Below are 131,242 nucleotides of genomic sequence, written 5' to 3' on the forward strand. Positions count from 1 at the left end.
AGTAACTACAGCATTAACATAACTGTTATTAGGCTACTGTTTATTTAATTATTAGTAATTATTCATCTCAGGCTCACTTCCACAATGAATCTTTTGTCCTGGCTTTCTCCCATCACCCCAACCCATTGCAGCACACAGCTGCCCCTCTCTGAGCCTGGTTCTCTTGGAGATTTCTTCCTGTTTAAAGGGAGTTTTTCCTTCCCATTGACATCAAGTGTTTGCTCATAGAGGGTTGTTGGATTGTTGTTGTTTTTTTATGTTTTTTGAGGAGTGGCTTTTCAATTAAATAAATGTTTAGACTGATTTATTTATCTATTTATTATTTACTTAATTACTTATATGTAATTGTTAGGACATGAAACAAAGAGGGAATTTAACACTTTAACTCTTAAACGCTTAAGAGTATCTTGGATAATTAGTCTACGCCCTAAATGAAAGTGTGAAAAAAAAGAAAATATGAATATAAATGAAGTAATAATGGAAGACTGCCGTATTTGTTTAAACGCACACACATGCACACACAAACACACGCACACCATACTTTAAAGAATCAGTTGTTCTGCTAAGCAATGTGGTCAGCTGGTGGTACTGTAGCGGTTTCTCTCCTGGAAATGCTCAACTGAGAGCAAAGCTGTAGTGTGTCATTGGTGTCAGCAGCTGCTGCGGGCTGTTCGGGCTGAATGAAACAAGCAGGAAGTCATCTCTTCAGCACATGACTGTCAGGTGGTGTGGGTCACGTGAGCATAGAGTTACGGAAAAGTCTAAACGAAAATGGCAGGTTCGAGGAGCTCCACTCGGTTAATGGGTCTTTATATTCTACTTTTCGCCCCTTTTTTCGCCTTGGGGAGCGCCACGTCTCAAGTGCCTTTTCTTATGTGGTCCAGTGAACGGTAATATTTAGTTTTTCTTACTTATTCATTCAGCAAAACTCACTTTAACTACCGGCAAAGTTATCTTGTATGCTAACTCGAATGCTAACTCTTCTAGCTACTTTGCTGCCCAACCTATTCAAATTCAAATTCAAATTTTATTTGTCACACACACACACACACACACACAACCATACACAGTATGACATGGGGGTGAAATGCTTGTAGCTGTGCAATTCCCGACCATTAAATGACAGAAAAAGATTTATAGCATTTACAATTTACAGGTTACTACACAAATTTACAAATTAACTTAAATTTACAGCAAACCTAGCAAACACCAATCGTTTAAAGTCTAGATGCTAAATATATAGAGGAGTATTTACACATAAATTGTAGAGATTTGCTTGTGCGTTTTGTTACAATTTGTTCATAATGGCCATCCTTTTATTTCTTAATTTTGAAATAACCCATAGAAGTAACGAGTCTCCCTGATTTAACCCCTGACCTGACGCTCTTTAGCACTAGTAGATATGTTTATTCTGTTGTTGTTGATCTTCATCTGCAAAAAGCAAAGTAAGCTGTAACATCAAACACATTTACACTACAGACAGTGACTTTTGCTAGGGTACTGCACTTCCTTATGATGATGCACACAGGAGTTTAAAATGTGGAAGTATACTACTGTATGAGGTGGTGTGTTAAGCAGGAGGACAAAGCAAGGTTGATATACCAAAATAGTTTTCTTTGATGATAGGATGAATATCCGATTCGTTATTTTTATTTTTGTTGTTGTTATTTAGACATTTCTTATATATGTGCCAGCTTTACAGGAAACACAGGTTTGTTTGGGCCTACTCAAAGGATTCATTTGATTGACTAATGGGTCTCTTTTAAAAATGAAGTACATAAAGCCATAATAAAAGCCGCTGGGATTTTCAGCATTTTCAAAAAATGTGTCAGTGCAACTGAACCACTTAATATCACAATTCATCTTTATTTTTTTTTTCTTTATGTTTAGCTTGCCACCACTGGCCTCACCTACAGCTGGTCATATAGCATCTTATGAGCAGCTGAGTGCCTACCTCACCTCTGCCTTCAGCTCTGGCTCCCACACTGTGCTGCTGTTCTTGCAGGACAAGGTCAGTACCTGACACATAAACTAGATTCTGGCCCTGTAATGAATATGTTTATGTCACTAAATTGTTCACCATTTGTTGATTTGAAAGCTAGTCATTTTATATGCAAGTTGTGCAAAATGGGGTAGTTGTACTGCATTCCCATGTGACACTGCAACAGTGTGGTGTGACAGTGAGTTTTGGTATCACTTCCCATTTCTCTGTTCCTCTGTGATACATTGGGTCTTTTTTGTGGTGGTGGTGAACACTCAGTGTTGTGACTGAGCCATATATTTATATTTTCCCATGTGATATTTTTAATCGTGACTGTAATCGTCATGAAATTGTCATTGTAAATCCTCTATGACTTTTAATCAACTACACAAGCACAAACAAGATATTCCTTTAGATGTAGCTTGCGTGAAAAGTATGAACGTGACAATGATTTCATTCCAGTTTGTTGTCAATTGAGGTATCGTGGAGCCGCCAGTTCACTCATATTTTGGCACACTAGCATACTGTCATGCATACACACAACAAGTCACTCAAACAGACATTAAGATTTGAAATGTAGTTTTTCCTAGTATTACTGAAACAAAGAAAATGAAAGAAGTAGCAGATAATAATTGTCCAAATTAATGTAATTTGTACAGGCTGTATTTTTTTTTAAGAATGATAAATACAAACTGAGCCATTAAAAAAGAATTCCGTTAAAATAATGTCTGATTATGAATGGCATTCAGTCAATTTAGCTGCTAAATTAATTGCTCGTGAGTTAATGGGACTGGTAAATGTTTTAGTTATTAAAGTCTTCCTGAATTCAAGAATTATTTCCTTTTTTGTATTTAGTTAAGCAAAGATGACTTCACAGTCTTTGGTGGCGTATTTGGGAATAAGGAGGATAGTGCCTTTAAAAACATTGAGGTATGTTTTTATAAACTATATGTTAGTCCAAAATTAATATAGTTTTTTCCTAGACAAACAGACTGATAATTGTGCCCACTTGATCCTTTTCAGGATGCAATGCAGTCTTCTACCTCAAAAGTGACACTGCCTGCCTTGGAGTGGTCTGGTTCCTTTAACATGGCAGCTCTGCTGCAGGAGAAGCTCGGTGTTTCGCCTGTGCTCGTCGATGCAGACACTCTCTCACATCTGACTATCAAAACGTCTGTCAGCAACCTCCTGCTCATCAATCTTCCTTATTGTAGCAGGTGAGATTTTGTTTTGTTCAAAGTTATATTGAATAATCAGTTATCTGTTTTTAATTAATACTTAAAGTCTATTATTTTTAAATTGTTTTGTAGCTTACAGAAGTCATGCAAGGAAGTCCTACATGAGAATGGTATGTTTTTAAGTGCTGAGGATTAAAAACATTTATAACTGTATATGACATTTACAATTACAAACATGTATAATTGTAGTCAGCATTATATGTTATATTTTGATTTGTGTATAATTTGAATGCATTTTGCTGTCAACAGATGAAATTATTGGAAAAGTTCTGAGTTCAATGAAAGCAAAAAACATCCCATACACTGCAATATACACAGGATTCCAGCCATCACGAGTATGTTTTTAAAATTAGTCAAAACGTGCCACATTATAACACATTCTCAATGTTTGGGTATTTTTTGAGAATGAACAACATTTTGATAACTTTGCAGGTGATTTCAGAAACCCCGATTTCTGATCAGCCAGTGGGTCGGTCCTTGCTACAAGCAGATGGACCTGAAGTTAAGCCTCCCATCATGTTTAATGTATCTGGTGGTCCCTGCATAATGCTGTGGGCTCAAAATCTCACTGTCAGACTGAGTCCGAGCTCACCATGGATCGACCTTGCTCAGGATGTACCTTCCTTTGTTGGATCACTGTGTAATGGCAGTACCTCACGGTAAAGTGGCCTTTCATTATTTCCCAAAGCAATATCCAGCCTGTGATGAGTTTAGGTTTTTTTTTTTTTTGTTATTTAAAGAGAAATAATCAGTTGCATGTTTTATTTTTTTCTCATTTCAGGCTTGTGCTTAGTTACCAATCAGGCTTTAGATTAAGGTAAGGCAAAAAGTTGCTTATTAAAGATTCAATATTGTACCTTTTCAATTAGTTAATAACTCTAACATGTCCCCAGGATGTGCTTTTCAATTTTGTGCTCAATGTACCACAGCAATAGTATTTCTATGTATTTGTATTTACTGTTTAGATATCATGCTCTACACACCTGCTTTTCCAAACCGGTTCTTTCAGTGTGTGTGGCTTTAAATCTAGCTGAGCCGCTGCTGCTTCTGCCCACACCCTGTTTAAAAAGAAGTTTGTGAGTGACAGTGTGTACTAATGGGTGCAGCACAGTGCTGGCATGAATGAGGCGTTCTGTTGCTTTGCTTTCTCTAAGAGATCACTTTGTTCTACAATTGAAACACAAAATGACATTTACCTGACATTTAAAATCTTGGAGTCAACAGCTGGTCATTTGGTTCACTTTGTTTGTAGCTGATGCATTTTAGTTATTTTTATTTTGCACACATCTTGGAAGCAGTGAGCAGTGGGGGTTGTCACTATGGACATTTTAGCTCAAGGACTATTTTCTGTCTAGTTTCAACATAGAAACTTACACAACTAGGAGGACAAGCCTTTGTGCAAGTATTAAGCAATTTACTGTTTTTACAGCTTTCTTATCACACAACAGAGTTCATGAAATGATCATCTTGAGGCATTTTTATAAATAGGGTTGCTAAATTAATGTGGATTTATGTTTAAGTGATAAATGGGATCTTCCTGTTTAATTCTTAGTAAGAACGCATTTCAAAAAATGAAGTATTTTGTTGAAATTCCTGAAATCACGGCTTCCATTTGAAGACAGTTCTCTTTTTCAAAAACAAAGTTTTCTTGTTTTCTAAAAAGGCAAAAATAACTTTCTCAATCTCTGCAGTAGAGATATTATTTCCATGTAATGTAATATACTATATTTTTAATATCACTGCTAGCATCAGTTTATTTTAAAATCCTTCACGGATATGTAAGAGTTTAGAACAACTATTTTGGAAAGAATAGTTAAACAGTGATTGTGCTTTTTACACTGATACGCTTTCTGACCATCCTTCTCTTGCTGATCTCCAGTTTTTCAATGAGCAAGCGTTTCTATAATGTCTCTGCACGAGAATGGTTCTCCCTGGATGCAGTTGAGCTGCAGTACGCTAACCTCAGTGCATCTTACATCGCGAGCCGTGACATCTATGCTCCCGCAGAGTATTCCTTTCATTGCCAGTCTGTCGCCAACTTCGGAGATATCCTGCTCCACACAAACACAACAGACACAAATTCATCTCAATGGAGGCTAAATTTTATCGACTTCCAGGTACAAATATAGTGCCGCATTTGCTAATTTTAAAGTCAAACACCAATGCATGAAGAGGTGTGTTGATGAAGGGTTTCTTAAATAATTGTTTTCTGTTTTTTATACAGATTCAGGGCTTTGGGTTGGCCAACAGCACAAACTTCTCCTACGCCAGTGACTGTGCAAGCTTCTTCACCCCAGCAATTTGGATGGGACTGGTGACTGTGCTCCTTACGCTGCTAATTTTAGTGTACGGTCTGCACATGATCATGCAGATTAACACCATGGATCGGTTCGATGACCCCAAAGGCCCATCAATTTCAGTGCCTCAGTCAGAGTAAATCACTTTTTTACTTAAAAAAAAAAAAAAAAAAAGTAAGAACATCCACTCCTCAGTTTTTGAGTGCCCCTTTGTTGATCAAAGAAAGTATCCCTTTGCCTTCTAGCTTTTGTGTTTTTGGGTCTTTTTCTTTAATGTATGTTTCTTTTGAGTCCTTCCACAGTTATTTTGGCACATTCCACGTCATATTGCCATATTTTACAGGTTCCAGAGTGTATTTTTAATGACTATTATTTTAGAGCGTGTGCCAGATACAGCTAGTATTTTTACTAAAATAATTTTCACACATATCATGGAATGACTTCCTTGCCAATACGAATGTGATCGCTAAATGCTGTAGGACCGTTTCAGACCTCAGTTCTTAATTTTTTATTTTAATTTCACTGGCCTAACTGTAATTTAAAAACTACTGTTAATGAAAGAAGTGCCTGTGTATATAAATGATCATTTGTGATGTGTTGTGTAGTGCTGCTGTTTTTCCCAATAACATACCTTGGATTCAGTTCTGTGGCCACTTGTCATGGCTTAACATTGGATATCAGTGTTGCCATTTTTCTTGGCAAGTAATTTATTTGTATAAAAGGACTTCATTTGCCTTTAAGGTTTACCCTTTGCTTCTGGGTTATCAGCTATTTTAATAACAGTGCCTTGTTTTCAAAAAAAAATATTGACGTGCATTTGCAATGAAGTACAATATGATTTGTTTAATTGCAAATAAATCTATAAATTCCTAAGTAATTCTGAAGTTGTGGGCCCCTCAGTTGCAGTTGTTTTATTTCATTATTTTGAGGTCATATACAGGCTGAAAGATACTTGCAAACTAAATGCAGGGTAAAGCGGATGTTTCTGTACGACAGGATGGGCATCGCTACTTAAGTGGGGAAGCGTCTTGAAATTTAGATATGCAAATTCATAAAACGAGAGAGGTTCAATGTTTTGCATAAATCGCTGGGATGAAAAAATGATGTGTATTAACTGAGTGCAGTTTTCCCAACTCTTGATCAAGCATAAATACAAGCTATCCGCCACGCATAATGTAAATTTAAGCCTATCGAAATGTGGGAGCTTTAATAAAGTTGACCAATCAGCGTTGAACAGGATATGCTGCTCGGTTGCCATAGTTACAGCAAGCAGAAACGCTACGACGGTCAGAGGTGTTGGACAGCTAGAAAGTAGCTAGCAGTATTTTTCCTCCTACTTGGGTTTTCGTTACGTTACCAAACGTTTGCTTCAACGATGCTGACCGCTCCTGCTCAGAGAGTATGTTTTGGGAGCTCACTGGAGAGGAGGCTGTTTCCTCTCCATTACGCGCCAGACCGGCTGGGAAACCAAATGTCACAACAGGGACCGCCACATGTCGGCCCGGGAAGCTATGACAACCACGAGGTTTGTGTGAGAGAGAAAGAGTCAAGGGGTACTTTCAGTAGCGGTTTTAGATACGGGCGGTTGCCCGGGGCGGCATCGTGGTGGGGGGCGGCATCACGGGCATCGGCAAAAAAAATAAATAAATAAATGCTCGTACTCATGCTGCCCCGACGTCAGCCAACGCATATTGGGAATGGCATAGGCACCGATCGGTTTTCTGTCGCCCATTTCCTGGGAGTAAGGGCGCCCTCCGTTTGCGAGGTGCGCCTGCTGCTTGCGGCGCAGAGAGGAGAGGGCGGGGGATTCTCTGACCAGCTGGAGCAGCATCTACCAACTCGCAAAATAAAACAAAATAAAAACAAACACGAAAACACCAGACATTATGATACAGACTTATAATTTGCACCGATGTTTTTTCGAAATTCTATAGAAAAGTGAGTGCGAGAGCCCTCGGTGCACCTGCTTGCTGCTGAAGTCAAAGTAAACTTTATTGTCATCTCCGCTACAGTCCAGTATATAGAGAGACGAGACGACGAGGCCCCAGTTACAGCAGTGCAAGTAAACAAACAATATATATAATATGTTTTGTCTGTTTGTGTGTGGGGTGGGTGGGGGGGTGGGGGGGGGGTAGAGGGAGTGTTCGCCCAGGGCGCCAAACAGGCTAGGGCCGCCACTGGGTACTTTCACAAGTTGTTTTACATATTTTTCCCCTTTCTTTCTATGCATGCAGTTTTTATGTCCACGTGACCGTTAAAGTTAATTTAGGTGATGCTTTAAAATAAGTCAGCTACAGTAAGTGCATTGAGATGCAGGCCAGCTGCGAGGTTTGATTTTTCGGCTGACTTTTGGTGAATGAATGGTATATTCAGAATAATTATTTACATACTTGTTTTGTAAAGTAGTGCTTCTAAATGTTTGTTGATAGTTTGCCTTGCTCATTAACATCTGCTTCCTCTTCCTTTAACGGCTGCACCCTTTAAGTATCCATCTGACCCAATATTAATATCCTCTTCTGTCACACAGACCCTCCTCATATCCTCCTTTACTACATTCATGAAGCTGCTCTGTGGTCTTCCTGTTTTTCTCCTGTCTTGTGCTTCACATTCAACATCCTGTCTCACCTCAGCCTTGCCCCTTTTAACTTTGTTTCCACCTTCTCCAAACCACACATTGTAGCAGGTCTCACTACCACGTTGTAAACCTGGCCTTTCAACTTTGCTGCTTTCCTTCTGTTACAAATCAACCTGCTCCACCTTGCCTGCACTCTCCTCTTTACCTCTCTCTTGTATTTTCCATTAATAAACTTGCCCTTTCTATCACAGTTTGGCACCATACTTTATGACATACAGAAGACACCTGGGAGTAAGAAAGGATATAGTCTCTCTGCAAGGACTGCTGTGCGCTTTCCGCCTTGTAACAAGGTGCGTTTACACAAAGAAGTTTCCTGTTATACTGAGAGCACATTAAGAAGTGTATTAACAGCCTTACTGTATATCAGCCTAAGGGTCGTTCCACTTGGACTGTCTACAGTGGGGCAAAAAAGTATTTAGTCAGCCACCGATTGTGCAAGTTCCCCCACCTAAAATGATGACAGAGGTCAGTAATTTGCACCAGAGGTACACTTCAACTGTGAGAGACAGAATGTGAAAGAAAAATCCATGAATCCACATGGTAGGATTTGTAAAGAATTTATTCGTAAATTAGGGTGGAAAATAAGTATTTGATCACCTCAAACAAGGAAAATCTCTGGCTCTCACAGACCTGTAACGTCTTCTGTAAGAAGCTTTTCTGTCCCCCACTCGTTACCTGTATGAATGGCACCTGTTTGAACTCATCATCTGTATAAAAGACACCTGTCCACAGCCTCAAACAGTCAGACTCCAAACTCCGCCATGGCCAAGACCAAAGAGCTTTCGAAGGACACCAGGAAAAGTATTGTAGACCTGCACCAGACTGGGAAGAGTGAATCTACAATAGGCAAGCAGCTTGGTGTGAAAAAATCAACTGTGGGAGCAATCATCAGAAAATGGAAGACATACAAGACCACTGATAATCTCCCTGGATCTGGGGCTCCACGCAAGATCTCATCCCGTGGGGTCAAAATGATCATGAGAACGGTGAGCAAAGATCCCAGAACCACACGGGGGGACCTGGTGAATGACCTGCAGAGAGCTGGGACCAAAGTAACAAAGGTCACCATCAGTAACACACTACAACGGCAGGGAATCAAATCCCGCAGTGCCAGACGTGTTCCGCTGCTGAAGCCAGTGCATGTCCAGGCCCGTCTGAAGTTTGCCAGAGAGCACATGGATGATACAGCAGAGGATTGGGAGAATGTCATGTGGTCAGATGAAACCAAAGTAGAACTTTTTGGTATAAACTCAACTCGTCGTGTTTGGAGGAAGAAGAATACTGAGTTGCATCCCAAGAACACCATACCTACTGTGAAGCATGGGGGTGGAAACATCATGCTATGGGGCTGTTTTTCTGCCAAGGGGACAGGACGACTGATCCGTGTTAAGGACAGAATGAATGGGGCCATGTATCGTGAGATTTTGAGCCAAAACCTCCTTCCATCAGTGAGAACTTTGAAGATGAAACGAGGCTGTGTCTTCCAACATGACAATGATCCAAAACACACCGCCCGGGCAACAAAGGAGTGGCTCCGTAAGAAGCATTTGAAAGTCCTGGAGTGGCCTAGCCAGTCTCCAGACCTCAACCCCATAGAAAATCTGTGGCGGGAGTTGAAAGTCCGTGTTGCTCGGCGACAGCCCCAAAACATCACTGCTCTCGAGAAGATCTGCATGGAGGAATGGGCCAAAATACCAGCTACTGTGTGTGCAAACCTGGTAAAGACCTATAGTGAACGTTTGACTTCTGTTATTGCCAACAAAGGTTATGTTACAAAGTATTGAGTTGTATTTTTGTTATTGACCAAATACTTATTTTCCACCCTGATTTACGAAAAAATTCTTTACAAATCCTACCATGTGGATTCATGGATTTTTTTTTTTTTCACATTCTGTCTCTCACAGTTGAAGTGTACCTCTGGTGCAAATTACTGACCTCTGTCATCATTTTAGGTGGGGGAACTTGCACAATCGGTGGCTGACTAAATACTTTTTTGCCCCACTGTACTTACAGCCTTCGCCTGTATTTACAATGGTCAATGCCTCCAGGACTTGAAACTAGCTCCACTGCATAAGTGTCTGAAATTTGTGTCATTTCTAAGGCCAGCAGGAGTGGTTACAAACATAAGTTGGTTTGCAAAAAGAGAAGCCTGTGAGAAAGCCACTCTACTGCTCCCTTGATTTCTTCTTTGGAAATCCTCTCATGAGTTCAGTCTTTTTTAAGATTCAGATTTTGATATATTACGACAGTTTAGCCCAAACCTCTACATTTATTTCCATGTTGCCATGAAGTGACTATCTTAGGACATCTTCATATTGCCCAGCGGTTTCTTAAAGGTTTTTTAGTTGTTATCATGGTATTGTAATTTTTAAATATATTGGGGGTTTTTGAAGCAAAAATGATACTAGGACGATAGAATGTATAAAAGATGGAGGGAGCTTCCAGGTCTGACCTCTGTGGCTGGAAAAGGACTTCCAGTTGGATAGAAATTGGCCTTTGGCCACCTTGCTCTGCATCCTTAGTAAACACTTTCCTGTTAACTTTGGGAACTCGTGCACTAGTTTCTGATTATATTGAACAGAAGATTAAGTCAGTTTTTCAAAATAAGATCATTCCAAGAGTCAGAAAAGAGCTTAAGTTCAATTTGTGATGAGTTTGTGGTTTTACAGTTAAATCCACTCCTCGGTTATCACATCTGATATGAAAACACCAAGGTGGCAAAAATGCCCAGCTCAAGGCCTCATAAGAGGACTTCATCCAAATTTTACACCATTGATAATTAGGATGAGTGAGTAGAGTACTAATTTATCAACTGTCATTAGCAAACAGACAGGACAGGTGCTTTGCAAAGACATATACTTTGTAATTAGTGTTAAGTAACAGACTAACAGAAGACTGGAACTTTGCTCACCTAAAATTAAGTATAAACATGTTGGACAAACCATGTTTTATGGGGGTTTTTTTCAAATGCTTCGAAAAGGACTGAGAGGACACAAGAGGTTCAGTGATTCAGATGAGTTCCAGGATGTAAACATGCTTAAAAAATACTGTAAAGCTGGGAATTTTATCATGGAAGTATTTTATGCTTGCAATTTTCATCTTTTTTTACACAGTTAAAGTTAGCTAAAGTTGTGGGGTATGAAAGAATAAAAGTGGCCCTTCACTTAATATAAAGTTGTTGATGTGAAAATGAAATCTTTTCCTGGTTCTTAATGGGCCTTTGCTCTATGACTGTTTACATTAGCATGACTGGTCTGCTTACAGTATTGGCAATAAATCTTCATTACTCTGTCAGCTATCTGGTGAAATTAAAACCAAATTAAGTCACATAGTTAGAAGTCGCTGTATTCTACTTGTTGGGGGGGTTGTCAAAACATTTTCTGTGCAAGTATAAACCTGCTACTGGCTTTTTAATATGTAATGCTTAATACAAGATCTTTATAATCCTTCTGATCACCAGGCAGTGACCCCTTCACCGTGGCAGTACCAGCAGGATCAAAGTGGTTCTAGGGTCTCTCCTCCTGGCAAAATAGCTTTCAGCTCAAAAGCACAGAGGTTCAAAACCACACCATGTACATCTGAGAGGAGTCCAGGGTGAGACAGAGAGAAACTGACACGTGGCAGAAATGTTACGGTGCTAAACTGAGCTGACAGATGTTATTTTGTGACACAGCCCTGGGACGTATGCCCACGACAGAGTGACAAACAGGAAAGTGAGCTGGCCCATGTGCTTTGGGAGACCAGACTGGTCCAGCCTGCCTCAAATAGGCAAGAAGTCACTCAGGGTGAAGGTGAGCGAAGCAAGTTGAGAAATTTCATGGCCTTAATTTTGCTGTTACAAAAACTTAAAAGGCACAGCCAGCTTATACATAAAGACCACAGATATCTCTCTAGTATCAGAAATGTTGTCTCTCTGTAGATGTGCTGATTCTATGCACGATTACTCAGATAAACTCACTAACTGTAAGCCTGTTAGCCTTTAATTTGGTGTAATATTAGGTGTGCTCGTCACCTATACCTGTACAAAACTACATGTTGCTGCACCAAAAAAATAGTGATATACATATTTTATTTTCCTCCCACAGCTTGCCAGTGAAAAGGAGTACCTTAAACAGAGGAACAGAGTGGCCTACCTGAGTTTGTACTATTAACCCTGAAGGTCTTACATGGAAACCTATCATGACACTGGCGAAGCAAGAAGATGTCGTTTTTTGTTTTTTGTCTTTCCCCTTAAAATATAAACAAAATATGAACATGTAAGGTTTTTTTTTCTTTTTTAAAAGAAACTTAATTTCCTTTAATTACAAAATGACAGAATTCCTATGTGACCTGTATGTTACATAAAGATGTTGCTTACAAAATAATGTAGGACAGATTTTTAAACAGCTGAAAAGGTGACACTTAACACAACAAAAAAAAAAGCCATCTTCTGTGGAAGTCAGTCTGCAGTACTGGTCCCGCTGCTGAGGCAAAGCAGTCGCTGGTCTCAGCTCACGCAGCGGGTTTCAACCCCGGGCCACTTCCCCTGTGCAGGGAATCACTGACTGGACTGTTGTAAGCACCAAAGACTGGAGCAGATATGAGTCTGTTTCTTTAACTTTCGTCCCTTCTCATTTCTTCCTCCTTACTTTGGGTTTCTTGACCGGCCGGAGGTACGGATTGTCGATTACATTGTCCTCGCTAGCCTTGGTGGATGGAACTACGCCGCTGGGAGGAAGCATGGAATTCTCTTTGTCAGCTCCTGGATCATCCTGAATGATGGAAATGTAAAACAATATTAGCAGTGGTATATTTGAAGGGCATTCTGGGAAACTTCTTGCTAACTGTTGGCATAGGTACCAACGTATAACTACATGGTAAATAGAAAACTTGAATCAGAGTTAAGTTAGGGTTGGATGCAACCTGTTATGATGTAGCTCTGGGTGTGGGCTTCATGCAGATGTATAAATGCCACTTTAGATGTGATTAGCTTAGCTGAACATAATGATTGCAATATGGACACACGGGTACCCTATCAACACACTGAAAGTAATTTACACAATTATGAATTCATTGAAATCAAAGTAATGAAAGTTTGATTTCCAGCATTAACCAGGATACTAATGATAAGTAATTAGAGCATGAAACATTATTTGTTTGTTTAATTTTTTGGTATGTATTAAATGAATGAAGCACGTTTCCTAGCTTCAGAAGTGCATTAGCTTTATTTTAATAGTTTAGCTGCTAGCTAATTCATCCCATTTCTAGTCACTCTGTTAAGCTGAGCTGTTCCTTGGCTGTATTTTCACATTTAAAGGGGGGCTGTTATGCACAACATTCAAAATAATCCTTATTAATCTTTTACTGGACTCTTTGTATGCTCCCCTAAATTCAAGCAAATCAATCCCCAGAAAAATCCAGCCACCTTAAATTTGGCAGCACCTCCTAAACAAACTGCAGATGGCTGGGGCTTCTGTGCTCACAGCCAGAGCTATGTGCTCTGTTAAGGATATCCACTCTTACATCTCTCTCACCATCATACAGAGCCAAGACCCTGTGAGCGAAAAAGCTCAGGCTTTTGGCTCACAGATCACCTGTGCTGAATCTTTGTTTGAAACTTCTTTAATATGAGCATCCACCATTGTAACAGACAGGGTAGAAAATAAACAAGAAGCATTATAGGTCCAATTTAAAGGGTAAATATGAGGATGATATCAACTTTCAAGTATACATTTTCAGCATAAACAAAACTCTCCCATTTTAAAACAATTACTTTAAATTGTGTGATGTCTTGATGGCAACAGAACTCAACCAGAACATGGAAATGCACTATGACTTCAGTTTCATAAAGCCTCTTTTTACTTCGAAATTAGCTCAAATAAATGTTCACAAAAGCTCCATTATTAAAGTTTATGGAAGGCTTGAGTAGCTTTCAGTTCCTAAGAAAATCTACTGGTTTTCTGAGAAACTTCTCCCACGTGTTTGCTAATATACTTGAGCATCTGTACTGAGACCAATATTCTCTCTGAAAATCTGATAACCCTGTGCAACTAATGGAGCTTAATACTGAAAAAAATGACCCTGGAATTCTGTTATCACGGTAATGAAATAGATCAGATTCTCACTTAAATTTGTTCAGGCTAATCTGCAACAGATCTTTCCCTGTCACTACAGTAACAGTAAGAGAAGATCCACAAACATTTAGAGATCAGATGATTCTGTACGCCTGCCAGCAGCAGCAATTTTTTTTTCTGTTCCTTAAAATTTCAATGTGTGATACAATTTTAATTTAACAAAGATTCAGGATTTTGTGAAATATCCCAAGAAGATATTAATTTGCTTTACAATTTCTGTTTATACCATATATACTATATACACCTATGGCACACCAGGTCCCGGACATGGAGACTTACAGTAATGGCGTTTCCTGCTGTGTTCTCGCCATCAGTCTGGTCATCCTGCTCAGAGGAGTCCGTCTCCTCCAGAGCCTGCAGTTCCAGCTCTGAGGGCAGGAGGGCACTGAGATATGGGATGGTGCTCGGCTGCGCTGCAATTACTGATGACAATCACAGGAAGCAGAACTCGTGAAAATGCAGCATGCTTCATTCAGTAATCACAAGACATAATCTGGCTTTAAATAAAGATCAGCTTACTGAGAATCACTCACATGGGAAGGTAGTGATGTCATCTTTGAATAGGCTTTGAGTTTCTCCAGTCTTGGCAATGAAGCGTGTAAGTGCTCGTTCCACGTCTCTCCTCTGAGTTGCTGCTTTCTCTCTCACCACTTGGTAGTCTGACACGGGTTCTCTGAAAGTCTACAGGAAGAAAAACTCTTAAGTGGCTTACTTTTTAGCACAGTTCTACTTCTATAATACACAATCCAGCTTTCTAGGGATCTCCATGATGAAGTGGAAAAGTTCTGACTCACAGGTGTTTTGATATACGTGTGAGGGTCGGGGAATTCTGGGAAGTGGCTGGGGATGTGGGCTGGATGTGTGCGCTTCTGTCCAGCTGACAGCGCTTTGGGAGTCACAGGAGCATTTGTCACTGGAGCTGAAATTAAAAAATAAAACATTTTTCACATCTAAAACCACTGGATCAAAAGGTCTCAAGTCATTCATTTTAATACTAATAATGGAGAGCTGAGTTCCTACTTACGGGCAGTTATGACCATCCTTTGTGATCTTTTAGCATATATGGGCAAAGTATCAACATTGAAACCTTTAATGACACAAGCAGAATAAATCGAATCAGTATTGTGTTCCCTTAGCAACGTTTAATCCATATGTGTTATAGGAGGTCTTACCCATTTCAATAAGCGTGACCACTGTGTCTGACAGTGTCGGGACGCTCCTGGCTGTGTGTTCACAGTATGCTTTGGCACATCGACCTATTTCAGTAATATCTAAAAACAGAGAAAAAAGAATCAGTTCTGTAAACATGAATCAACAACCAACTGCAAATTCAAGAAACGTCTGCTCTGAAAATAGTCTACAGGGGCTCAGTTATGTCAGTTTCTCAGCTTTTTTTCACCAACTTCAACCAAAATTATTCCCATTGGTGTTTATTTAAGAAAGTAGGTTAAATAAAGTGAGGTGTACTTGCACTGGTGTTCAGATATATATTGTAAAAGTGGCACTTAAAGATTTACAGCTTTCCCAGTGGATGGTGTACACTTAAAAATCATACATACAGCTCTGCAACATCTCAGTTAGGGTTTCCACAGCTGCCTTCTCCGCACTCTCGAAGCCACTCTCAGTCAACAGGGCGCTGACAACGACCTGCAGAGTGCGACGGCGTGCCAGGAGGTAGTTTTCTGCAGGGCTAGAAGTTGCTTTACCAGCACTTCCTCGCTGGAAGTAAAATAAATGTGAATAAGGGTATACAACAGAAATACATAGACATGCTGTTGTCTTTATGAGAAAAATATCTCACTATAGTCACAACACACTTGGGACTAAAGGATTCTTTAAAAGGCTAAATAAACAGACACATGGTTCCAGAATCTTTAATTGACTTACAGCTAAGGGGCACATGGACATTAGCTTTTGTAATTTGAAGTAAAACAAACAGAGAGTAATGACCCAAGCCTTGCAAATTTACCACACAGTGTATGTTATTCCCTTTGCTTGGTGGGCACACCAATATGCCAACAATGTGCACATACACTACGGTTATGAGGGCTATTACTATAATGTTAGAAATAAATGTGACTTTTAACAAATATAGTGGCAAGGAGCCATTAAACCTACAAAATCGTCATATTTTCTACATTTCACAAACATTTCTCAAGAGTCCTTACTGAACAGACATATTAAACATTCCCAGTGCCGGTGGTGAAAGTGGGAGAATATTTGGGCTCTGGGTGATTTAAAAAGACGTTTTGTTTATCTGAATCAATTCTATAATGATTAATTTTATGTTAATATTAAAATGTATTGTTCTAATTCATCATCCAGTTCTTAGTGAGCTTAGGATGGTGGACATGTTTCTGTAAGATATATTTGTGTAATTGAGAGATTTAATTTTTGCCATTGCAGCAAGCTGCATTGTCCCTGAGGTACTAAAGCAGCTCCAAACTGCAACGCTCACTCCATTGATTACACTGGAGACCCTGCAACAGTTCTGAGTCAAAGTGATAACACATACTGCAAATGCTCACTGAACCTTCCCCAACCATGTGGACAGAAAACACGTTTAAAATCTGCTGCTGTATTTATTGGGGGAAAAAACAACAAACAAACAAACTGGACTGTCCTCAACATTTTGAATCCAGACGTAGTGGCATGGTTAGCTCATGTAAACGTCAGGGATATCAACAAAGATCAAACATTTTTTTGAATTTTCGTTTTTTTTCCGCCAGCATTTTTAGATCCAAATAGGCACGATTTATACTTTATAGGCCAAACAAAACAGACAAACATTAAAGCTGCCTAGGGGTGGTCTGACTGTTGGATTTCTTTGTATTATTGTAGGGTTTTTTGTCTATAATATAGAGCGCCTTAAGGGGGGGGGGGGGGGGTGTTGCTGTGAATTGGCACTATATAAATAAAACTAAACCGTACTGAATGGTTGTGCCACTTTATTATTAATAATAAAGGTGCTACATAAATAAACTGACCTTGTCTAAAATATTATTAGTAGCCATCCCTTGTAGTTAGCAGACAGATGGGAACCGCTCGAACGGTTTGTTGGTCTACCCCAAATATCGATGAAAAATACAAGAAGTGTTGCTAAACCCTTCATTCTCCCTAAATTTAGTGTTTGTGATATTGGTATAGACTCTATTTGTTCACACCTGTAATTTAGATGAGGATGTGCCCATATGTTAAGACTAAAGAACATGTGAAACGTACCTCTTCCTGTCACTGTAAGGACACAAACATTTATTCAGACAGGGTAAGCACTGACATAGATAAAGTTAACCCACCTTATAGTCTATAAAAACGTATTTCAAGCTTTCACCGGACTAAATCATATTTATTTAAAGTTGTTAAATCGAATTAGGACTTCAGTGCAGTCTGACTGTTAGCCATGCACCGTGAATCCGGCTCTACATGCTACATCCGCCTCCTCTCCGTGACCCAAAAAACATTTCTTACCGCTCCCGCATTCAGAGGGCCTCCCGACGCCACCGCAGGATCCGCCATCTGCAGTTATTGGAAATCTCCTCGTTGTTTTGAGCAGATTTATATTTGTATCTCTCCGAACACCGTTTAGCCGCCGTTGGTAAACACGGCACGACTGTATGACGTTATTTCCGCCGTATCACGATCGTATCACACACGTTGTTTGTCTGTCGCCCCCGAGTGTTCATCTGTAAAATTACACCTGCTTCAACTTGCTTCTAATTTGTGAAAATCCTCTGCTGTAAAATTAATATAACAGGCTTTTAGTTATTTGTAATACAAAATAAGTACTTGGAAAAGGGTATTTGTGATACTTTTTAAAATATATTTTCCAGTCATAGTTCTAAAATTATTGCATTAAATGAAGAAAAATGAGATTAAAAGATCAGTTGCATCTTTTTAGTTACATTTTCTCTCTTTTTGCTAATTATAACATGAGGTCCGCTCTTTGAAGTAACCTACCCCACAGATTATATTAAAGTCATGGTCTGAGACAATTGTTTGGAGAAAAAAATATATTTTTATTGGGGTGCAAAACAAATTTAATCACACACATTCCACTTTTACATCACATCTATCACATCACATTCACAAATATCTGCTGCCCAGCAGCCAACGTTACTGTAACCCGCAGTCTTCACTGTATCTCATCTCATTTTTTACCCAGTCAACAGGAGCAAACTGCACATTTAACCAATTTTTGAAATAATGAATGGGCCATTTCCGCACAATGACTTGATTCACCAACATTACCATCATCTCTAGTGTCCATTTATGTGAAGAGGAGAAAGTTTCTTTAAGAAGCATGTAAGCGGTTGGCTGAGCTTCTCCGCCTTGAAGTCAAAAGATATTTGGCTTTTTCCTCAGGCATTACTGTATCCACCACATCAGCAACTTCACTATCAGCAGAGGCAGTGTGTGGCTTCAGCACCTGCTTCTTCTCCTTCTTCTTCAGGATGATAAGCTCTGCTGGTTCATCCTCCTCAGTATCTCTCTCCACAAAGGGCAGGAAAGCCATCTCTACCAGTCCCCCGACCATGCCAAGCATTGCCAGAGTAGAGCCGAGCATGTAGATCTTCAGCATGCTCCGGCTGGGCCTCTGTGTCAGCATTTCTTTAGCAAATGGGATGATCTCGCCAAAGTTTTCCATATTGTGTTGTCGATGAGTCTGTTAAAAGAAAAGGAACAATTGTAACCAGATATTCTGTAAAGAGAACAAAGATTTACTCCTGACAACTAATCCATTTAATTAAAATGCAAAAATTCTACTATCCACAAAAAAAGAGAATAATACTTACGTCGAAGCACACGCACAAACTCTCTTATTCTCTTTTTCTGTGCGTTCTGAGTAATCAGGCTTTGCAGGCAGAGGCAAAGGCAGAGCCTGCATATTTAAACCCAAGCAGGGCCAGGTTAACGCCCACACTGGGGACACAATGCATATTCATGAGGCCACTTGTACTCCAATTGTTTTGTTGGAGATTAGAACTTGTTTGGGTAAAAGGGCAGACACATCCAATCCCTGTATGTGATGAAATGCATGTGATGTGACATGTTGCCTGAACTCTGCATGTGCAGTTCATGCAGTAAACATTATATTGTTCTGACAGTAAGTAATGCTTTGCAACATTAGTTGGTACTCATTAACTTCTTCAAGCACACACAGGCACTGTTTAAGAAAAGTTAAAAATAAATAAATAAAGGATGTTAACATTCAGACAGTTAACATGTTACGGACCACTGAACAACAACAGTCCTGGGTTTGTGCTTTGTTACCATGCATATTGATCTTTATCAGGAGAGCTTCATTAGTGTCCAATAAGAGTATGCTAGGCTGTGGAAAGCCAGCCCCATTTATTGGTTAATAGTTATTGTCTGACAACAGTATTGGTTACACATGGAATACCCCCTATTGAACAGCAATAGATAAGCCTCATTAGAAGATAAGGGTCGATAGAATCCCCCAAATCATGCTGTCCTGAGCTGCTCTGCTCCTGTACCTAAATCTGTCCAAAATGCTGACAGTACATGCGTGTGTACGTGTCTCAAACTCTCTGCACTTTGAACCAGTTCCCTGCTGCACGAGAGAAGAGTAGCGAGTTGGGAAATGTGTCTGATCTTTGTCACAGAGACATCATCACTGAGTGAAAATGACAACCACACATTGCTTCAACATCTGTACACCAGATGAATCGTGCTTAACATTTTATCCAGTTTGACTTTTAGCTGTGCTGGTAGTGACCAAATAAGTTACACTTATTATTAGTTTTGTAACTGTCACATTGCATATTAATATAATTCTCTAAGTAAAATGCAGCAGTTATACAGATTACTCATGACATTACATTAAAGTAATGTCTCAACTCTGTATATTTTTATATATTTTATTAATTGTTTACTCTATTTAATTTGTAAACTATGTGTACACACACACACACACACACACACACACACACGTAGAAAAATATTTAGTATACACATCCAGAAATGCATATACTATTATATATTGTACATATATTTATTAGTTTCAGATGTAGCCATTCTTGTATTTTGCACAACTCTGTTGCTTGTGAAGCTCGCACACAAGAATTTCACTCACATGTGCTGTACCAATGTACCTGCACATGTGATGTGACAATAAAAGTGATTTGATTTGATTTGATAAAGCATTATTTTTTCAGTACTTTGAGATTTTGAACTGAAAATGGAGGTGAAGATTCTATGTAAAGAATTTCATACTAATACATCAGGTCAGAGTAAAATACAGGAGAAAATGCTAAAAAGTATCCACACTGATTCCACTCTTCATAGCTAATCCAGGGACAACCTTTCACCCCGTTTGTCCACTTTTGGATTGCAGAGTTGCCTAAAATATTGCAGGTAATAACGCAATAATTACGCAGTCGATAATGTTCCTCTTTGAGCAACTCAGCTCTGGGCATTTATGTTTGCCTCTGCTGGGAAAATGTTGAGACTGTTTGGAGACCTTTGCTCCATTTTTTTTGTCACTTCTGCTTGAAATGAACAGTCTGTCTCTATTCTGGACTTCACCAAGGCACCATGCTGTGGTTGAGGGGGAAGTTTTATGACAAATGTGGATGTGAAAACTCTTTCAACAGGAGCTAAGGGGAGAAGGAGTTTAGATCCACAGTATTTAAAATGTTTATATGTGAAAGGAAAATTACACACACAGTGACTTTTTTATTTCAGAGATTTTAATAGTGAGTGTTTTACCTGTAACACAGTGTTTGCAGGAAATTCATAAATGGGGTGAAATGAATAATAATCTAAAGCACCCTTTAAGTCAACATACATTTCTCAGCTTTTGACTCCTATTCACATCTTATAATAAAAGCTGTTTAAACCTGGTCACAAAGACATGTTTTGTATCTGTTGGCTTACTTGGCTTAATTTACTCCGTCTGGAACGTGCTGTTCTAAGTACGCTGCTCCTTGTAATCCTGACTGTGGTGGAAAGGCTGAAGTACAGAAGTACAGCCTGCTAATTGGCTTGCTGGTTAGATTAACTGAGGTTACCAGCTCAGGTTAAATGAGTCCCAAATATGGTGTATTTATATTAGGGTGATGCTTAATAACATGCAAGTTTGCAGAAAGTTGCAGAAATTAACAAGAAGAAGAAAAAATCTATTATTAGAAAGTAAACACGTCTGAACAAAGCCTGTTCAAACTGTAGCCGGAGTTTCCTGTTGCCTACCTGGCAGGGATCCAGTGTGGCCTTCTGCTGCTGTAGCCCATCAGCTTCAGGATTCAATGTGGTGCTAAATGTGCTAAAAAGGATCAGTATTTTGTAAAATATGCAGACCAACTCATCTGGCACAAGCAACAATGCTACGTTCAAAGTAACTTACTGCAAATCACCTTGCTTTGTATTCTCATCTTGACCATGCATTGAGCTGCCTGCTGATTATACTGTGATTGATTAGCTAGTGTATGTACTGGCAATAGCTTAATTTAATTTTGCAAAGTCTACCATTAATTTGTTTACCAGGAGTGAAGGTAAAACAACCACAGCAAAACAAATGCAGATCCTTTATTTTTGAGTATACAGGATTCCCAGCATAATACATATATAACATGAATATATGTTAAATCCATCATTACAAAGCACATACCAAGACAAACAGCAGACTGCCCAAAGTAAACCGCTTACAATAAGTGAATAAACATTTCTAACAATAGACTTTACCTGAATGTAAAAGTTCTAGTAGGTTTATGGCATTTAATGAATATACTTGTGGCATTTACACTGTTAATGATAGGTTTGTTTAAATATACATTGTTATATATATTTTTATTTCAAATTTGAATTTGATCTGCTCTATTTTATTTTATTTTTTAAAAAAAGAAGCAAATAATTAAAAAAATAAATTAGCGAAACAATTAACTTAAAGAAAGTAACAAAAATATGAGACAACTTTACCATATTAAATTACATCAGTATGGCTTATTGGATGCAGTAAGCATGCGGTTTTCTTCAAGTACAATAATTGTCATTGACGTCATTGTGTGTATTATTTTAAGCATGGAACCATGAACACAAAGTGTTCGGATGATCTGACTTCTGCCCCATCAAAAACCAGTGGTCAGGAACATCGTCACCATAAACAACATGGATATTCATGCAAAGCCCGGCTAGAGATGAGCCCATTTAATCCACTGCTTTCCGTCCTAGATCACACAGTTCTGTTGAATACTGTCAAAAATGTTCTGGTTAAAAATGAGACTCGTGCATCTGAGCGTGTGAGTTTCGTTGTGGTTTGTGTACTTTGGTGTGGTTTTGGGGAAGCTTCCTAGGCACTCTCTCCAAAATAAAATGCTCCACACAGACTGTGGATCTCCCACACCGCTTGAATCAACCACTTGTCGTTCTCAGTACCTGGGAGCTGCTGACGCAAACCAGCTGTATGCTGGGTCAAAACAGCAACACTGACCTGTAGAGGGCAGAAATACATTCAGGGTGAGAAATAAATTTTTCACCATTAAACTGTAGTTTAATAATAAAAGTGTAATTTAAAAACAGTTTAATGTATTTGTTCATTATATCCACATGCTTTAAGTGTACCTACCAGGTAAAATGTTTTATTTCCATGTAAACTCTGTGCAGCTTTCACATGATGGCACAAACACCAGTTATGGTCTTGCTATTATTGTTTTTTTTACCGTATCTAAAAGCAAAAGAGAAATGTTTTAGTCAGCCATATTATAAACTCAAAAGGTCAAAGGTCACAATTTGATATAAAACAGCTACAAACCCATTCAGGTTGGCAGGCTCTGAGTGGTACACATGCTTTCCCTGTTCAGCTATTGTAGGTGCGTGTTGTGCACTGCAATGGCTCTGACTGGTCTTCAGTGGGTGGCAGTGGCTCTTTAGTTCAACATGGCTTGTGGGCAAGGACATGTGATGTGTCCCCTGCACACTCCCGTTGACCTCTGGCACCTTGGGCTCAACCTTGTCTGGATCAAGATGTTTCCGGTTTTTCGTTGGGGAGGACACGTCGATGACCCTGATGTCTGGGATGCTGGCCTGCCTCAGGACCTGCTCTGAGTGGGCCAGCTGCAGCTTCTTCATGTGGTTGATGGCAACAGCAGCATTGTAGGCTTGCTGTAAAAGCGAATATAAAAAAGAGGTTGAAAAATAGCCTAGCTTCACTTTAGATGTCCTTATATATGGTGATATTGAGTAGACATTAAATGAAATGTCTTGTTCATTTATCATTGATTGATAAATTATAGATTCATATTTTAGGATCTTTTCTTCTTCTTTTTTACCACTGAGCAGCCAAGTGCATTTGATTTCCTAGGCAGTGTATGCACTACATCAGCCCTTAGTGCCCTCGATTACTAAACAGTATCTTATTAAAGTCTCCCTGGCCAGGAAGGATTTAGGTTGGCACCCGATTAATCTACTATAAACTGCAGGTCTTCAGTAAGGTTACCACACTGAAGCCAAGAAATCCGTGCAGACTAACCTTCCACTTGGACTTGGCAAAGTTCTTTTGAATCTGAACGCTGACGGAATAGTAGATGTCCTGGCTCCGAGCTGTCTTCCCAATAATCCTGGAAAACGAATGACGGCACAGAAAGCTTAAATTTATTTTAGGTAGAGATTAATTCTGAATGCATTTGTAACTGGTGCTGGGCAGGAAGATTGATGCCTCCTGTGTGCAGTGCCACTAAAATGTTAATTGTAGAAAGTTATTTTATGATCAGGCTTAGATGACATTTTATGGACTATTACACATTAACTGTTACAACGTAATAATTCAGTGACAGTTGTGAATTTTGCTCGAGACATGCTACTATACTGCACAAAATATGTACTTATATTACAAAAAGGGAGTCATTAATAAAAGATAATATGTAATTATTGTTTTGTCACAACTATACTGGTACAATGGTGGGTTTTCATGTCTTGATGCATGCTCAATCATCCAGGAAAGTAAATCCCCAAAAGTTGATTCTGTTTATCTGGACGTAGCGTCTTCAGTGATGTCTTCAGTTTCAGCGGACTGCAGGTTTGATTGCAGCCATTCCCCAACTCTCTGCAAATGGTACTCATGGCCATTGATCAGTGGTCTTTGATCAATGCTCATTAGAATTTGCATATTAATGATCAAGGAACTGAACTCCCAGCCCATTGTTCCTTCAATGGTGCTAATTTCAGTCATTAGGCAAATGAAACATTTCTCCCACTGTAAAAAACGCTACGTCCTAATGAACAGAATCAACTTTTGGGGTGGGTTTTCATATTAAATATAATCAGAATCTCAAATAATGAGGTTTAAATGCTGTTTTTTTTGTCTGCTTTTGGCATTGGGTCATGTCAGTGAGAGCAAATGTCCCTAATGTGATAGAGGATCTGATAAAAAGAGAGAAAATGCTAAATTGTCTTGTTGAAGACTGTGAATGAACTGATTGTCAGATAAAAAAGGATTACAGTAAACTATAAATAATGCCAAAAAGTCCAAAAAATGTCAACATGGGTGAAAGGAGCATAATAAGTTTCCATAATACAAGTGTAGTGTATGAGTGGTAGTCACCATGGATGTCTGAGCGCTAGGTCTGTAGTGTAGCGCATCTTGGGATTCTTCTGCATCATGTTACGAATAAAATCCTTGGCTGCAGAAAAAAACAATAGATACATTAGAGCTTAGACAACGCTGATTAGAAACACAGTCGGTGTGTGCCATCTTTCAGTGTAATTACCGGATTCAGAGATGTCGTCCCAGAATGGTGAGTCAAACTCATACTGTGCCTTCATGATCTTGGAGAAGAGCCGTGACTCACTTTCTTCATAAAAAGGGGGGTAACCGCAAAGTCTGAAAAAACCAAATAAATACAAACATTTAGCATCTGTGAAAAAAATCCCCTACATGGTACATGCATGGACTCAATGTGCTCCATTTTTCTGTATATAGGTAACTGTGTCATTGCATAAGACACAGCTGGGGCCTTTAATCTGATCGTCTTGTTACTAAGAGAAAAATCTGGAGCAGGTGGTGAATAGCTTTCTACTTACAGGATGTAGGTGATGACTCCGATAGACCAGCAGTCAACGGCGTTGCTGTAGGGCTTCTGTGCCAAAACTTCAGGAGCTGGTTAGAGAAAATTTTAAAGCTATATCAGTGATTGCTCAAAAGCTCGTGAAGCATCGGTAACATGCAGTATGACCCACTCTGAGGGTCTAACTCAGCGAGTGTGAGATTATTCCTCTAGAATGACATGTTTTCTTACCAACATATCCTGGGGTGCCACAGGCTGTCGACATGATGCCATTGTCTACCATCTTCGACAGGCCGAAATCACTGATCATGATCTTGGAGTTTTCCTCCTGGCTGTAGTACAGGATGTTCTCGGGCTGCACAAGGGAAAAAAGCAGGGACGAGAGCTGTTCACACACTGATGTCCTCAATGAAGAACTTCTCAAATAGTTATTTCACCTGTGGTGGAACAAATTCTTAATATCTTACTTTCTGTCAAAGTGATAATATTGTAAATTAAGCCAAAGCAAGAGGGGGAAAAAATCAAAGCAGTATTATCTATATGATTAATGAGGTCTGGACTTCAAGTAACAGTTGAGCTTTGGGGTACCTACTGTTTTGCAAAGGTAAAACCGCTCTTTAGTTGTATGCTAAATAATGTCAACTATGTCAAATTATTTCTCTAAGAATTTCTCTCAAAGGTTAAGTTAGTTTTTCTGATGAGCTAAGAATTAAAAACCCCTTCAACATATGACCCTGTAAATGATATTCAGGTATGGATAATTACTAGATGGATAAGTCACAATGGCTCTGCCAGGCTGTTCCATCAATAAGCTGATAGTTATAGATCCAGTAATTCATTACCTTTTACGGTTCTAACACACCATCTTACCAGATAGTTTCTATGAATGCCAGTACCTCAGTTCCAAGCACCACTAAACCCTTAAAGCTCACTTTTGACCAACATATGTCTTTTAACCTGCACATAAAAAGTCTCCAGGAGGGCCCTCTTTCACCTGCATAATGCTGTGTCTCAGAGTGACACTGAGAAACTAATCAGGCCATTTATTATTTCTAGGCTGGACTATTGTAATTTCTTGTTACCTAACGGCTGCAGCAGTCTCCAGCTGAGCCACACAATGGAGTTAGTAGCTAAAATGATTCTCTTCATTTGCCCATATTAGATTCTTTTCATTGGCTCCCTGTGAAGCACTGAATTGGTTTTGCTTCAACATGTCTTAAAGTCCTCATAGTAGCATATTGTCCCACTTTAGAACTGCTGTCAGAGAGCAGGTTTAATTGTGGTTCCTCCAGTTTAGAAACTACAATGGCAGGCAGAGCCTTCAGAAATCCTCTCTCCTGTGGCTAAAGACTCAGGCTGCTGGAGGATTTCCCATGATGTAAGGAGAATGTCTCCTCCACATGTATATCATTCATTTAGATCCTGCTATTGCACATTATTGTTTCTTTCCTCTGAGTGTATATATCTGTCTTTAAAGCTAAATGTTCCTGATGTTAAAAGTCCCATCAGCCAGCCAAACACCATATCATTTTTCATCTCTCCATGGACATCTTTTCCCTTTTCTCTGTCACCTTATCCCAACCAATTTCCCCCTGAGGTCTCCATTATGCTGCAAAGTGCTTCGTCAAGAAGGCAAATTGTTGGGCTTTTCTTTATAATACTGTATGTTGTCTATCTTTCTATCTAATGTACCCTCGGGTTTAAGGAGTAAGCATGATACAAATGAGTCAAATGTGATGTAAAGGAGAAAAACCATATATTTCACTAGTGTTTGGGATATTATCAGCCATACCTTCAGGTCCCGATGCACTATTCCGTTTTGGTGCAGATAGCTGACGGCCTCCAGCACCTGCTGAATCACTCTGCTGGCATCCTTCTCTGAGTACACCCCCCGATCCAGGATACGGTCAAATAGCTCACCGCCTGAAACCCTGGTACAGAGCCACCGCCAGCATTAAAACTATATGCTCCTTTTCCTTTTATGGTGATAATTTGATAATATTGGACACAAAATCTGGAATACTCACAGCTGCATGACAAGATAGTAATGCGTTTGACTTTCATAGAAATCCTCCAGCCCCACAACGTTCTCATGTTTAATTCTGTAAAAATAACATGATGCTTTCATTATGACATTGCTTTTATACCTATCACAAAGTTCCACATACTTTCAACCCAAACAACATCCAAAAAAACCCGACATCAATGGCAATCCTCCTCCTGTGCTCACGTCTGAGAGATGAAAGCTGGAGGCTCATAAAAATTCACATGTGAATTACCTTCGCAGCACAGCGATCTCATTCTCCAGATTCAGATCCCTCTTCTGTTTCCTTTTCACACACTTCATGGCGAAATTTTTCCCCGTCTTCTTCTCCTTCACCATGTAAACCTCTGAGAATGCCCCACTGCTCATTAACACATAAACACATATTGAAAATACATTACTGATGATGCCTTCACTGATTGCTTTGAAACAACACACAAAGTCTCCCTTGGTAAGGGGAAATAAGCCTTCTCGCTTATTACTAGAGGGCTGTTGTTAATAAAACATGGGCACATTAACAACACAGAACATTGGACTCCTGTGTGTCTACTTTTATATTGCTCTCGTGCAACTGGGAGAAGCTATTGCTTCATTCAGTTTCTCAATTTGTGCATACATTAAATGTTATTGGTTTTCAGCCAACTTTTATTTGAAGGGCTCATGTTTTAAACACATTATTTTTTAATTAATGACACATCCTATTTTTATTTTCTTTATGATTTAAAATATAATAATGCAAGTCCCATTTCCTGAATGAGGAAGTGCTGCAGGGTTAGTAGGACATTGGGAAATAAGCTGTTTTCTTCCTGCAGAGTTAGGAGATGAGACTGGAACATTCATTTCCATTATTTTGTTTGTTTTTCTTTTTAAGAACATAAACGTCAGACAAAGATGTCCTCTCTCACATTACTTCACACAGATGTGTTCTCAGTACTGGAACATTCTGCTTGGTTTAGGTGACTAAGCTCCCTGGATTGAGCATGCAAACACCTACTCTCTAGCTGTGTATTCACCTGTGCTGTTCTCAGGAGTACAATCGGATATACTGATTCATACTGATTATACTGGCTCATATTGACTCATACTCACTTACTGTACTATGAGGTTGGCATATTTATTTATGTCCAGTTTGACATGATACATCTACATACATGCATTCTCACAAGCGTCTCTGGTGGGCAACGTCAAGTTGAAGGTTGCTGTAAACGTGAGCAAATGGTTTATGTTGAATAAATGATAAAGAGCTGGTTAGCTGTGCTTAGTTTGGAAACTGAGATAAGCAGCTGAATTTGCAGAGACTGTGAATAGTGTGGAGCCTTCCATAAACCATATGTATTTTTGTATAGATAAATACTAAAGCTGTAAAAGTCGAGCTAAGCTAACTGCGCATACAGGTTTTGATTCTAATTTACTGTATAAACAAGATCACCAGAAAAACATTTAGTCCATAATTGCATTTAAAGACTTTAAAGGCTTCTGTTGTGTAACCGTCAATAATGACTTTGTTTTTTTCTCCCTGTCGTATTACATCATTTAGGAAAGGAAACTTTCTGATACGGACTTCTTAGAGACCATCTAATTTAAAATCAACTCAGGGCAGAAATAGCAATATCAAAGGGTTTAATTAAGCTCTTGTAAGGACCTCTGTGACTTAACAATTCACATGTCAGGGGCTTATTATTGTGCGCTGTGCTCCTGTGTCCATGCTATCTTCAGCGTTGTCTGGGAATAGTTGTTCTACTGGGTGGATTAGGTGCTTTATCCCTGACGCAAAGGAAACGGTGGCAGGCTCCAGGCACAGAAGGTCAGCAACGGACCATGTGTAGGTCAGGTCACAGGCAGGTGTCAAGAACTATCGGCAGACCACTTTTCCCACGTTCATATAAACTCTAATTCCAGCTCAGTTTGGCAGTCAGGAACAAGCTGTCCCTTTCCCATTATAGCACTACTTTCCCTGAATTGCTTTGATTTTTGTTCCAAGGACCTACTTGAAAAAAATACTTTGACTTTCAAGAAAAATTGCCGGTCAAGACCTGAAAATGAAAGCTAAGCAACAACCATGATCAAAAAGATTAGGAGCGATCAGAAATTGCAAGAATTCACCCGACTGTGTGAATCTGAGTGCTTAGAATTCAGTACAGACTAAAATCGCACTGCTTTTCAATGCACTCTGGTGGTTCTTCTTAACCCCGAATAAACTCAGTCCCTATTTCCAGGAAACCATTAGGATGCTGTTTACACAATGTCTGATGAGGCCCAGTGGGAAAGACTGCAAAATCTCCAGTCCCTTCTGGAGTCTCTTGCTTTTATTGTGACAGAACACAAAAAAACGAAAATGTTCACCCGGGAATAGGCATCATTCAGAGAGTTCACCGAAAGCAAACTTACTGGGTGGCTCAGACAGCAGTAATCCAATCTGTCTTCTCTTCTAGGGGAGGTGCCACAGAAATAACCGCATTACAAGTAATTTTAAAATTTGTTTTCCCACTTTTACGTGAAACTCTTGGGTGTTCAAATTGTTTGGGGGGAATAAAAGTAATTGCTGTAGACCAACAGAACTGAACTGAACCAAATTAGATAACGCTCTTTGCTCAGGAGGGTGTTGCCTCCTTCACAGTCCAATCATTGATGATGTGTTAGATAAAACCTCTTGGCAGCCTCTTCAGCCCTCAGCACAGTAAGCTCTATTTTCTCACTCTGGCAGCACTCTAGCTTACATCATGATTTAATGTTAGTCTCTCACCAGTAGTTCTCCAGTCTATTGAAAAATACTCAACACTGCCACTGGTTTTTATCGCCGCCGGGACAAAAATTAGGTGAGCGCAGGTGAGCGAGTGTCGACTGAATGTGTACAGCACAAAGTTAGACGTTAGAAAGCAATAACATTAGGTGGATTCTTATTTAGTTTTTATTTTTTAATTGCAAATGTGCCAGCGGTTCTTGGAAGCACTTCTCATTAATTCCAGCTCTGTTCTTCCCTTCATAGAAAATTAAACTGTCCTAACTTTGATAAATACTGCTGCTTTTTTTCATTTAAAGTCACTTCACTAATTGTTTAAACCCGGCACAGAATATCACGTTATCACATTATCACATTTTTCCTGTGCAAGTCTCCATCATATGTTGGCACTCAGTCATGAAAACTTCGAGAACCCCTGACCTCAATAACGATTCTACTGTCTTATTATTTGTGCCAGATTTATAATCAAATATTTACATTTTCCTCTGTTTTGTTTGCATATAAAAACTAAAAAGCAATGATTAGCAAATTTAAAAAATTACAAAAAAAAATTGTGAATGAACTGCTGCACTGATGCCAAAGCCTGGATCCCTCTGGAAAATCAGCCTAGTTGTCTAACAGTTAGAGCATCTTGCTGCCAATACTTAAGTACAGTAAGCCTTAGCATGTTAATCCAATCAAATCAGTAATCTGTCCTCTAATTCAAACAGCATGCTGATGGCTATTATCATGCCAGCCACTGCAGTTCACATCAGTATCAGTAAAATAAACCATCTAATGGTGCAAAGCATTCGCCAGGGAAGCAAAAAACTGTTCAGTTACTTAAACATTTTTTAAACTTTAATCAAAGTCATCTTACAGTGAGTTAAATGATACTTACGATCCCAACTCTTCCATGAAGTCAAAAACCTCTTGGATGTTTTCAGTGTTCTTCTTCCACACATAGTCGGCCTCTTGACGACCCATGTCTGCAGGTGCTTTGCCAGGGAATTCTTTTTGATGTTAAGGAAAAGCAAAAGACAGAAGAATAGATGTCACTCAAAGGAAAAGATCCACATTGCCCTTGTTTCCTTAGTTTATTTGCATACAACTGCAACAAACAAAAACCATCCAGGCTCAGTGTACAGGCTTCCTCGTCATTGTAAATGTAAACAAAAAAGTCATCTGGGATTATTGAAAAGTCCTAACAAAGCAGCTATGAAGGTTGACGCGTCTGCTGAGCTGCTCAGACTGTATACAGGTGGGAGCAGCCGGTGAGACTGCTTTTGTCAGCCGGTCTCTGTCTGGCTGACAAAAGGTTAGCGCACTAATCCGCGCTGTAACTAGCACACAGGGAGGTGTAAAGCTATGCCGGGCTTGGCCCACATCAGCACCACATGATGCTGTATCATAAAGCTGTGTATCAACAAGGCTGATACACAATCTAAAAGCAAATGGGAATGAAATGTGAGACTAGTGTGTCACTTTTGTTTCCTGACATAAAAAAAAAATCATTTGAAAAAGAAATTAACCTTTATAACTGTTGTAAATGAAACTTTTTAGAAAAGAAAATACCTTGCAGCTCAGGAATATATTCAGTATAATGAGAAAAATGATTGTATTTTCTCAAATGATGAGCATCTAAAACAAGAATGACTTGTTGAGTAGAACTCAATGTACTGAGGAGGATTAGGAACACTTTAGAAGGACAAGTTACTCAGTCTGATTTCCTGCCCCCTTTTCTCTTATATAATGGATTAACTCCTGATCTGTATACCTGACACCATCACAGGTAAAAAAAAAAAAAAAAACTAAAAAAAACTTAGAACAGCCTAGAACAAATTATTTTAAATGTGACAATATATCTTAATTAATTAAGTATACTATTGCTAAAGTGGTATCTGCTGACAGTGGTATAAAAACATAAATTATATGAATAAATAAAGCAGAAAAAACAGTTTCAATTCAGTGCATATGCAAATTTACCAAAACCTAAAGCTCAGAAACATATTTATTCTAATAATCCAGTGTCCAGATTTATATACATAAATACATATGTAGACAGTGATGAGCACAGAGGATCTGATATGAAAGGGGTTTCCTGTTGTTTACTCCTCCCCTGCAGTACTTCTTTTCATCCTGAGCGTGTGTTGTTGTTTTAACAGCACAGATCACAACATAAAACTCAGCAGGGGGATCCAAAACCACAGTCAGCCACGCAAAACCTAATTTGCAAAGTCAAAACCTGCATCAGTGATTTACATTTTAATACATCCGGTTCCCTTTACGAAAACTTTCACCTTATCTTTGTCATTTATTCATCAACTTCACGCTTAAAGCTCAGCCACACGTTTCTGCCATCGTGCAAAAAAAAAAAAAAAAAGGTGGGAGAGAAAATCCACGTTATCTCACGCATAGGTACACCGATAAATGACGTGACTTGCAGCACGGAGACAGGCTCCTCTGTCAGTAAATGACAGCAGATATGTCCCGTGCGGTGCCTCGCGATACAGCATCGTGCATCATACCAACAGCTGAACCAAGTTCGCTGCGGCATCCGTGGAAAGATCACTCTGCGGCAAACAGGCGGATGATCAGATATTCAGATCAAGCTTGAAGCACACATCTGCCACGCCTGAGCAGAAACACTTCTGAATATACACACATAAATGTACTCAAGACAGATCTATTCAAGATGCAGGACGTTTAAAAACTACCCAATTTACGCGCAGAATATAAATTACACATCACTGGTCCTCTGCCTCATCCTAGGCCGGAAAAAATCTCCAATCTGCAGCTCTTTAGATTTAATTACTGTAGTGTGAGACATCTGAAGACGTATAGTTAATTTAATAAAGAAGAGGTTCATTCATCAGCACGCTGACTGAGACTTACCTAGAGACTTTGCGCGGTTGGAGCTCTGCTCTGACTCTCCTGCCAAAAGCTCAGCGAGGTCTGGGGAGATTACTTTATCTGGGACCTTACAAGTACCTGTTGTTAAGTCGGAGATTACATCCATGAAGATAGTCGATGGGAGGGGCGGAGAGTCTCACAGGTGCTCATTGAGACTTGTGGCACAGTTGAGGCTGGTGCACTCGCTGCTGCCGCCGCTGCATCACATCTTTCCACACAGTTTCAGGTTTTATAGAAAACGGCGCTTCCTGCGTAGAAACGGCCTCCTATTGTAAAACAGCACGATTCATGTAAAACAGCCCACGCCGTGCTCACGACAAGCAAGTAGGCTGTATTTTAAAATATATGACGACTAATTTTTGATGATGCTCAATATAAAATAATTTAAAAAAAAAATATGACAATTTATAAAAGCTTTATACACAGGTTATGGTTGTTATGCAGAGTCTTTTTAATGTTGTGTTTAAATGCTGAATGAAAGTGGATTTTCTGCAGCTCTGTGACACCAATGAAGAGGAAAGACTTCAGCAACAAACTAAATATTAGTATATACATTAGTTATACATTGGTTAACGATTTAATTAATTAGCAATATTAAATTAAAATAAGTTACTGCCAGTGTAATAAATAATATCCTGGTGTATGAGTGACCTGTCAAAATTAAAGTTTTGTCTGCAAAATTAGATAATAATTCAATTGGATGTAGAGCTAACATTTCAAAACATTTTGTCTACCTGTAAAATATTAATGATTAATTAAAGTGGACCTATTGTGCTCCATCTTCATATTTTCATTCTTGGACTCTAGAGCAGGTTTGCATTATGAAAATACCCCTCATTTATCTGACATCTGTCTGAAACAAGGCTGTTTATCACCATGCCAACGGGAAATTCAGGTTAAAGAAGAAGCCATATGTGAACCTGATCCAGACTGAAGCAACGTGGAAAACAGTTCTGTGCTCAGACACATCTAAATTTGAAATATTTACAGTAAAACCTGGACAGTGCATCCTCTGGACTGAAGACGCGAGGGACCATCTGGGTTTTTGATCAGTACTCAGTTCAAAAGTCTGCACTTCTGATGACATAGGGGGTGCATTAGTAGAATCGGCATCCCAATAATGCTGAAAGGGATGCAGAGATTTTAGAGTAACATATGCTCCCATCCTTACAATGTCTCTTATAAGCGAGGCCTTACACACTTCAGCAAGACAATCCTAAAAAGCATACTACATCTATTACAACAGCAAGGCTTTGAAGTTGAAGAATCCAGGTGCTGATCTGGGCTTTCTGCAGTCCAGATCTTTCACCGAATTGAAAGCATTTTGAACATTATGAAATTGAAAATATAACAAAGCAGATCTAGGATTGATCAATAGCTAGAATGTATTGGACACGTATGGGGCAAATGCCCCGGAGTCCAGCCAGCAGACGTCTCCTCAGTTCACAGACTGTTGTTAAAAGAAGAGGCGATGCTAGAGAGTGATAAATTAGTTATTTCCCAACTTTTCGGAGCTGTGTTGCTACCATCTTTTCCAAAATGATTGTATGTTTTTGTAACGACGCATTTTCTCACTTTAAACATTTAATCTGTTTCCTAATTTCTATTGCAAATATAATATGGGTTTATGAGGTTTTCAAATCATTGCATTCTCATTTACATTGTAAAATGTGTCCCAGCTTTTTTGAAGGTTGAAGATATTTTACACCTGGCTACCAACTGCTTGAAACCACAGTGCACCATCAGGCTGTGACAGTGTTGCATTATAATCTGTAGCCTGAGGAGGCATCCCTTAACAGGTTTATGCATTAATCTGCATTAGGTGCTCATGTAACCCTCCACAGAAGGAACCATACGAAATGCAATGACAACAGACAGGTCACACTAATAATACTGCAGGCCTCTGCTGCTCATGTATTCACTCCAGTGTTTGTGAAATGCAAAAGGTTAATTATTCACAAACAGCCTAGCTAAGCTAAAGGCTTCCTAGCAGACAGAACAAACCAGTTCAGCTTTAATAACCTTTATAATCTATGAGTCCTTTCTGATAAATAAAGAAATGCAGACATAACCTAAAGATAAATCCTGCAGGATTTTATCTGCCATCCAAATCTGCAATATTAACCTGCCAGGAGAAAATTAATCGATTTGACTACCTGCACATTTGTAATGTGCTGCAGCAGAGACTATTAAAATTGGCCTTGTTGTCATGGTTACCAGTTCAAAATGATGCCATGGTCACATTCCATTTCAGATGATTTTTTTTTAAGAATGACAAATAGTTGACGTCTTCTTTAATCAGAAGAGAAGGCACATAGGTCAGCAGTAAAAAGGCCCTTTCATGATGGAAGTGTCACGTTTGATGACAGATCACTCCACATAATTAGCACAGTTGCTAGGCTAGAGTTATTTCACCACGGAGATGAGCTACACAGAAAAATAGTTTTAAATGCCAGGCAGTTTTCAGTACAGCCAAGGATTTATCTCTTAATATTCTTTAAACCCTATATATTCCAACTGACTAACTGGACTAGATTTATTTATTTTTTAAGTGGACCTATTCTGTTCATTTTCAGCTCAATATGTTTTATTCTTGGACTTGTATTCGTGTAGCTTTGGACAATTCACATGTGAAAATAATCCTTATTATCTCATACTGGGCTTTGGTGCAGTTAATCCTCTGTTTGAAACAAACTGTTTTCGCTGCTCTCCCCTAGAGGCCACCTTTCCTTTAAGCCAGCTCAAACAAAAGATTTGAGCAGCAGGTGGGTGGAACTCTGTGCCAGAAATCTCTGTAGTAGGGATATCCTGTCTCGTTGATATCCTACAGATCCAGAAGAAAAAAAGAAAGTAGGAAAACATGTTAAGAATGAGTTGAAGGACGATGTTTTGACTCACTTTGGCAGAGTTTAATATGAGGAGCAGTTATAAATAAAAATTAGGCTCATATTAAGTTTACTGTGGGGCACATTTCTGTATAATAGGTTGCTCAGTGTCCACCTTAATCGGTGTTTACAGAGCTTTAAATATTTGCAAATATACATTTTTACTTTTATTCAAACCTCAAATATGTCAAGTTTACCAGGCTAGTCTTAAGAATTGGCAACACATGTGAATGTGAATATGCTGACTCACTGCTGCTTCCTGTGTAGAGTCTGCATATTCTTCCTGTGCCTGACAAGTTCATTCCAGCTGCTTGCACCTTTCCAACAATCATGCATGCAAGCTTGATTGATTATCCCAAACTGGTCGTGAATAGTTGTTTGTTACTCTGTGTTAGCCCTATATTAACAAATAATCTCTCCAGGGTGTACCCTACTGCCTAAAGTCAGTTGGATTGGGCCCCACTCTCTCTTGGATCCTACTGCACAAAATATGAAAATCAATATATCCTGATATGGTAAATTAATATGCAAATCAATTGGAACATTGCTAATGGATACATTATACACAGAGAAAGGACAGGAAACTTAACAAGTTAATTCATTGCATTAACCCTTTCACGCATAGTGGTCATGACTCAAAGGCTGTTTTCTTGTATTTGTGCCAGTGTTGATGGTATACTTGCACATAAACCACGACACTGGACACTGATGTGTCACTTCATACCAAATTCAGTCAAAATGTGTGTTGTCCACCTAAGTAGACATGTAAAAACCTCTTTGAAAAGTCCATGTTTAAAAAAGTGAAGTTCAAAAATCTTTTTGTCATGCCTAAAGATGAATAAAAATACTTAAGAAAGAAATCCTATTGAGGTTGTCATAATTCATGCATGAAAGGGTTGCAGGAAAAATCAAATATTCTGATAATAATTGCAGAAAGTTATGCTCATCCATTTGGTCTTTGCATAAATGTTCATTTTCAAGGTTAGCAGGTGTATTTTGGAATTCTTGCATTGTTTTCTGTTACTCAGTTCCCTCACCAAAGTTCTTCTTCAAGTGAGATAGACCCCTAAGATAGATCTTTGAAGGGCGTTTTAAAGCATGATCTAAACATCATCTACATTAAGTGAATTGCAATGGTCACCGGGAAATAAAGACTGCAGGAATGTACATCTTCTGTAAAACCATCTTCAAATACAAAAAAGAAGGAAGAAGCACGAATCTGATTAAATTGTTCCCAGCTCATTTACTCGGATATTACCATCATTATCATTTACCTGCAACAACAAATTCTGAAATAAATTTCATAAAATACTTTTAATTGTGATACTTTTCAGTAGCTTTTCAATTCCCAACACATTATGCAGTAGTTGTTGACAAAGATTGATAAAACAGCGACTCATGTCGCCTTACATCATTCAGTGTGAACTTTTTAATCCCCGCAACAGGGATTATCCAAGACTATGTCATTAAAGGGATGTAAAACAAAGCTCCCCATTCTCTTCACAGGTGCAACAAAGTACCTTACACCACCTCAGGCGCTTAAGATCCATTGCAGCTAAATTAATGGTCAATGGGATTACAATAAATGGATCAAGGAATCTGTGCTCAGAGCTATATTTACACAGCTCCCATGTGGGAAAAAGTCATATAAGCAGATACATCTTAAAAAGATCCAGCAAATGTTACCAGGATTTGAATCCAAACAAGCATGAGTAAAGTGTTTTGCAAGTTATTTTAATCATTGCTTAATATATTAAGTGCTTACATAACCTTAGATTAAATACAAGTGAGTGCTTGCAGAAAACTAGCGACCCGTGTGTGACATTTGCACTCAAATTTACAGAAAGCAATTATTTGCTTTATGTAACTACTCCAAAAAAAGATGTTTCTTTGTGAAAAGTATTACATAATGCATATTGTTAACATGATCTTCACTGTAAAAAATGTGGGCAGTATACCTGTAATGATGATGATGAGCTGCAATTATTCACTTTTATGTATCAATTCAAAACATCTGACATTGTGTTCATCCTCCGCACTTCCTCCGTGAGATCACAAGGTCTGATAAATATTCCGTTAGCAAACAAACGCGCACTTGTTAATTAACTCAGTAACAACCTTCATTTATATCTGACTTGATGTTGCCCATAAACACTTTTTTAAGGAAAGAAGACCTTAAAATGTACTTGTTAGACATGAATGTGACGCTGCAAAGCTGGTTGTTGCTCACACTGACTAAGGTTTCCCTGCACTTCCAAGTTCTTCTGATAGTTTAGGTGATTATATTTATTTATTCGTTTCAATAAAATTACAATTTGGGACTTTCGCTGCATTTTATTTTACTGACTTGTGGACCTTAATAGGAAGGAGCGTCTTCACTACTTAAATCTTAATCAAGGCCAAGTATGCACCCTAGAGCAGCGGTCCCCAACCTTTTTTGCACCACGGACCGGTTTGTGCCCAACAATATATTTTCACGGACCGGCCTTCAAGGTTTCGTGGATAAATACAACAAAATAAAACTAGTATCGGTACTGAAAAAAAGAAGATTTATTCATAACACACGTGAAAAGATCCATTCAAACCGAGTTAACGAAAAAACGATAACAAAATAACGCTTAAAAACCGATAAAAACCCTGAAAATCATACATTTCACACCCGAGTCTCACGGCCCGGTACCAAATGACTCCGGTCCGTGGCCCGGGGGTTGGGGACCGCTGCCCTACAGGATAGCAATTAGAATAACAGGCGAGGTCAAGCCTTTATGGCAACACCTTACATATTATGAGTTAGTATTAGTTATACTGCACAGTGCTTCAATATAAGACTAAATGCATAAATAAACAAAAACGACAAAGTGCATGTACTTTATTTGATATGCTGTGAATGGCTGTCCAGATAGCACAAAATGGCAGCAGGACAATGACTAAATAAGGCTCCTTTTCACTTATACAAGAAACGGTCTTTGTTTAGATTTTGGCCATTCATCCTGCACAATGACAGGAATACCTACAAATAATAAATATTGGTTTTTATAAATAGATAAATCTGTCCATATTTGCCCCCCCCCCCCCCCCAATTACCCCGAATTAACTACATCCACTAATAAAGTGCAGCCAACTTTTGAAGACTATCACTGGAAAACTAACTCTGACCCGAAAGGACTGAACAATCAACCCCTGAGATTAACTATCCAATGTGCTTGCAGGACAGGACACGGTGAACAGCTGTAAGTGCTACAAAACATCAACATCGACAAAAAGAAATGAAAAACAAAGTTTGAATATTTGTAATGTTTAAATGTCACTTAGTTTTTCTTTTTTTTCTTTACAATCCCATCACATTTATGTAATACAAATACTAAAGATAGAATTAGGATATCATGTGTTTGTGTACAGTAGCACTCCCCATGATGAAACAAGTAAAATCAACATGAACATCTATTTTCAAAAACACCAGCTGTCCTGTATTATCAGCCTAGAACTATCTCTAAGGAGACAAAGTCAGGTACAGCAGCTTTCCAGCCACTGTGATTTCATACTGCTCTATCTTGGCTCAGTGCTAAAGTCACATATCTGACAGTAAATCAGGCCAAGTCCCAGGCTGGTCACTGATCATCATTTGTGTGATAGATGTTCAATAGTTCAGTATACACTAAAGATAATTTTTCCTATGCGGCTATGTTGCTATGACCCCAATATGGCAGGCAGACTTTAGCTGCACAGACTCTGGGCATGTCAACTGAAAGACTCAGATCTCCAGGCTTATGTCTCCCTCTAGGGGGTGGATTGCAACTGACACTCTCTGAGCCTCCGGGCTCACAAGCCTGAACTAAATCCTATCCGCTGACTGAGTGCTTGTGGTGTGTTACTTTCCATAACGAAGCTCGATCATCTTTGGCTTTTCAAATGTACATTTCAGGTTTCAAGTCTGAAAGCAGCGAGTCTCACACACAGAAGATGTGAAATAATCACCAGCGCGGGACATGCAGGTTCACCCTACGCCCAGTGAACCTGAGATCCTCCCTTTGATTGCCGTTTGGCCTCCATGATGCAGAAAGCTTCTTGCTCCTCGCTTATTTCCTTCTGCCTCTTCTCGTCCAGAAACGATACCAGAGAGTCCCTCATGTCCACCACTTCGATCATCTCCTGAAGGATTCGCTCTTCTTCTGCCTGCTGCTCTGATGTCTTATCTGGAAAACGAAAACATATGCACACACCCAATTCTAATTAATAACAGACACAAACATCAAGTCTAAGCTGAATAGTGGTTCTTGCAAGTAAACTCTCGTCCTCTCACTAATTAGGGGGAAAAAATGGATAATTGGTACTGTACCCCTCCCTTCCCAACATCTGCTGACTATGATGCAAAAACCTTTCTGAGTAGAAAGGCTGCCAGACTTGCCAGGAATGTATTTTTATTTTTCCATAGAAGCAAAAGGCCCCTTAGTGAGTCATTTCAAACTTTCAAACAGTTAGATTGCCAAGGCCAAGGTTTGTACTTTTTTATAGTCCCTTCAGTTATTCCTCTCCTGTCCATACTTGCCATGAGGAGAAAACATTTCCAACTAAATATCTATTCATTGCCCTCTTTCAGTGGAAGAACACATTCCATACATTTCACCTAAATCTAATTAAAGCTTAAGCAGACTGGAAATTATCTACTTGATATGTCTGACTCGAAATGCTGAGCCCATTATTGCACTGTTGAAAGTGCTTCAAAGGCAATCTGTGGCCTGTTTGGGCCAAACCGGGGACTCTTTGACCTTTGTTTGATGTTTTCTGGAAATAAAGGCTAATATGAACTTCCTGCTCAGTGCACCAGTCTGTGTTAATTAATTGTAATATATTTAAAAATTCTCATCAGGTAATAGATGATGATTATGGGACTGCATTTTGGCATGTGCATCCCTGTTTTTTTGCTCTTTAAATGGACTGTTTACCTCCATGCAACCAAAACCTGACTAAATGTGATTAGACTAAAAACAGAAGCCGAATGCTTCTGGTGCCAGAAGTCTTATCTCTTGCCAAAAGATTCTGCATATTCATATATTCTTATATTCAGTTATTTGTTTGCAGAAAATGGTCAAAATTTGTTTTACTGCACAATACACTACCTGGAAACCCCAGGGGAAACATTATGAACGGGCGTAAGTAACTAGTTTAGTGGCATTAATGCTGGAAGAAATTATGGTCAATAAATAATCATATGATATGTAATTTAGTAAAAGAAAAAACATGGTCCAGTAGTGTATAGTGTCCTACAAAATGCAGGACATTGCTATATGCAGAACTGAGTTAATGGGACAACAACAAACGTGGCAAAGACAAAGAAAGCATTGATGTGCTCATTAGTAGGACAAACATGCACTGCAGTACGGGCCTTGCTCGGCCTGGTGCCTGTTTAGAAGTTAGGCTCCTCCCTTTAACTACATCAAAGACACTTTTAGTTACAAGTCTTTCTGTGTGCACACCAAAGTACACACCATTTATCTCCATGTATTTCCTGAGCTCCAGCTCCAACATGCTCTGCTTGTCTTCGAGTTCCAGCTGTCGAGACCTGCAAGAGAAACAAGCATCAGCTGAGTCCTGTCAGTAGTAACGCTGTATGTTATCATGAGGACCGACAACAAACGACATTTCACTGTAAAAAAAAAGACTGGCTTTTAGCATTGTGAGGTCAGCCAGTCACCGCAGTGTTTTGATGTGAGATCTGCTCCGTCTACCATGTCACTTGTATACAGATGCTCTGTTGTATTACTTGTATGACTAGACAAACTTTTACTCCATGAAATAAAGAATGAACCAGTGAGGCTGCAGACTTACGCCACCATGAGTTCAGACTCCTCGGAAACCAATGCATTCTTTTCATGAACGAGCTGGATCCACTGTTCGATCATATCAGGAGAACCGCTGCGTTCTGCAAGGAAAAAATGGTGCATATTTTCTTTAAGAAAACAGGAAGATGTGCTTTTTTTGGGTGGGGTGGGTTCTCAATAAAGTGGTGAGGAGGAACCAGATTTATTTGCAGCATCTGACACAGCACCCATGTGAGTGTTTGTCTACAAGCCCACACGCTAACTTGTATAAGGATTCCAAGAGGCTGTAATAAAAAGAATTCAGCTGACCTACAAATTTAGGGCTAGATTTACTAAACAGACCAAAATAGCATAGGAATGCAATCCCCAAATAGCGCTCATACGTGTGGTTTACAAAAGTTTCACGGCTTTCTAAACAGAGATGCAGTCAGTTCATTTTTATATCAAGGGCAGATAATCAGACCTGCTGGTTTGTTTAGTGTTAAATATCGCCGTAGTTTGAAGTAAATGGTGTGTTGCAAATCTCAGTAATCTCGGTTTGTGCACTTGGTTCGTATAAAATACTGCTAAAAAGTCGATTGAAAATACAGATTCTAGCTGTTCAACAGTCCTGGGTCTTCTATCTCATATTTTTGTGTCATCATGTGCCGAATGTTTTCAGCTGGTGAGAGCTCTAGACTGCAGGCAGACCAGTTCAGCACCTGGACTCTTCTACTACAAAGCTATGTTGTTGTAAAAGCTGTCGTAAAAGCTCACAACAGCACATTCTCATGCTAAAGCATGCAACATGCATAGACAACTTTCAGTACTGATGCCGTCTTTCCGGATGTGCGAGCTGCTAATTCCATAGAAAACATACCATTAGAGGAGCATGCTTTTAAAGTGAAAGCTGCTAACAAACTGGATGTTTGACTCTCCTCTTTAGTCCAGAGGACACACATCATTCCCACAAACAATTTCAAATTTATCGATCTTCCTCAACTATGAATCTTTATTTATGTGGAAGCATACACTTTTAGAATGACTTTATACTTCCAAAATAAGCTTTTTTTCCATCGCAAATGTCCAGAGATATAGAACAATACACCCCAAGTTCTTTAAATATGTATAAAAAAAGAAGATCTGATCTTACCAGCCTCTCCTCGCAGTGTCCGCTCCAGAGTCACACCTTTGTCCTCCAGGTCTTTGTAGGTCACCTCAATCTCCTCCAGTCTTCTCTGGATAGACTGTGAAACACAAAATCAAAAAGTACATCTTGACAAATATTTTAATGAAATTGCTTTAATTTCTTGAAATAGGCTTTGGTGACAAATCTGAATTCCATATAGGGCAGATATATAAAAAAAAAACAACATGCAATTGAGCCAATTCTTGTAAAATGGATATGGATGAGTTACACTCAAGGGTTCACCCAGCTTCGTGGCATTGCTCGATGGGGTGTGAAGACAGATGATTGACAAGTACACTCCCTCTCCTGCATACTCTAATAACTGTGCAAACACTGAGGCGCACCTGATTGGATGAATGCCTCTGAAGCAGATGAATGGGCCGTCTGCTTCTGAATTTTAAACGTAAACCAACACGGTGACTCATCTGCAAACTTTCTTTAATATTAAGAACAATTTTCTGCAAAAATTTGTTTCTCTTAACATTTTAGGTGGAATTAACAGCTGATTACAGGCTGATGAATTTGTCTCCACTATAGATTGCCAACTGCTAGCTGTGTTGTGATTTGCATGTGTTTGCATTTACTGGATTTCAATTTTATGCAAACTGTATGACTGGCTGCAGCAAAAATGACTAGTAAGCATGGATTCACATAACTTTACAGATGATAAAAACATATCTTAGAAATGACATAAATTACAATATTGTATAATAATAATAATAATATATAATTATGTGCATATTCATTGCTCCACTAAGTGAAGTTGTAGAAAAACGGACCAGGAATGAGTTTTAGATCACTCACCTGAGCTTTGCGGAATCGCTGTAATTCACTCATCCTGGCTCGCCGCTCCAACGTCTTCATCTTCTTAAACTCCAGCTTCTCTGCCTCCACGGGGTCTGATGGCACACTCTGAAACTAGAGGTAAAGTAATAGTACAGTTAGTGCAAAATATCCTCCCCCTGAAAAACTGAAACAAATGAACTCTACCGATATCCTTACTTGGTCATCAAACAAGTCAATGTCTTGTTCATCATCGTCCTCATCATCATCGTCCTCATCTCCTTCGACGCCCTCTTCTGAGGTGTGGTGGACATGTCTGAATGTTGTTTCTGTGGGAAAAAGTAAGAGTAAGTGTTGCAATAAGCCTGGATGACTCCAGATTGAGCTAAAACCAAAGAGATGAGTTGCCAGCTTACCCACTCTCCCCGGCTGATTAACGTGGACACTCAGCCGGGTGTCTCTGCTGATCCTTGGTGAAGAGAGATTCCACGGAGAAAACTTTGATCGCACTCTGGCCTGCCCACTTGGCATCTCTTTTCTTCTGAAGCAGCGTCGATTCCTCTTCTCCCGCATTTGCCCAGCAGTGCTCCCACTCCAGTAGCCCTCCTCTTCTTGCCCATCCAGGCCCTCTGTTTTAGGAGGCCCTGCATTAGCTGAGGAAGAGGAGCAGGAGGAGGATCCGCCATGGGTTTCTGAATCCGAGTCTGCGCTGAAGCTGTGAAGATTCACCAGCTGGGTTTTTTCCTCAGCGGTCAACTGAAGCTTCCGCAGTGACTGTTTAGGACGGGAGTCTGGTCTTGCTTTAGAGCCCTCCTCTGTGGGAGTCGGAGATGAAGGTTCTTCTGGGACGGTGAGGCTGATGAGGTGGACTGTGCGAGGCTTTGCTACTGGGGGAGAGGGCTGATGGCTGGGAGTAGTCTGCCGAGAGCGACGGGGCTTTGGAACTGGACACGGAGTCATTTTTTTTGTCTCCTCCGCCTCCTTAATGGCTGCTGCTACCTCAGATTTAGGTGGATGGTCTGTGGGAGTTTTTGATACAAGTGGTTCTTGGGAGTCTTCTTTTGACTCATATATGCGGTGGTCCTTTTCTTCAGATGTTTGTGATTGTGTGTGAGTAGGAGGACCACAGTCCAGGGTGTTTTCATACTCCTCATCTGACGGCGATGGAGTATATTCATCACTGGAAACTCCGTTTCCTTCTTCTGTCTCTCTCTGAGTTCCTTTGCTTTCCTAAATTGATAAAAAGCATGAAAAACATGTTTAATTTAAATTAGCCCACAGACTATATACAAATTAGTTACGTTTATTTAACTATATATTAACAAATTATTTTAGAGATTTGAAATGAAAGAAGATGCAATTGTAGTTTCAATAACTCAGATGTACAGTAGTTTTCGGGTCATAAGCCGCTACTTTTTCCCACACTGTGAACACTGACTGCGGCTAATGCACATTTTGTTTCATGCCGCCAAAAACATTTTGCCTGGTAACAGTAGACCAATCAAAATGATAAGTAGTGTATATATTTTTATCGGTTGTTAAGAGACGTTGTAATGTTGTTTGTGTATTGTTCTGTAAAAAAACCATAAGCAATGTAATTTGTGTGTTACTGATACGTACGTATACTTAAAGGTAGCCGTGTTACAGGCGCTGTTCGAGGGAAAAAAAAGCATTTGCAGTTTGTATTTTTGTATGTTACCATAACGTTTATGTTACCATGTTTATGTTACCTTACGGATTAAAAATACTCACGTGTAGCATTTCTGTGTAAATATCTCATATTACAGGTGAAACGCCTTACGGCTTAAAATCCGGTGCGGCCTGTAGTCCAGGATTTACGGTAATTAAAAGGATTAACAAAAATATTGCATCAACTGTTGAGTGACTGCAGCCATTTTTAAATATATATAAATGTATATATTTAATGTGATGTTACATGAAATATTAGGACTGTCTTTAGTTCAATTGTGTGCATGCCCCCCTAGTTGTATCTTGCGAGACAGGAAAATGAAATGAAAGAAATGTACGTGCAGTTTGGTTGAGATTAGGCATTTCCATTGGCTATTATAGAATAATCCACTTCTTTAGTAATGTAGTCCACTCCACTTTTCTGCATCTGGCTGAATGTGAGCAGGCAGTATTGTACTGTATGCTTCAGATTTCCTCCTGCTGCTTCTGTCATCTGTCACTCTGTCATTTATCATTAATAAATGCTAGTGACTCAGAGCTTTTAGAAGCCATCCATGCATGGATCACACTGCCTACACAGTTTTACTTTGGATTATGAGCAATTTATGATGTCTCCATACTTTTTTTCTTCCCATCACACTGGCACAGGTTAACCTACCCTTCAGCTGTCCAAACAATGCTATTCAGGAGCTGGTCTGGCTTTTCAGGTGATTTTATCACCACTTTGCAGCTTGTGATGAACACTGCTTTTTCTCTCATGACTAAATCCCCATGATCCTAAAATCATACAGCCCTATGGTCAATGGACTAGATTTTTTAGCTTTTTATGTTGTTGAAAGTGCTAGTTCATTTGTCCACTCCTAACATTCCCGCTATCTCTTTGATGCTTTGTTTTGATTTGCAAATTAAGGATAGGCCGCTTCTTTTGCATGGAGAGTACCTTTGAACTCATGTTGTGGGTTTACAGCCGTTGCCTCAAAATCCAAATACTACACTTGGAATATCTTATAACTGTCCACAAAACAGCTTCTGAGTGAATGATACAATTAGGTTTGGCCTCTTGGAAAAAAACTAAATTAAATCTAAAACACAAGGCTACATATAGGCTGTAATTCTTAAACGCTTCGTCCAATTTGGATGCAAATGACCTTGAATTAAAACTGTGTCTGCACTAAGCTTATCTTCATCACATAGCTAAAAATGAAATATGTTTAAAAAAAAAGCCCAAATAAGATTCACCAGCAACTAACAAGTAACCCTTCTTAAAATTTGTATCTACAAGTTCCCTCAGCCCCTCCCTCCTGTTCACTTGTTTGAAACGTACCTCTGTTGTTGAAAAATCAAAGCCATCTACCAGTAAATGAAATCATCTTCCTGCTGTCTTGAATAAACCCTGCTCACCATAATGACTGTCACCATGCGTTCCCCCCTTACCTCTGTTATTGTACACTTTTCTCTTAAACCAGCGGCAGTAACATCTATACTTTAGAAGCCTGCAGCAGACCCCAACAATGTCAATAACTTTTAGTCTAGTGTATTTAAAATTCTAGTCTCTATTAGAATCACTGACACCTCTTTAAACTGGTTTCAATCCTCTCTCTCTCTCTCTGGCCTCACTTCAAATCCCACCCATTTCTAAATACTTCTAGTGTTCCTCAGGGATTTGTCCTAGGGCCTCGTCTATTTATCTCCCTCATCTTGGCCATATCTTCCATAAATTCAATATCAATTTCCAGGTTATGCTGATGACACCAGCTCTATCTGTCCACCAAATACTCCTTTGCTGTCCCACCCACATCCATCTGTGTTAGCTTCTAGGAAAATCCAGTTCTCCCCCAACTTTCTCAAACTGAACAGTGATGAAACTGATGTTCTCCTCATTCGCACCAACACCACCATTGACACCTCCTCAGTTTCTCTCTCTCCCATTCCCAGATTAAGAGTCTGTGTGTCATCCTTGACAGCACACTTTCCTTCCAAGCTCACATCAGTAGCGTCACTCCATCCTCATGACATTGATTGGCTCCATCCATCTTTCACACCGAACGGTATTCCTGTCCTAATTCACACCTTGGCTATATCTCTCACTGATTACTCCGAGTCCTGTCTCTTTGGTCTTCCTCTTATTGTTTATAGGATATTGTTGTTATCATCCTTGAACTGATCCGTAACTCTGCTGCTTGCATCATCACCAGAATTCAGTCCGTTGGTCACATCACACCTGTCCTTCAGCAGCGCTCAAGTTAAATATTGCACTAATTTCAATATTCTGTTCCTCAGTTTTAATGCCATTCTTAACCTTTCTTCACAGTACCTCTATGAGCCTCTGCACATCAACAAACCCATTCGCACTCTTACGGCTTACGGCCATACCACCCTGAGCACGCCCGATCTCGTCTGATCTCGGAAGCTAAGCATTTTTTTTTTTTTTTTACCTCTGATTTCTCGGATGGGAGCCCGCCTGGGAATACCAGGTGCTGTAAGCTTTGGAGTGGCTGTAGCTCAGGAGGTAGAGCAGGTTAGCTGCTGATCGGAAGGTTGGTGGTTCGATCCCTGGCTCCCCCAGTTTGCATGCCAGATATCCTTGGGCAAGATACTAACCCCGACTTGCTCTCTGATACATCCATCAGAGTATGAATGCTTATGAATGATAGTTAGAAAGCACTCACCGTATGGATAATAGTGCTTGTGTGAATGGGTGTGTGCGGCGTGTTGTATAGTGCTTTGAGTACTCCAGGAGAGTAGAAAAGCGCTATATAAGAACCAGTCCATTACCATTCACTCTCAAGTCTTTTTCTTCTATCCATCTCACTGTGGCATCCATCCACGTGACTACCATGGGATCTAGAGCCTTCAGCTGCTCTGGCCGACCCGTGGCTTCCCTCCCACCAGAGATCCATAACATAGACTCTCCCTCTGCTTTCAAATCCTGTCTCAAAATGCACCTCTATAAATTGGCATACTCATTATGATTACCTTCCACCTGTCATACAAATCTGTGTTCCTAATGATTTTATGTATTGTAAACTTGTTTTGTTGTTATCATGATTACTGGGCTCTAACTGTATGTTTGGAAACAAATATTCTCATTAGATGTTTCTCCGCAATCAAGCGAGTCCTGCTGACACAGAACCCGTCAGCCAGAAAGATGATGCAACTGAAGATTGTGTAACAAGAGCATAATGAATAAGAGGACTCAACATGGTGTCTGGAGTCATCAGCAGCAAGCAACAGCATGGTTTACATCAGTTCTCTTCAGTGACCCACCTCACAAGATGTTGCAGGCCCATTTGCCAGCTCTTCAGAGTGTAGCTCACAGTAAAATTTCCCTGTGGAGAAATCAGAGATAAAAAAAAAATGTTAAAAAAACAAAACAAGAAAAGTTGAAATTTAGAGACAAGTGAACGCTAAAGAGGGAAACCCCTGCTGCTTTCTTAAATTATTCATCTCCTTTTAGTCTGAGTACAGACCCCTTTGAAAAGGGTCTCAGCGCAAATGATTAATTATACATATAAATAATTAAGCGGTGATTCACTTATAGGAGCAAAATCTGATCTTGGCTTTGAGAGAACAATCACAGTACTGATGCAAGAGCTGTTGAAAACATAGATATAAGCACTTTATACACAATAATACAGCATCAAGCAGTTTCACGGAGGAGTGCTAGATGGGCAAAAAGACAACAAAAGCGAAGGAGTTAGACCAGATATGGACGAAAGCTGCCTCTTTGACAGTAATCACCAGCAAATACTCGATGCTTCAGTCAGCGTGGGGCGGATATCTAATATTTGATTCTATAACAGCTTTGAGAGAAAAAAAAACAACACTTTATAATGATAGTTGCTGTAGAGTGAAGAATAAGATGTTAATCTGTGGTTTTAGCTAAGATGGTATATACACCTATAGGTAGAGCGACAGATATGGATATAGTTGAAAACTTGAGTATAGTCAAAATATACAAATATATAAATTCCGCAACTAGGAGTCACCTGTATCTTGGTCAAAGGTGTATCCTCCTAGCCTAAGTGTGATGTTGCATCGAGCGCAGGTGAAGCAGGTCCGATGGAAGAACTTTCCCTCAGCACTGATTCGCTCCAGCAGATAAACCCTTTCACCACAGAAGTAACACTCCTCACTGTTTGTCATCAGCGCAGGAGTATCCGGCTCAGGAGCCACCTCGGCGACAGGATCGAGCTCAGAGGAGACGGGAGATGCTAATGTCTGAGGAAAAAGGTCAGACAGCAGACTGAGATTTAACAACAGAGCACGATGGTTTTTAAAGATCAGTATCATGCAGAAAGCTTGCATAGTCCAGCACGAGTTGTTGAATCACACTCACACTGTCCTCATCTCCCATTCTTGTCGCTGTTCCAGTGGCTTGTTTGTTAGCTGCCAGCTTTTCCTGCAGAGAAAATAAAATAAACTACCACATGACCTGATTTTGTTGAGGATATCGAGAACAGTTGCAAAACAAACATGATTAAACAATATCAAGGAGTAGAACAGCAAAAGCCACTTCCTCTGAATTAACATCTAACATCTTGTCATCACAAACAGGAATCCCAGACAAAGCAGACATGTGAGTCACCAACAGCTCGAGAACACAGACCGAAGGCCCCGGAGTGAACTCCAGCCAACAAGCTAGTGTGTTTGAAAATATCTTTATCAAAGATTCCTCCGTGCTGTGTAAACAGTGAACTCAAGGCTCAGTGGGCGTACCTTACGTCTTTGCAGAGAGTTGTGCTTCAGCTTGCTCAGGAAAAAGACAGCTGACTGTGTCCGGGAGAAAGACAGAGACTTGGACGATGGCTGGAAGCCTGTGGGCTCTGTTGCCAACAGAAAATACAAAAATGCAAAATGTCAAAGAGGGACACACAGCAAAATCATCTTAAATTAGACTAGAATGCTAATATAAAGACACCTGAATGTGAGTGTTGGCCTACTTGCAGCTCTTCAATACAGCTGCCCAGTATATTCTTAGGGCACCGTTTTAAAAATTGTCTCTATCAGAAATATGACAAATCAGTCTTAGTTGAATTTTCAGTGGCGTCACATCAAGCAGCAGTTGGATTTAACTTGTCAATCTACATAAAAAAAACTCTTCAGCTGCAGTTCTGACTATCACCCCCACTCTTTCATCATTCAGATAAGGTTACCCAAGACTGACAGCTCCCTGCTGTCTGCACATCAGTCAGCGGAGCACAAGCACAGCATCACAGAGTATATCACACCCACCTCAGCTCATTCAGTACCTCCAAAGGCTGAGCTCACATCTACACTGAATAAGTCCACATACTGAAAAAAGAAACTGTACGTGTACCTCTACAAAAAGCCAGGGGAAACCCTTCCTTCAGCGCAGGAAAAGCAGAACCCCTTCTAGAGGCGCTGCTCACATCAGACCCCCGATAAGTCAGCTCTACACGATGACTGATCTGTCTGCTGCTGGGCTGGCTCAAGTGCAGGAGAGCAGCACAACCAGTAGAGGCTGGCTCTGAGCACACCACTAGCCACTTAAGCCAAATGAATTCTGGGTAATATGCTTCTTAAAGGGGTAGCACTGATTTGAACGTTTCTTGAACATTTTTCAGTGGGAGGACACCTGAACCTTTTAAGGTGATTCTAATGCTGCGCTGTGTCTAGGCAACAGAGTTATGTAAGACTGATATTGCTGTCACTAATAGCTACTAATATATACTACATATATATATATATAAATATATTTATAAAATATAAGCTTATATTTAAAGAGACGTTCGATGGACTGTGGAATTTTGCAAATGCACTGATTAAATTTGACTTTCTTAATATTTGCATAGATGATAAATGTCATAGTTTTGTATGTGTGTGTGTGTGTGTATGAATGTGGGTTGATTGATTTCTTTATTCTAAAACTTTCACCTTTTTTTGGTAAAGCGAAACCGCTTTGGATCTGGGTGAGGTAAAGAACCATGGTCAACTTGTCTATGTGATCAGTGTTAGCCAGGCTGTTGGGAGACATGACAGGGGGGATGCCCAGCTCCTTCTCCAGGATACTGAAGGCCAGTTGGTTGTTGTGAACACAATTAGACTCATCCAGGGAGGACATATCACTTGGAAGGAATGAGAAAACAGCAAAGACGGTTTGTTACATTGATTAGATAATGATTGATTGATTAGAAAATCAAAGCACTCTTGTACTGCCGAACAAAAACTAAGCAGGAACTCACACGAGGTCAGGTCTGAAGTGGTGGATCAGAGCACACAGAGCCAAACCGGACCTCCAGGACCGTGTAAAGTCTTTTACATTCACATTTTTATAACCAGCAGTGTGTTTCTGACACCATTTCAATAGCTCCTCAGAACCGCCAGCTGAATCTGGGACAGCAATAAACCAGACAATAAATCAGAGAAACCTCTAATAGCTTTTGCAGTTGCATATTTCATGCCAATGCTAATCGCAATCGTGTTTCCCGGTTCATTTAGCAAGACCAGGAAAGAATAACCAGAATAACCAGAATAACCGCTAAAGGAGTCGCTGACCTTGACGCATGTGAAGTGAACTCTCCTTTTGTTTCTTGAACGACGGATGAGTTTTTTCAACATCGTACAGGTGCTGCACCTAAGTTGAGTGACCGGTACATACAAAGAAGATGGAGTCAATAAATCAACGTTTAACCTGTTTAGTTCACATAGATCTATTTGTTTAACACAGCAGATGCATTGACTAGAAGCCGAGGTCTGATAAACTGCTCTCATCAATTTTCACGTTTCATTTCTTAACACAGCTTTGCTTTGAAGAGCACTTGAAGAAGGTACTAGACTGTTTTCTGCCTCCCTAAATGAACTTTAGGATGAAGGCTTTAAGAAATCTTTATTTCTTAAAAGCTTTATTTCAATCTCTGTTGACTAAATAAAAGATAACACCACTAACCTGATGGGTCTGGATGGAGGACAAGTTAACTCTTTGGTACCGTGTTCTGGGGTCGATGCTGTAAGCAGCATACTTTTTGCTGGTGTTCTCTGGTGTTGTTTGGGACAGGAGCTGGTAGAGGCTTTCACTGCATATTTGTAAAGACAAATAAAACCAAAAACAATCAACAACTGTAGTATATTGCAAGTAAGGGATAATTACTGGTTAACTGCCTCTGACATTGTCCATTTTTAGCTGATCTGCAGGTACACACCCTTATTTTTTTAACACTTTGTTGCCAAAGGATGGTATTTTATGAGGAAATAAGCTAAAAGTTCCTTTATTATGTAATTCAAGTTTTAAAATCCACACGAACATTTATCACTAAAAGCCTAATTGTTTTATTTTGGTCACATCAAGGACTCCTGCTGAAATAATAATAATGCTTATGCAATCAGAACAACTATCCATCACGCTGATTATGTCAGGATGGGTAGTGTTGCTGAGGATGAGACCCACAGGCAGGCTGACAAATTCTAGTGCGACATTTCTCTACTTTATTCAGTAGTTTTCAGTCAATGTGATGTATTCCTTTAAAAGTTTAACGTAATTTCCCTGTGACAAAAATTACATTAATATTAGAACTGTAGTCTTTGCTGTAAGGAAACAAAAAGTAAAGCTTTCTTTTAATAAACATTCAGTGTAAGAACTGAAGTAAACAAGCTGGCAGCAACTGCATTAGCAAATCTAATCTCAAGATGTGAGATCATGAAATAAAACCGTGTGCAGATTATTAGCTGTATAAAATGTACTTACCGCTCAGCCAGGACTTTGAGATGTGGGACCCCATTACCCCAGCTCCTGACCATCCATGCTGCATCGAAAGCAGCAAAGAACCCACGAGCGATGCCTGTACCCAGAGGCCAGAAAGGCTGCAGAGAACACGCACTTAATGTCACTTTGTAACAAAAAATGTCACTTTATCAATTAATTAATAGTAAATGGAGTATGCCGTGTCATCAACCACAGAAATATGTTAACCGTAAAAGCCTGTGTGGTGTAAAATGAAACATCCTGTCAACCTTATTTTGAGAAAACTTCATGCAGAGGCTTATCTAGTCAGGCAGACGCAGGGTGAGTAGACACGTTAGACTGTGCTTCCTGCAAAAACATCAGCTTGCTAAAGCACTAAAAATGACGGTGCTAATTTTTAGTGTCAGAGTCAGCGCACTCACGCACCATTATAATCGTTATATGGTCAACACTGTTGTTAAAATTGTGGGGCAAGTGTGTGTAAAAATAATTGCTTCATGCTCATCTAAACACATAGTTTCATGCATTTCTTTCCCCACGCTAGGTATAAAAAAAAAAAAACTAATTTCCTCAAGGATTGATAAAGTAGTCTGTTTCTAAATCAGACCCTGATGATGTCAGTGAGACTGGATATCACTAATATGAGGACATCTCTGGCCACAACCCCAAAAATCTGCTGTTTAAAATTTTGTGAAGGGCATCCAATTAAAAAGTTGGCTCAAACAAAGGGCGGCCTTAAAGGAAGAGGAGCTAAAACTACTTGTTTTAAATCGTGAATGATGCAAAACTTCTCTTGTAAAATCCCAAAATTCAAATAACTGTTGTGAAAATGAGCTTAATAAGATGCTTTTATTGATGTGTTAATTCACCAATTTGGTTCTTTGATTCTTTGATGTCTCCAATTGCCTTGCAATTTTCTGCAAGTTAACTAGAGGTTACTTTTATTTATTTTAGTTCCAGTGTTTCATTAACTGTATGGCATTAGGAAGCAGCATAATATAATTCAATACAATATTCTGTCCCACAGTTATCTAGCATTGTTAAGGATACGAATTAAGGGAAAAGACCCCAAATTGCTGCTCCCTACCTCCACTAGGCAGTCTCCAACAAGACCAATTAACAACTTCTTCCCTCTCCTCTCCTTGACCAGCGAGGCATTCTCAGCACGGTGCATGCAGGTGAAGTCGAACATCGCCACATCCCGCTGGCCGGCGTGATTCTGAGCAAACTGGAGGTCAGGCAGTCGGCCGCCAGTGGAGAAGTCGGCAGCATCACACGCATAGTTGCACAAAGCCTCGTAATCCACATTTGCAGGGGCCAGCAGCTGTTCTGCATCATTATGATCCTGCAGATATAGAGGGAGAAGTGTATCGGACGACTTCTGGCACCTTCACTTACACAGATGACATGTCTTACACTTGGTTTGCCGCATTAGCTGAGGGGCCAGGCAGCAGAGAAAGAAGAGATGACTGACAGTTTTTAGTGTCGCTACATTGAAGCAGCAGCAGGGCTGTGTCATCTACGTGGTTTGTTTCTTTTTCTTTACTGGCCAGAGATAGAGCTCGTGCCAATAAGAATCACACTTTTCCTCAGTAATAGATGTGTTATTCTCACCTGTTTAATGACCCCTTTCTTTAACAAGCTCTTCTTTTTGGCAGTCATGACAAAGTAGTGGGTGTCGTCTTTGTAGTAGACAATATTCTCCAAATCAATACCTGGAACGGAGAATGGAGAGAGAAAGTATGGAGGAGAGGTTGAATGAGGTAAGCTGAAAGCAAAAGCATTTCTGCAGTTTCTCTCAGTGCCATATTTCTCTCAATAGAATGTTTGCTATTCTCTTTTGGTTTAACCACTTTGAAAATGTGAGAGCTTATTGGCCTACACAGGGAAAGTCAGTGTGGATTGATTAGACAGTCATTCAAAGGGGTGTGAGCACAGCAAACACAGTTCAGTTCCTCTAAAGCGTTTCACTGATATGAAAGTGCAGTAGATATAAATTAGCTCAGAGGATTCAGGCAGGTTAACCAATAGTTAACAATCTGACAGGAAATTAGATGAGGTTTGAAACGCAGATTAACAGCACTGCTGTTTGTTTCACACTTCACGCTGAACCCGAAGCAGCAGTGTGAACATTTATTTCATGCCTTGAGGCTTGCATTCAGCAAGGCGCGACAAAGGAAAAATTAAATGAAAATAAAAGCACTCATGTTGTTATTAAAAATATTCTGGTTCAGTGACTCAGCTTAGTGAACGCTGCGGAGTAAAACAAGTTAATCCGAAGCCAGCGATTTTCTCTTTTCTTGCTTTAATTTTTAAACATTATACTATAAATAAGAGCAGACAGCTGCTTCACTGCAAATTAAGATGTCCTCCTCTTTTTTTGCCAAACATCACTGCAGATGTCACAGGGATGCCTACCAGTCTCATTGAGTAGCTCTTGGAAAAACTTCTGGTTATAGATGCGGGCTACACCACTGATCTCCTCTACTTGGGTCTCAGCAGCTGTGTGTCTGTTGATGAAATTGGCCGTGATGCCGATCGCCAGTTTTCCTCGCAGCTCTTTGTGCTTGAACCCTGAGAGTTTGGGTAAGAAGAAAAACAGGAAACTTAGCTGATGAAATGCTACATTTTGAAAAAGACTGCTGGGGTAAATTTGGATTGTGCGTAATAACTATGTGTATCAACTAGGCCTTGTGAAATTGCTTAGTAGCCCTTGTTGCATCAGTGGGAAATGAAAGTATTCAAGCATGCATAAGTATTTGTCTCACCATCAGGGACAAACCTGCCTCCCCCAGCAGAGATGAAGACATCAAACTGGAAGGCTGCGGCAGGATGAGACCGGGGCTGCAGTTTTGCCATCCAACCTGTCAGAAACACATCAAACTTTTATGTTCTGCACCTCAGCGGATTTCATCACAAGTTTACTGCTTTACATGTTGGTGGTCTATGAATATTTCCAGTTTTGAGAAACAACAACAACAGTGGATAAAGCAAGCAAACTTAATAGGGAGGATGATGAGGATGGTTGTTAAACGCACATACCATTTTCTCCTGAGGGCTCAATCAAACCCTGGAACTCCACTCCAGTGTGCACCTCTACCCCGAGGAGGAGTGCCACCTTCAATAGAATCAACTGCAGCTGACGGATGCCTAAAAATATATGTGGGTGTCATGAGAAATGTGTGTGTAGCATAACCAAAATGCTACAAATACTATCAGTCGTGCACAGATTAAAAATGGTTGCTAATATTGCAATTCTCTCTTTAAAAACTCTTCTGTTAAGGAAATTCAGTAATGTGATGTCTGAAATTTGCTCGTGCTGACCTACCAGAACTTAAAGGTAATAAAGCCATAAAACATGAATGACAGAAAAATACAGAAATTGTGAATCTGAGAGCCCATTTTGTTTGATTAGCAACGATTAAGTGAAAAAAACAACTACACGGTTGAAATTTGAGATTGTATCATGTAATACTAAAAGTATGGGAGCCCCATAAACAATGATAATGCAGTGAGTTTATTTAATTCATTTCAGACTGGCTCAAAACGGTTTTATATATAGACTCTCACTCCAATAACTGACTGAGGCACTCACTGATGTGATCCAGAGAGCCAGAGCAGAATTTGCCATAGAACTTTTTGGCTCCGAGCTCGCGGAGGTCATAGATGGTGTAGGGCCACAGATGGAGAACATTGTTTCTGGAGAATGTCTCCCGCTTCTCCAGCAACACCACCTGAGCCCCCAGCAGGGACAGTTCAATGGCCACTCTCAGGCCACACGGACCAGCACCCAGCACGAGGCACTAGGAGAGAGGAAATCAGCAAACCCTCAGCATGGACGTGATAATAAAACATTTTTAAAGCAAAAGGTGAGGACAAACGAGAACGATTTTAAGCTGCTCTTGAAGGACAATTAGTATAAAGCCATTTGATGACTGTGAGAGTGTCATGAATTATATATAAAGGGCAAACATTTAACAAGAAATTAAAGGGAAGAGATGCAAAAAACCCACAGAGTCACAGCCCACAATCAAATATGACATCTGAATTGAAAATAAATTGTAGTTTGATGGCTGCAGTTATCGATCCGCAAGTGCAGCAAAGGTTCTTGGAAAGGAAAAAGCACTTATAGATAATCTGTATGATCTTTTTAACAACTTTTTTTTGTTATAGTTTTAGGCATAGAATGTTTTCTATAAAAGTAAGGAAACACCATTATTATCACAGGTTGACACATTTATGTTCTGACTAAAATAAATGCATCAAAAAAGCATTCAATGAAGATTAAAATACACAAAGTTGAGAAAGATAAATGTCATAAAATGCCAGAAAGTCTTCGTGGACAGCAGTACTCATGGCCTAACCTAATCGATTAATGATCCACATGTTGCAAACGCTCTTGCAAATTTAACCTACTCGAGTCGAATTTTAACTTTCTATAATGAGCCACGACATAAATGGATAAACTTCCTCTACTAATGAAGATTCTGTGACACGATCCAATCTCTGGAAAAGCTACGAGACGTGATTTAACTCTTTTAATGTAGCTGCGATTAAAGAGGAATCTCTATCATGCTAGAACCACAATCTCAACTTCTTACATCAAAATCTTTTAACTTTTGAAAATGACAATAAATGACCTTTAGTTGTCTGTACCTTGTTTTTAGTGCAGACCTTTCCTTGCTGATAATCTTCATGAGAAGCTCTTTTATCAAGCTTGGTCCACAAAGCTTTGGCCTTCCAGTAGTTCAGTCTTTCTTTTAACTTTGCGTAGAAGCTCCCGAAATCCTCCGGATCGATCTCCAGCTGCCTGCAGAGCTGAGTGAAATGGTGCTTTACATCCTTACAGGTCTGGGCTTGGACAAAGAGGTCAAACGTAGCATGTGAAGGGTTGACAGGACCTTGGCTCGCCATAGCTGAGGATGTCAAGAAGACCAGTTCCTTTTGGTCACTGGGTTGGGTAGCTGTGAAAGAAGAAATTATATCGTGACATCATCTTTTCCTACCTGGAAGTAACACCTCCTCGGGATAGGTTCATGTAAATGATCAAACGTTTTCCCACCGTTTACAGCCTTTGTTGCTGTAATGTTTAGAGGTGGTCCAGTTATGTAAAACTCCTACATGCCTTGTTGTGGGAATTTCCCTCCTCGTGTGCGCTTAATTATAGTCCAGATGTTTGAACACTGATGGCTTTATGTCACCTGGTTGGCTGAGTCATTACTAACTTCCTCCATGGGGCCCCTGTGGCTCTCTCTATCTTTCTTTTTACAACCAAACAGCCCGCCCACAGCTGATGTGTCATTCTCACATGCAGTCTCAGGAAATTTACTTGCTTGTAAGAAAGAGGACACAGTGTAATAGAAACATGTGGCTAAAACACATGTTTTATATGCTTACTTTTCAGTAAACAAAAGGGGTGAAAATTAATATGTAATGTTATACTCAGCTAATCTGTTGATTCTTTTGCTATTAATTGATGACGGGTAGTTAAAAACACATGGTGGGCAGGGCCTACTCTGAAGATCTTGCTTTGTCTGCCTAACAGTTCAAAGTCCAAAGATATTTTATAATATGATCAAATAAAGTATGGGAAAAGGAAAGGCAGTAGACAACAAACTCACATTAACAATCTGGCATTTCAAGCACGGTTTCCTGTGTTTGGTCTGCTGGTAATTCTTTTGTCCTAACCCTGGCAAAACCAAGTTATATACAACTATTTCTTTTTAGGACAGACATGCTTCAGTGATGTCATATGGTTCAAAGAAAAGTGACCAACAAGAGAAGATGAAACATAAATCGAATATAAGAGAACGATAATGGCCTAGATTTTGACTTCTGAAGAATCTTAGCAATTAAAGAAATATGCCCGTGGATCTTTTTTCAACCTTACATCTCTGGTTGCAAGTCATGCACAGCGTTGCGTGAATATGGGCCTGTGAGGGGAGGACCTAACTAAGAACACGGAAACCACATTTCTGTACTATATTACTGCAGATGTAACAGTGAGTACAAAGAGTACAGCTATAGGTTTTCAACACCATCTGACCCTAGTGTCTATCAGATGAAGCCTCTACGATGTGTGTAGAACAAAAGAATGTTAAAAGGAACAGTAAACTCCTAAACAATGCATGTCTCATTGTGGGAAATATTTGGTTTAAAATAGGAGCTATGAGCTCATATATTCTCGGTCAACATTTACCCAATGTTGGCAAAGATTGTTGACTAACCTAAAATTAGTGGCACTCCTAGCAACATGCTAATCTTTTAAGTCAACAGCATCCTTAAGCAACAAATACAATGTTTGAAAGGTGAATTCTGAAAATTTACCACAAGTTAACGCTTTCCTAACAGCAAGCTGAAGAAAATGCAGATGACACCAAAAGTGTGAGGCTGACATTTCCTGTAACTATCACTGTACCATTTACTGGTATTTACGCTTCTCTTCTGTAAAGTTGTCAGCTCTTGCCCTCCACCTGAGACAAAGTCTTTCATTATAGAGAGTACACCTGCATGCTTTGCATGACTGCCCCCGTATGCGTGTGAACACAACTGCATTTTAGCTTTTCCTAAGGCCAACATTCCCGTCCTCACATTTTACTACAGTTTCCTGAAAATGGGCATCAAAACGAGGCAGCTTTTGCGTCCATATGACAAGATGCTAAAAAATTTTAAATAAATCACTCCTCTTATTCTGTTTATTGACTTAATGCTTGTTACTGTGCAGGACAGTTTTCAGTCACTAAAGAGATATCACAACCTGCCATAAACACAAAGATAAACAGTTGTGTTGGTGTGTTAGATAAACCTCCATGGAGATGCAAAACACTAGCTTCAACGAAAAAGGCACAATGCAAATGAAAAAAACAAAAACAGCTCTTGTTCAACTAAAATATCTAACGGTATATTTTTACTTTAATACTCGAATGTTTAACTTGTTACATAGTTTAGAAATATTTATTATTTTTACCCTTTTTGCATTTTATGTAGATTTTAACTTTATTTTCTATTTTCTATGATTTATTAAACCTTAGTACTTTATGTAATATTTTGGCGGCTTTAACGCAGGAATTTTCCAATTACACCTTATATCATCTTATCTTATTTTATTATATACAGCTATCGACCATATATGTGTATATAATACCCTGTGTGTTTCACTCTCTGTGTATTTACACACCAGTCAGTGTTTAATCATTAGTTATAGTTAATCTCTGGCTCTTTTTCTCAGCGTGTCTTTTTTCCTGTCTCCCTGCCCTCACCGCCAACCGGTCGTAGCAGATGGCCGCCCCTCCCTGAGCCTGGTTCTGTTGAAGGTTTCTACCTTTATAAAAGGAGACATTCCTTTCCCACTGTAATCAAGTGCTTATACAATATTAAGTTCCTTGAGTTGAGTGTTGTTGTAATTTGGCGCTATATAAATATAACTGAATTGAACTGACAAGAATACACAGCTACAGGCTATATATAGCAGACACATATGACTTGGTGATTATTTGTCTCCAAGCAGGCTATGAAGTGAACCACTCCTCCCATTAAAAACAGAACATTTAAGAAGAGTGAGGTACTCTTTGAAGACAAAATAAACTGTCAAATCTAAAAACTTAAAATAGCTCACACGGCCGACTTGCTACTTTGATCTAATTCTCAGGGAGGCTGCTGTTTTTATAATCTGTTGTCATGTTCTTTTTTTTCCCTTCTTAAACATGTAAAACTGCACAGCTGAAACCACAAGCCCACAGACATATTTCCTTTTTGTAAGTGTTGCAATGTTAAAAAAGAAAATATTCTCACACTAAAATACAAGTTTAAGAATGGCCACACGAAAAGAAGTGTCATCTGTGACAAAGGTAAGACAACACACAACCACCACCATCATCATCTGACTTCTGTTAAGCAATTCTAGGCAAGAAGCAAGTCTTCTCAGGAATGTTGTTGCTGACAGCATGATCAGACAGAAAATAACAGGACTGAAAGGTAATTTGACCTAATTTCACTCACTGCCAGTGGATTGGATTTGAGTGGATTGACCCACCTTATTTAACGTGTAAGCTCTGTGCACTTTGTTTGGCAGCAACGCTGACTCGTGGATGGATCATATTCTCTTGTCCAGCCTGGCAGGTTTACAGAAGGACATAAAAGAAGAGAAAGAGAAAGGAGAATGAGTGACGCGAAGAAGACGTGAGAGGAAACAGAGAGATTATTTCCTGGACACGTATCTAGACTTTGTGCTGGCATTTTTTTTTAATACTTATGATCTCACAATCATAGGAAACTGTTAAATGAGCAGGCGTGGCACTGATCGCGTTCTGCTATGCCAAAGCAGGATGCAGTCCCAACATGTTACTGTATGCAAGCAACCAGATTGCAAACTGCACCCTGAAACAGGAGCTGACTTAAGTTCAGAGAAAATATATCTTATAGAGCTGCATCATAAAAACTAAATGATTTAATTGGGTGTTTTATGATGGAAGAGAATTTTAAAAGATACGCTTCAGACAGCAGCACGTAATGACCTACACAATCAATCAATAAACTTGAAAACTTATAGAAAAAGTACCCGCCTCAGAGATCGAGAGGGGGGAAAATACAGGCACAATATACAACATTACATTACCAGCTCTGAGGTCGACCTAGAAGCGGGTTTCCTTGAAACTGTGTCCATGCTGTCGCTCCCATTTTTTCGTTTTTTTTTTCTCCTTTGGTTACAGGTAAGGACGTGGACTGCCTCACCTGCACCTCGCGCCCGCACTACACTAGTGGAGCCTCTTCCGGGACATTCTGTAAAGCTACACACAGCGCGAGCCCCACGTGACGAGCTGTGAGGCGATGCACGCGGACGACACGTTCTGTGATCACAGCTCAGTATTCATGTTAATACTGCCATAATAATAATAATAACAACAATAATAATAATAATCCAATTATACTTGTGAAACATGTCATCAGTGGGTTTTACACGTTAAGAAAATGCATAGAGCAACCATATCGTGAAACAATGTTTAATGTCAAAGAAGAACTTGGACTCAATTTATTTAACTTGAATATTTCCAACTTTCTACTCCTACTTTATTCTCTTTTACAAGGGAAAAGAAACAAATAAAAGGACACTTGAAAATACATTAATTACAACTTCTACCATTACTTCATAATGGCACGGATAATGTAGGCTACATAGTCCCCCATATATAAAATACTCGAAAGATCTTGGCGACTGCGACAGGAATCCGTATGCATACGAATAAATATGCATTCTCATTCCGTATGTATACGGGAGCAGGCGAAATAAGCTTCTTGTGCTATATCTATCAAATGATTTTACTTAATTATTTGACTCTATCTGTTAGCCCTACATCTGACTGGCGACCTGTCCATGGTGCACTGTGACTTGTTTGGTATTTAGTATGACCACCTTTATTGATTAACTCTCCTGAACTCTCTCAGGCAAGCTGTCTTGTAGTTTCTTTAAGTAGTCATTAGGAATAATTCTCTTGGCTTCTTGAAGGACATTCAAAGCTCATAAATAGATGTTTTGTTGTCTATCAAGATGACCCCCTAGTACTTCAGTAGTGTTGAGGTCTGAGCCCTTTGGAGGCCAATCAAAGGCTGATAATCTTCCATTATTTGTTGTTGAATCCAGGTTTGGGATCATTTTCCAGCTGAAACAATGAAGCCACTGCCAATCAGACTAGATGACAGATTTCTAACAATTTTGAGAAGATCCCCAACACCACTGGTTGAAATGCATCTGTAAGACATGTTTTTGATGAGGATTCAGTGGACAGTAGATGGAAGCACTGAATGGCGAAATGCATATCTCAGGTCCAGTGTCAGTTCTTTGCTGGGATTTTTCCAGTTTCTTAAGGACATGACTTTTAGATACCATTCACCTTTTGTACAGACAGACTGTACACCATACTGAGATATGCCTTTTTTTTTTCTTTTTCTTTTTTTTGCTAAAAATCTTCAGGAATCACATTGCTGGTTCAAAAAAATTTATGCCTGTCAAACTGTATTATCTTTGGTATTTTTTCATTGATTCAATTAAACAAATGGGAACAAGTTACGTGCTCTTGTGACAGGAATCTACTAACAAAATGCCTAAAGATACAATTTTGGTTAGCTGTCAAGTTGTTATGTGTAGACACAATACCGGTTCATCCCGTGAGTTAGGCGTCTATTTTAGGCTTGAATGATTCAGCTCATTGTTAAGTGGCACAATAAACAAAAAAACATTCCTCTTAAAATATTCAGGTACAAGGACTAGACTGAAAATGAGTGAAAAACCAGACAAGATATGCAGAGAAAAACTTTGAAAGAACTATTGCTTAAAAGCACTTTAAAAATTAAGAAAAAATGTGGCTCCTTGGAAACAAAATATGAAGAAATAAAGACTATGCAAAAGTCTTGTAATTAGACTATTTATATGTAGATAAAAAAAATTGACACTACTGTTCGTTGCATGTCGCTATAAATATGCTTTCAAATCTTTTTCTAGGTCAATGGAAGATTACCTTTGTGTCTTAGAAAAGGATAATCAAGTATTTTGTGTACATTACTGCTTTGTGTGAGTATGTTTTTCTTTCTTTTTTAAAGAAGCATTTGTTCAGTTAATAAACAAAAGCGCGTGTCATAGGCAGTATACAAATTTTATTCAAATTTGAACAGTAATCAGTAGGATTTAACAAAGAGTTATTTATGAGAAAATTCCCATTGGATACAGTAGAAAAAGAGTATATATAGGAATATCACTGATTTTAAAATATCTGCATAGCCAGAAAGGAGACCCACAGAACCCCACAGGAAATGTCCTTGGCTTATTAGCAAGGCTGCATACTGACTATATGATCTTTTTCATGCACTTTATCCATACTTTTGCTCAAACATTCAATGAGACAGCAGGAAAAGGGAACGATGCAAACAACCCAACTACACCTGCAGGCCATTGCATTCTTTATCCGTGCAACACAGCAGATGTAACACAGATATCAAGCTCCTATTCATGGCAGCTGCATCATCCTTTTGCGTGGAGTTACTCAGCCTTAACCAGCAGTGCTTTGGGAAATCCCGGCTGGAGAGCCCACTCGAGGAACAACAGAAGGTGGCAGCACAACACTGTCAAACAGATTCATGAAAGCAATATGTCTGACAAGAATGACACGCGATTACCTGCTAATTTCTCAGCCTGTATAGCAGCATCAAAATGATCTAAAGGTCATCACGATGTAAACATTGTGGTATTGATTGTATTATGGGAAGCATCGATGCTGGTAGATTATCAGTATGTGGCGAGAAACAACTGGCACGTTAATGTTCATCTGAGAAAGGTTTCACAGAAATACGTGCACAAGAAACATACCTGTGCTCAGAAGTGTTGCAACTATGATTAATCTTATACTTTAAGATGTTATGTAACCCAGAAAAGTACCAGAAAGCAAAATAAACAATTGGGTTATTCTTTAAAGTAATAAATTATAAAGATATATACAAATATTATCATTAAGAATATTTACAATTAGGTTTCAAGAAGCCAATTTTTTTTTGTTATACCTGCCACCGTGGTCCTGGGAAAGCATTGTAGTCTGCCTCCTATAGGCATCAGGGAGGCATAACCATACTGCTGCTCGTTTATCATATTCAATAAGAACACAATGACAATATCTCCAGTGTAACATTGTCCGAAAACTTGCACTCATTAGTGAAATACTACTGCTGGTTAAAAATCGTCTTCATATCCATGAAGTTGAGAACTGCGCGGGGACATTCACCTGATTTTAATGCGAATGCTTGAAAGTAAATCTACAGATTAAAATGCATGCTGGTGATCCAATTGTGATCCAAAAGTGTACACAGATGCAGGATCTCACAAACAGTGGATTATCCTTTAAGAAGAACAGAACAGCATAACCTCTGTTTAGATAACACAAGCTTCATTGTAAGAAAAGTCCGGAGTATTAAAATACACTTTTACACAGTAGAAGAGAGTAAAAAAGACATTTTTCATTGGCACAAAAATCCTCACAGAAGAATTCTTGTTTTCTCCATCCTGAGATGATCTTTAGTGATCAGTAGCCATTTATCTTTATAGATTAAGAAAAGTCACAATTAGCAAATAGAGACAGGGACGGCCTCTTTTCTTCTTTGCGTTGAGCTGTATGTTGGTCACAGCAATAACTCAATTAGTCCAGCTGGTGAAAGAGACTTTCACATCACTTTCACATCACAAAATCTCACAGCAATCCAGAAACAAGCCTCAATGTTGCACAGGGGAAGTGTGGTGCTAAAAACTGAAGTATTACCATAGAAAATTTCCAGTTAATCCAGGTATAATAGCAAATTCTTTTTAAAGAGATCGATAATATCTTAAAATTTGATGTTGGTACCACATAGATGCTTCTTGAGCAGAAAAATGGAAGACGGCGTCTGAGCGTGTGCGTTTCGAAGGGGATCCCAAAGAAAATGTGGCGAAAAGAGACATCCTGTTGTAACCAATAAACTTAACTCTCTGGACACCCACCCATGTTTGACTGATATGCTGTCTTGTAGGCCATGTTGTGTAATTGATGGTGATAATTATAAGATCAGTCAGGAGAAATAACATAGGAAGAACCCACGAGGAAGGCTTATTAGGACACCTTACAAACACATAAAAGGCAGACACACCTCTTTGCCTGTTTTGGGTTGTTGAAAAATAATACCATACCTTGAAAACAGTCTCTCAAACTGGAAATGTTGGAGAGACTTTGGAAAGACTGGATTTTGCTGATTGGTTTGATGTCACTCAGAATCAATGATTGTACCCAAATATGTGTCAGTTCTTTGCCCCATTGGACAAAAAAAACCCCAAAAAACACAACCGCCCCATACACAATTATCCATGCACTTTAAAGACGATGCACATGCTCAGTTATGCACATCCATACTGTGTGCACAGATATGTTGCCAGCTTGGTTACAGGTTCTCTCCTGGCTGGTACTGAGGCTCTGTGGAGGTAAAGTAATCCTCCAGGAAGCCCTGCAGGTACTCGAAAGTTGGCCTCTCCTCAGGTTCCTTCCTCCAGCAGCTCAGCATCAGCTCATGAAGGGATTCGGGGCACTCTGCTGGACACGGCATCCTATAACCACGCTCCACCTGGTCTAACACCTCCCGGTTCACCATACCTGGTAGAGAAAAGAAAGCATTATGAAAGGTATGCAGCTGAAAAACTATATCCATAGTTGGAGTACTAAGTAAGACATCTTTATGCTATACACAGAATACAGAATTATTAGGTAAGTGTGTATTCTGATCTTTTTATTATTTTTATGCATATTTTACAATTATTTTCTTTCACTGAGTTATTAATAAAACTCCTAAGGGCTGACATTACAGCAGCACTTACTCTTAAGACACAAATTTTTTAACTTTTTCATATTTGTATGATGTCACAGAGCATTTAGAGAAGTCAACCAGCTCTTATTATGGCTGTCTTGCAAATCTTTCAGGTCACTCAGTCAGAAACCTTTCTGAGTGCATGCTAACTGATGCCCCCTAGTGGTTACACTTTTTATTTTTATTGTGAAGCAGCCAAACTCTACAGTCTTCCCATTTTTTATAAAAACACAAGACTATCAGAAACCCATTATTCTCTGGTGCCACGATATTCCAGAACTGGAACGCTGAAACACGACCACAAATCAATAAGATTGATACAATGAAGCATTAGGAGCGAGCCAAAAAAAAAATAATAATAAAAATAAATATAAACTAAGACTGACTCTTGATGGACGTGGTAGGTGGGCTAACTGATGCAGATGACCACTTTCAAGAATCTGGTTAGGGCTAGTACTATTAAGGATGAGCTGGTGGGAGTTTTCCATTCTGACTAGATAGTCAACAAAGGCCTCGGATATAACCCACATATGAATTCAATCACATCATAAACAAATGCAGGCTTTCTCCATTCTTTAACAGCATTTTGAAAGCTGTGGCTGGTCCTTCAGCAAACACTGACTATGAAGAGACCACGAAACTGACATACTTCATAAACAGAAGGACTCCTGAGAGTTACTAAAAACAGGATGACCTTTTTTTTAAAAAGGGGTTGTGAATATTTTTGAAAAGCCAAAAATGTTACAGTTACCAAATTTAGGAAATGCACAGTCTGTGTAGGTTATCCAGGTCAAATGACCAATAGTGGGTTAATGATCCTCAGAACAACCTCCAAAGGTTGACACCCCTACTGTGGGTTTATAATCTGGGATTATCTGCCCACCAGTGGTTTTAGATCTCAAATGACCTTTAGGATTGATTTTTTTATGTGTTATTTAGTCTCTCACAGGGAAAAAATAAACATACATTTCCTTTAAGCATTAAGTTTTGAGGTTCAAATTCCTTCAACCATAATAAAGCCTTAAACAAAATTATCTATACTTGCCTGGGTATGGGACTCGGCCTTTAGTAGCCAGTTCAGTCAGTAGGATCCCAAATGACCATACATCTGATTTAATGGTAAAGCGGCCATACAGCGCAGCCTCAGGGGCCGTCCACTTGATGGGAAACTTGGCACCTGCAAAAGAACAAGTTTATCAGGAGGCTGAAATTAGATCATTGTAAACAGGCTGAAACAAAAAACCAACTGGCAGAGCTTCCTGCTGTTCAACAGCTGTGACATCACAAAATCACTGATTCCTTACACAAAAGTGAAGAAACAAAATCCAACTAGATATGTGATGCCTTTGAAATACTCTATATTTGGCCTGGTGTTAGAAAAAGAGAGAAAGGCTACTGTGTCACATCGAGAAACAGCATGATAAAATAAATGCTGTCTTTTTTACACTTATGCTTTTACCTTGCCTGGCAGTATATTCGTTATCCTCTATGAGGCGAGCCAAACCAAAGTCAGCCACTTTGCAAACCAGGTTATCTCCCACCAGGATGTTAGCAGCTCTTAGATCACGGTGCACATAGTTCATCCTCTCGACATAAGCCATCCCTGAAGCAATCTAAGAAAGGGGCAAATCTCTGTTTTATAACAGAAAAGTAACAAACAATTAAATAATAAAACGTGATATTATTTGCACTGACCTGTGAGGCCATGTCCACCAGCTGGGGAAGGCGAAGCATCTTACCCATGTCCCCTTTCAGAAAGTCCAGTAGGCTACCTGTTAGTGCGGATTAGAATAAGTTAATCACCACTGTGATTATAAAATTCCTGAAATTCATTTTAAATTTTGAAAAAAATGTATGCAGAAATGATGTTTATTTATAAATAAATTCATTGTCTAGAACTTTCTTTTTTCCCAGGCAGTAAACACATCATAGTTTAGCTCAATTTTTGGCTGTTTCTGCTTAATCACATCCCCTTTTTTAAGACGTGTCCATCTTTTAATTAGACTTAGAAATATGATTTCGATGAGTCATAATCAAATAATATTTTAAGTACAACACATGTTTATTTACATTTACAAATGAAAAAATGTACTCTGAAAAAATATTTAAATGTGGCCAAGTGAGGACCCCACGCTGACCTTGGCCCATGTACTCTGTGACGATGTAAATCGGCTCCTCAGACACCACAGCGTAAAGCTGAACCAGCTTTTCATGTCTCAGTTTCTTCATGACCTGAGCCTCCTGCAGGAAGGCCTCTGGGGACATGGTGCTGGGCTTCAGGGTCTTAATCGCCACCTGCGTTGTACCGTTCCATGTTCCTGATTAAAAACAAATGTTATTAGTATAACATTAGTATTGATTGTTAGAACTTAATTCAACTCCAGCTTTCCCCCATTAAAACTGAAGTCATTTAAGTGTTAAATAATTTTCTAATGCACCTCTGGACAGTCTTGCTTTTTTAAATGTTGCTCCATGACCATCCTTTTCTGACAACAAAACATTTCTGCTTAAAAGCTAATTACTGGTAGTTTCCAGTAATTAGTCAGAGCTCAAGCAAATGGAAGACTCCTGTTTTTTCACTATGAATTTGCCCCAAAGGGAAAGACAAATGATTGCTGATTTCTACTGTTATGCCTTAAGACATTTGTGGGAGGACAGTCAGTAGGTATGACCTGAGCATACCTGGGTGTGCCTGAAAACACAAGAGCTTTGTGGTCGCACCAGCACCAACCTCCATTACACTTAATTTGCCTCCCTGTCAGTTCATCCACGTTCCCAAAATGAAATTCTAACTGACAGGTCATTGTTTTCATACACTGGAGAAGATTCATTGCACACTGTAGTGGAAAAAATGCAAAGCGACAGAAACAAAGATCTACTGAACAATTTGAAAAAAGCAGCCACACTGAAAATGTTCCAGAAGTGACGTCGGCATATTTAAAGGGCATATTGGCCAAATTTCTAAAACGTTTGGCATTTTATTTTCCCTGGCATCAACAGTGATCATGCAATAATATTCTAATCAGAATCAGCTATCAGTTACAGCAGTAATAGTTATAGCTGTGCAATTTTTCAGTCATGCAGCGCTAAAATAATTTATGCACTTTGGTCTTACAATAGCTGTGACCAGAGAAAATAACTGAATATCCATTAAAGGAATAAAGCCTGACTCACCCATCCAGACTTCGCCGAAGCAGCCCTGTCCAAGCTTTATGTCAAGACGGAGAGACTCTCTCGGGATCTCCCAGGCGTCCTTTGCTAAGCCCTGAGTCTGAGGCTTCAGTACAGGACATATGTCTGTTAGGCTGTGACACAATCCATCAGCATGCTCTGGGGAGGGAAGATTGTGAAGCTGGTCAGTGGTAAAGCAAATAATGGGCAGGAAACACAGGAAAGGTTTAACTAAAAGAATAAGTGAATGAATATTAGAGCCGCTCTGCTCATTTGTGTAATTACTAAAGACTCTGTTGGGGAAGCTAAAAAGCATTTTGTCTGCACTGAACTCACTGCGGTAATGATTGACAAGCTGCTGTAGGGAGTTGAACTGGGTGCGTGACGTGATGTAGAAGCCTCCACTGTCCAGCTTCCTGATCTTGTAGTGCTTCACATTTAACCCTTTTGTGTTGTCATAATCCAATACAGACAAACAGTAGGCACCTGGGGGAAAATGATAACCAATTAACACAAAGTAGCAAAGACATTGATAGCATTGATTCATCGAATGATGTTAAATCTGTGTTCTTTCTTTTAAATCACCTGGTGGAAAGTAACAGAACATTTGCCATTCAGAATGAAGAGTAATTGGAGTCCATTTTTGTGGGCAGTGTGTTCATTGCAACACCAGAGGGCAGTGCTGGTCAACCAAAAAACAGTCTGAATCACAGATTTGGCCCAAGGCGATGCCTAGCCTTTCTCTTTATTTTTGAACTGGGCAATATGGCCTGTGGTTGTATAGCCTCAGCTCCACAATGACCTAATTCTGTCTCACTCACTCACCCAGTATTTCGCCTCTGCTCCAGCTCACCCACCTACTCCCCTTCTGCCTATCTCTCCCTACCTTCAATCTTTTCTCAGTCTCTCCAGATTCCATATATCTGCTCCATAACAGTAATCCTGTAATGTACCAGTGTGTACACACGACATATACACACAACTGACTGAGCCCGAAGAGACTATTTTACTGCTGCAGCAGCAGCAGCAGCAGCATCAGAGTAGCTGCCTATCAGAACCATCTCTCTACACTGAGTCCCACAGGCATCACATCCAACCTTTTCCCATCTGCCTGATTTGTTTCTCTTCTGTACCCACGTTGCCACATGACTGACACGGCACAGCGGGGAGCACAGTGAGCAGCACGGAGGCTTGCCTTACTGTAGAAAGAATTTGCTTTCTTCTCCTCGGTGCCTTTTTAGTCTGATATGTCACAGAACAGAAAATTCATTTTGAAATCTGAACATTTTACAAGTTCATAGAAAGATACACGAAGAGGTGTAAAAATAACTGCACACTATGTTTCTGAGATTTTTAAAAAAAAGTTCCCTGGTAGACTGGTTTTAAAAATAAAAATCTACATGCCCAGGCCCTAAAAGTTTTACATTTACAATTACTCTTTCTCATACTCTGTCATAAAGGAAAACTTGTGAGAAAGCCGAGGGCTGGTGTTTGAAGGATATCAGAAGTCACTGATTCAGGAGTAGTTTTGTTCAATAGGAATGAGTGTGCTTTGAAAAAACACTTTTTAAAATCAGAAAAACAATCACAGATCCAAAAAAAATGCAGGCAAGCTTTTAACTTTTTCCTTGTCTTAACAAAAAGTACATGTACACAGCTTGCATGCCTGAAACACCTCAACTAGTTATTGTATGACTAAAAACTGGAAACACTGCACTGCAAACTAACAGATGTTGATGGTGTTTCCACCTACAATAGAGCTCCAATCAGAAACTCTCCTACAGCACATTAAATATTAATATTGTATGATTCTGTGTTTTCAGTTCAGTACACTTTTATTCAAAATATATTAAAAAAACAAAACAATCCGACACTGATGTATATCTACATGCAAATCATATCCCTTTAAAACTGTGTTGTGGATGAGTTAGTGGGAAGATCAGCTAAATCAGTGGGATAACACATGATCTCTTGATTCTTGCTTGTGGTGAATTACCTTTTATAGCTTTCTTACAATTTCCAGAAGCAATAATGTTTTTGTTTGTTCAAAGTTTTTTTTAACAGATTAAGGGATCAGTTTGTACACAAACTACACTTTAGAAAATCTAAAAAGGATATCTAGGTGATGTTTAAATACGATTGAGTAAGGAAGTAAGGAAAGTAATGTTGTAGATGCTGGCACAGCTTTCATTTTTAGAGCTACTTTACGACCAAGACCAGATATATTTAACGAACAGTCTGATGATCAATGCCAAAATAGTAGTTACAGGGAGTTTCTGATTAGAGAACAAATTAACTAAGTCATTCAGATACTTCACCGTATTCCAGTTTCAATTGTGATTCAACTTACCCTTGGTGGTTTCACTCTCTCGCACCAGGAAAGTCCCTCTCCTGTTCTCTAAACTCAGCAGCAGCCTCTCAGAATCGCGGCGTGTGATTTTGCCAAAGTACCACCTGGTTGAGGTCAAGACACAACACATGGGACACAAGGGAGCAGATTGGTGAGGGGAAGGAGATATGAGTGGGAGAAAGAGAGGGAATGGGAAATCGAGGCTGAACTCGCTTATAGTCTCAGAAGGTTTCGGTTATTCCAGATGCAGTGCATACAAGTGCCTACAGTGCAACAGCTGCTTACCTGGACTCTAGAGCCAGTTTGAGATGACTGATGGAGAAAGAGGCAAAGGTGAGAAACGAAGTTGTTACAAAAAGTTAGTTTGTGAGTTTTATTGTAAGCAAGCAGGTTAGCATGAGAGGTTTAGCAGAGAAAGTGGTTTCTGAGCTACAGCGAGTTGAATGGATAGTTTAAGATTTCGGTGTAATGACTTTCATCCCAGCATCAAGCCCAAGATCAAGTCAGTGTTACATTACAAAGACACTCACTTAGTTTAGCTTACCTTAAAGACTGGTAACAGAGGCAAATACAGTCAAATAGTAACAAAGTTCACTTGCCAGCAAGCCCAATTTTTATGCTCTTTCTAGTCCTTTTGCTCAGTTGCTACTACTTTCGTAGCCTCATAGTGAGCTTTAAATGGGATCTGTGACACTCATTTCCAGCATTCTTGGACTTGACTATTTGGTGGTGCTTCTGCCCTCACAGCCAGAGCCGTGTGCCTGATATGACCATATAATAGACATCCACCTTTACACGGAGCACAGAGTATAAGAGACTGTCTGAAATCAAGTATTTAGAAGCCTAAGCATTTGGCTGAAGTATTATTTTCCACATACACTGACCTCATTACTTCAAACTAATAATATGTAGCAGTAGTCGCTTTGAAATGGTTAGGTTCATGTATTTCACTACTTTTAGTGAGAACCTGGCTAGCTGTTGTGAACTCGCTGTAGCTTTGGTGCTAATTTTACATAGCTATCAGCAAAAAAAATGAAATAAAATTACCTCCCAAAATGTAAAACTATTCCTTTAAGGTCAAATTTCTAATTCACAATAAAAGTAATAATACTGAAAGCTCCAAAGAACACAAAGTTTGAGGGTTAATCTTTCCATGCGCTTGGTGAAAGACAGATAAGTGTCACATCGAGAGGGAGAGAGAGAGAGAAAAAAAATAAAGGGGTTTACTCTTCTGCTTGGATGGAGTCAGATGGAGCCACATAATTGCTGGGGATATAACCGCTCTCTCCGGTGGTCAGGGAGCGCGCCAGCCACCAGTCCCCTTCTCTGCACAGACGAAATGATAACACACAGCTTTACCAAGGCTCATCACAAGTCCAAAACACAAATGTGAATTTTCGGGCTGTTTATCAAGTGTCTCAGACCATAAATGAAAGGATAGAGTTTGTTTTGCAATTTTAGTAACTGCTGCAATAGCTGTAGTATTTCAGCTCTTGGCTCTTGGAGAAGCTTGATGAAAGTCAGCCCAGGTTCTTTTTCTGTTATGCAATTACTATGGTTGGGAATCGCTGTAACTAACAAAATGATAATATCATAATTTACTGCACACAACAGCAACATGATCTATGCGCCTACAATACATCCTGATATCTGTAAGTGAGGAAAAGATATCCCTGAAATGACAAAATGCAGCAATTATGTACACCACTGTGGTGTCAGTGTGGGTATGTATTATCATCCTTATTCAATTAATATTATTATATAATAACGTGTCGGTTCAGTTAATTAGTTCTCTGATTTGCTTTCCCCCGGCTAGTTTCCCCTCTGAGAGTTTCTTTTCCATCAGCACATGTTAGTTAACTTCTGTTCCCTTCACCCTCTTTCATTTGATATGATCCATAATTAGTTGCGGTAAATGAAGCAGTGATTCTGGTAAGTCAAACTGGCAAAGGGACTCCATCTAGACCCTTTGCATGCTTTAATAAAAATGCTGATGTTTACTGTCAGTGTACTCATGCCATATCGCAACAGGGGATGATATTCTTGTGATTCCCATCCCTAGTAATTATAGAAACATATGGATATTGCAAAAGGCAGACTGATGGTGCATGAAGGCTACACTTTACGAGAGGTTGAGTTGTTGAAGCTTTGCAGCACTATATTCACAAGTCAAATTTTAAAGCAATATGTTTATTTGCTTTGATTATTTGCCTCCCATTGATAGTGCTGCAAGGCTTTCAACCAACTGCTACGGGGCGAGGGCAGAGGCATCAGTTTCACATATGCTTCATGTGATACAAAGAACACAGGCTCACAAATGGTTGATTTAAACACAGTCGTAGAGAAGCTTCACAAACCTGCAGTTCACCTTCCTCCTATCAAAATGTGATGGTTTGTGAAGGAGAAATGGGAAAGAGAGATGAAATGGTGAAAAAGAAGAGCGTTGGAGAAATACAGAGAGCATATTATGAGCAGTGGCAGAATAGCAAAGTACGCAGAACAAACAGACTTCAGCACAGCACATATGATAAAGCTTTGAACCTAAACTACTTGAACTACTGTGTATTGAATGAGGCACAGTAATGAGGCCAGGGAGAGAAAAAACTATGCATAGCTTTACTAATCCAGTGAACCTGACCAAACAGAAAACTAGGACAAGCCTATCTGACACTTACATTAACAAGTCTTAGAATTGGTTCGAGCATTCTTAGTATCCTTGACCCATTAATGGGCCAGATCTCTGGCTTAGCGGGTCAATGATAATCCACTATTGTTCCAAACTGCCTTCTTGGTCAGTAATTTGTCAGTAGGCAGGCAGCAATGGGGGTGCATGACTACACTATATGGTTCACTGCATAGCTATTGAGTCAAAGAGCAAGCCCGTACTTAAAAAAACAACAACAGTATAGGGAATAGGAAATGTTTCCCTTGACTGTAAAGACAGAAGTCTTCAGTAGACAAGTGACATCAATTTTGGAGAGCACAGTAACCAGACGGTGAGCAATAACTTATGCCAAAAGACGACAGAGAAGGAGTGTGAATGTTTTACTTACGTATTGTTTACTATCTGGAGCCGTTCGCCCTTCCTAAAAGACAGATCTGTGGCTGTTCGAGATTCATAATCGTATAATGCCACAAAGGTCGTCACCCCTCCTGTGAGACGATAAAGTGTGGGTTTTGATAAAGTGAAGCATACAGAGTGCACAGTTTAAATAGCCAGCACAACAAGGTGGTAACTGTAAAACTGAAAGCTCTCAGCGAAGGTTCTCACCTGCTCGTGCTATGCAGTTTGAAGAGGTGACACTGTTATTGTCCACTCCTCCAAAGAGCGTTAGCTCTGCAGTATTAGCCATTGACTGATTCCCACTGAGACCTGCATCCACAGTAGGGCTGCGGTTTGGTGTTAAGGACTGTTGAGTGGAGTTGAGGTGGTGGCCGCCAGCCCCTCCACCCGAGCTGAGGTTGCCATCGAGGCTGCGTGTTCGTTGGCCTACATCCTTGGACTTGCTCTTGGATCCCCCCATAGCCAAGGCCTGTTGTGCATTCAAAGACAGAGAAAACTCTGTGAGACAGCAGATTAAGAATAAACTTAATTCAAATTGAATTTCCAGGCACTGTAATAGAAAAATTACACTATAATTTGGCATCAAATAGACTTGCTTTCTTATGTGATCTTCTTAGAATACATTCTCTGGAAAAATTCCTCTGACTGCCACAAAGCCAGATGCAGAAACCAGAGACGGACCGGAGACTACTATTAAACCCACAGAGACACGGTGTCACACGGACCACAAGAAGCAAAACATCTCCACTGCCACTTGTTTTGCACATATTCAACTCTGTATATTTTATATATTTTATTATTATTATTATTATTTTATTTTATTTTTTTACTATTTAATTTGTAAAAATGTGTATACACACACACACACACACACACACACACACACACGTAGGAAAATATTTAGTATACACATCCAGAAATGCATACACTATTATATATTGTACATATATTTATTAGTTTCAGGTTGGCCATTCTTGTATTTTGCTCGTTTGTGTTGTTGTGTTTGCACATCTCTGTTGCTTGTGGGGCTCGCACACAAGAATTTCACTCACATGTGCTGTGCCAGTGTGCCTGCACATGTGATGTGACAATAAAAAGTGATTTGATTTGATTTGATTTTGATCTCCAGCAGACGTTGGAGCAGCTGCCACTCTTCGGTTTCAACACAGACACGAGATCCACTTTACCCCACTCCCACCAGCAGCATGAACACAGACAGCAGTTATGTCACACATGCAAGCATGAACATGTGTCAGAAGCAGAATAATTCCAGAGAAAGGCTGAAGCATTTTGAGGTGGCATTCCCATTGCGTCAAAACTCACGTTCATGTCTTGTTGAGGGGGAATGAAAAAGTCCTTCATTTCAACAGCAGTGCTGAGTAAGTAAACGATCGACAGAAGATTGGTAAACATCAATTATGGTAATAATTTAGAGCCATTACGTGAGTGTGGCTAAAGTAATGCCCACATTCAGGAGTTTTAGCATTTAAATGTGAGGATTTACAGCATTTAGTCACTACTGAGCGGGCAAGTTTGAGCACTGACAGCTGTCATGAGTACTTTTCAGTACCTTTAACAAAAGAAAAATAAGATATTAAAATAATATAAACACCAAAAAACACAAATGATTTTCTTTTAACTGAAACAAGCTATAGAAGCATTATTACCCATAGTGTTTTGCATTGAATGTGTTAGTAAGTCCAATATACAGTTATCTCTCAGGCTGCTAAATGCTGCACTGTGCACTCTGGTTAATCAAAGCATGTTTGTTTTCAGCAGCGTCCTGCTGTTTTCAGAAACTAGACCTGTGGGCATGTCAGAGTTGTAAAAGCTGTTACCAGGAAAAACAAAAACAAATGTACAATAGAGCTGACTCAGATGATAATTTTCTGATTGACTGATTCTTTAATTTAAAACCCGCCCAAACACAAAGTACACACAAATCATTTTTAGTTGCAAACCTTTTTTTTTTTTTTTTTTTTTTTTTTAAATGACATCAGAAACAGCAGTATGCGACATTACGTGATGGCAGAGCTTCAGTTCATCCTTTGTCATTTTTTTTTTTTTTTTTTAATAAATAGGACAGGGGGAATGAATGAGAGAGAGAGGGGGAGAGAGAGAAAGAAAACCCAAGGGGAGAAGAGACGGTGAGAAGGGGGGGGAAGAGAGACAAAAAAAAAACTCCTGGGTCACCTGTATGGAGAAAAAACAAACAAACAAACAAACAAACAAACAGAGGAGACAGCAAACAACAAAGAGCAACATAATAATAGAGAAAACAAAGCACCATCACAATAAACTAGCTAGTCATAGATATCAGTATTTACTAAGTAATAAACGATATTGTGCAGCACGCAAGATAGACAGCGCACAGTGTGCTTTGAGGCAGCAGCCAAGAAAGCTTTAGTCCGCGTCTGTGAATACCCATGTGTGCATACCTGTGTGGATCAGCATGCTTGCATTCCAAAGGTTTCTCCATGTAATGATCTGCTAGGGAGTGTGGGGGGGCCACAGCCCCATCCTCCAGGGTGTGAAGCGGGTATGGAGGAGATCAAAACTCCAGACATCCAGAGGCCCCCAGAACACAAGAGACCATGGAAGACCAACAGAGGGGCAGCCGCGCCACTGTTCCAGTAAGAGCTGAGGAGAGTCCCAGATGAGGGCTCGCCCAGCAGCCGCGGAGCAGAAGCCAGGGGGGGTTGCAGTGACGCGCCCGTGAGCTCCGCCGGCCCCCAGCCGCGCCTGAGTGACCGAGCCCTAGGCCGAGAGGCCGGGGGCACCCCACCTCCAAAGGGGCCCGAGCGAGCCCCAGGCCCCAGGCCCCGACAAGCGGCCGCCAAGGAGTGAGCCGGTGTGTACCCGGACGCCCACCCCCAGACACAAAGAACCACCAACACACCGACACCTGAGGGAGTCCGCCACCGGCAGGGGAAGTGGTGGTGGGTGGAGATAGGCCTCCAAACCTTGGAGGGCCTGAGGTGTCCCCAGAGAGGTGGCGTCTGATACCCAACCTGACATATAGACACAGACATACAGGCACACACAGACACAAACATCCATTCCCACCCTCATGCTCTCTTGTACATATATTTATTAGTTTCAGGTTGGCCATTCTTGTATTTTGCTCGTTTGTGTTGTTGTGTTTGCACATCTCTGTTGCTTGTGGGGCTCGCACACAAGAATTTCACTCACATGTGCTGTGCCAGTGTGCCTGCACATGTGATGTGACAATAAAAAGTGATTTGATTTGATTTGATTTTGATCTCCAGCAGACGTTGGAGCAGCTGCCACTCTTCGGTTTCAACACAGACACGAGATCCACTTTACCCCACTCCCACCAGCAGCATGAACACAGACAGCAGTTATGTCACACATGCAAGCATGAACATGTGTCAGAAGCAGAATAATTCCAGAGAAAGGCTGAAGCATTTTGAGGTGGCATTCCCATTGCGTCAAAACTCACGTTCATGTCTTGTTGAGGGGGAATGAAAAAGTCCTTCATTTCAACAGCAGTGCTGAGTAAGTAAACGATCGACAGAAGATTGGTAAACATCAATTATGGTAATAATTTAGAGCCATTACGTGAGTGTGGCTAAAGTAATGCCCACATTCAGGAGTTTTAGCATTTAAATGTGAGGATTTACAGCATTTAGTCACTACTGAGCGGGCAAGTTTGAGCACTGACAGCTGTCATGAGTACTTTTCAGTACCTTTAACAAAAGAAAAATAAGATATTAAAATAATATAAACACCAAAAAACACAAATGATTTTCTTTTAACTGAAACAAGCTATAGAAGCATTATTACCCATAGTGTTTTGCATTGAATGTGTTAGTAAGTCCAATATACAGTTATCTCTCAGGCTGCTAAATGCTGCACTGTGCACTCTGGTTAATCAAAGCATGTTTGCTTTCAGCAGCGTCCTGCTGTTTTCAGAAACTAGACCTGTGGGCATGTCAGAGTTGTAAAAGCTGTTACCAGGAAAAACAAAAACAAATGTACAATAGAGCTGACTCAGATGATAATTTTCTGATTGACTGATTCTTTAATTTAAAACCCTCCCAAACACAAAGTACACACAAATCATTTTTAGTTGCAAACCTATTTTGTACACCACAACAGTGTTTGTCCTAACCCAGTGTGGCCCTGTGAGGTGTTGGTCTGCATACACTAAATGCAATGACATATCACAACAGGAGACGATATCGCTATTTAGCAAGTCCGATAATCTGACCACTTGGCAAAGTAAAATGCCCAAGAAAACTGAACAATTATCAAAACAAACAAACAAATAAATAAGTAAATAAATAATACTGTTATTACAGTGCAGGTGATCGTCCTCTGGCCCTCAGACTGCGTTGGGGTCCATCGTGCTGCGCAAGCTAACTTGAACAACACAGAAATGGATAACTAAGTCTGAACAGCCAGTTACCAGTTATAACTGATACATTTAAAATATGATGATTTTTGGTAAAATGATAAACTAGTGCATCTTACACATAGCAGATCACTCATCAGTGCTGATGGTGTTCAAGTTGTCAATAAATTACAAAACTGAGAAACTGCACTAAGAAGATGAGAACAGAGGAGGCCAGTTTTGGATTGCTGCTTAGTTTTTATTTCTGAAGCTCCCCCACCTGAGGAGGTTCATGAACTCTAACCACAGCTTAGTGCAGGGAAATCCTTACACTAAGCCCAGAATAATTTAAGGACTGCTATCATGGATAGACATAGCCACAGGCGATCTGCTAAGAAATGTTAATTTAGAAAAGACACTAAGGTGGGATGGCTTGGAAACACTTCTGATAAGCAGATAAGGGTAAAAGTGCATTTGGATAGTGTCGAGTTATTTGGCCTGCCTGACCTCTGTTATTTAGGTGGCTGTGAATCTGCTCAACTCAGCCAATACACAGCCCACTGTTGTTAACAAGCGAATGCAAAAACAAAGCCAGCTACAAAACGTTGGATAGCAGCCACTCAAAGCTATGAATGATGACATATGGTGGAAAATATCTTACTATAAAAGGACTGAGTTCACTATGCAAGATAAGGAAATGAAGTTGCAAAGCTGGTTCTTGTCTCTTATTTTGCCCCTCCGCCAGGAGAGGAGAAGCAGAGGTGACAAAAGGAGATGTGGAAGTTATTTCTGTGTTTGTAGTTTGTATACAGTTTAGAAGATGCCTGTGGCCATATGTGCAAGTGCACATATGAGCTCATCCAGGGTTGATTTAATACAAAAAAATATGTAAAGGCATTATAAGGAGAAAAAATGAAAGGGAGGTGAACATAACATGGGGTTGATTTTTTTTTGGGGGGGGGGTGTTATCATCGTGAAATGGGAGGAGGGAGGAGAAAGGGATGAGGGGCAGTGGGGCCGAAGAGTCGATAAGTCTACCCCCTGGGTATGTCTGCATTAAGGGGTGGAGGGGGGGTTGCATGGGTTGCAGGTTAACACAAAAACACAGACACAAGAGAGTAGACACAAAGATGCCGGGTGGCTCAGGGAGCTGCTCTTTGTGTGTTCTGTGCTCTCCCCCAGCAGACTGTTTGCATGGTTAATAAGCTGTTTGAGGCAGAGCAGAGACCTCTCTGATCTGCAGTCGTCAGTCTTGTAAGAGGCTTCCCAATTCCACACGCAAGACGCTTATTCTTAAGGGACGCTGCCTTAATAGGATCAATCAGATGGCATTTAAATAACAAATTTTGTGGAGAAACTTTGGTAAACACAGGTGAATTTTACTGACTCAGTAATTATGCTTTTAGGGTTCAGCAGCAGCAGCATAGAATCTGATGAAGTGAACAAATTAAAAAGAGCCATTAAGACCTTTCGCAAATTTCAAGACTGAATAGAATTCAGTTCCTTTGGCCAACAGTGTCCTAGACACAGACAAATACACTAAAACCTCCCTGGAAAGGAAGACTCAATCAAGTAAACATGAAACGGAGCATTAATAGAGTCTCATTTTTTTTCCCTTCACACTCAGTTTCCAACAAAGCCATCTTTTGTCAACTCACAGCAGGCAGCATAAACAAGGCACAGAAACAGCCTGTGGCCTGTGGCTTTCTGGTTGCCAGATCCTAGCGTGTTTTAGCTCTAACAGCCATTAGGCAATATGGAAATGAAGGAAGTCATGAAGCCAAACATTGTCATCATTTGCAGCAGAGTAAGTGGAATCATGTCTCCACGTGTACTATCTGCAGTAGTTAATGATAACAAAAGCCTAAATGCGCTGAGGTACTGTAATAAGCACCAACTGTCTGAGGCATGGCTGCATGAAAATCTCTCCAGCAAGGCAGGGGGTGTGGCTGGGTTGGTGGGAGGGGGGTTTGCTTAATTATGCATAAGATCTGGCAATGAATTCCAAATCCTTCAAGTCTCCTGAGCTTTTGGTAAATGGGTATAGTCTTTTAATATTGCTGCTGGGGTTTCTGCTACCCCAACCAGAACAGGATACTGTCTATCCCTGTTCCGCTTTCTTTATCATTTATTGTGAAACGAGAACAATTACAATTTCTGAATGGTATCCTCTCATCCAAATAAAAAGATGTGTCGTTCATTCACCGCACAAGTCTTTGTCATGGTACTAGTCCATTTCACCAACAACACAGCCTGTCGTGCTCTGGCCCTTTAAAAAAAAGCCTTTTCATCTTTTGGGAAGGATCAAACAGTCACGAACATCAAAATTGAACAAGCTAGCTTAAGATCTTCTGTATGTGAGTTTAATGAGGGTTTTCCCAGTATGAAACTGAAGAAAACTCCAAGTAATACTGAGTCAGATCGTGAAACTATGGTTCTGTGAAGAAGCATGTAAGGGCTTGTATCTTACCATGACAACTGCAGTAGACCCCTCATATCTGTCTCAGGAGACTTGTTCCTGTCGGCCTGGCATCTAATACATGATTGGACAAGTTATGACAGTCGCCCTTATTGGAAAGAGCTGTGTTTCATATAGCCCGCCCAGGTTAAAGGTCACATTTAAGTTATTGCTGTGAATGTATTATTAGTAACATGTTCTTTCTCTCTATTCAACTTTGATGATGAATATTGAGGCCAAACAATATGGGATTTGCTGCAGAGCTTTCAACAGTTTTACTGGCATCACAGACATGCTTTTATTTACTCTTTATGCATTAATGGCCATGTAATTTCATTATCACGCCTGAGGTAAATAAGCTGAAAAAAACATGAACTGATGTGTAACCAAAGCTTAAAATTAATCACTTCATTAAGGACATTGTGGATGATACATGCAAACTACTGTATGTCAAGAGTAATTTAATTTCTTGTTTTAATCGCTCTGTAAACCTTCGGGCCTGAAAAATTTATTTGTAAGCGCCAAGAACAGTTCCTTTTGTGGCCTCCCGAGACTGGCTCCAAATGTGTCAGTTGTTACAGACTTCCATGTTAAGATGGTAGTGCAGAAATAAACATGCTTACAGCCTGGAACAAAGACACACTGTTGATACTGGAATTCTCTCCCATTTGATTGGAGTTACCACAAAAAAAGAGAGATGTTAGTTGAGGATGTTTTCCTGTTGGTGGTCCCATTAAGGACAATTCTCAAATTCTAAAAGGTCACACAGGTCAGTTGCTTGGGAGAAATATGTTTTCCTCGACAGGTTGGCAAGTACCGTATTTTCGGCACTATACAGGGAGTGCAGAATTATTAGGCAAGTTGTATTTTTGAGGAATAGATTTTTTTATTGAACAACAACCATGTTCTCAATGAACCCAAAAAACTCATTAATATCAAAGCTGAATGTTTTTGGAAGTAGTTTTTAGTTTGTTTTTAGTTTTAGCTATTTTAGGGGGATATCTGTGTGTGCAGGTGACTATTACTGTGCATAATTATTAGGCAACTTAACAAAAAACAAATATATACCCATTTCAATTATTTATTTTTACCAGTGAAACCAATATAACATCTCCACATTCACAAATATACATTTCTGACATTCAAAAACAAAACAAAAACAAATCAGCGACCAATATAGCCACCTTTCTTTGCAAGGACACTCAAAAGCCTGCCATCCATGGATTCTGTCAGTGTTTTGATCTGTTCACCATCAACATTGCGTGCAGCAGCAACCACAGCCTCCCAGACACTGTTCAGAGAGGTGTACTGTTTTCCCTCCTTGTAAATCTCACATTTGATGATGGACCACAGGTTCTCAATGGGGTTCAGATCAGGTGAACAAGGTGGCCATGTCATTAGTTTTTCTTCTTTTATACCCTTTCTTGCCAGCCACGCTGTGGAGTACTTGGACGCGTGTGATGGAGCATTGTCCTGCATGAAAATCATGTTTTTCTTGAAGGATGCAGACTTCTTCCTGTACCACTGCTTGAAGAAGGTGTCTTCCAGAAACTGGCAGTAGGACTGGGAGCTGAGCTTGACTCCATCCTCAACCCGAAAAGGCCCCACAAGCTCATCTTTGATGATACCAGCCCAAACCAGTACTCCACCTCCACCTTGCTGGCGTCTGAGTCGGACTGGAGCTCTCTGCCCTTTACCAATCCAGCCACGGGCCCATCCATCTGGCCCATCAAGACTCACTCTCATTTCATCAGTCCATAAAACCTTAGAAAAATCAGTCTTGAGATATTTCTTGGCCCAGTCTTGACGTTTCAGCTTGTGTGTCTTGTTCAGTGGTGGTCGTCTTTCAGCCTTTCTTACCTTGGCCATGTCTCTGAGTATTGCACACCTTGTGCTTTTGGGCACTCCAGTGATGTTGCAGCTCTGAAATATGGCCAAACTGGTGGCAAGTGGCATCTTGGCAGCTGCACGCTTGACTTTTCTCAGTTCATGGGCAGTTATTTTGCGCCTTGGTTTTTCCACACGCTTCTTGCGACCCTGTTGACTATTTTGAATGAAACGCTTGATTGTTCGATGATCACGCTTCAGAAGCTTTGCAATTTTGAGACTGCTGCATCCCTCTGCAAGATATCTCACTATTTTTGACTTTTCTGAGCCTGTCAAGTCCTTCTTTTGACCCATTTTGCCAAAGGAAAGGAAGTTGCCTAATAATTATGCACACCTGATATAGGGTGTTGATGTCATTAGACCACACCCCTCCTCATTACAGAGATGCACATCACCTAATATGCTTAATTGGTAGTAGGCTTTCGAGCCTATACAGCTTGGAGTAAGACAACATGCATGGAGAGGATGATGTGGACAAAATACTCATTTGCCTGATAATTCTGCACTCCCTGTAAGGCGCATTTAAAATCCTTTCATTATCTCAGAAATCGATAGTGCGCCTTATAATCTCGTGCGCCTTATGTATGAATTCTGGTTGTGCTTACTGACCTCGAAACGGTGCTCAAAAATCTGTCAAAAAATGTTTTAGTACGACTTTGCTAAGCTACGAAGCCGCACGACTTGATCGATTGCCGGAGCATTACGGCTACTGTCGTCAGGAGCCTCGCAGAGTATTCTGGGTCCAAAACTCCGTCCCTCCAAGTTGAAAAACTATCTAAATTCTTTCATCTGTAATAAAATGATTAGTGTTGCTGCTTTTCCGGGTGTAACAATTAAGTTTAACATCCAGGCATAGTGACATGAAAACAGAATTTATTAAATTTAACAGAGTTAGAAGTTAGCAGGAATTTAGCTTGCTAGTTTCCACCTAAAAATGATATAGCATGTTCTGAAAGAGGGATTTCTGAATAAATTAAAACGTACAGTTCTGTTGTCACTTCCAACGTAAACGAAGACAGAAAACTAAACAGCAGTGACGTTTGTAGGGTTACTGAAATTGGGCTAGCTGGTATATAAAGATGTGCTACATGATCGCTAGCGACACAGCTATGTTAGCATAACATAAACAGTGAGGCTGGAGGATGAATGCTAATGCTTGTTTCGCTTAATGCGCCTTATAATCCGGTGCGCCTTATGGTCAGAAAAATACAGTAGCTGCGGAAAGTTGCTTCTTGGTATTCGGTGAAACTGGTAGAGATGAAAAGGTTCACCTTCAAAGTAAAAGTTGATGCCCTCAGGGGTTGGTGCGTTGGTGGTTCTTGGTGTCCGGGGCTGGGCGCTCAGGTATGTACCAGCTCACTCCCGGTGACTACTTGGCGGGGCCTGGTGCCTGTTGCTCGGTCAGGCCTCTTCCGGGGCAAAGGGGGCCCTCGGGCCTCCGGCCTCTGGGCCCCCTCTGTGTCCTTTTGCAGTTTGTGTCACACCATCGAGTGAAAGTTTCATTATCACCCCATTGGCTCCAAATAGCAAGATGGTCCCCCCCAGGCTGATGTTTGCTAACATTGTAGTGATGCTGATAAAGAGTGATGATAGTGAGTTCCCTCTGTATTTACACCCTGAGACCTTTATCAGTTAAAATGTATATTTAAACTACAGATCAAAAAACAAGATTTATGCTGAGTTGTTACAATCCTGAATGCAGGCACAATGCTGGAAAATGGGACATATGATATAAGAGAGGCATAGTGACATTTATTATCTGTAGGCCTCCAATAAAAGTCCACTGAGTGAACAACAGCTGCCAGACTGCAGGCAGGAAGATAACATCATGTTGTTATTGCATTTGCATAAACAGACACCACCCGTTAAAGTGGGGTTTTGTGCGTGAGTGGTCTGATCACATGAATTGAAGTGGATGTGTGACCAGGCTGTACTCAGTTAAAATCAGAACTGTGCTAACAAGCTCACACTTGACCAGCTGCAACATCGTTCCAAAGGGGTTTTCTATTTGATCGCGCTACAGTGGAAAAACATCCCTGCACGCTGAAGAGGCTGCTGATAAAGTCAAGGTTTCTTGCTTTTAAAGAATATGGCTCATTTGAATGGAGAGTGAACAGAAGTACAGGGGTTAGGAAGCATGTGTGCACGCAAAGAGAATATGCCTGTGTGAGCGAAAGCATGTGATCCTAATGTCAGCCTGCCTGGTGTATTCCTTCATCTTAATGCTCTCTATGTAATTACTATGGAGGGAAAAGTAGGGAGGCTTTGGCTTCTGCGTCACCAGTCACCAACTCTAGCATAATCCAAGCCTGCTTGTTCTCTCCAGATTATCAACATCTATTCCCTAATCGTATTCATCAAATGCAGTGAGGACATTCCATCTGGGGCCTACAAACAGCACGAGTGCTGCAATGACAAGACAGGATAAACCGGTCAAACCACTACTTCGGCTGCGGCTGCCGCTATTCCTCCAAGCTCTCGTATCCTGTCCCAACAAATCCATCTGCTGTGGGAAAAATACTAAAAACCTGAACTCAGAGCAGAGAGAACAGTTTACACTCATCATATACAGGTGAGCTGCTTCCTGGTGCTGAACAAACACTGGGTGTAGCTTCATGTCACCTTGTTTCCCCTCTCTTTAAACAAACACGAATAGAGGAAATGGCATATTGGACATGTTTGCACAGCAGTACTACCCCTGCACAGGTTTGTATCTGCGTTTGCCCAGGCTTCACATTTCGTTATTCATTAGGCTGATTATTACTGAGCTAAAATAGAGTGACATAGCAAAGAATACGTCACGAAGCCCCTGGCATTTCACCTCTTTTGTAAAGTACATCCATCCTTTATCAAACTGTGAACCACTCAAAGCCAGAAAGCTTCACCATGTTTGGATATCTGAAGGTAAACACCACCCTCCCCATATCAGGACTTTGCTGAGTCCTGGATAAAGTGTGTACCAAACCCCCCCCAACCCACCCACCCACGCTGTGCTCCTGCCACGGACAGACACAAGGATGGGGAGGTGATGAAGTCAATATTTACTGCTCCACATACACACACAAACGTTGCCATGGAGGCAATTCCAAGCATTCCTCAAACCAACAAACTGCACAGATGTAGGATAGCTACGCGCAGGCACTTTCTAGGCCAAAACACTCAGAGAGCGCAGCGTGCCTATCTGACAGAGAGAAAGGTAAGATTAGCAGAGGCTCCATCTCGCCAAATTACGTGGGATGTGTCACTTCCTGAAAGCATTATAAAAGGAGAAAGAGAGAGATGAGTGTGAAAGAAAAAGTGGCTCAGAGAAAGATGGTGAGATCACCTGGAGAAATTATTCCCATTGTCCTGTTTTCAGTTATAGCACAGGGCGATTCCCACAAGAAAAAAACAGAAAAACACCCTGTTTACTCATATTCCCTGCCTCTTAGGAGCATGCAGTGCTCTGGCTTCTATAATAGGATCAGAGGCTGTGAGCTCTTATCCCTTTCACTGTGTGAAAATGTATGTGTATGTGTGTGTGTGTATTTCTCTGCAGTGGGTTTTTATTTGTTGTTGTTGCTTTTTTCTTTGTTATCAAAGCAACCTGCAGATCACCTTTTGCTGCCAAACACCACAGCCAACCTGGCCTTGACATCTCTGGGCTCATGGAGTCAAGCAGCTGGCCACTCTGTCTTAAACCCCGTGCTTACAGAGGAATTTTTGTCCACTTCCAAACAACAAACACTGCTGGCAGCAACTGCAGGTTCAAGGATTTTTGTTTATCCCCTGCTCCTAATCTGAGTATGACATATATCAAATTATTTTGGGATTGAAACTCAAAAAGAAAATATCTGGGCCATTTTACATGAGCGATCTGTTGCCTTTTGCAAAGGTTGCAAAGTAACAAAGAGGGAGAGCTACTTACTAAGGATGTAGAAATATATTAAATGTTTCATATGCATACAAACTTAAATGTAAAAGCAACAACCTGTTTTCTAGGTAGATTACATGCAGCAGTATTTCATGGCTTAACTGTGACTTTGACAAATTCAAGTTGTAAAGTACTTTTCTTGAAAAACTATTTAGAAGACATTACTGTAGAGGACCTGGCAGGAGTAAATAGGGCAGTAGGATCGACCCAGTGAAGAAGGTAAGTCTCTTCAATTATACTGAACTATTCCTCCAATAGAACCAGTAAGATAAGTAAACTCTAAGGAGACTTTTTTTCACTTGTTTCCAGTTCCTTCTTTCCATCCTTCTGTTCACTCATGAAAAACCAGCTCCACCATTCATTCCCTACATTATGTCTTGAGCCCAACACTTCCTACTTCCACAGCTAGCACTGTCATTAAAATCAGAGACGTAGCCACGTCGCTCTTGGACATATTTCATATCGACGCTAAACTTCAAACCATTATGTGTTCACATTATAACCATTTTAGCACATAAACCCAGAGTAATTTCCTACCCTGCAGGATTTGGTCTGCTTTGGATATGTTCTAACTACTGGTTTAGGCTAAGGCAGAGCGCGCAGGAAGAGACATGAAAACACATGAAAACACATGACTAGCTATAAATTATCAGTGCATCTTCTCACTAGCGCACCACACAGTTAGGGACCTACATGTAGTATGTAGAAGTCAAATCAAGCTGTATCTGACATTTGTGTTCTTACTTACAGTATAACTCCATCAGGTAAGAGCTTACCTGTACCAAATCTGTGGAAGTCTATGTATTTCAATAATTATTCAGTAAATCATGCCCTCTTTCTACTCCAAGTTTCTTAAATATCTCTCTCAACAGAGTAACTTGAATGTAGCCTTCCTAGTGCAGAACTAGTAAAAAGAAGTATCACCTTTCTTGCACCTGATTTGCCTGAGACCTGTGACTAACCTCCCCAGTCTGGGTGTGACGGGGGCCCAGCTGAATCGAGACAGAGCGATGACATTACTGCAATTCCCTCTGCTTAGCTCATCATGTTTGTTGCAAAACAGCAAATATATTCCAGCACATAAACCCATAGTTAGCATTTCACAGTTTCAACATTTGCAGGTTTATGTTTATGAGGAGGAGATTTTAAGTGGAACATCGCAAGCAGCTGAACCTCAAAGACTGTTTTTGGCCGTTCTGTGTCACCGGTGATGAATACAGACGAGGATCAAAACGAAACAGCGGCGGCTCCTGAACAACTATGAGATCTGAGGCATTTGTGGCATGCACAGTACTGCGACTGCATTTAAGACCCCTGAGGGTGTTCACTTGTGTTGACGGTGTGAGAGGCAGAGCGCTGTTCCACTGTGGCATATTAAATGCCAAGAATAGACTGGTTTACTACTGTATTGTTGCAATATGAGGTACCTCCACTGACAAACGTCCAGGTTGCGTGGCTTCTGGGACTTACTCCAACATCAGCTTCATATCGTGCAGCTCTCATCTAAATATGGTCATTATGCGAACTGAGATTGATGAGCTGCGGTCATGTGTTCAAACAAGAAATGGAGGAGAAAGAGGAAGGGAGGAGAAGAGAAAGATAATCCTCAAGGGCATTGAACCCCCCACCCCCACTTCCCATCCCCATCTTACTCCCTTACACTTGGTCTATCTCCCTTCTCCCACTCTATCCTCTATTCTTTCTCCAATCCCTCAAGAAATGGTGGAAATAAAGGATTTCATTTCCACTGATGTGTCAGGCACATGTCACGTGAGGTGGAAAAAACAATGTTTTTCTAAAACACTGCTGAACTGGTAGTGAGCTCAAAGCGGTTGAGGAACATATTTGACATGAGAAAACGGAGGGGTCCAAAGACAACAAAGACACTACAGATACAGGATCAGAAAGCCTTCTGCAGTATCACATAGGATGTGTTTTACTGCTTCAGAATATGTCGCCTACAGTTGACTCCACTGCTGTGATAGCAAACCTTAAATTCACCTCATCTCATCACATTTCAAAGAGGAGGTATTTGATCTTCTCAGTTTCCACAGAAACTCCCATGTGCCTCACGCTTCAGTAAGCTAAGGCTTTTCGAGGGCTTCTACCGTTTAACTTCTCATCTGCACAGCCAGGCACTAAGAAATCCCTGCAGCTCCTGATTCACCAGGAGGGAACATGCACCGTATATATGTACTGTTTTACACTGTTTAATGCAGGAAGAAGTGCGCTAGATGTGCATTTTACCATCTGAGGTTTGTTGCAGCAGAGTGACTGAGTTCAGTCATGGCTAAGGAATGCAGAGAGGAGGACAAGACGAGTTTGAACTGCTCTCCTGCTCACACAACCCAAATCAGGAATTTATTGGGAGCAGGTAGAGACACTGTCTCTTCCTAGATGTTCAAAAGCACAAGTTTCCCTCAGCCACGCATAACATCCACTCCAAAAGTTTCCCTCCACTGCCTCTCGGGGTAAGAAACGGCAGCTTCACGCAGGAATTTTTCACACAATTAAAGAACAGGAATGCAATTCAAGGTCGCAACACACACACGAAAAACACCCCCAGACTTCTTATTGTGTCAACAGAAATAAATGTATGCTAAGAATGCCACGCTGTAGCTGATAATCAGCTGATACGCCTCCATTATTAGGTTGTCTTCAGTGATAAAGCTGAATATTTCAAATAGATAGGGCTATAGCTAAAGTTATGCACTTCTGTGCACACCCAGCATAACTAAAGCATGCTCAGTCTACATTTCTATAGCTGCTTTGGCTTTGAATTCAAACTGAAACCAAGACACAAAGAGCCCAGTGTTGAGCACTGCTTCCTTGGAGATAGACAAATAAAAGCATCAGAGATGCAGAAGCATTAAAATATTCAAATGTACCCATGTCACATTTCATCATCAAAACATAACTGCTCCCTGCCATGACATTTCCATAACAGATTGGAGGACGAGGCCCCCAACACTGAAGTGATTTCCTCCAACTCTTTTAAACCAGCCTTTGTTCAGTAGGCCCTGATTTCAATATTCAAATGTTACTCTGTGGGGTGGTGAAGCAGAGACTGAGACACAGTTTGCGAGGCAATCAGTAAAGAGCACTGAGTTGATGGTGCAGTTGGAGGTTTCATAAGCTACAGATGGGTTGGGCCACTAAGCTGCCTCTGCTGAGGAAGAGGAAGATGTCTGACTCACCTAACAACAGACAGGAGTGAAACCAGAGGAAAGAGGCAGGAAAGACGAGGTGCAGCAATTCCTGCTATCTCTGTGACTATGACTGGAGTCATATTTTACATTAGAGATGAGTAAAAAGGAAAAAAAATGATGATGAAGTCATGTTTCATGATCCAAAACTGCCATAAACACAGTGGATTGTGAACATATTCTGAAATGTCAGTGGATGCAGAGATTTTAGTCCAAAGCAGGCGATGAGCCAAAAAGCCAAATTTAAAACTGAGAAATCACATCATTTGGGAAAATAATCCCTGAGTCATCAGTATTTTTTAGCAACCACACACTGATATATTTCAGTTTCGTTACCTGTTTTTACTTGCAACAAAGAAACAACATCTAAACTGCAACCAGTAATTATATGGTGAAATGATTTACCAATTATATCAGCTGGTTCTGTAAAACATAAAAAACAGATTTAGTCAAACCAAGACCCCAGGATATGACCCGGCATGGCCCGGTCGTTTCTGTCGCAACTGAGTCATTTGAGTAGTGACACAGCTGTCGTGAACACAGTAACACTTCATTCAAGCAAATTTCTCTTCATCCGGATTTTGCTTTTCATTGCCTGACACGACTCACTGAAAGGATCACAAATCATATTGAGTACCCTCATCCCTTAGTGCAGCTTTGCTCCACAAATTCCACGCATGCTCCTGTTATCTGGTTTTGGTGAGATTATAAGATTTGCCTGGTCCAGAGGTTGATTCTGACATGGTCTGTGCTCCCTGCCGGAACACGATCTGTGTAAAAACTCCCATGTCGACATATGTGGCGGTGATTCTCAGAGGATGGACAGCCTCACGTTTTGAGGGAGGGGAGAGCAGCGTGCGCTCTTCCCAGCATCTCATCAGCCTGACCGGGCTCGCACAGCTGCGCCTACACAAAGCTACACAGAGAGGCATCTTTTTAAATGCCAAAGACGCTTTTCCTGTCACAAGAAATGCGAACGGAGCGATGGGAATGAGGGTGTGAGAGTGATCGCTTTTCCACAGAGGCAACAGTGGGTGGATTGAGAGAAGATGCGTGGCCTGTGTCACCCTGGCTAATTCCCAGAGCACAGGGGCAGGAAGTGGCCAACGATCCTGGGAGGATACAAACCCTCCTCTGTTTGTCTGTATCAAACCACTATCAGATACTTCATTCAGACGGCCAGCAAGCACAGACCCCTCTGAGTGAAGCCTTGAAGGGATATGTCAGAGCACTTCAGTTCTTCATCTTTATTATTCAAGTGCTTTTACTGGGTGAACTGGACAGCTTTGTAACTTCATGTTTTATTGGTGTATACACGGTGACCCGCATTTCCTCTGCAGACACTAATTCAAGCAGTGACACCGTACGGAGTAGATGAAAAGTAGACTTACAGTTAAGGATTCAAAACTATGCCAATGGTACACAAAGCCCAAACAGAGAGAGACAGACAGCATGTGACAGGGTGGGAGTGATGTAAGACAGGGAGAACGAGAGAACAGGTGGCACTGGCATTCCCATGCTCAACCGTATGCCCTTGAATGTGGCTGGGCACTAATTAGCAACAAATCTGGGCTAGAGCAACAGAAGTTTAGTATCTGCAACATGAAAAATTCAAAGGCTTTTGTCAGCAGGAAGCCATCACAGATTTCATGCCCCCTTTTCACAGATACAGTCTTTCCCGCTTTCTCTCTTTTTGGAGTGCTTCGCGTATCTCGTTGGCAAACCGAAGAGGGGTTGACACTGGCATCAGACAAGTGTTTTGTTTGTTAAGTACTCAAAAGCCAAAGGGGAATAGTATGTTGTTTTAGCAAAGCGCAGCCACACTACTACTCCTATTACTACTGAAGCCCCAGATCATTTAGATTCTTTTTTCATCTCTGGTTCTCTGGACAGTTATGCTTCTTCTTTTTAATTAGTGCCTCACTGATTATACACTTTTTAGGCCTATGCCCACAAAAATGTTTAGAGGGTAAAAAATCTGGATTTCAAGAGATTCCGGCTTTCATTCATTCATTCTTTAGTTAAAACTACAGTGGTTAACGAATTTATGAAACCACTTTTCATTAAAAACAAGCAAACTATCAAAAACTTGTTTAAAGCTAAAAATTAGTTATTTATTAGGCAAGTCACCAACTGAATTCATGCTTTATAACCATTTTGAGCCGGCTGAAATTAATCAATCGCTCAACCACTATAACACATTTTCCTGTTCAGGAATGCAAGTAAACAACTGCAATATGGTATTTTTTTTTCTTTAATTGAGAAAGCAGTTGAACATAACAGTAATATGGCTTTCTATGGTACTTTTGCTTTCACATTTTGAAACTTGTAATTGGAAAGAAAGAAGAAAAAATATATAGTAACAAAGAAAATTAAAATACAGTTTGGTATCTTAATATAAAAGAGGTGCTTTACTGTTTGTTTGTTTTTTGGTAAAACCTTAAAATTGAAAATTTATTTCATACAACAATAACTATATTATATTTTAGTATTACAAAATATCATTTAGATTAAAACGCTTTCCCTTGGACTAATAAATTTATTAAGCACTGTATGTAATTTATAGTCTTATTGGAAAGGGTAAATTATTCATTTATTAATTATTTATTATGTTTCTTGATAATTCGCTTTCTTTCCAAGTTCCTATCATGACCTGGATGACTGAGAACTTACACAGACATATTTAATAATTATGCTCTGTGGTCCCTGCTTGGCCACATGAGCATCTTTTTCTGCAATATGTTTTATAAAATGTTTTTAAGGCTTCAAAAATTGCACAACATAAAGATTTACACAATTCATATTATTATTATTATTATTATTACTGCTAATAACTCTCGATTGGTTTGCGATGACTGCGCTTTAGAAATAAAAATCAAGATTGTCCACTGGTAAAATGAGTTTGGTTGGTCCAATTCGGTTAGATAGATCAAAACAGTAAACAAAAATTTAAAAATCAGCACTAAAATATTCTCTGGCGACCCGCCTAATGAATAAGCCGATGTGTGGGAAGAACTGATATAAATGCCAATACTGACATCAGTTTATTTATAATATATAACAACTTTGTGCTTAAGCTCTGTGTGTGCAATTATGTTTTGATATTTAACATTAGAATTATATGGCTTTAATGTAGCTACACCAATAAATATACACAAAAGGCAAATCCTTTAAAAAATCGAATTACAATATGTCCTCAGAGCTCACTGCCAATTAATCCTCATCTGACCTAAAGGAAAGTGGGACATGAGCTAGATCAAATGATGAACTCAGCAAACTGCCAGCTAGAGTGAAAGCTGTTTACTGCCACTGCTCACTTTGCTTCAGTGCAGTTAAAGGCAGAGACAAATACACACATCACTAACAAAACGCTTAGCTGAAACTCCTGAGAAACAGTTTCTCTCTGCAGACCACCCCAAATCGCTTTCCTTCCTTCTCTATGAATAGGTGCACAAAGGCATTTTTGAAAGTGGAAGCAACTTGTCTTAAAGACGCTGATTCTCCCAGTCTGGATAGCTGCAGAAACAAGCAGTTCATTGATGCCAGGCGCAGTGCATCACCCTGACAGACAAACCACTCCAGTATAAGAGGGAACAAAGCGGCCAGTCCACATCCACGTTGCCAATTAGCAGGAATTTCAGCCTCAAGAGCCAGTTTCCACTAGTCTCATTGGAGTTGACATAAACATCTATGGCTTTCACTGAAGACATTCATGGGATTCCAAGGAGCATTAGGTCCCCTCTGCAGAGCCTGAAATCTGGCAGTTAGAAATCACAATGGACCATCTCGTACCACTTTGAGAAACACTTCTCACTCACTGGTTGCAGGAAGCATGCTAATAATAGTGAAAATGGCAACATCTGACCCGTATTTACATTAGCTGAAAACACTTATGAGGAGAGAAGATAGTGGTTAACAGAAATGATCAAGCATGCCCTGCTTCATCTCGAGCATCAGCTTGCGTGTTGCTGGATCAACTTATATTGAACACATGGGAAATAATATGTTCTTTCTGCCTGCTGCCAAGCATTTTAATGCTTTCAGGAAAAGACTAAACATTCACGCACATAGACACACACACACACAGACATGGGAGGGAAAAAAACACTAGAAAATCTGTAGAGGATTAGTCTAATGCACTACTGATAATCAAATGTAACAGCAATTTTATTATCATTAAACCTCCACGCATGTCACTGAAATATGTCTCCCGAGAAATGTTTGAGGTTTCAGAAAGGATTAGAGTGAGAGAAAGAAAATAAGCTGAATGTTTATATACAATATTGCGATCTTAGGCAGACCAAAAAGCTGCGACAACACACTGCAATAGTGGTACAGCAGGTTTAACTGTGTGTGTGTGGAGAGCACAAGGGCTGTGCCAGCTGTCATATCTCAACAGCCATGATAACACATATGCCGCACGGTGACGTCTTGCAGGAACTGAGAGACCAATATTTAAGTGTCTGCAAGAAAGTCTCGTCTAGACACTAAATCGGTTTTAATTTTTGACACAAAGGCTAGGTTAGCAGATCCTAGCCATTGGCCGAGAGTCGGGACTGATGTGTACACTAAATGCAAGCCAATGACTAATCACAATGTTAAACATTATGGACTGAAACTACAACTTCTCAGGGGCATGGCTTTCAACGTTATGTTACAGATTGTACAATAACTTTGAAATATGCACACCTAGTTTTTCAGTTATTAGCTACTACACCACAACAGAGTCAATATTTAGACCTTTTGAGTCATGTTGAGTGGGAGAGACTAATCCTAAGCATATGACAGTCATGTCTTTAAACTGTGTGGGGGAATTTGAGAGGGAAAATATGTGTCATGACGAGTGAACAAGCAAAATCCTACTATACATACATACACACATATATGTAATGAATCTAAACTCATTTCAGCTTTCATATAAATAAATCAACTGGAGCAAAAGACAGAAAGTTTCACTTGTGTAAACTCCCATGGCCCTAAAATCAAGGATGTGCAACTAAAAGGTGTGGTGTGATTATTTCCTGAAGCCACGTACAGCAGAGGAGAGACTCCTCACACCCCGTGTAGTTTAGTTATTCAAGAAAAACTGTGATGATAAACTTTCAGACTGGTGTGGATGCAACGTGGTTTAATTTATTACAAGGTGCGAAAACTACCAGCTGCTGGTCACCATTAACAGGAGCACTTGTTTACAAAAATATACGCTGAATAAGATGCTGAGTGTAAATTTAGATTAGAGATGTTTGTTTGTTTTAATGCCCCAAAGAGTGAAGCTTTGTCTGTACTTATTTGATGCACGGCTGAGCTCCAACTGCTCATTCATTTTTTATTAATCCCTGTCTGTCCGCCTGTCAAGCGACTAAAACAACAAGTTGGCTTTACTCACCGTGAAGCGCAGGCTACCGGAGATTTAACGGCGTCGCTCTTCTGTCGATCAGACCGGAGGATTTGGCATCAAAGCATTAATGAACTGATGATATACACTAAAAAGCTTCACTGATTCCTAAAACTGGGGCTTTGGAGAAGACGGGCAGCTGAAGAGAGAGTCGGTGCCAAAGCGAGTGACACAGAGGCGATGAGGAGGGATCCCATTCAACTGGAGGGAGCGCCCGGTGAAGTCATGACGGGGAAAGCCTTTGAAGCTGTGGAAACATTTTTCACTGACACGGTCTAAATGAAGAAAAGCACCGGAACGTCCCTGATTAAAAACTCCGAGCTTTGCGCGTAACAGAAACCCCCGGTTTGCGACAAGGCTGAGCAAAAACACCAAATCATGACCAAAACACTGGGATGTGCTTGAGGCAAGAAAGGGAGGAGACTTCACCGCATCGTGAAAGCTCTGATTGGTGGGAGGGTTTTTGCACTGTGGATTTGCCCGATTGGCGTGAATGGCATGTCATAGAAGCCCCACCTCACCTGAGTAGTGCAGGTTCAAACGCGGTTCGTTGTACAATTACTCGTCCTGCTCTTGGCGGTTGAGACTGTTTAGTTTAGCCTATGACACATGTTACGTTTTGTGATGTGAGCCAACTTCACACCATTAAATCATACCCTGCACACAAATACTGCTGAATTTTCCATGTAAAGTTTCAAAGGCTGACCTAAAAACATGGAGATATTTTAACTATAATATAAATTTAGATCCTTAAAAATTGTTTGAATTTTTTTTTAATCTGACATCATGAAATAATCCCTAATATCACTGAACTAGAATGCGAGGTAGTCTAATTTTCGATTTTGATTATTCTCTTTGTTAGCGTGAAAATCAAAGATCAGGCTTGCTTGTGATGTTTCTATTTGATGACACAATGCTGCCACCTGCTGGCCATGAAGCAGCATTTCTAAATCGAAGCAGCTGCTGCAGAATTGGAGGCTTCTGTCAACTTTACACATTAAACTCTGAGGAAAGAAGTACTTCAGTTTACCTACAAGTACTAACAATGCCCCTACGATTAAAAAAATAAAACGCATACAAGCAAACATGCTGGCTTGTCCCAGAAGTATCCTGTAATCTTTCTTCTTATACGGAGAGGGAAGGAAACCGTTTATGATTTTCCTCCTTTCCTGCACATGTAGCGAGTTGGCAATTTAAAAACTTGCATGCATGACATGTATGGCTTTTTGCCAGCATTTTAGATGAGTGATGTCGAGGTAAATTTACTTAAACCTATGTTATGCACGTACTAAACACCTTATTAGAACCACTTTAGCGATCGAGTGCATTGAATGCAACCAACCAAACTGTTGTCGAACTGCACCAGATGTATAGGTGTTCCAAATACAGCCCTTGGTTAGTGTGCAGCTACTGCCCTGCCTTTTTTCTCTTCTATTTTGTAATCTGTAGATTTTGTATGAAAAATATTAATAAAGAATGTATCTAGCTGTAAGACGGCTATAATGTAGCAAGAAGTATAATTTGCAGAGACAGGTATTACTGTATTAATTAGGTGAAAAGGAAGCGCATAAATATAACAGACAAATACTTAATTAGAATACTTCAGACAGTCCATCACTGCCTTGTACCTCTTGGCGTTTCATCACTGCATTTATGTCAGTACCCCCATTAGAGCATTTCGCTCTGACATGGCAGACTTGTTCCAAGAGTATTTAAAAGTAGAATGGGAGGGAGAGCCTTCCGTTTTCAGGCCCCTCTTCTGTGGAGCCAGCTTCCAGTTTGGTTTCAGGAGACAGACACTATCTCTACTTTTAACATTAGGCTTAAAACGTTTCTTTTTGCTAAAGCATATAGTTAGGGCTGGATCAGGTGACCCTGAATCCTCCCTTAGTTATTCTGCAATAGGTGTAGACAGCTGGGGGATTCCCATGATGCACTGAGTATTTCTTCTTCAGTCACCTTTCTCACACACTATGAGTCAATAGATCTCTCTGCATTGAATTATACTTGTCATTAATCTATGTTTCTTTTCCACAGCATGTCTTTTATCCTGTCTTCCTTCTCTCACCCCAACCGATCGCAGCAGATGGCCCCGCCCCTCCCTAAGCCTGGTTCTGCCGGAGGTTTCTTCCTGTTAAAAGGGAGTTTTTCCTTCCCACTGTCGCCAAAGTGCTTGCTCAGAGGGGGTCATTTGATTGTTGGTTTTTTTTTCCTGTATGTATTATTGGAGAGTCAATACTAAATAAATAATAAATTTAGCATCACAATATTTTCAATGCTGTCATTGCATATATTTACCCTAATCGTCCACATGCCACCTGCAGTGAAACTGCCTATGGCCCACAGTTTGAAAACCACTGGTGTAAACCATCAGTAACCGAATAGATGAGAATGAAATATCAATTTATAACAATATAACTGATACAGTCTGGAAAGAGAAGCTCACCAAGAGAGTCTGGTTCCCATGGATGATGTCTTTAGGCATCAGTTTAGTAAAACAGTTTCCTTTCCCTGTTTCTAAAGTGAAAAGTTGAAGTTAAAACAAGAGGCATCAATGAATCATCAGCAGAAAAAAGGAGAGATTCCACTCAAATCCAATTTAAAGTGAGATATAGTTTATAAACAGCTATGCACAGCAAATGCAGTAATTACAAGCACAATAATGCTGTTTCCAGAACGTGTTCAAAAATTGCATATGAACCCCAAAGTGTAGAAGAAGGACAGTTAGGACATCATAAGTAATGTGTAGATGCTGGCTGTGCCACAGTATTATTAAGGAACCCCAACATAAGTTTCAATGTTTTCAAAGCAGTTAGAAAATAATGAGTTGATCAAGGGTCACATTGTAGTTGGGAAGGAATTTATATCTTTGGGACTTAACAAAAGCAAACAGCATCTTCAGTTAACTGGCACTGTCCCGAGAGCACACAACATCACCAAATCCACTGAAACCAGAGATTAAAAAAAACATCACAATGTTGTTGAATGATGTGAAGCTGTGACTGTGCTCTTCAGGCATGTCTTCTGTTCATAAACACGTTTTAGAATATGACTGTTTTAACACTACAGGTCAGCGGTAAGCTCGAGGTTTATGCGTATTTTGTCTTTTTTGTCAGCTGGACTTATGTTTGCTCTTATATACGCTTAATAAAGAGATCCTTTTTTGCTGTTCTTATTTCTCTCTCATCTCTTCATCATTTTCTTTAAGTGTACACTGCTACAAATCAAGCTGCATTTTTTGGGAAGAAAAAATAATCTCTGTCTCTTCTGTGTCTCACTTTTTGACGCCCCTTTCAACCAGCCAATCCATCGAATGTCAGCCTCTCTTCCTGTCTTAGTTACACATTCAATCCCATGCGTTACCTCCTTCATCCTTGGTTTCTATTCTAGACCCACTCTCTCATGTCCTCAGTTGTCCTGCAGTCTCAGTCATCCATTTCTCTCATGTCAGACGACCCAATAGGAAAGAGCATGTCGCTCTCTAAGGACAGGTTGCTGCCTAGCCCGGCCATGCGGCTCCGCAGTAGAAAGTGTGTCCTCCTCTGCAGGAGCCTCTGCTGCTCCTGCTTCAGCTCCACGTAGGAGCGTGAGAATGTGTGGAAGATGGAGGTGACGGGAAAGGCCATGAGGAGGATGCCACTTAGGATGCTGCTCAGAGCCACCACCTGACCCGGGATGCTCCTTGGCACCATATCCCCATAGCCCACTGTTGTCATGGTGATGACAGCCCACCAGTAGGTAGCAGGGATGCTTGTGAATTCCTGTGTGGTGGCCATTTCATTCTCAATCAAGTACAGCAGGGGGGAGTATAGTGCGATCGCCACACACAGGAAAAGGAGTAGCAGTCCAAACTCCCGTGTGCAGCGGCGTGCTGTCAGGCCTAGAGTTTGCAGGCCCAGGGAATGGCGAGCTAACCGCATCACGTAGAGGATACGCAGGGCCCTCAGCACACGCAGCACCAAGCCCACTTTGTCCAAGTAGGTGTTGCCTGAGCCCAGCCTCTTCTCTCCTTTGGAAGTGCTGTCCACCACTAGTGTAATGTAGTACGGCAGGATTGCTACCACATCAATCAGGTTCAGGGGCTGTCTGAGGAAGGTCAGCTTGCTGCGATCTTGGATGAAGCGCAGGGTGAACTCCAGGGAGAACCAGGCTACACACACAGTCTCCACAATGAAGATATTATAGCACATCTGGGAACAGGTCCCCTGTTTAGGAAAGAAACAAAATGTGGTCACCAGCATGTAGATGAGGTCGAATCACTAGAGGGAGCCACCTCAGTGTGAAATTCAAACGCTAAACAGTGGTAGGACTCTGCAGCCCTCAGCACGGCAGCCAAGACAATGAAAAAATAAAAATAATTGCTCATTACAGATCAAACCACCAGTTTTGGTTATGGGGGAAAAAGTAATGTCATTAGGCAGTAAATCTTAGGTCAAAGCGTCTAAAACGATACCGCCACACTTCCAGAAGCAGTGTATTTTTCTTCATGATTCAGTGCGTGGTTGAAATATGGTTCAAAGCATTTAAAAGCACATACTGCAATAGCCGCTGAATGCAGTCCATATCAGGGAATAATATCATTATTATGAAACATACTCCCACAGAGGAGGAAGTGGCCTGACCACCTGAAAACTCCAGATAACCTGAAACACTTGTGTACTTTTAATGCAAGGCTTTGTCGTCTTGTTGAGGAGCTGTTAGAATGAGATCATTGGCACTTTATTTTAAAAACAAATGAATTCAGACTCTCAAGTGAGAATACAGTGCAAGGGTGTCAGATGAATATATCAGTGACTAAATCAGACAACAAGCAGCTTTTCATTTCCTTTTTCAATTTTGTTTTTCTTTTTTTCCCCTCCCCCGTTTTCTTAGGCAGTTATTGGTTTAACAGTGTGACAGAGGTGATGTTTAACTCATCTGCAGCTAATGCAGGGGTGGCCAACTCCAGGCCTCGAGGGCCGGTGTCCTGCAGGTTTTAGATCTCACCCTGGCTCAACACACCTCAATCACTTGATTAGTTCATTACCAGGCCTCTGGAGAACTTCAGGACATGTTGAGGAGGTAATTTAACCATTTGAATCAGCTGTGCTGGATCAAGGACACATCTAAAACCTGCAGGACACCGGCCCTCGAGGCCTGGAGTTCCCTCACTCCTGAGCTAATGTCTCACTGTACAGGAGCGAACGTTTTGCACTCCACCCATTTCCCACAATTACTGTATCTGCACTTGATTATCTGAACAACTTAAAACAGAAAGAAAGAAAAAAACAACACAAACTTTTTCCCCCACAGTGGAAATCAAAGAGTTTGCAGTCAATCTGCACTTCTATCAAAAGCCTGCTTTTTTAATTTTCACAAAAGCTTTCACGACAAATCAATTAATTAATTCACAACCTGTTTGCACTTTACTCTGCGAGAAGATTACGTGTGTGGCTCAGATATTCAATTTTCCTTTGATTTGACTAAAAAGGCTGGGGTGCTAATTATGTTTGTGATTGAAGTCAGACATAATAATGGAAGCATTTCATGAAAGCAGCCTGAGACGTCTTCAAACATTTATTCTAATCTGGGGAAAAAATTGTGGCTCTCTCAGCAGCCTTCCTTCTCTTACTGGAATGAGGTTTTAAAATGACGTGACATTATTAGCATTTTCTTTAATGGCTGAGGGGGTTTTGTAAAGCACATAACCTCTTTTTTTCCCTTTGGATACATCAGTTTAAAAAGAATGGATAGAAAAAACGACATAAACCTGCTGGGTTCACATATTCATTGTCAGTATGTATTGTGGCTGTGCAAAGCAGTTTTAATGACAAATACATTAAAATGAATTAAAAATATATAAATAGAAATGAAATTAAAACAGAGTACAAGTTTTGGTGAACTGTTTTAACTATATTGGTTTCAAAATGAATTCTTATATTTGAAATGTTTGTCAAATTTAGAATGAAATGACTCGATTTGCAAAGTTTGTGATATTCTCATTTTTTCCTTATTAATACAAATACTTCAAAAATGAACTATATTTAGGCACAAGTTACTTTTCTGCTTCTTCTGTCTTCATTTAGATAATTGGTTAATTATTAATTTAACCATAGCTAAGCAGTTCTTTAATTTTAGACACTGGAAATTGAGTCTTCTGGGCAGCTATTTTGAAAAAATTGGATATCATAACAATATTAACCACATTTATCAGCTGTAAGAGCCTCAGAAGCTTTGGGACAAAACCTGTTGTTGTCCCAACTGTACCTCACAGAAACCATACGTTTTGTTTTGCTTTTGTAGCCTTACAACCTCTTCTTTTTTATATCATTTTTAATCTTCATGTGCTGTGTCAAACACCACGTTTCTACTTACCAACTCCTCCTCCTCCCTCATGGCCGGCATGGTGCTGATGGATAAGTTGATGGCAGTGATGGTGACAAACAGCACGGACAAACAGGCAAAGATCTTCCCTGGGAGGCCAGAGTGAGGCCTCTCCACCATGTCCCTCAGCTTAGCCATGCACCGACTGAGTCTAGATTCAGCCGCGCGTCCCCTGTGGCCACTGTCTGAATCCAGCAGATCCTCCAGGAGTTCTTCCTCCTCCTCTGCTCTCTCCATGGCTTCAAACTCCTCCATGCGCTGCAGCAGACGCCTGCGACAGCACCACTCCAGGCTCTCCTCTGGAACCCCCCAGTACAGCAGCTCCTCTCTGAAGGAGAGGGCGCACATCTCCCTGAGGGACCGCAGTTTGCCCGCCCGCAGAAAGGTCAGGATGTTACGGAAGGCACAGGGGCTGCGGTCAAAGAAGAACTCGTTGTGTGTGACATCATAGTCATCACAGATGCGCATAATCTCATCGAAGCTGCTGCAGAGGTGCAGCTGGCCCAGACGTGACAAGGGGAAGTCCTCTAAGGTGGTCCAAGGCAGCTGGTAGCGCAGGCCACCCACGTTGATAATGGCATGGAGTTTACGGGCACTGGACAGGAGTGTGTTATCGTGGATGGTGCTGAGCTCAGGGGCAGGCTGCGCCCTTTTATAGAAGGCTCCCTTGTGAGCCTCCTTCTCTTGTGGGAGGGGAGGGTTGAGGGAGTTATCAGAGGCACAGCTCAGGGCACTGTAGTCATAGTCAGAGCCGTCACCCGCCAGCAGGGTCATCTTTACCGGTCCGCTCACATCCCTGTGCTCAACCTCCCATCAACACACTGTCACCTTCACAGAAACAATAGAGAGTCTGAAGTTAGTGCACCAGTGCAGGTTTGACACAATCGGCCAAACTAATTAAAAAGCAAAGTTTAAAAATCTCTTTAGCAACAGAGTCCTGACCAAGGTACAGTCAGCAGTATTCCCCAGACTAGTAATACACGCAGAGAAAGAAAAGTCCATTATTATTTGATAAAGAGTAAAATGCAAACAACAGACAAAGTTATGAGGTTCAATTATAAGGAAGCTTGAGACAAAAAAGTCATGGTGTCCAGGTCAGTTAAAATCATCATATCACTGTGAGAAGTACTTCAATTCACCTGCCAACATACTGAGCAGTACACTCTTACTAAATGAATACCATCACAATGCACTTTACTGCAGCAGGAGGCACTCGGACTGTTTGCATTATGATTCAAATGGATACGTGAAATTATAAGAAAAGCAGAGTGATATGTAAACAATCTCTGCCTGCAGAACAGCCCACTCACTGTAGAAATGAAAGCAAGAAAGCTGCGTGAAACATTACCACCAACACACTTTTCAGCTATTGTAAAGCTTCAGCGGGGAAACTCCACCGAGCATAATATTAATATGTGTAAACATATTAGTGAAATCCTAGAAGACTGTTTTCATTAACATTACTTCCATTAAATATGTCACACTGACTTGTAATAAAACCTTAATATTCTTCTTTTTAAACGTGTGATGATTAAATAGATTAAAATATGCGCGTTTCCGCACTTGGATGGTGTTTCCTGCTTGTTCGAGCCTCAGGCTGAAGTTTGAGCCGCACTGAAGTCATGAAGCAGTAGCTTTTATTAACTATGCGCCGCAGAGCACTGTGCCTCAGGGTTTACAGGAATCTGCAGCTGTAGGCATTTGTAAATAAAGTCTTTCTGGGTTTTATAAGGCCTTAATTTAAAAATGTCTTTCAACATTTATTTTGTCATAGTGCACTCTAGTTTAGTATCTAGTCCCTTTTAGAACAGCGCCATTGGAAAAAGTTTAGATTTTATTAGCGTTTTCCTACTTTCCTTATTACTACTTTAATGTTACAGCAAATATTTTTCTTTTCTTTTTTTACTAATTTACCTATTTTAACTTGATATTATTGCTTCTGTTTGCTTCCTTATCTAATGTACTAAACATGAACCTCAAGGAATATTGTTACAACAACAATAAGTAAAGAAAGTATGATGATGATGACAATGATAATATTTATTGCTGTTGCTCTGCCTTGAGGTAAATGTTTAGTATAGTCAATTGCATAACTTTACAAGAGAATGAACTGAGGTGGCATTTACATATTGCTGTAGGTTAATTTGCATACTGTTTATTTCCACTCATTCAAACATAACAATAGTATTCTGGTCGTTGAACGATATTTGCAGATATCTCCTTCCAGTGTCTGGCTCAATCACACACACTGGTCTCGGTGAATCCGCCCTGCTATAAAGCCGCAAGATGCAAATCCCAACCCTGGAGAGGTAAGCTGTATTAGCCAATGAATGGCCACTAGGGGGCAAAGATATCTGGTGGACATAAACAGAAATTCAACCCTGCTTTGCTACATGAGATTGTATTTACTGTATTATACGTTTTAAAATAGAATTTGTCCTCAGTTTAATGGCAAAACTGATACCACTCTGAGGTTTCTGTGTTAATTATGGAGTGACAGAGAGGCACTGTTCAACTTTACTTAATATAAGGAGACAAAGAAGGGGAAACAATGCTTTGGCGACAACAGTTTAACTTGTCATATGTTTTGAGTGGAATAAACTAAGCTTTGGGGGACAATATGTGGATTTATGTAACTTTGGAATGAGCCTGACTAACTGTGTCCCCATTTCAAGACTTGATTCCATGTATTTACCCCAAAGTCGTACTGTTACTTCAATTTGAAAAGGAGGGCAAATAACAATGAGGCATTAGTTTCTTTTGACTGAGGTAACAGATCATGATTAAATGTTAAACTCTTAACAGTATACATTTATGTGGGCAACTATTTAACTCCTCACATTTTTGTATAAAGATTTGTCACCCAGTGATGCTGTACTGACTCAGTAATTCACTGATGTAACTGTTATCCTACAGATACTGAAGAGGCTGTTTTCAAACACACTTAATAATCCGTCTGTGCTATTTCTGGCCCTCTCACATTTAGAGCGGGAGGCTTTAAAACGCAGTTAGGTGTCGGTTGAGGTGTGTGTGTACTAACGTGCAATCACACAGTTATGCAGGCTGTTCCGAGTGCCAGCTTATGCACATTTACCAAAGACTCTTCGGCAGAACAAGAGACGAGCACGAGAAGAGGAGCAGCACTATATTGCAATAAGAAAGAGAAGGAACTGGAAAATGTTTACCACTTTATCACCACTTTATCACCAGTGCAGTGACGGCCTTGTGGCCTCTGTCCAAACTAATTTAATCAATTACAGTGATTTAGGGGGAGGCAGGTTAGCCAGTTAGAAATTAAAATGTCAGTGCCTGGATTGCTGCTTGGCCAAATTCTGAGTAAGGATTCTAAAATGGGGATGTGAATGTGTCAACTGAATGGTTATTAGGCACCTGCATTGTCAGCCTGTGTGAGCCACTGATTACAGTCAGCACCATCTTTCACCCCTGAAATCAGAGCAAACCCGCCTGAAGCTTTTCCCTCCAGTGCTCTGCCTTGTTGCATTAACTTCCTGATAATATAGATTTTTGGCTTTATTGGACTCGTCACATGTGGAATGCCCCTGAGGTCAGATCATAACAAAACCCCAGTGCAGTCAGGGAAATCATGCAGGCCATCAGCAGATTCACATTCAATCGCTTCCCACTTTTCTTAAATATAAACGCTGCCTGCAAAATAAACAGTAGTACCATTAAACAAAAGCCAAACACAAGAATGAAAATAAATTTTCAAAAAAGGCAAAATCCCTCCTTTTTGATTCTTCTCACACTCTCCCTCCATGCGGTGGAGGTTATCAATACGCCTACAATGCATCGCCGGTGTGGATGTGCACAAGCCTACGCCACTCTCCTACTAGATTAAATCACACTTAACCCCTTGAGGCTGTTTGATTTCTCACTTTGCCTTTAAACCGATTGTGCTTTTCCATCTCCGCAGTCACAGGAGCATTTTTTTAAACTCTTGTTTTGTTTTGTTTTCCTTTCCGTGCAATGTTGCGCCTCTGATGTTTCCTCTGGGGGACAAAGTCTAGAAGGAGAAGGAGAGATGAAACGCTGCAAAGACAGCGAAGGCTGTTCTCCCCACCAGATCGGCTGAGGTCTGGCCTCTTTCTGTGCCAGCGTTATCACAGCTAAGCCACAGGGCATGTTCTCCAGATTGCCTGGTGAGTCACTGGGTTGTGAGTCTCAGTTGCCTGACAGTATTGTGCATGCATTTCCCATGGTTCCCTCCTCAAGAGTCTTTGGAGACTTTTAATACCACCAATATTGACTGAGATCATTTTAAAGAGCCCACTAGTGATCATGACCACAAGATCAAAGAGCAATTTAAAAAAATTATAAGCTTTTAAAAATAAGGAAATGTGTTGTAACTGTTGAGATCTGTCTGTTATTTTCTTTTTACCTGCCTGCAGAGGCATGTGTTAAAGAATTTTGTTCAGTATGGGTGGTTCATATTCAAATTTAATAGTAAAAATGAACATCTGAAGAGTGTCTATGTGTTTGTGCCCGCAAAGAGATACAAATAGTTTACTTAGCGATGACTATTTATTGCTGCATATCTCCATATTGCTGGAAGTGCTGTGTAAGACAGATTTTACCAATCTGTCTCTGAATCAAAGATTTGCAATTCAGCTTGACTCATTCTGTGAAATACAGACACATGGTAATTTGATGAGTATCAGATTTTTGTCAGTGTTTCTGATGAAAATCGAAACCTCTAAGCTTTCCAGTGGCAGCTGTTCAAAGTGTAGAGTTCGGTCTTATTTTCTTGCATGTAGCCCCTCAACCATATTTAAAGCAATAACGTGCTGTAAAATAAATGCTCTCTATAGAGATGTTCCAGAAAAGCGCATGTCACCTGACAATGAAGTCATGTCAGTCATGTCCTCTCAGGCTTAATGACCATTTAAACCACACAATGTTCCTTTTGTTCTCCCCAACAACCACTTCTGCTCCTATTCCCTTAACAGCTCACTGTTCTCTAATGGACTATAAGAGGATGGTGTTTCCAGAAATGGACCGCAAGAGCTGCCAAGACCCAACTGTCTCTCTCTCTCTCTCTCTGAAATCTGGTTAAACACTGAAACAGTCAGGCATGCCAGAAGCAATCCTACCCCGAAGACCTTTCCTTACAGTAATTCAAGCAGGAATAGTTGTAAACAAAAGTGTTTCTTTTTTGTTGGATGTGGGTGGTATTAATGCATGCCGAGAACCCTGGAAGAAGCTACAGTATAGCTCCAGGGCAATAAATGTCTCCCCAACTCTGTCTGTGGTCCACCACAGTGCGCTGCTCTCTACTTCTGAGGTACAGAAGTATTCTGTGCAGATAATATGTTTCAGTAATGAGCTATCTCAGCACTAATGGCTACTCTTTTTCATCCTGTTCACTGTTCAATTCAACTGGAGTGAAAAGCAGCAACAGAATGAAATGTATCTGTAAAATAAACCACCTTTCATTTTATAAAAATGTCGTTTTAAAAGCTTAAAAGTCAATTATTGAAATGCAATTCAAGTACTTCTTCATGTCTCGCTTGGAATAAAATGTCGTGTAACAAAGAGCAAATGAGAAGCATCACACCTCTGTCATTTTCTGTCCACAGTTTATTTTCCAATCTGTCCTCTGCCCGTCCTTCCTTTTTAAAGGGCTCTATTCCCCAGACACGATCTGAGCCGGCCCACCGACTCTCTAGGCTTCTACCTCACTGCTCCATATCATGCCTCAGCACTTCCCGTCCTCTGATCCCTGACAAACTGTGACACACAATATTTAGTCAGCACACAAAACACCTCAACATTACACCCATCACTCACATCCGATGTATAACGACAGCATGTGTTTTTCTTTTTCATCTCAGGAATTTTCCTGAGTGGATGATTGCACACTCTCACCATTTGCGAGTGCTCATCTAACTTGATTATATAAAGATTGCATAACATTAAGTTCTCTGCATCGTTTGCGTGCATTAACCGATACTCACTTTTCATCTCTTGCTGCCCTTTTCCTGTCGAGCTGCAATCATCCGACCACCTAATCTTTCAGGGCTGTGTAAATAATGTGTTTTTCACAAGCAGCAGATAAAAGACAGCGAGCATGTGTGCAGGCATCACAACCTCACTGCAGAGAAGATCCGACTGTCTGTCACTTTGGACAGAGTGTTTCAAAAGACCTCTGCACTAGGGCGCAGCGCAAGTCCCTGCAGGCTGAAGTGACAGAAGGTGCTCGCACCAGTCGCTTAAAAGCTCAGCAAGGAAAAAAGAAGAACTCAACTCAACTTAAAATAAGCTGATGAGATGGTATAAATGGACTGTAAACTAACAGTTGTCCTTTAAGTGGGAAATTAGACACTTGATGGTCAGTGCTGAGTGTAGAAAATAAAAGCTTTCTTGTCAAAGGACACCACATCTGTGTGTTGGTTAAGTTAGTTGTATTTTTACATTTTACCACAGCTTGAACTGGTTAAAAACCTAAACGGTCAAATCAGAACATGAAAGAGCCAAGGGTTTTAGAAGATGGACTAAATTCACATCCAAGTCTGTGCAGATAAAAGACTTCAGAAGGAAAGACGAGGACTTTTTCTTACTTACACTTTCAAAGCACATCCATCACCCAATTTGTATTGAGTCCGAGCCCTGGCTGCAGATTTCTTTGGGTACCCACTGGTGCTCAGGGAAACAACAGATCAGGAGATGTCTCTCAAGCACCTTAAACATAAAAGCACCTGAGAAGCATACTATAATTACTTTATGGATCTTTTTTGTGGAGTAGAATCAGAGAGCCACTATTAGTTATTAGAATAGGAAAAGTCATTAGTTCATCTCATTAGAGTCACAATTACCTGGTGGAGGGAGAGAGGATGATGGATTACATATCATATATCACTGCTCCAAGGTCTCCAAAGAGGGATTTGCATTGCGGACTCTAATCACATTATGGGCCATTATCTAAAATCATCTTCAGAATGAAACCATGTGCTGTGTTTGAACTGATCTCATATGGGTTCACTGACAGAAACATAAGCTGTGATACGCTGTTTGAGGACTTGAAGTTGTTCCCACGTTCAAAAGTTTCCCTTGCATCAATTTTCAGTTTAAAATTAGATTTTGAAAAGTGTTTTTCATTTCAAAGGACACTGCAAAGATAATGTATATATATATCAAATATATGTCCCTCCTCAGAGAGCATGCCAGACAAAATCTGTCTCTGCATCGAACCCTGTCTCAGTAAATGTTTACACATCATACAGTGTCATGCTGCTGCACCCTTGTTACCATGGCGTACATGCAGCACATCGGGCATGCAAGTCTCGGTCATCTGTTCGAGACAGATAATTCCTCGTTCAATGAAAAGTGGACCTCACAGGAAACCATTAATTAGCTCAGTCTGATTACAACTGACACTGCTGATGCACCCTTCAAGTTACTTTAAAAGAAATACTGACAGCACATCAGTGTGACCTACGAAAACACTAACAGGTAGGCACATGGCGCACACAGTTATAATATCAAGCCTGAGGAAGCAGCTATTTACATACATGATTTGGAATTTAAACACTGAACGCACGAATGAGAAAAACTCCCAAAGTGTCACTTACAACTAAGGAGTATTGTTTGTTTTTTTCTATACAACAAGCATTAAGTTTAAAAACATGTAAACAAAAAAATCCATACTCACTGCGCTCTCAAATCAGTTCCTCTGCAGCTGTTAGTTTGCTGAAGAAGCCTGAAGGCGATGAGAAGAATGTACATGAGGGAAAATGTGAAGTGTATTTTCAGGCACTGCTGCTACCTCCTTCAACTCTGGTCCATCTATGCAAAGGCACTGGGCTTGTGGAGTACGAGAACGCTATTTGATAATCATGAGCAACAGGCTGCCTCCCCTCCTCTCGCCCTCCCTCCCTCGTTCCCTCCTTCCCTTTCCTTTTCCCTCGACTCTCGCTTTCTCTCTCGAATCCTTCTTCCTCCCCTTCCTCGAGCGCTGACATCAGAAGTGGGATGTGCCATTATACCAAAACCTTTTGAGAGAAATCCATGGCAACCACCATCTAGAAAGAGCCATACTTCCCCTTCACCTTTAAAATGAGAATAATCACTGTCTTTTGATTGTAGACTCACACAAAGGTTTATATTTGTCCAGTGGGTTACTTGGCTGAGGGAGGAGGGGAGGGCCGGTTGTAGGCTGGCTCACACTCACCAGGGTGTCCAATTTTAGACAAGTGGTGGGAAATGTTAACATGAAGTATGATGATGAGGTGGAACGCATGGCTCATACTGAGAATGTTCATTGCAACCGGAGCAAATGTATATATGCAATTTTCCTTTATTTTTTTTTCTTAAATAAATACTTGTTTTGAATTGCCTTTGGATGATAATGCCAAGTTTTAGCAGCATATAACCACCAGAAGTGAAAGCCAAACATCATCAATAAATCTGTAAAAATAATAAACAAAGAGACTGAGGAAATGAAATCCAAAAGAGTAAACAACATAAAATCAATCCATTCTGATTTATTTAGTTCTGCTATATGGTACCTCCACTGAGAATGATCACAAAACCTATTATCCCTTATTTATCTACTTAAATGGAAACTGCAGAAGTAAAGATATATCCACATGTGACAAGTCAATCTCAGCATATTATTCCCCCTTCGGTTCTGTTATGACCCCATAATGGTGAAAAAAAAAAAATGTGCACATTTTTTTGTATGTAAGAGTCCAATTTTGTTCCTCAGTCAGCGGTGTGTGACTGCAGTGTGTAAAAAGTACTATTATTTTATGGTTGCGCTCAGTATGTTTTATTCAAAAAGACATATTGGAAGGAAAAGGGTCAGGTGTAATTCCTGTGAGCTATTGTGTCTCAGAATAGAGTTGTTAGAGCTGCTGTTAGATGGGTGACTGAAGGCAACTAAAGATTGTGATACAGTCCTGGAATGGAAATAACACACTCACAACATTTCCTAGAAAGAAAAAGAGCCAGAAATCCCTGTGGCCAAAAAAATCATAATATCCTCATAATAACCTCGCCTTCTACAATGCCGATCTCATACTGAGGGGCATAAGAGATATGTCTCCTCTCAAAACAAACAAACAAGGTTAAATGATTATCATCTCTGTGCGCTGTTGCAATCCAGACTGCACGTCAGTTTACACAGAACCAATCCACCGTAGCAAACCAGAGTATTGTGTGTTATGTGGAGATGTTATATTGGTTTCACTGGTAAAAATAAATAATTGAAATGGGTATATATTTGTTTTTTGTTAAGTTGCCTAATAATTATGCACAGTAATAGTCACCTGCACACACAGATATCCCCCTAAAATAGCTAAAACTAAAAACAAACTAAAAACTACTTCCAAAAACATTCAGCTTTGATATTAATGAGTTTTTTGGGTTCATTGAGAACATGGTTGTTGTTCAATAATAAAATTATTCCTCAAAAATACAACTTGCCTAATAATTCTGCACTCCCTGTATGAAGAATGTCAGGTTTATTGATTAAGCAAATTCCAAACAAGATGCACGGTCTAAATGTGTTTGCAAAAAAAGGCAGATCATACATGACAGGAGCAAGGGTGTTACCCACACTAAAAAAAGGTCAACTAAAAACACAAAACGGAGAAGGTAGTACAGCTAAAAGGAATCAAAGAAGAAGGAATAAAAAGGAATAATGACACTAGATTTTAAAATAAGCAGACCGCAATGAATGAATGTGATTTAAAATTGACTCTCAGTATAGTGAGGAGACATTTGTTTGACTGAGTGTTTATTCAGTGACATTGTCAACAATGGAGGAAACTAAGCCAGTCATATAAAAATCCATTACAAGTATGTCGAGCAGTGCTGGAAGAACATTTTATAGTTTCACTGGGGGATTTTTAACACCTGCTTTTGTAAATCCAGGAAAGCAGCATTACAGCAATCTTTACTGGTAATAAATGTTTGAACCCCTTTTCAGACTTTAGTCTGCTTTTAGTTATCTAAATCTCGCAGATATCAACATCTATCATTCACTCGTATGTTTTGTGGCTTTACATAGTTTACAAGTTTACAAGTATGCAAGAGTTTACAAAGGAGTGAATCTGGTGCCTTAAGCCTTGAGACCTACCTAAAGAGTCTCTGATTCATCCTCATTTACCTGTATTTTTTCCATCACTAGTCATACACAGCTATTTTATTTTATTTTATAAAACTTAGCGAATGAATTCTATAAAACTGACCCAAGTCAAAGCATAGAGAAAATCATCCAGCGTAGAAAAAGCTGTGTTTCTTCAAAAATGAACATTTATTCTGTTGGATCTATTTGGCACAGATGCTTACGTCATTAACAGACTAACACGGTCACCTTTAGGGCTATGCTGCTAAAAATATGTGTGTGTTGCAGTCTTTGTCTGCAGAGCATTTTTATTTTCCCATTAAAGACAGCCTGTTGTTTTTTATGACTAAGTCTTAATATATGCAGATATTGGCTTGACACTTGAGTGGGCCAGTTTATGGGTGCTAGGAGAGCTCCAGCTATGCTGCAGCGCTCAAACAAGGGGCCTAAATAGATTCTGAAATCACAGTAGCAACAAATCCACCTTTGTTGGATTTGCAATTATTAATTATTAATCAAAGTATATTAGGATTGAGACACACTGTGCTTTCTCATACATATGAGCAGCAGGCACCGGGTGACTTAGTATGGAACATCATCCAAATATGATACAATAAGAGCTAAATAAAACAAGAATTGGATGCTTAAACTGGATGTTTAGTGAAGTGTTTTCATCAAGCCAGCACTGGCAGTGATTGTGTCTACAGGTGTTCACTTGCTGATTGCTGATTGCTAATTGCTGATACACTTTTAACCTTTTTGTTGAGAATTTATGTACTCTCTGAAATTACACCTCTTCATCACTTCTCTCAATGATTATTATTTTCACCTTGGTTTACTGATTTAAGGGTTGAATTTCCACCCTTCATTGAAGACACTCTGAACCCCTAAAAGTACCTAAAAATAAAATGCAGACCTCAAAGGCAACTTTATCTCCAAATTTTTACAGATAATGAATAGTGACTTCCTGATAGTATCATAGGATCATTAGATACCACACATGATAAAATATAAAAGGGACCTTTTAGGCTGGGTACATGTGAGGAAATTAATCACTTTCTTGCACAGTATTAAAGCTACACCCAAATGGCATGCTGTGTCTCAAATTTTGTACTTCCAAACTTGCATGTGCTATTTTAAGTGTATGCGCATGTTAAAACTGACAAGTACAGTATCAGGCATTATCACTTCACATCTTGTCACAATTTTATGCATGTTTAATTTATCTTCAAAGGTTTTAATCAGTGCAGCGTCTCACTTTCATTTTTAGAGAAAATTGTTGTAGGCAGACGCACATCTGCTAATTAAAGCTGAGTAGAAAAAGAGATATTAGAAGTTCACTCAACAAAACTGAAGCAGAAAATTATTCTACAGTCTGTTCCTCACAGCGAGCCATGTTATTTGTTCCAAAACACATTAATGGCACCAGCATGATTGAGAATCCCATTTCAGTCAGTTTGTCTATCTATCATCATGCTTTGCATATTTACCTTCATTCATTTCCTGATGTTGGTGATGTATGTGAGACTTCTGCAGTTTTATGTTTATACATCTACTGGAACTGAAGTTCAGGTAGCATCTTCTAATTAGGATGAGTCTTCGGCAAAAGTGGTTGATGTGAAAAGCACTCCAAAGTTCTGATTACTCTGCAAAGTGAAATAAACTCAGCGCTTTCTGTCAAGTCAGGAATTTTTCTTACTCACAGCTATGAAATGATGCTTTGTGAATAATGTCTTTAAAGTGTGGCCGCAGTGGTCTTAAGCAGCAGGGTAAAGCTGGGGCACCACACTCATTATTTCCCTCAAGGCTAATTGACCTCAAGGACACGATCACTCAGACTGCCCGGCACATAAGAATTGATTCGTACCCACAATAACTGTGAAGATGGAGCCACTACGTTTCAAGAGTTAAATATCGATTTTATAAAAGCTTGTGGTTCTAAAGAATAAAGCCTGCTGGTAATTATTTAAATGTGTCCAAGCGTCTCTGCATTTATCCACGGGCATTTTAACATTGAACTGCTACAGGGTACTAAAAGCCTTTCGGCCACTGTTTGGCTCGACAGTTTCAACTATGAAGGGAAAAAGAGGAAAAGATACTCTGTGGGAGGCATTCTTTGAACATGAAAGATCTTTATTTCCATTCAAACAAAACAAACAAGCCGTCTTACTCGCACAACTGCATTGTTTCAACAGCCGCTCTTTCCCTTTTCATTGCCAACAGAGTACCCAAAATGGCTTTGCTTTTTTTAAACAGTCCTTTCAAATAGTTGATGCTGGTCATGTAGCGGTCCTGGTGACACTAATTTAAAAAATCCTCTGCAGTTTGAGTTCGACAAAGGCCTTGAAGCTAATGAGAATCACACTCATTATCTCTGGTTATTACCAGTTTTGACTAAATTGCAACATACTCGAGGTATTACTGTTTGGGCTTCTCATAATAATGCTCTGTATGATCTATCCAGCCTTGCATAATTTAAGATACTGAATGCGAGTAGGTGAGATAAATGAGAGCGGTCGTCTAATTTTCTCATTAGTTGACCTGTTGTGGCGGGATAAGAACGTTTCTCTGGAAGAATTAGCCTGAAGGTTTATGAAGCCAGTGCAACAAGGTGAGATACAATCTGCCGCAGTGGTTACATTATTGAAAGAAATATTCAGATCATTTAACAACATTTGCCAACAAAAGAAAGCTAAAAAAAAATCCATGTCTTCTAGGAAGAATTTTAAGGTAAAAATGTGTCACATTAGGACTAAAATATTGTTCTTCAAGACTAAATATAAATAATATACACTATATGGATAAATATATTGGGGAATACCTTCAACTTTGTTCAGCCCCCTTGCTGCAAGTGTATCAAATCAATCACCTGTAAATGCAGTCTGCCGTGTATTAGTCCTTTGAAAGAGTCCTCACTGCAGTAGGTCAGCTCCTGAAACATCTTCTCTCCCCAATTTTTGTAAGTTGTATAACTGCAAAGAGGAAGTGTTTAGGAACTACCACGTAAAGTAAAGGCGTCTGGTCAGTGTTTGCTGAGGATGCATAAGTGTGGAAAAGTCACCAACGATCTGTAGCATTAACATCGGCACACAGACTTTGTGCCTTCATGCATACATATGCTAATATATGAAGCCACTATTTTTTAAATACTTAATGTAAATATCTTAATGCAGTAGTTCACAATATTTGGGCCTCGCTGAGAGCACACACGATAAATCTGTTGGGCTGTAGAGTTATTACAGTTTTTTGAGGTCTCAAGAATTATTGAAATTAATCTTATAAATCTTAGAAGTTTAGTGAGTGTTAACAGTTTCAACAGTATATCTTTGGTGAAACCACAACAACTGCAACCTGATTACTGCAAGCCAAAATGGCTGGGATCCACTGACTAAATCTTTAGTTTTACAAACGTATGTTTGATTCAATGAAATCACAAGTCACAGTGTATTTCTACTACTTGACGTAACATATTTTATGTAATAAATATTCTCTGTTGATAATTGCATGGACAGTAGCTTATAAACAGATGGATAATTTTCAGGATTTGACAAAAAGCAGTCCAAAATGTGATTTCGCCACCAAATAATCGCAGCTGTGTCTGTTTGACTGAGATCACTCATAAGTCTTTGCAACTTGGCAGCGCAAGTGTCAATATTGTAACTTCTTTGAGTGTGAGAAAATGGTAAAGATGACCTCAGTATGTGCTGAAACAAAAGAAGAGAGAGGAAAATTAATATACAATAGACCAGGGCCAGCTGTCACAGGGTGGACGAGTATGAACACAATTTATGACAGTGTGTAAATGTGTGGGAGGTCTCTGTGACCCCAGCCTACTTTCCACAGCTAATGGGTCACACAGTTTTTTCAAACAATGCACTGTTAATGGTTTTTACATGTAAAAAACATGCAGTTTTCCACTAATGGCTGCACATTGTAAGCACCTTTGGTTACACAAGACGCTACTGATCAATATGGGAATTGAACTGCCTATTAATTAGTATTTATTTAAGCTAACTTGCAAGCAATTATTATAACTTCTGTTAAAACACTGACTCCACCTGGGTTTAAATCTACCATCTGGGCCTGTGTAGTACTTCAGACTCCTCCCTCAGCCCAAAGACATGCAGTTAGCGAGGTTAAGTTAATTGATGACTCTAAATTGCCCATAGAAGTGCGAATGGTTGTCTGTTTCTCTGTGTTAGCCCTGCTGACGGCTGCTTTGGTACATGTGGTTTGTGGAAGGTGAGTCATCCATCTTCACAAACAGACCTTTTAAAACAAGACAACAGATAAGCTAAATATAACAGAGAGAAAGGAATTGAAAAAGAAACAATATACACATAACGTAAGATATAAAAGCTAAAATGACCACACAGTAAGCCATATAATTTTTCAGATAACTGCATTAAAACACACCATCTTTCTGCACGGGTTTGCTCGAGTCCATAACATATAAAATCATCAACCTGGATGCTCTAAAAACTGCATGTTTCAAAATAACACAAGGATTTATTTCAAACCCTTTTTTGGCAGATGTAATGGTCCATCTGTTGAGTAAAATAGTTTAGATAGTTTCTAAAATTTGAGCTCAGCTTGAACAGCTTCCTCTCAAAGTAATGCTCTATTAAGCAGGATAACAAAGACTCTGGTGAGCACACAGTGGGCTTAAAAGGCTTAAAAGCAGCCAGAGCACACCGAGGTTGGTGGTAAAAATATGATCATTTATCAGATTCAAGTGCATGGTTTTAAATTATCTTGAGCAGCGGAAAAGTATTATCAACCTATTGGATATGTTAAAACAACCTCTGACAACCTCTCGCCCGACTCACACCTGACTATAAACACCTCTCCAGATTCTGCAGTTAAGGATCGCAGCGTTAATTTACGTATGTGATTGAAAATATCTCTAGTAGACTGACAGTTATGTAATTTTACACTTTGCATCGTATCAGATATCGTTATTCCAACGCCCGTATTCAACATTATAAACACCTTGACAGATGGACCCCTGCCTCCAGTTTTATTGCTTTTTTAATAGAAAGATTAGATTGGAAGCGAAGAAACCACAAGAACATCTCCGACTGAAACAAAAGTGAGATTAATTGCTTTCCAAAGTGAACACAATACTTTTCAAAGTTTTAAATGATCTCAACCACAGAGTAAAGATAAGCTCAGCTCTTGGAACCACATTATACGAGGACCACTTTTTATTAAACATCATTAATCATTTACTAACTAGTCATTGTGGAAGCACACATTACAGAGAGTAGAAAAGAAATAAACAAATAAATATGGTCTCCCGGGCCTGACTGATCCCCATGTACCAAATAGAAGTGAAGAAGTTAAAGAATTGAAAGGGGAGGGAGCTTTTTAACACATTACCCCCACATGAGCATAATTACTCTAATGAAAAAACATTTATGCGCAACAATTTTCTCTCATTTTATACATTTTATACATGAATTCTAGTATATATATTTTTTTCTTATTTCTCAGTGACAGTACTGAACATTTTTGTGCCTGGCTTCATAGCATAACAAAGCAGGGAGCTTCACAAAATAAAGTAGTGAACCAGCTCATATAGTTTCCCAAGCAGCAAGCTCGTCATTTCCTTTCTCAAACGACACAGGCCATTAACCAGGACCTGAAACAGAGGAAACAAAGGCCTCTTATTATGCAACTAAGTGTAAGGAGTGCACAATTCTCATGGAAAGTCCAATATGTGTACATGGCTCTTAGAAATCATAGGAACATAACCTTGTATCACTTTGCATTGAGTATATAATAACACACTGATGCACAGGGTTTAAAAGCTGAAGAAGCACATTTTATTAGACACTGACCATTAGACAGGATATCTGTAAATGGATTTTTTGCAAAGAATTTAGAGGAATACTTTTAAAGCACAGAAACCTCCCACAGTTGGAAGCATTGCCCCTGCTCTTTAGTCTCTCAGTATGACTAAGCAGACCTTTGTGTCCTCTCACCAACGCTAGACATTTTCTTAGCCAGGTAAACAGACCTGTGAAGGTGAAAAGAGGAAGTTTAACAGTTTCTTCTGAGTCTCTTTGATCATGTCTTCAGAGGAAAATCAATGACGGGATCGTGGCATTTGAAGACTTTTGGTAGCAGAAGGATGGTAAGCTAACAAATTTAAAATAAACAGAACGAGCATGTGCAGTGAGACGGGAAAACTACTCTCTTAGTGCTGCCTTTGGTATAAACATTGATTTTTAAATTCAAGTCACACACTGCTCAAAGTGAAACCATCTCCCCTTCACAGAAAAATACATCCGTACATCATATCACTTTATAACCTCCACTGATTAACAGCTGCCATGTAACCCTCACATTCTGCAGTGGTAAATTTGATATGCAATTTACATGTCACTTTTCACTTGGCGGGCTGATAGGGGAGTATTGCAGATCAAATCTTACTGAAAGTGAGACGTCTTCTGTCAGTCAGGGGAGAGAACAACCTGCTCAAGCTGAACATGACAGTTGGATGACTCTAACCCACTTGAAGCCCTGTCAAAGACTCATTGAGCCACTTTATTATTATTATTTATTTGTTCAATATTTGTTCACGCACATATTTGATCATCACATGGATGGAACTCATACATTTACATTTAAATGTGTAGATTTGGTCAAGATGACCTGCTGACGTTCAAACCAAACATCCAAATGAAGGATGCTAAATATGCTGCTGTAATATTTTGGAAAGCGTGGATTTACTGGGAGTTCGCTAAAGTTTACAGAGAATCGTCTGAAGAAGGGGGAAATAACCAGCGAGCAGCAGTTTTATTTGTGAAAATGCCTTGTTGTTGCCAGATGTCAGAGGGGAATGGCTAAACTGCTTTAAGCTGAGAAAGGAAAAAGTAATCACTACTTACAAGCAACTATGCAGAGCATCTTTGAACACATAGATCAAACCGTGAAGCAGATGGGCTAGAGCAGTGTTTGCTCTAGCCCATCACATTAGAAAGATTACACGGCACACCACCAAACAAGAAATGTCACAAAAAGGATATTGACCTTTTGGCACGCACCAGGTATAGTGGAATTGGCTCTGTTTGTCCCCAGTATACCCCCAGTATTTTTTGCTTTCTTCTGACCACGACTCATGCTAGGGCCTTCATCTCAGTCAGAATTTTCTCCAGGACCAGGTCAGACTGACTACTTTTTCTTTTCAAATATTTATCCATTGCTATTACGTACTGCGTTGTCTCACTCCCAGCATGACTATTATGTAATTTCTTCTGCGTCTTCTTCTGTTTTACTGGCAGTTGGCAATCCATTTAATTAGAGCAGGTAGTTGTACTGCCCTCTAGTAGAAGAGAAAGTAATTGTTCTGCCCATTACTCACACTTCTCGCTTAGATTACTAATCAGGTGGAACCAAATAATCTTCAATGGCACACCTGACCATTTCTCACAGCACACCTATGTGCCACGGCACAGTGGTTGGGAAACACTGGGCTAGAGCAACAGAAGACCACACCGGGTGCCACTCCTGTCAAGTATGACTGGAAAACTGTGATTACAGTTCACAAGGGCTCACCAGAACTGGACAATAGAGGTTTGGAAAAACATTGCCTGTCCTGAGTGTTTCTGCTGAGACATGGTTCCATCCTGGCTTGCATCAGTGGCTCAGGTTGTTGGTTCTTGGCACACTTTGATGCAACTTTAGTAGCAACTAAGCATAAAGTAGCCTACCTGAGTATTGTTACAAATCATGTCCATACCTTTCTGACCTAACTATACAAATCTTTTGATGGCTGTCTCCACCAGTATAATGCAACATGTCATTGCACTCAAATGCCCTCCACAGTCAATGTATCTCTATGGGACAATCACATCATGGACATGCAGCTGACAAATCTGCAGCAACTGTGTGACTGTCCTATCAATATGGACCAAAACTCTCAGAAATATTTGTAGCACCTTGTTAAAATTATGCCACAAAGAATTACGTGGTTGTGAAGGCAAAAGTGGGTCTAAACTGTACCTACTGGCAACTGAGTGTATATGTACCTGATACACAGCACAGTACCTCTAGGAATAATTAAATCTAAGTGCCTAATTAAAGATCTGCAAACCCTCTGCGAGTCCAGTAAGTAGGGTAATTTCTCTCAGATTAGATTTGTTTCAGATTAATTTTACAAATTAAATTAATCATTTTCCCCGTAAGTACCATGCAGTAACATAAAGCATTATTTCATTTCTAATTATAAAACTGAGAAAAGCTATGGATTGTGACAGGTTAGAAAAACACCATCTGAACTACTGAATGACTTTTGTTTAATTAAAGATAAGCTTGGTGATTATGTGTTAAACAAATATGTCTGTAAATGGGAACACACTCACCTTGAAGTCAGTTTGAAAAGTGAAAATATTGCTTACAAATCATAGATTAGCTCTGCTGACTTCCAGTTATTATTTATTCCTTCTGTAGTCATGCAGGAGTAAAGTCGCTGTGTGATAACAGAATTATTAGATTGGTATTAAGTTCAGTTAATTTTTTAAATGTAGAAATGCTTTTTTTGTCAAAGAAATCTGTGAAACGACAGAAGAAAAACAACAAAAGAATCGTGTTAGGAATTCATTACAGCTTCACTGTGAGATCGCAATTGTAATATAACTTTATTCTTTGTGTTTGAAGCTTTTGTATTAGCAATAATACACATTTTAAAATAAATTGCCCAGAATTCACAAGACCTTATAAAACCGACATGACACTGTGAGGATATGTAAGAATCCAGCACTGGGGAGCTAGCTGCAGCTGTTTGATGACAGAGTGCAATTATATCACGCCTTCACATAACACAGAGTCGAAAACACAGACACCATGGTTCTGTCATAGCCTCTGTATTGGCAGCACACATGGCCATAAGTCAGGAGCTCACAATTGGGCACCAATAATAGCAAAGTGTCAAAGCCAAGCAAATGATTAACCCGAGATGATGCGTTTGTTGTAACAGAATAATGATTTCTGCTTTCATCACTGTGTTATTAGCTGCATTTTTGCTGTGGACGAACTGTTTTTTCTCTTCCCAGAGAATTATTCTCCTCTCCAGAGAATAAATGTTCAGTGTGACCCGCATAACCTTATCCATAATTCCCCTAGTCCCCTAGAAGGCTAATGCTAGCACTGGAACTTCTGTTAATGCAATGCCATTAGTGGGCTAATATACAGAAAGAAACATCAGAATTGTGTATACAGTACTGTTTATGCTAAAACTGTTTCCAGTGAAGTAAATTATGAGGAAATGTTAGAATATATGGCCCTATTAGAGATAATTGTCAAGTGTTCCACAACTGCAAAAATTATTACAAGATTATTGCAGCAAGCCAGATTTTAACCCCTGTAACGCCAAGTGTATCATATTTGACACACGGGTTTTTTGTGAGTTTTTGAAATCTCTCCATCATCAGTGCGATTTTGTTGTCCCCTGAAAAACCTAAACTAATTCTACAATACCATAAATTGGATAAAACTGCCAGATGTAGACATTTTTCATGTCATGTTACAGATGGAAAACCCCATTCGGAACTAATAACACTAATGAACCATGCTTCCCGACATTGCTGTGTAACTGTCAGAGTTAATATGATTTGAATGTTAGTTTCAGGATGTGATGTGTGAAGCAGGCAGATTTAGGACTTGGAAGCATGACTAAACTTAAAGGCAGCTTTATTTTTGGGCAGAGACAGAACACAAGGAACTTAACTAGGACGCTATAAATGAAATACTGGACACAAAACTAGAGGAGAGATGAGAGAGATCAGAACATACGATAAGGGGAAACAGAAAGCTTAAATGTACATGATGTAATCAGAGAGATGGAACACACCTGGGAACACAGGTGAACTAAATCAGAGTAACAACAGGGGAAGCAAAACTGAACACAACACACACTGGACAAGAAACAAAATCAAAATAAATCAACAACAGGGACAGACCCAGAGTTCAGACATACCAACTTGGCACAGGGAGGAAAGTACCCCAAACACAGAGACGAGATTCAATTCAATTTTATGTATACAGTGCCAAATCACAACAACAGTTGCCTCAAGGTGATTTATATTGTAAGGTAGACCCTACAATGATATATACAGAGAAAAACCCAACAGTGAAATGACCACCTATCCGGTTGTTCAGTGATGACACGACGAATCCTACTTCCGGGCCTAAAGTAGTCTGCGTTTAATATGGCTTTTGTGTTGTTAACATGTTTAATGTTATGTATTTTCTTCTATTTGATCTCAAAAAGCTCCTAAAACAGTCAGTGATCACTGTTGACCTCCCTCGGCTTTTATTACCGCTAATCATTTATTTAAGCTCAGTTTTTAAAACCTTAGGATGTAACTACAGCCCAGCCCATGCAGCAGTATATGAATGACTAACCTCGTATTGTGGATGGATTATCTCAGTTGTTCTCCTGGCTGAAGTTTGGTCCTTTTACAGCATCCTGCCATGCGATTACATTTGTTCCTAACCACCGAGAACACTCACGTTAACTTTTATCGAGTGGAAAAAAAGTTAGCTTGTTTATATTATGCTAACATAGCTGTGTCGCTAGCGGTCACGTAGCACATCATTATATACCAGCTAGCCAAACTTCAGTAACCCTACAAACGTCACTGCTGTTTAGTTTTCTGTCTTCATTTATGTTGGAAGTGATAGCAGAGCTGTACGTTTTAATTTGTTTCCAACACCCCGCAGTCAGGACATGCTATATTGTATTTAGATAGAAGCTAGCAAGCTAACTTCCTGCTAACTTCTAACTCCGTTAAATGTCATAAATTCCGTTTTCACACAGTCAAAGGCCAAGAGACCAATAAGTAGAGAGGCTGAGGTCACAATAGTTTTTCACTGCAGCTTCATATTAAATAAGCATTACACTTTGAAAATGCTGTTGACAGTCACAGAGTTATTATGCTTTCTGACTCTGGGGACACCTTGGATCCACTTTTTAATATAAGTTTACCTCTTAGTAGCCACTGTGTCTGGATTTCATTTTAATTTCTCTTTTGTCCATTAAAAATATGTATGGAGGGATGACAGTGAGCTACTTTAAGAAATGAAATGGACATGCAATGGAAATTTCAGCCAGCTTCACCCTGGGTTCTCTTATGTTTAACTTGAATGGACTGGAGAAACACCAGAGAGGTTCAGCAACAAGGAATCGATGGAGCTTATAAAAGAGTGTTTAACCCTTTAAGACCTACCATAGAACCAAGTCCGCCAGAGCTTATATTATATTTTTACATGTTGTAGAGCCATTTTTGGGAGCATTTCAAGTTGCTATACATCAATACAACCATTACAGCCTAAATTTTAATAATATGCATGCATTAAGTGCATAGTAATTACATAAATTGCAAAAAAGTGCAATAAACGACAAAAAAATTTAAAATCGTTATATATATATTTCTAGTTAGAGAAATTTAAGAGGCTTATCCCTCAAAACTGTAAATACAAAAAAGTTGCACAAACTAGTTTCCCACCACAGGAAATTTATTTTGAGTGTCTTCATAGTTTTGTTTTTGAAATACACCAATTTCTATACACTGCAGGAAAAACGAAAATAAATATTATAGTGCAAATTTGCAAAAAAGCAGCATATGCATCAAAATAAACTATTTCCAGCAGTGCAATATGAGTCCTAAGCATCCCAGAAACGACACAGAAAGTCATAAAGTCAAACATAACTTTTAAAAACACCAGTATAAGCTCATGAGGCCTTGATGGTAAAAACCTACATTTCCGCGAAAATGACGTCACTTCCGGTTTCTGATAAGCTCATGAGGCCTTGATGGTAAAAAACTACATTTCCGCGAAAATGACGTCACTTCCGGTTTTGGGCAGGGACATGCATAGTTCAGCTGATGGACGTAGGAAGTGTTATGAACAGCTGATCGGATCCAAAGCAAGTTTCTGGAATATTATATTTTTGTTGCTGCAAGCGCTTTTTATGCAGTTTTTGCAAAGCTATATGTGGATGGAAACCGTGACCTAGGACAAGCTGATGGCATAAGATGTAAGTACAACTCCTCCGGTTTCATACGCAAAAAAAATTTTTGCGCTAGCTCACATGGTTGCAGTGCTACCAGGATTTAAAAATAGTTACGCAAAACGGAGCATGCCTGCTCTGACCAGTTTTAAAGGGTTAAACAAATTAATTAAACTCACCAAACCAAGCAAACTAAATGTATATTATATATAGGTTCAATAAGGAAGATCTGTGGCCTCACATCTGTCCACACGCAGGTGGTGCTGGCTAAATCTAAGCTTGCTCTCTCCGACTTTCCCACGCTGTCAAACTGTTTGTTTTATCACTGGTCTAGTCCAATCACCCTCTCCCAGCCTTCTCCAGGCCAATCGGCATTCATGACGCCTACTTTAAATCTCACTGTCCTTCTCCTTTGCAGACGCCTTTGTGCAATCCACCTCCTCCATATCTCCACCTCTCTTCATGTCAGGCTCCATACAAGCCACCTTCATCTCCACCACCAGCATCTAGGCTCCAGGGGTCCTGCTCTAATCCCTTTCACAGCTGGGGTGCAGTTCTGCTGAGACGCACCATCAGAGTCTAACCACCAACCACCTCTACCTAATTTCTGTTCATCAATAAATCACGTTCATGTTCCTTTTCAGTCCCACCAACTCTCTAGCTTCCTTTATGACCTCAGTAAACCAGTGCTGTGGTGTTCTCCTTTTCCTTGTCCCTGGCAGCTCCACATTAAAAATCCTTTGTCCAATATATCCAACATTCCCTCTGCCACCACCGTACAGCCTCCTATCTGTTTCAGATTGCACCTTTTACATACAATTTAGTCCACCTGTGTGCACCTTCCTCCACTCTTCACCCCTGTTCCTCCCTCTTGTTAACATAAGTTTTCACTACAGCCATTTCAGTTATTGCAGCAGTGAATGCAACTATTACACAAGTGATTGTAAAGTTATTCGTTCTTCCCCAGCTCTGTTTTCATTCATGATTCCTTCTCAACAAAAAAGAAGAAAAAAAGTTGCTTTCCTGTTAATCGCTCCACAGGAAAGTGAGAGTTCCCACTGTGCAGCAAGTTTTTAAGACTCTCATCCTGCTGACGGTGAGCAGCTGATGACCTTTGGCTTCATGGACAGCAGCAGGACGCATCCCTGCAGAGACACTGTCATCTGGTCACCGGGAGAGTTGTGAAAACGAGAAACATGTACTGTACATCATCTTGAAAATGGTTTGAAAGATCTTTCAGACTTTTCTTTACAGATATACCTATGAAGCTTCTATAAACAACCAGTCATTCAAAGAAATATAAAGCAAACGCAGAGTGGACTTGATATCCTGCCTACAGTGTCTATAGTCTATAGTGTCTGATCTTCATTCTAAGTATGCAATAATAGAACAGTTTAAATCAATATGTAGGGTGGCTATAATTTTTAAATTATTAAACTTGCCAAGAACTGAATCTCAAAGACCAGAGCTGAAGACTATTGTGTTAAAAACGGTATCTGTTCAGGCTCAGGGGAGTTAAATGCCACTGTGAAGTATTGAGTCCAGTGCGAAGTAAAGTCCCAGTAAATCTATTTAGTCTGTTGAATAATTAACTTCTCTGCTTCTTAGTCTGGAGAATCTTTTAACAAGCTTAGAGCAATAAAAGATTGAACATCCACATTTGATTTACCAATAAAAAAAAAATAGGCAACTCCATCCATTTAGGCAGACTCTAAAATGAGATCTAAATGTATTTTGTTTAAATTAAGGTTTTGTTCAGCTTTCTGTTTTCTGGGTTATTATAAAGAAAGCTATAACTTTAGTTTCAGTTGTCATACATGTATGTAAACCCCAGAAAAATCTGATTTAAAAAAAAAATATGTTGAAAATGCTTAAAAAACTTTATGATTCCCCCCTAAATAAAGTTTAAAAACCATTTTCCTTACATTTTTTTCCTATTTAAAATAAAGAGCTTTCAACACTAAATAAAGTATATATATATTTATCTGGTGTTTTCCCAGCATCTTAAGTGAATGAATGAACCATTATTGCGTTCCAAGTTGCATTTTTTATATTGTTATACCTGAAACGAACGACCAGAACATCTCAGGCAGTCCCTCGATGAGTACAAAAACAAAAACAAAGAATAAGCTTTGCTAGAATAGCATTTTCTATTCAGGGAATTTGTTGATGAAAGTTTGTTATAAATATCCTTTGTTATAAATTTAATTCCGTTTCTATGGAGACCAAATCGTTGCTATGTGACGGAGTTGAGGCATGAGCTGAAGAGTGTAGATGTAGTATGCATGAACATGCGATGCACATGCAGTTTGATGAATTTGTATTTTTATAAACGCTGTATTTCCATCCGCCAACAGCAGGGGAGATCCATCTAATGAAACTGGTGTTTTTGGATACTTTTTATGCAACAGACTGAAAACAAATGTGTGTGTTTTTTACTAAAAAATACACATGAGATCTGTTTTCTAATTAGATTAAAGTCAATTGTGGGGATTAACCACTCCTGTTGGGCTGAATACTGAATATGACCTGTTTGGCAAAGGGCTTAGAGTAACTGAATACCCAATTAGTTGTGGTTCATTAATTCAGCAAGGCCAGATCCAAGGTCTTCTCTTGGTTTTTTTGCATTGTTTGAAGCCTCTTTGTTTGCCTGGTTAGGCTTCACAGAAACGCGTAGTGATTAAAAAAAATTCAAATTACCAGGGGAAAGCACAGAGATGCCAAAAAGTCGTTCTCCTCTCTCCTCCACTCACTCTCTCCTTCTACTCTGCTTTTCTCTAAATCTACTTTAAGCGCCAAGAGCCAACGTCTGCTGTTAGTGTTAAGGAGATGTCAGCTTATAACTCAGCAGGTCTGTTGATCACTATGGCTTTGATTATAGCTGTGCAAAATAACAGCCTCTCCTCTCAGCGCAATCTGTGCAGGCAATACTCTATCAGCTCTGTTGTGTGCCATTTAATGGGGTCCCAGGTCTCTGTGATGATGGCTATTATTAGCAAATTACAACAATGTCATTCTATTAAATGTAATGAAAAATGCATTTACTTATCTATTTTTTTATCTTGCTCAAACTTTGTTAGAGAAATATCATTATTCCACGCTGGTCTTGTCACTGTCTCTGTAATTACTGAACGCATTAAAAAGCATTTAAAATGCAGCTGATCAGATTTTATATTTAATCAATGAATGTAAAATTGAAGATTTAGTGGTGGTGCTTTGGTTTTGTTTGTTTGCCAGCTCTCTCTTGGGGAGGTTGCGCAACTACTTAGATTTTTATTTTATTTTTGTCAGATTTTTCACTCATATTCATGTTTCCACTGGATGTAAATTAGCTCTTGGATTTGATGTATAAGTGAAGTAACAGGACATCTGTGGTGTCAGTTTTCAACTTGACATGTTTTCCCGCTCTTTGCCAGTTTTTCACCATTTTCACCATTGAAGACGATATGGGTCTTCCTTTTTCATAATTAGGAATGATGGTTCAAAAATTAAAACTATAATACACAAATGTAACAAACTGAAAAAGGAACTAATTTTAAAAGCTGTGAATTCTGTTCAAATTTTTTTGTTTCTTGTAAAGGAATCAAATACGGTATAATGAAGTATAGTCAACACCAAAATTGAACAAGGTCATCCCAAAAACTGTTAGAGATATTAATAATTTAATGTAGTTTGGGGCCAGATGAACAAAATTTTAAAAAGGCTCCATTCACAATTGTATACCCAGCTCTTTACGGACAGGCAGAAAGGAGGTTTGGCTAAATCAGACCTTCCCAAAGTGTGGAGCCCACCCCCCGGGGGGGGGGGCGCAGTATGAAAAAGGAAAAAAAAAAAACAAGGCTTGGACATTGCTATCACCAGGCGGCCACAGAAACGCAAAACAGGAGATGAAGCATAGCTGAATATGTTTCCAAACCAACGTCATTCTAAGCCAAAGAAGAGAAAATGTGGTGAAGCATATCTGCCCTTTGGTTTCACCTGCACAAGTGCCAAGGTAGGTCTCCCCTGCAGAATTGGTTTTCCCTTCGGCTGCTCAAATCACTAACTACTCCTGACATTTTGGAGATGTTTGCTCTTTATACAGTAAAGTTACAGCGGGATACAAATAACATCAGGCTGGTCCTGCCACGATTTGTTCCCCGGTTCAAATCACGGACAAACAGTATCCCACAGTTGTTTATGTTTTTAAACCCATTTTGTACAGAGAGGCATTTTTTTGAAAAATGCATTGATAGCAATGTTGAGTATTATTACACAGGGGGGAAAAAAACAAACAATACATGTAAAATAATCACACCGTGATGCCTCTGCCTTTCTAAATGGAGGGACAGTAACTGCGTGTGTATGTAAGCATGTAAAACCTGCAGATAGTCATATTAACAGTATTTTGTCTCTATCTGCCATTCTGCAATTCATCTCATGTAAACAATAACGTGGCACACAGCGTGACGTGAAAAAAGGCACATACCTTTGACGTTGCTTGACGAACTCTGTATTCCTCGTCCACACGTAAACACGTAAAAAGGAGTTTTAAATAATCTCCATTTTCGGTGATTCGAAACGCCGTTTACGTGTGGACGAAACAGCTGCGTTTTCAAAAATACCCATGTAGGTGTGGACGTAGCGTAAAAGAGTTAGTAGTTTACTTTCTTACTACCTGTAATTTATTGCAGATTACTTGTATTTGCTTAATTGTTTACTAAATGTTTGAGGTGTGAAATAAACCGCAATGGAGCAAAATATGGGCGTGTGTGGTTGGAGGATGTGTTTGTGCGTGGGTGGGGGGGACGAACATTTTTCTTGTAAAACAAAGGGGGCCCAGCAAAAAAGGTTTGGGAACCACTGGGCTAAATGATAACGTCTCACACTGGCAGTTATGACAGGGCTAACATGCTAATATCAGCGAACAGTCATGTGAAAAAGAAAGTATATTCTCTAAGGTTTCCCCTCTGGTCTTTACCAGGTTCTAAATTTTTAAATACAACCTTAGATGAATAACAACACATTACATATTGCACTGTTTCATTATTTATTAAATGAAAACTAAGCACATACTCAACAGCTTACAGAAAAACCTTTAGCAGCAGTAATTTCAAGTAATTGTTTTTGTATGACCGCAAGTCGTAATCAGAATTCTGACCCACTCTTCTTTACAACATTGCTTCAGTTCATTGAGGCTGCAAGTATTTCTTAATGCACAGCCCTCTTAAGGTCCCACCACAGCATTTTAATCATTTTGAGGTCTGAACTTTGACTGGAATAACTGGAACACCTTCATTCTTTTCTTTTTAGGCAATTCTTTTGTAGATTTTCAGCTAGCCTTGGGGTAATTGTCCTGTTTAATGACTCAATTTAGCCAAGCTTCACATGCCCTGAAATTTGACTGTAGCATACTTTGGTATAGAGAGGAGTTGTCAACTCAGTGACTGGGGGGTGGAAGATGCCCCGGCTCTGTGGCTGCAGGAAAAACCCCAAATCATTCCTCTTTGCACTGACCATTGACAGATGGTAGGAAGTCCTGCTTGGTTTTCACCAAATGTGGCACTGTCCATTAATTTAATTCAAGTTCCTTCAATTTTATTTATATAGCACAAAATCACAACATTTGCCTCAAAGCTTTTTATCGTGTAAGTCAGAGGAGGCCAACTCCAGGCCTCGAGAGCCAGTGTCCTGCAGGTTTTAGATCTCACCCTGGGTCAACACCCCTGAAGCAAATGATTAGTTCATTCCCAGGACTCTGGAGAACTTCAAGACATGTTGAGGAGGTAATTTAGCCATTTAAATCTGCTGTGTTAGATCAAGGACACATGTAAAACCTGCAGGACACCGGCCCTTGAGGGCTGGAGTTCTCCCACCCCTGCTGTAAGGTAAAGACCCTACAGAGAGAACAGAGAAAACCACAACTACCAGTTGACTTCTATGAGCAGTGGAAAGGAAAAACTCCCCTTTAACAGTAAGAAAAAACCCTCCACTAGACCCAGGTTCAGGGAGGGGCGTTCAATTACAGCCTTTCCACAGTGGTCTAGTCTGTCCTCATAAAGCTGAGGCTTTCTCTTGCCAACATTTCCAATAAAAAAAAAAACCACATACTTATTTTATCTTGCCTTTAATTGTACTGTCATTAACTGTAACATCTAACATGCTACCTGATGGATGTCTGGGATGTAGCTTGTAGGTTTTTACAATATCTCTGAACATTACATGGTCTGACCTTGAGGCAAATTTGCCAGGACATACTGGGAAGATCATCTTCAGTATTTTTCACTCGTGAATAATCTTTCTCAGTGCATAATAATGGACCTCAAATTGTTTGAAAATGTTTATAACCCTTCCCAGATGGATGGGCAGCAATAGTCGCTTCTCTAAGATGGTTGCTGATGTCTTTCCTCTTTGGAATTGTGTTGACATACAACTGAATGCTAAAGGTCTGTGTTTATCCAAGTTGCTGGGAAAATTATCATTCAGCTTATTACCATAACTTACTGTAAACACAATAAGTACATTTGGAATGAATCAGTGGTCTAAGTTACTGACTGTAAGTCTTAATCATATAATCATACAAAACAAAATAAATGATGTTCTGGCAATTTTAGTTGTATT

The 131,242-nt window shown here is 39.9% G+C and overlaps 8 protein-coding genes and 1 long non-coding RNA gene across 12 annotated transcripts; 3 read left to right on the forward strand and 6 right to left on the reverse strand.

Moving 5' to 3' along the window:
* The first annotated feature begins 583 nt into the window (after nt 1-583).
* LOC309697001 (V-type proton ATPase subunit S1-like) lies at nt 584-6,393 on the forward strand. The gene is made up of 10 exons (XM_082518589.1): nt 584-890; nt 1,891-2,011; nt 2,837-2,911; nt 3,005-3,198; nt 3,292-3,329; nt 3,469-3,554; nt 3,652-3,878; nt 4,001-4,036; nt 5,099-5,336; nt 5,444-6,393. The coding sequence occupies exons 1-10, from the start codon at nt 772-774 to the stop codon at nt 5,654-5,656; spliced, it is 1,347 nt and encodes a 448-aa protein (XP_082374715.1). The 5' UTR covers nt 584-771; the 3' UTR covers nt 5,657-6,393.
* An 85-nt stretch (nt 6,394-6,478) lies between these two features.
* LOC309697003 (ciliary microtubule-associated protein 3) lies at nt 6,479-12,608 on the forward strand. Of its 2 annotated transcripts, XM_082518592.1 has the most exons (5): nt 6,479-7,041; nt 8,343-8,441; nt 11,612-11,745; nt 11,825-11,942; nt 12,237-12,608. In XM_082518592.1, exons 1-5 carry the CDS (start codon nt 6,892-6,894, stop codon nt 12,300-12,302), a joined length of 567 nt encoding a protein of 188 aa, XP_082374718.1. In that variant the 5' UTR covers nt 6,479-6,891; the 3' UTR covers nt 12,303-12,608. The 2 variants fall into 2 exon arrangements, with proteins under 2 accessions (XP_082374718.1, XP_082374717.1); XM_082518591.1 differs by lacking the exons at nt 6,479-7,041; nt 8,343-8,441 and adding an exon at nt 8,518-9,869.
* taf8 (TAF8 RNA polymerase II, TATA box binding protein (TBP)-associated factor) lies at nt 12,204-17,904 on the reverse strand. The gene is made up of 8 exons (XM_082518593.1): nt 17,733-17,904; nt 15,824-15,983; nt 15,437-15,535; nt 15,289-15,351; nt 15,059-15,183; nt 14,798-14,945; nt 14,544-14,686; nt 12,204-12,902 (listed from the first exon to the last, which is right to left on the reverse strand). Exons 1-8 carry the CDS (start codon nt 17,778-17,780, stop codon nt 12,762-12,764), a joined length of 927 nt encoding a protein of 308 aa, XP_082374719.1. The 5' UTR covers nt 17,781-17,904; the 3' UTR covers nt 12,204-12,761.
* A 352-nt stretch (nt 17,905-18,256) lies between these two features.
* g0s2 (G0/G1 switch 2) lies at nt 18,257-19,126 on the reverse strand. Its single transcript, XM_082520282.1, has 2 exons — nt 19,058-19,126; nt 18,257-18,927 (listed from the first exon to the last, which is right to left on the reverse strand). Exon 2 carries the CDS (start codon nt 18,907-18,909, stop codon nt 18,556-18,558), a length of 354 nt encoding a protein of 117 aa, XP_082376408.1. The 5' UTR covers nt 18,910-18,927; nt 19,058-19,126; the 3' UTR covers nt 18,257-18,555.
* A 2,668-nt stretch (nt 19,127-21,794) lies between these two features.
* On the reverse strand, nt 21,795-33,079 carry camk1gb (calcium/calmodulin-dependent protein kinase IGb). Its single transcript, XM_082519070.1, has 13 exons — nt 32,941-33,079; nt 30,947-31,058; nt 27,562-27,687; nt 27,310-27,384; nt 27,075-27,213; nt 25,514-25,637; nt 25,299-25,374; nt 24,986-25,098; nt 24,820-24,898; nt 23,749-23,836; nt 23,032-23,381; nt 22,846-22,944; nt 21,795-22,710 (listed from the first exon to the last, which is right to left on the reverse strand). Exons 1-12 carry the CDS (start codon nt 33,062-33,064, stop codon nt 22,887-22,889), a joined length of 1,464 nt encoding a protein of 487 aa, XP_082375196.1. The 5' UTR covers nt 33,065-33,079; the 3' UTR covers nt 21,795-22,710; nt 22,846-22,886.
* Nucleotides 33,080-38,698: 5,619 nt separating this feature from the next.
* mical1 (microtubule associated monooxygenase, calponin and LIM domain containing 1) lies at nt 38,699-61,771 on the reverse strand. Its single transcript, XM_082517825.1, has 25 exons — nt 61,619-61,771; nt 61,037-61,115; nt 57,661-57,968; nt 56,600-56,807; nt 56,047-56,154; nt 55,773-55,868; nt 55,423-55,578; nt 54,619-54,719; nt 54,092-54,349; nt 53,008-53,123; nt 52,213-52,339; nt 51,822-51,900; nt 51,509-51,656; nt 51,201-51,391; nt 50,022-50,128; nt 49,642-49,704; nt 49,292-49,523; nt 48,570-48,631; nt 44,030-44,843; nt 43,833-43,942; nt 43,635-43,748; nt 42,795-42,888; nt 41,670-41,763; nt 41,330-41,403; nt 38,699-40,036 (listed from the first exon to the last, which is right to left on the reverse strand). Exons 3-25 carry the CDS (start codon nt 57,916-57,918, stop codon nt 39,843-39,845), a joined length of 3,804 nt encoding a protein of 1,267 aa, XP_082373951.1. The 5' UTR covers nt 57,919-57,968; nt 61,037-61,115; nt 61,619-61,771; the 3' UTR covers nt 38,699-39,842.
* Nucleotides 61,772-63,634: 1,863 nt separating this feature from the next.
* src (v-src avian sarcoma (Schmidt-Ruppin A-2) viral oncogene homolog) lies at nt 63,635-97,831 on the reverse strand. 2 transcript variants are annotated; one of them, XM_082518594.1, is made up of 13 exons: nt 97,802-97,831; nt 75,165-75,426; nt 74,947-75,046; nt 73,121-73,219; nt 72,179-72,205; nt 71,894-71,997; nt 69,880-70,029; nt 69,547-69,702; nt 68,511-68,690; nt 68,068-68,144; nt 67,832-67,985; nt 67,418-67,549; nt 63,635-66,161 (listed from the first exon to the last, which is right to left on the reverse strand). In XM_082518594.1, the coding sequence occupies exons 1-13, from the start codon at nt 97,814-97,816 to the stop codon at nt 65,953-65,955; spliced, it is 1,665 nt and encodes a 554-aa protein (XP_082374720.1). In that variant the 5' UTR covers nt 97,817-97,831; the 3' UTR covers nt 63,635-65,952. The 2 variants fall into 2 exon arrangements, with proteins under 2 accessions (XP_082374720.1, XP_082374721.1); XM_082518595.1 differs by lacking the exon at nt 72,179-72,205.
* Nucleotides 97,832-98,771: 940 nt separating this feature from the next.
* On the reverse strand, nt 98,772-114,129 carry kcng1 (potassium voltage-gated channel, subfamily G, member 1). Of its 2 annotated transcripts, XM_082518689.1 has the most exons (5): nt 114,114-114,129; nt 110,206-110,253; nt 109,119-109,252; nt 102,528-103,364; nt 98,772-100,378 (listed from the first exon to the last, which is right to left on the reverse strand). In XM_082518689.1, exons 4-5 carry the CDS (start codon nt 103,308-103,310, stop codon nt 99,599-99,601), a joined length of 1,563 nt encoding a protein of 520 aa, XP_082374815.1. In that variant the 5' UTR covers nt 103,311-103,364; nt 109,119-109,252; nt 110,206-110,253; nt 114,114-114,129; the 3' UTR covers nt 98,772-99,598. The 2 variants fall into 2 exon arrangements, with proteins under 2 accessions (XP_082374815.1, XP_082374814.1); XM_082518688.1 differs by lacking the exon at nt 114,114-114,129 and having other exon boundaries at nt 110,206-110,328.
* LOC309697765 lies at nt 104,753-107,637 on the forward strand. Its single transcript, XR_014273908.1, has 3 exons — nt 104,753-104,845; nt 106,560-106,696; nt 107,504-107,637. It is a non-coding gene; the product is annotated as an uncharacterized lncRNA (long non-coding RNA).
* Nucleotides 114,130-131,242: the final 17,113 nt, after the last annotated feature.

Source organism: Aulonocara stuartgranti (genome assembly GCF_965226115.1).
Source record: "Aulonocara stuartgranti genome assembly, chromosome: 20".
Lineage (NCBI taxonomy): Eukaryota > Metazoa > Chordata > Actinopteri > Cichliformes > Cichlidae > Aulonocara > Aulonocara stuartgranti.

What these genes read in the sequence shown, in the direction of transcription:
- LOC309697001 (XM_082518589.1), top strand. Translation starts at nt 772, where the DNA reads ATGGCAGGTTCGAGGAGCTCCACTCGGTTAATGGGTCTTTATATTCTA. An exon ending in GGAAGTCCTACATGAGAATG is followed by an intron (nt 3,330 to 3,468) that starts GTATGTTTTTAA and finishes TGCTGTCAACAG; the next exon opens with ATGAAATTATTGGAAAAGTT. An exon ending in TGTAATGGCAGTACCTCACG is followed by an intron (nt 3,879 to 4,000) that starts GTAAAGTGGCCT and finishes TTCTCATTTCAG; the next exon opens with GCTTGTGCTTAGTTACCAAT.
- LOC309697003 (XM_082518591.1), top strand. Translation starts at nt 8,913, where the DNA reads ATGGCCAAGACCAAAGAGCTTTCGAAGGACACCAGGAAAAGTATTGTA. An exon ending in ACATCTGAGAGGAGTCCAGG is followed by an intron (nt 11,746 to 11,824) that starts GTGAGACAGAGA and finishes TTTGTGACACAG; the next exon opens with CCCTGGGACGTATGCCCACG. An exon ending in AGAAGTCACTCAGGGTGAAG is followed by an intron (nt 11,943 to 12,236) that starts GTGAGCGAAGCA and finishes TTCCTCCCACAG; the next exon opens with CTTGCCAGTGAAAAGGAGTA.
- taf8 (XM_082518593.1), bottom strand. Translation starts at nt 17,780, where the DNA reads ATGGCGGATCCTGCGGTGGCGTCGGGAGGCCCTCTGAATGCGGGAGCG. An exon ending in ACACGTATATCAAAACACCT is followed by an intron (nt 14,946 to 15,058) that starts GTGAGTCAGAAC and finishes TTCTTCCTGTAG; the next exon opens with ACTTTCAGAGAACCCGTGTC. An exon ending in TGACATCACTACCTTCCCAT is followed by an intron (nt 14,687 to 14,797) that starts GTGAGTGATTCT and finishes GATTGTCATCAG; the next exon opens with TAATTGCAGCGCAGCCGAGC.
- g0s2 (XM_082520282.1), bottom strand. Translation starts at nt 18,909, where the DNA reads ATGGAAAACTTTGGCGAGATCATCCCATTTGCTAAAGAAATGCTGACA.
- camk1gb (XM_082519070.1), bottom strand. Translation starts at nt 33,064, where the DNA reads ATGGATGTAATCTCCGACTTAACAACAGGTACTTGTAAGGTCCCAGAT. An exon ending in TTCATGGAAGAGTTGGGATC is followed by an intron (nt 27,688 to 30,946) that starts GTAAGTATCATT and finishes GTTAATGAGCAG; the next exon opens with TGGGGCATTCTCAGAGGTTT. An exon ending in TTGCCAAGTCCAAGTGGAAG is followed by an intron (nt 23,382 to 23,748) that starts GTTAGTCTGCAC and finishes TCGCTTTTACAG; the next exon opens with CAAGCCTACAATGCTGCTGT.
- mical1 (XM_082517825.1), bottom strand. Translation starts at nt 57,918, where the DNA reads ATGGCGAGCCAAGGTCCTGTCAACCCTTCACATGCTACGTTTGACCTC. An exon ending in AGGCAGGTTTGTCCCTGATG is followed by an intron (nt 55,579 to 55,772) that starts GTGAGACAAATA and finishes CCAAACTCTCAG; the next exon opens with GGTTCAAGCACAAAGAGCTG. An exon ending in CACCTTTGACCAAGATACAG is followed by an intron (nt 48,632 to 49,291) that starts GTGACTCCTAGT and finishes ATTTCTCCACAG; the next exon opens with GGAAATTTTACTGTGAGCTA.
- src (XM_082518594.1), bottom strand. An exon ending in CTCCAGATAGTAAACAATAC is followed by an intron (nt 73,220 to 74,946) that starts GTAAGTAAAACA and finishes TCGTCTGTGCAG; the next exon opens with AGAAGGGGACTGGTGGCTGG. An exon ending in AGAGAGTGAAACCACCAAGG is followed by an intron (nt 70,030 to 71,893) that starts GTAAGTTGAATC and finishes ATTTTCCCCCAG; the next exon opens with GTGCCTACTGTTTGTCTGTA.
- kcng1 (XM_082518689.1), bottom strand. Translation starts at nt 103,310, where the DNA reads ATGACCCTGCTGGCGGGTGACGGCTCTGACTATGACTACAGTGCCCTG. An exon ending in TGAGGGAGGAGGAGGAGTTG is followed by an intron (nt 100,379 to 102,527) that starts GTAAGTAGAAAC and finishes TTTCCTAAACAG; the next exon opens with GGGACCTGTTCCCAGATGTG.